The 144,179-nt window shown below is 43.1% G+C and overlaps 2 protein-coding genes across 3 annotated transcripts; one reads left to right on the top strand and one right to left on the bottom strand.

Annotated features, from left to right (window-relative positions):
* Nucleotides 1-32,360: 32,360 nt before the first annotated feature.
* Nucleotides 32,361-119,475, top strand: iglon5 (IgLON family member 5). Its single transcript, XM_022764335.1, has 8 exons — nucleotides 32,361-32,439; nucleotides 104,751-104,829; nucleotides 107,849-108,081; nucleotides 109,751-109,870; nucleotides 115,869-116,000; nucleotides 116,272-116,392; nucleotides 117,540-117,691; nucleotides 119,372-119,475. The coding sequence occupies exons 1-8, from the start codon at nucleotides 32,379-32,381 to the stop codon at nucleotides 119,473-119,475; spliced, it is 1,002 nt and encodes a 333-aa protein (XP_022620056.1). The 5' UTR covers nucleotides 32,361-32,378.
* A 14,225-nt stretch (nucleotides 119,476-133,700) lies between these two features.
* Nucleotides 133,701-136,528, bottom strand: LOC111235822 (free fatty acid receptor 2-like). 2 transcript variants are annotated; one of them, XM_022764381.1, is made up of 2 exons: nucleotides 136,482-136,528; nucleotides 133,701-135,855 (listed from the first exon to the last, which is right to left on the bottom strand). In XM_022764381.1, exon 2 carries the CDS (start codon nucleotides 135,588-135,590, stop codon nucleotides 134,568-134,570), a length of 1,023 nt encoding a protein of 340 aa, XP_022620102.1. In that variant the 5' UTR covers nucleotides 135,591-135,855; nucleotides 136,482-136,528; the 3' UTR covers nucleotides 133,701-134,567. The 2 variants fall into 2 exon arrangements, with proteins under 2 accessions (XP_022620102.1, XP_022620103.1); XM_022764382.1 differs by having other exon boundaries at nucleotides 133,701-135,852; nucleotides 136,482-136,500.
* Between the last annotated feature and the right edge of the window lie 7,651 nt (nucleotides 136,529-144,179).

Here is a 144,179-nt window from a genome sequence, read left to right as displayed (position 1 = left end):
GAAGCTGTCAAGGCCCAAACCGAAACACTGACTCTGAGAGGAAAACCCGCCACGCTTAGAGAGCCTTTTTTCTCATCTCCTGTAGAAACACTTTGTGGTAAGATAAGGTCCCCGGGGGGAAACTTGTATAAAAACCCACGTCCAAACCCTTCCTGTTTTATGCCTCCCATTATTCTAGCAGGGCTGATAAAGTATCGACTTCTTAGCTTGTAAACCATTATGACCTTTAGCTGTTTTTCTGTAGACTATCACGGCAAGACAAAACAAAGCCACTGACAATTTACTACTGACTATTTACTCCTGGTGTATGCTACAACGCAACCGTAAAATATGCATTAGAAACACTGAATGATTTCATACGTTATTATGTTTAATATCGCTGTGGAAATATCACCAGCCACTGATCAAACCTCACTGTCAGCTTTTTCAAGTTTTGGGATTTTTGAAAAGTGAAAATCATCAGCCGGCATGGGACAGCAGGAAATGGATTTCTAACCATCCAACTAGTTCTTTTTGAAATATAATTCATCAATGAATCATAAAGAGCAGTATTATGACTCTGAGCCTCTTTATTCTGTCGCATCCTGGGTGCTTGGGGTATTTTTATAGAGCACTTCATTTCTCAAATGTAATATCTCTTTCTTCTCCGCCTTCTGAGCCTCCCTTAAAACATAAATCCACTCCAGACTTGCGTGCGCCGCAGTCCGCAACGATTCCGCCGTCTCGCAGATTAAGGCAGAGTGATCCAAACAACTTGGCAACACTCTCCCTGACACTGCACTGATTTGCAAACTGATTACCATGTTAGAGGAAAAAAAAAAACACTGCAGTGGATCTGAAGAGGTGTCAGTTTTTTCTTCTTTTTTTTTTTTTTTATCTAAAAGAAGCAAATAACACAGAAAGTGAGAAAGAGGCAGAAACTAGCAGAGGAGAGGAAAAAGAAAGGGAGGAGGGAGAAGAGGAAAAGGACAGAAGGGGGGAAAAGAAGGTGACAATACAAGCACTGATTGGGATGGTGCAGCCCACAAGATGGAGAGAAAATGGCCAGCGACAGAAGAAGATAGGTCTAGCTGTTTTTAGACAGGCTAAAAAGGAGCGGGGTGGGGGTGAGAGAGCTTCAAGTCCTTCATCCCCACAATATGAGCAATTTGAACGAGTGGTGTGAAGAAAGGAAGTATAGGTACACTGGGGTGAGACAAAGTCAAAAGCATAAAGGCATCAACTACAGAGGAGCAACACGTTGCCAAAAATAAATGTCATGGAAAATACTGTGATCCCATGTTGCTGGAGGAGTCTTGCATCTGTGCGCACGTGTGTGTGTGTGTGTGTGTGTGTGTGTGTGTGTGTGTGTGTGTGTGTGTGTGCTCAGCCATAAGCCTGCAGCTGGCCTCTCGATATGGGGCCGGGCCACAGTCCAGAGAGCTCAGGTAATTTGACGGATCGTGCCACTCAGGCCGGTGATGCTTGCAGCTCTCCCTTGCTAGGGATTGTTTCCCCAAGCTTGTTTGGCCAGGCTGGCATGCAGACATAAGATGAATAGCGGCTCCTTCTCCCGGCCTGTCTGTCTCTGATCCGTCCTCGCTGCTCCAAGGTCAGTCAGCCGCAGAGTCGTGGAGAATGGGAATGTAGGCTCGGGAGGGGAGAAAGAGGTGGACGGAGGCAGAGGCAGAGGTGGGAGGAAGGTTTATATTAGTGCGAGAGAGAGAGTGAAGACAGATGTCAGGGAGTCTACAAGCGAGGTACATGACTTGGGTCTGAGCAGGTCTGCATATGCCCTCTGTGTGTCCTGTGTGTTTTCAGTGTGTATGTGTGTTTGTTTGTGTGTGTGTGAGTGCGTGCGTGTGAAGGAATAAAAGATGTGAGAAATACATCAAACGCCATCAGCATGCTGCTGAGACGGAGTCTGCCAACATGCAGTTAGCTCGGCCCACCTGCGGTTAAGTGTGTTGGTCTCGCTTTGGTTTCCGCAGCCGCGTGGAATGAAACCAGGCCCAACTTGCTTTTTGAAGAGAAATCATTATCAACCTTGATGGATAGCTCAAAGGAAGAGACATATAGACTGTATGTATTATGTGTTTGTCTGTGTGTTCTTTTGCTTATGCCATTCTGAGAACCAATTAGATTTTTAAACATCTTTAGGATTTTTTTTCCAAGCCGACCCACCAGAGCAGCAAAACCACAGATTACTTTTTACTCAATGCAGCCCTGTCTGCTAGAAATTATGTTCATATACTGCTAATTCATTGTGCCAAAAACATTCTAAGGGAAACGTAACTGCTCCCCAGAGTATGTTCAGTTTTATTAACTGATAGAAATGAAACATCTTCGTACCCCACGCGTGTCGTCTGAGGCGGTTGGGCTGGACGGTGGGAGTACAAAATGCAGGACCTCGGCTGAGTTTAGGCAAAGATTGTGGTTTTAGTTAAAAACAAAATCTTGAAGTCACCATTGACTTTTTCAATATTTTATCAAGACCAGAATCTTTCCCTAATCTGAACTGAGCGCTGTGAGTACCTAGGCAAAAAAAACCATTAATCTCTGCCTTAGTTGCTGCAAAGGCACATTTTCTGCAAGTGACACTTCCGAGACAATTTGAATCAGCCGAGCTAATGCTGCCTTACACTCACACACTGCCATTGTTATTCTCATTTCTGCATCACCTGTGGCTTAAAGTGACCCCTTCAGATCATTCTCTTTTCACTTTGTGACTTGAGCCACCTTATTTCTACTGTCTCTGAGCTGGGGGAGCAGGAGGACCAGACGTGACTCGCAGTGTGAGAGACTTGGGAGACACGTCCGGCTTACAAGATTTTGGGTTTTGTTCAGAATCAAAGAGCAAGCGCCTCTTTTGAGGCATAAAAGAGGAAGATGTTGCATTTTCCTCACCTACACTAGCTCTAATAAACCAGAATACAATGTAGTGTTTTAGTGTGGAAGCCATTTTTTGATATTTGGTGACATCTTTGTTTTTATCTTCTAGATTTGGAAAAACCTTGCTTTCGGCTATCGCTGTTGATGTTTACACCCACATGTGTTTGTGTACAGTACGTGTGTGTGTGTGTGTGTGTGTGTGTGTGTGTGTGTGTGTGTCTGGCTGGAGAATCTATGTGTTTGCATTTGTGAGGTGCGTGTGTGTCGGTGTGCGTATGTGAGCCTCATGAGTGTACTGTATAAATGTCACTAGATCATCTCTTTGTGGATGCGGCTGAGTAAGTATAGCTCAGAAAAATCAATTTTGTGCGCCACAAGGGTAACATAAAACCACATAACATTTTCATTTATTTATTTAAAAACGTGTTAGCTGGGCTTTAGACTCAAAGCTATTGGCCTGCAAATCATGTGGCATTTTTTTGCTGAACAATGCAGTTGAAATAAAAAATTGCAAGATGTGTGGACAAAGCTCTTTCTACACTTCATGATTTATAATTTAGCATTCTACTGCTTAGAAGCTGCTTTTATTAAAATGTGATTTTCCCCCAACCTGACACTGTGTCGGAAAGGAGTATGTAGAGTCAGTGGATTTGACTTTGATTCTCTTGCTCAGGGAGCTGTGTGTGAAACACCTGACTCTTGGGGAGGAAAAAAAAGCAGCTGCCAATAATGAGAATTTGATGTTTTTCCAAATGTGCAGCCCGGCATAGAGCCTGTACATTCCTAAAATGATTTCATCAGCCCTCACTTCACCCCTGTCCCATTCACTCTTCCTCTTTGCTAACTTTCCCCGCCTCCCCTCTCTACCCTGCATGCCACCCTCCCTCGCTATCCCCGCGCCCCCTTGTTCAATCTCTGTACTGTCAGTTTGTGGCTCTCGCTTCTCCTTCAGTCATTGATCACAGTGGCAATAGCGTAGTGTTTGCCGGTCTGGAAATGTGTGTCTCGGCAGGGAGGGAAAGGAGATCAAACACTTTAATTACCGCAGGCTTGTTGGTGGTGCCAGCTACAGGCAGCAGTCATGTAACAAGGACAGGTAGGAGAGAAACGCTCGGGCTGACACGGATGCACCGGAGCAAAAACCTCGCAGATGCACTCACTCTCACACATACATACATCAGGCAGCACCATAAATACCTTGTGCTTATACATCGCGCTGACATGGATGCGTCCTGCACGTATATGCTGGGTAGAAAAATAATGAAAGCCTGCTGCACATATTTATAGGAGAGGAAATCAGTCACTCGTGTGGAAACACCACAAATGCATTAGCATACATAAACAGTCAAACCCAGCGTGTGCATACTGTATATCAACGCGTGTACATCTTCATAAATCACATTTTCCTCTTCTCAAACTGAGCAGCACGATCAGTCAGTCTTTCACTAAAAATGCAACATCCTGTACGACCTAAAAACCTATCGTCATTCAGCCTTTATCGCTCCACTGATTCATTTGTAATACCTGCACTTATCCTGCAGAGAACTACATGGAAAGGAGGAAAAGGCTGACACTAGACTAGCGCTGTGATTGATGCCCTGTCTCACTTGTCCCAGTGCTGATTCAAAGCTCCAGGCATTGTGGGAACCAACTCTTTACCTCACCGGTTTTTATTCCCACCAGGTAGTGTCTCCCTGTCACTCAAGGCCCAGTCATGACTGCACATGGTGTCAACCAGCTGATCAGAGGAGTGAGACGCCTGGACCTGTCAGAGTTACAGTCTTTGTACAACTCAGGTTCAAAGGGTTGAGCAAGGTCAACAGAGGGGGTCATGTGACCTCTAGAGGTCAGTGAATTAGTGTGTAACGGTTATCAAAGCTGGTGGGTGTAGTAACTGAGAATCAGAGGGGGAAAGAGAGAGAGAGTCAAAGTACAACAGATAGGATCAAAGAACAGGTAAATCATAAAAAGTCAATTACTTTAACATCAACACAATGAGAGCAAGATAAAGTGTGAGCATTCTAATTACACCATCTACATAAAGCCTTTTGCTGGTGGGACTCTGTTATAATTGTTCTGGTTGCTTTGTTTGTGGGTTTCTGGCTTAATGAGCAAATTATCTCAATACTGAATTTCAGTTTAGTCCGGAGCGATGATGTGTTTTCATTTTTTTTCCTGGGGAAAAAAATTGAGTGGGCAAAATGTAATCAAGGAGGCCAATTCTGTCTTATTGTTTGTGAACATAATTTATATTTTCATTGAGATCCTCCGCGAGGGTGCTGCCTCTCAAAGGCCACGATGAAAAAGAAGAGATAATTAGAGAGATATGCGAAATAATACATGTAAGGGGATGATTGCATTCTCCCAGCGTTTCATCATTTCTTACCTGCACAGAATTATTTTTTATCTGCTTAAATGTTCTGTGTCTACCCATCCCACAGGGACCGCCAAAAACACATCAGCTTTATGGTTGTTTGGTCTGGCTTGCACCACAGAAATGGATTTTTTTTTTTTTCATTAAGAGGTGAGGTCTTTGATATGGTGGATCAATTTTTCAGAAGTGTTTTTCTTTGATAAACAAGGCCTTTTTCCTCACCGGGTGAGCACAGGCACCAAGCTTGGACCTAACCCAGTGCAGGTTGGAACAAGAGCAGTCAAAGGAATAATGGTGAAAATAAAAGGAAAGAGGGAGGGAGAGAGAGAGAGAGAGTGGAAGGGAGGGAGGGAGTCCGGGAGAGGATAAGAAGATGAAGATGGAGGCAGCAGCAATGAAGAGTAGAGAATAAATATTTATGTCGTGTAATGTTTCTGCACGACAGATTCTATAATATATTTGAATGTGCTGCTACACCTCAGCCATGAGAAATGTGTGGCAATGAATTGCACATTGTGCCAATAAAGCACCGGGGGATTTGGAAAGAAAGGGGAAGGGTAAACACATAGGAGGATTGTGCGGCAAAGGGGAAGGGAAGAAGTAATCAAAGATGAGAGAGGGAGAGACAGAAAGAAGAAGGAAGAGAGAAGAAACGAACTGATATGAGAGGAGGAGCAGAGGGAGGGGACACAAAACAAAAAGCGGCGCCAGACAGAAATTGACATCACAGGTACGACAAATGGGACAGCGTACATCAAGCAGATCGAGATAGTGTACACAGGGAGAGATGGCAAAAGAATGAGAGAGAGAGAGATTTGTGGCCCCGCGGAGTGAAGGGCATGAAATGAATAGAGCCAGGGGGCCCACTGGAGTGTGTCCTGGGGATACGTGCGACTGGGTAAGGGTGAGGAGTGGGCTGTGGGAGCAGGGGTGGTTGCAGGCAGGGTCTATAGAGCCAGCTAAAGGAAAAGAGAAGAGACGGACAAGGCCCATTAACTCAGCGATAGTAGCTAACCAGGATCGCTCGGGGAGGGGCAGCAGTCTGGATCTGCACTGATGGCAGAAGCTGGAAGGAAGACGTTTTAACTGATCATCTGCAAAATCCACAGTTTTCTCTGTTGAGGTGGTGTCGTTTTTGATGAGCGGTGTTATTTTGTTCTGCACTCAAATTCATTTTAAGACCTGATACTTTTTTTTTTTTTTTTTGATCAAACAATTACAGCAATATTTACTTACATAGAGGTCTGACCTGTAGATAAAACTGAATCATAATTGAATATAGGCCTGTTGTCTTGCCGTGTCTACAGACTGTCCAAACAGCGACTGAGTTTTTCAGATAAGCTCAGGTGGTTTGAAAAAAAATCTTCTCACAAAGATGAATTCAAGGCTGTTTTCTTTATGAGAAGTTGATGTTTTAGAGATGGATGTTTTTACAGGAGTGAAACTACATTTTTCATGTGAACAGACCTTTAACAGCATCAGTAAACACTGAAATCTCATTTTCAGTTGTTTTGTGGGTTTTTTTTTTTTTTACTGAAATTTTCTGTTAATGAAGTCAGAGTTTCATCGTTTACTTGTCCATTCATCTCTTTCTTCCAGCTTTGACTTTGCACCAGACAGTGCTCCCAGAAAAAAGACTTCTCCCACCTCCAGCTTCTGCAACAGATTACCAAAAAAGCGTTTGTGAGCTGGCTACAGTTTGAATCACTGATGTGTAAAATAAATCAGTAGTGACGAGTAGGTCAGTGTAAAATATTTTGATAAAAATGAGATTGAGAGATTATTTTAATTCCGGGATTGATTCCTAGAATTTATAGTTAAAAGCACTGTCAAAAAAATAAATAAACAAAAGGGGGAATGGAAAGTCATGCAGTGCAAAGACACAAAAACAAAGTACCAAGAACAGCACATGTTCCAAACTGAGATATAAAAGTGCAATAAGGAGAAAATTTGAAATATATAACAAAGACAGATCCAAAGGGGGAAAAAGTCCTATTCACATGGGACTAATTTTACTCGGGCGTATCGAGTGGTTTGTAATAATTGCAGTGCTCGATGGTGGTTTAAATCCACAGGGAATCTGCTTCATCTACTGTTTCAATCTTCCCTGTGCCTTGAAAAAATGGAGGCAGCTAGTGGTGGAATCAATGGAGGACAGCTTTTTTTTTTTTTTTTGCTTTGCTGAATCAGAATATGACAAATGGTAAAATCTGGAAAGCCTGTATTGAAAGCACAAGGTATTACGGTTAAAGGTATTTCACTAAATTATAGATTAGCATTAAATCAAATGACTCTCTATAATGTGAAAGGCTAATGCTAACTGTTGCACATTCCGCTTGGATTCGATAACATCTGCAGCTCCGGGTATTTTTCAGCCACTGTTTTGGTTTTGCTCGTCCATACTGTTGAGTCACTGCGGCTCTCAGCAGCTCACACGTATTAAACCGTGGGCAGCCGCTCCCAGCTCTCATGCACACACAAGCTGATTGTAGGCTTCCTGCCCAGCGTGCAATGGTGGAGAGCCAAAGTAACTGAGTGGCTGGTGAACACAGTAGAACATCCAGGAAGCCAGAGAGAGCCAGATGTTTTCTCAGGAGTTGGCGCACAATACAAGAGAAGAAGAGCCAGTGAATGTTGGACTTCTTTCAACAGGTGGTGAGAAAGGGAGCGCCAACTGAATGTCTGGATTTGTAAGTAATGTTCGGTAATTGTTTGCTAACACAATAGCCCTGTGATAAATTGATAGTTTATTAAGGTTTGTTGCCGTGAGTTTGTTTTGGAGTCTAGTTTTTCTGCCCACTAGCAACAACAAATTGTTGTTTGTTGTTTTATGCAACTTTAATTTCATTTACTCGGGAAAGTTTGCAAGAGATGGGATGGTGATACACACAATAGCCTTTTATCACATTTTTTCTCCCTCCTCTTGCATGTTTTATGGTCTGTGATACAAGGGATAATCCCACTTCAGTCCAAGCCTTCGCCATTGATGTCCACATTGCAGACTTGGACCATATGCACATGAGCCCATGCACTTTAATGCCATACAGAACTGAGAGGAGGCACCGAGGTGTGACAGCCTGACGGCTGGCGATGCACTAGCAAGCTGCATCAGTGGAAGTGTCTTCCTTGCTTCCCCTAAATGCGCTCAGACAGAGACAAAGACGGAGGCTGCCGACTGAATCCCTGAAATGGATAGCCCTGGGACGCTGAGTGAAAGTCAAGCAGTTTAGCGCAAAGTAGTTTGGGGCTGGTGCTCTGTCTGCCTGGTCCATTAATGGAGAGTCGAGCAGGTGAGTGTTGCGGCGGTGCAGAGGCTGGCATATGCCAAACTCGAGGGGTGAGAGTGGTGCAGCAGACCCCCTGCCCTCAGTGTCATCTGTCACCAAAGGAAAGTATGTGTGTATGTGTGTGTATGTGTGTGTATGGAGGAGCTCAGCAGGGAGAGGAAGGAAAAGAATATGGGGGAAAAGTAGGAGGGCAGTGTAGAGGGCAGAAGACCTGGCAGAGACTGAACAGGGACATTTTCTCCCCTCATCAATCTACACACAATGCCCCATAATTACAAAGTGAAAACAGAATTTTAGAATTTTTTGCAAATTTATTAAAAAGGAAAAAAATAACTATCACATTGACATAAGGATTCAGACCCTTTGCTATGACACTTCAGTTTTAGCTCAGGTGCCTCCCATTTCTCTTGATCATCTTTGAGATGTTTCTACACTGTTTCTACACGGTGTGAGTTTGAAAAGGCACACACCTGTCTACAAGGTCTCACAGCTGCCAATACATCAGCAAAAACCAAGTCATGAGGTGGAAGGAACTGCCTGCAGAGCTCAGAGACAGGATTGTGTCGAGGCGCAGATCTGGGGAGCACAGTGGTCTCCATACTTCTTTAAATGGAAGAAGTTTGGAACAACCAGAACTCCTCCTAAAGCTGGTCGCACAGTCAAACTTGAGCAACTGAAAAAGGGCCTTGTTAAGCGAGGTGACCCAGAGCGCGATGGTCACTCTGGCTGGGCTCCGGAGATCCTGTGTGGAGATGGGAGAAACTTCCAAAGGGACAATCATCACAGCAGCAATCCACTGATATGGGCTTTATGGCAGAATGGCCAGACTCAAACCTCTCCTCAGTGAAAAACATGACAGCTGCTTGGAGCTTGCAAAAAAAAAAAAAAAAAACCTAAAAGACTCTCGGACTGAGAAAAACAAGATTCTCTGGTCTGATGAAACCAAGATTGAACTGTTTGGCCTCAGTTCTAAGCATCATGTCCGTAGGAGCCAGGCACCATTCATCACCTGCTCTATACCATCCCAACGGTGAAGCGCGGTGGCAGCATCACGCTGTGGGGGTGTTTTTCAGCAGCAGGAGGTCAGGGATGAGGGAAAGCTAAGTGGTGCAAAGTACAGAGATATCATTAATGAAAACTTGGTCCAGGGTGCTCAGGACCTCAGACTGGGCTGAATCTTCACCTTCAAACAGGACAGTGACCCTGAGCGCACAGCCCAGGCACAACTCTGTCTGTCCTTGAGTGACCCAATCGAACATCTCTGGAGAGACCTGAAAATGGCTCCCCGACAGTCCCCATCCAACCTGGCAGAGCTTGAGAGGATCTGCAGAGAAGAATGGCAGAAAATCCCCAAACCCAGTGTCACGTTTGAGGATGCTGCGCACAAATGCAGATCACAGAAGCAGAGCAGGTTCAATTCAAAGATTTATTTAACAAAGTGGGGGGAAAAAAAACACCAAGTCTTTCTTTTGGCGGAGACACAAAGCCACAACTAGTGCAACAAGAAAACCAAAATCCAAAAACAAAAGCAAATACTCCAGAGTATGAACGGAAACAAGAGGAAAACACTGGGCAAACTAACAGCAGCTAAACAGACAGACTGACGAAGACAGCTGGGATTACAGAGACTCCAGTCAAGGTGTAGAAACGTCTCAAAGATGATCAAGAGAAATGGGAGGCGCCTGAGCTAAATTTCAGCTGTCATAGCAAAAGGACTGAATACTAACGTCAATGTAATAGTTACATTTTTTTCTCTTAAATAAATGTACAAAAGTTTCTAAAATTCTGTTTTCACTCTGTCATTATATAGATTGATGAGGGAAAAAATGAATAAAACAATATTAGCATGAGGCTGCAACATAACAAAATGTGAGAAAGTGAAGGGGTCTGAATACTTTATGAATGCACTGTAGTTCTGTATTGGCTTTACATTATACAGAAAGACTGGAATAATCAATGATCCGGGACTGACACTGAAAAAAGAGTTTATGTTTCAAGTGAAATAACAATGTGAAAATCTGGTATTTTCACTTGGATCATGCTTTTTAGCTGTAAATGTGGATTAAATGATTTAATCATTTAATCAAACAATATCATACATCAGGAAAAGCAAGAGCAGAGGTAGAGAAGATAAATTGTTACTGCAGTTCAAGGTTTGAATTTTCTGCTGCCCGCTGTGGCTCCACAGTGGGCAGGTATTGTGACATCACTTGACTTTGATTTTGATATGAATTAACATCTTCCACACCCCGGCCTTTTCTCTTTCACTCACTGTCTAACAAGCATTTAGCGAAATTTGTAGTATTGCGGAGACAGAAAAAGACCGGGTAAAGCAGCTGTAACATCAAATCAAAAACACTGAAGAATTTGTGAATTCAAAAATGTGTTTGGTCCAGTGGGTCACTTTTGAACACACAGTGTGTATCCTTTTGGGGGACTTTGGTCTGTCAAAGATGCTACTTAATCTGTGTCCCTCTCAGTTTTTATCACAGAGCTTGGAGATATTTTGTTCTGACAGAGGCTTCTGCCTTGATCGTGTGTCGCTGCCTCTCAAACGTGTCGCACTGCCTATCTTTCTTCTTCCATTTACCTTGTTTTCTTCTCTTTTGCCGCAGGGCACAGTGTGTCGTTGTGCGGAGCAGGTATTGCTGACAGGATGCGACGTTTGACGTGAGACTGCGCCGTGGCTTTGCTGGTCACTTATTCATTAACAAGCTGAGATCACGGCCGAATGTTCTGCATAGCTGTTAATATGTGAATAGGTGGTAATATGTCAGTGTTGAGCTTTAGTCAAATCTCCAGAGCTGAGGTTAAGTCAGATGAGCCGATCATTTACTCCAAAATGACTTGGTCTGCGTCCCGGTTCCCCCCACAGCTCTCCTGTTGTGCTTTGCTGGATCTTGACATGCAGAGGTCAGAGATAATTTAACAATATATCAATATTAAGCTGCTTTTGCTTGAGACTTTTGGCACTGGTCACTAATAAAAAAAAAAAAAAAAAAAAATCAGGCGGCGCCTGTGCACACGGGCTCAGCGGCTTCTCCAGATTTGGCAAAATCGTAGTATTCTGCCTACTTGTTTCAAGTTTGTTCACTCAAAACATACTTGCGAACACACTCTACAGCCGCCAGGAACTTTTGGATATTGGATCTCGCACTTCTGACCTGCAGCGGTCACCCTGCTGAACTCACAACCCCGGTGTCCCCCCCCCCCCCCCCAACAAACCCAGAGACTGTGACTGCCACAAACACAACCCCTCAGTAGACCACCTAACCTTGCACTGAACTGTTCTGAACCGTCTCTACTCATTGTCTAGCACTCACTGTATTTATTCCCGCTACCTCATCATTGTAATTCGCTACCTCATCATTGTAATTCATTGTAATTCACAGTGTAATTTATTGTACCCTACATATGCACATCTCCACTTTACTTATGCACACCCTCACTTTACATACCTGTACAGCACACACTTGCACTTTAACTGCTCTTTTGCACTTCTGGTTAGATACTAACTGCATTTCGTTGTCTTAGTACGTGTACTCTGTGCAATGACAATAAAGTTGAATCTAATCTAATCTAATCTAATAATAAATGCACATTGGTGCTTTAAAGCCAAACTGAAATGATTGTTTTTAATATGAAAACATTACAAACATCACTAAGAAATCATTCCTAAGTGTACTTATTTAGTCAAAAGTATAATTATCAAAACAAACGGTAAATAACTGGTTATTTGGTTGGTGCAATATATGTACGGGTGAGCATTAATGGTTCAGAACATCACTTCAATTCCAGAGGCTGCACAGTCAGTTAACCATCTGGGGGGTGACGTTGTGATCTGTGGAGTGAGTCCTGACAGTCTGGTGGGTGACAGAGAGATAGTTAATGCTAGCTAGAGTGAGCTGCACTGAGTGTGCAGGAGCTGCTGATGACTTAGCAGGTGACTCAACAAATAACACGGATGGAAAATAATGTCCACTAGGCTAACTAGCTGCCGCTGTCCTTGGCTTGTTAGCCTAGATGGCTGGCTTCCACTTTCTGAGTAATATACAAGCTCAACAACACAATGGGTCCTCTGTTAAATGCTGTCAAGGGACAGATGTCTTTATCACTAACGGTACATACAGTAACCAGTGCTGTCCAGGCTTATTGAAAAAGGGAACAAATAATGTCTTGTATGAGTGTCCATAGGCTAAACTGTCAGTGGCGCAACCTCGAATGGCTGTCAACTGCTGCCCTGGGAAACACATCCCTACATCCAAAGCTCAGATGCTGTTTTCTACTCTTCTGAAAAATAGAAAGTATGCACAACATCCTAGACAACAGCTGAGAATTGAAAAGGTTTGACTTTAATTTTAAAGGTTGTATGAAGTTTGGATATTGCCAAATATGTAGTTCAGTGATAACAGGCTGAATGCAAAGACTTAAATATAAAGGTTAAATAGTATGGAAGGCCAATTGATTTTTTTGTTTTTGGTTTATGTAATAAGTATGATATATTATAGGATAGTGAAACATATCATTTACTGTCAAATAAAATATAAAAAGCTCTGAGCACACTGAGTCTGCACTTTCTATGAAAAGAAGACAGAATTATCAGGGAACTGGGCCTAGCAGAGAAATGCATCCCACTTGGATGGAAGACCAGCAGTGCATCTTGAAGCTAAGCTTTTGGAAACAGCCACCCAGAAGTGATGCCTGAAGCTAGAATTATGCTGCTCCACTCTCGGCGTCAATCTTAACTGTGGGGAAATGGGCACTTTTGGCCTCCTTAAGCAGGCTCAGCATCCGACACCTGCTGCAGACTTGGGTTACAGGTGCATGCTGTCCCTTCGGGGCATTAGTTAGCAGCTCAGACCATCTTCCAGACCTGGGAGAGACAGGAAGCAAATGGATGTGGAGTTATCTGATAGAGTCCAGGTAGAGGAGGGTACATGTCATGAGATTAGCGGTTGTTAGGAATTGTGTTTGACACACAATATACTTTGAGAAGTCCTTAAAGCCAGAAATACAATATACTTTAAAAAGATTTGCTGATGATGTAAAGACTAAATAGAACAGCACTAAAAAGTGCGATACTACTATTTTACAGGGTTATGAGAAATTTACTTACTTTGACTTATATCCTGGAAGTACATTTGCGTTTAAGTCTTGAGATTTGTCACAATACAACTGGCAGAGCACAGTGATAAACTCAATACCTCCAAAAGAACATATCTTACTGCAGAACCTTGAGAGAAAAATTTTCAAGGCTGCTTTTTCATTGCCTGCCTTCACTGTGAGGAGCTTTTCACAGTGAGCGTTAAGTGCTTGGGACTGAACATGAGGGCCATCATTCACTGACGCCTTCTGCCAGAGCCACTTTCCACCAATGGAGCTTAGCACATCCTCTTTTGGGTACACAGTCAAATTCTAAGCAGTATTTTTAGAGTGTCAAGGCCGCGTGTCGTGTTGCTTCAAAGACAAAGGCCCAGAGAAGTCCTGGAGAAGTCAGATCCTCCGCTTTTATTCAGTCACTCGGAAGACAGTGCTGCAGAGTGTTTCTGCTGTGGCAGGAGTTTTCTGAAAGCACTGGGGGGAAAAAGAGGACACAGAACGAGATCAGTGTACAGCCGGCACTTTCCCAGGGAGGAGTTTTCCAAAGGTCACAGTGCCTATTCACACACCAATTTACATTGATCAGCACTCTCCACAGTTGTTTATGCACCAGGAGTTTTGCCCAGAAACCCCGCCATAAATCAACCCACGGGCTGAATCCAGCATCAAGAAAAGAAATCTCAAAACCCTTTTTCATATGAGCACTGTATAGCAACAAAAGCTGCAGTAGAGGCGTTTTCCTGATGCATGTCTTTGTGCCGTTAGACAGCGTTTGGTTTTCCCTCCCCAAGTTTAGTTCGCATTTGATGTAGATCAAAGCGCAGCACATTTCACAAAGAATCAGGCTGTGAATCCCAGCGGTCACTTGAAAGCCCTGACAAAATAAATAAAGAAAGAAGGAAGATAAATTCTACTTGACATGTATTCAGTCGGTCTGTGTTTCAACATCGTGGAGCTATTTGTCTAATTAATATGTCAATGCTCACTAGTTTAGTTGGGGTAAAGTGAATAATTACTCTAATGACTCAATCAGAGTTAACCTCTGTTTTGCTTGGGGAGGCACCTACAGTATACGTGTCTTCTTTTCCCTCAGTGCACCTTCATTTGTTTTCCCAGGATACTGGATATTAGACTTTCATGTGCACTGCAGTCAGCTGAATATATACATAACACACACATGGGCCCATGAATATGAAAATTATGCACAACAGGTGGCAAGTGACTAAAAGCAAAGATAGATTTTTCTTGGCTTGCACAGCAAATAAATTGTCATGAAGGATACAGTACCAAGCCTGGCAAGAGTCTGTATTTTTTTGTCAACAAATCCTGTGAAACGACCAAAACTGACAACGAATCGAGTCGACTAGTAGCCTACTGCCCAGATGTTCCAGATAGCTTATTCCTCTGCAATAGACCTGTTCTCCAAAAGCTATTAAAAACACATCAGCGAGCTACACTGCTGCACCGGGTGACATGATAAACATCAACACAATCATTTTCATTTCGAGGCAGGGTCACTGTAAGGCTTTGATGGTGGTGCGCCCTCACAAACAGGATGAAAGCCAGCGGTATTGAGGTGTAAAGTGTGATGGAGAAATGAGCAGCGCCAGTCAAGCAGGGATTTTTATTCCAGAGCTCGGATTTTTACTAGTGACCACAGCAGGGTACAAAAAGTTCAACAACTCTCACAAACATGTAGCAGGCTGGTGGACAACAAAAGCAGTCTCACAGATTCCAGCAGATTCCAGCAGCAGAGGTGACAACCCAGCCGCTCCCGGCAGCCTGCACTGCTCTCCCGTCTCACATACACCTATTTGCTCTCTACCAGCGTCATTATAAATTTGTAAAATATATTTCCGTATAAAAAATAAACTTAACCGACTATAACTTATCCAGAGTTCTAACCAGGACAAACAGATCAGACCACATAACAGCAGTTCTCTGGAGCCTTCACTGTCTACCTGTTGTTTACAGTTTAAAATTCTCCTCTTGGTTTACAAAGCACTTCATGGTCTGGCTCCTCAGTACATATCAGACATGCTGTCAGTATACAATCCCAGCAGATCTCTCCGGTCACAAGGTGGAAATTTCCTCCATGCGCCTCGAACACTTTCAAATTCTGGTGAGATGGTTTTCGGTCTGCCTGCTGATCTTAGACCTGCTCCTATTCTCTTGAGTCTGAACTGAAAACTTAACTGAACACACTGTATATGTACAATTTGTACTGTATGTATGTATGTATGTATGTGTGTATTTAGGTATATGTGCACATGGATGTTTCTGTGTATAAGCACATTTTTGCTGTTTTCTTGTAAGAGATGGTGCTATACAAATACATTTGAAATGAATTTGAATTGAAATACCAAACAAATGCCAAATAAAGAAAAAAAAAAACGCTACCCACTCTCCTCTCTCTTTCTTGACTATTTGTTTCAGCCTAATAAGGTAATTAATATCTGCTTGAGTCCCGTGGCTGCGTTCTCAAGTGTGCACTCCATGAAAACCTCAAAGACTGATTAGTAAGGGTTCCCAAAATAAAAGCAGAACATAACAAGAATGAATTTCCTCTTCCTGTATTAATCTGTTTGGTCAAACTTTACACAGTCAATGTGCATGTGTTGTGTTTTTTTTCACCTTAGTGAGGGGGATGCTTTCCAGATCCCTCACAGTCACAAATACAATCCCACTGCTGTAAATTCTTCTTCCACTGAGGTAATGTGTGTCTAAGAGTGCGACCACACCAGCAGCTCCGAGAATTAGGCAGAGTGCTGCTCTGAGCTAAATGTCAGCATCAGCATGCTAACATGCTCACACTGACTAGGTTAATGCTGTTGTTTAGCAGGTAAAATGTGACTTTGATTGCACCAGAAAGTCTGGAAATCACAATCAAGTTTTTAAATTCATTCATCAATTCTGTGGAAACATGAATATCTGTACAAAGTGGACCAGATGAGCAGCACTGCCATCCTTAAAGACACATTGTTAGTTGCTCTACGCCTGGGACACACTGCCTGCGTGTCTGCATGTGTTGTTGCATGTGCGTGAATGCTACCTTGGTGAAGTGCTGTAGCTCACATATGTATGTGACCACACTAAATTTGCCTTGGATAATGGCCACCAGTAATCAAACGTTTGATTTCTTTTCATTATAAACCTTATTAACCTTATTTAACCTCCTTCAGAGCAGGACACACACACAGAGACACAGGCACACAGAGTACCAGACAAATACTGCCCTCCACCTGTTAAATTATTGACATAATATAATTATAGCCTACATGGGGTTTCTGCTATGACCATATAGTACATGTGGCCTCCAATGTCTCCACACGCAGTTGCTAAAATGGTTAAAAAATATAATGTATGTTTTTTCACTTCTGTGTCATATTCTATGTTTTATGTAATGATCTTTCCCTCGATGGGAACTGTGTGCGTCATGCATGAAAAATAGGAGGGATACTGAATCTCTGGATGACGCACCGCAGCCGCGAGACAAGCGTCTCATACAGGCTGCATGGCTGCTCTGACATATTAACATGCGTTACCGCCACATTCACGTAACACAGACACTGTGTCTTGGGACTTAAAACATGACCTAACCTTTTCTGCTTAGCATAGGGCAGGGCTGCACCGTCAGGAGAAGTAAACTGGGTAAATGTTTGGGCTGGCCACCCATATTGGCACATTTTGCAAAGACAATTATAAAGCCCCTCAAACGCCCCATAAGACACTATACAGTGTGCAGCTGCTGCCCCAAAAACCCCTAAATAGGGCCTCTTCTACCTCTTCTAGCTACCGTATGACAGCTGCATACATGTTAGTTATAGCTACCTGTAACTGTTGTACATAATATGTTAGGGGCCTTGATGGGCTTCTTTGCCTGGGGCCCCCCCAGAGTCTAAGTTCATCACAAGCTTCAGGCTGAGTGCAACGGACAGGGTAGAGAAGCAAGCAAGCGAGATGAGAAAGCGCTGGCTTTGGTCCTTTCAAAATGAGTTTTTGACAATAAGAAAAACTGCAATAATAACAACACCGCCATTATCCTTTTAGTCAATGATTTTGTCAATAAAAACCATGCTTTCTAGAGAAGGTGGCCCTTTCCTCCAAACAGGTGGCATCCTGCCATGGTCATGATGCCAAAATAGATTATATTTAAAGGTGATGCAAGTTTGCAAATGCATGAGAATGAGATTCACGCTGTGTTGCAAATCTGTTTGCTTCAGAAATGTCAGTGAAGTACATTACAACAACAGCTGCTGACCTGTCAGGACAACTCTATCAAACAAGACAAAGCATCCTGTCTCAGCATCCATTTTTGCTCCACACTGTTTGAGAAATGACGTTACAGTTTAAAAAGTACAACCTAAAACTTGGGCCATATCATCCGATTAAACATGATCAATGTGTGTTGAGCAGAGCGATTTCGAGGGAGGTTAAAAGAGATTGAAGAAGAGGCTGGAGGGGCTGAGAGAAAGATGATATCAGCTGAGTGATTGAGATGCAGAGCAACGGGGATGGACGAGTTGAGAAGCTGGCGATGCGTCATTGATTGGCACTCTCATAGAGCTAGGACAGATTCCACATCAGCCCTGAGGTGTTCGATTCAAAGTGTATTGACAAATGTTCCCTTGTGCCCAGGTAGGGGAGGATGTGTTTAATTAATGGGCAAAACAAGGGTATATGTTAGAGGATTAAGCAGGGGGCAGGGCAGAGGGGATGGGCAAAACTGCGACTGTTATACACAACTCTTTGTGAAGCTTGGCGGTGTGTACAATCAATAGATTAATTACGGTAGTGTGTGATAATCACGCAGAGATGTTGATGACAGTTGTACTTTGATTAACGATTTTACTGGGAATCAGTCCAAGCAAAGGCGCCAGAACCGTGACATTAACAGCGTAGCATATCCGGTCTACGACTGTTTAAATGTGTATTGATGGACCATGCTAAATAGGTTAAAAGACAGGCAGCGAAATGAACGGCGGCGCCATAAACAATCAAACATTTAAATTGTACATTCCATTCCACTTAGCAACTTGGTTGGCTGGGAATAATCAATTTTAAAAGCCACTGAGTTAAGTCTCAGGAGTGCTAAATTGGATAAATTTAATGCGCTGTAGACACCATCATGTTGAAACCCTTAATACTTCAACTGTACACAAAAATGATTGCATTTCTGGAACTCCCTCTCCGTATCTTCCCTCGCCTCTCATTTCTGTGCCTTGTTTTTCCTCTTTTTCTTTCTCTCAGAGCATTAGTCCCTCTCCTTTTCTCAGACGGAGAGAATGTTCAGGTTCAGCAGAAACCTTCTGAGAAAATACAGTATGGCACAGATTGATTATAGCTCTTAGCTAATACATCAGAGACTGCCACATTGTACAGATGTTGCTTAGAGTTGAGGGGAAATGGATAAATTTACCAGCATATCCTTGGCTTGGCTGCCCTGCACAAACAGCTGACTGTAGCTTCTTTTTCTGCGGCACATTGGTGAAAATCTGAATAAAATCATGAAATGTTTTTTCAATCTACAAGCTGATGATAAGTTTATATGTGATGATGAGTGCATATGTTTTTGTATACGTCTCTGGCTGTCAGTCCAAAAGCTGCTCATCAATTCTCTTTCATTTTCCCATCAATCACACACCCAACACTGCAGTACTTCTTCAGGGAAAAAAATGTTTCCAAGCAACTGCTGCAACAGCTTACTGAGAGACAACTATCAAAGAGACAGAATGAAATCACAACTCATTCGTGTGCTGGGCCATTTAGCTGTTCTTGAGCATAGTTTGAGGGTTAAGTTGAGGCAATCAATATCTGCCCTATCTCGTACTTGTATGGTTCTTTGTTAAACAATGAAGCACTGAACTTAATGGTACAAAACAAGTGAGTGCATGTTTAGTGTGCCTTTGTAGTGTTGAAAGCCTGATTCATCATTCAGCGGATGCTTACAGATTGAAGTTTTGGGACTACAAGCATTTTCAAGTGGTAGAAATCATCTCTTTGGTTGGATCACGCAGAACAAAGAAACATTTTTTGAATCTTGGCTTTCATGAATTCAAAAGGCCACTAGAGGCAGCCACATATTATTTCTGACAGAAATGCTATAGACCAATAGTCATAGTCTGGAAGACATTGAATTTTTCATCAAGCCATGAACAGAAGTCAATATTACATGTTTAGCAAGTTGTCCTTCTGCTTTGAAACTTGCTCCGTGTGTTGCTGCTAAGCACTTTGCAGAACTATGGATTGATATTCTCTCTCCACTCATGCATATTTCATTGTGGCTTTCCAGGATTATACCAATATTTCTGCAACCTTAAGCCAGTTTACTACATTTGATGTGAAAAGTTTGCGTCGGAGCATGGTACTCCAATCTATACTTACATTATACAACATATATCAGTGGGATCTGAGTTTAACACTAAATTAGTTAAATCTTTCATTTACTGATTGTGAGCTTTATGAAATGTTCCAATTTAGTTTTAATGCAAACTGTCAAGAGAGTTGACATTTTGCTCTCTACTTGGGTATGGTTAGGTTCGGTAAACTACATTTTTAATAATAATATAGCAGCAAACAACTATTTTCTATGCAACAATAGAGTGGAGTAAAGGCATCCTGAGTGGAGAATGAAGACCCCCCTCTGAATGTGTCTCTGTTCATTGTTTTGGTTGGTCTGACAGAGTGCATGTTAGTGCATGTGAGTCCCTCCTGTTAAACTGTTGGCCCCGTGCACATATATAAAAAACACAGGGACCGCCCACTTATAAGATGGCACAGTGCAGCAGGCTGTGCTCAGGTGAAGGCACCTTTTGCAATTTCCCTAATTGAAATCCAGTTTTTTGGCTAAAAAACTCCTCCGATTAAGAAATATAATAGACCAGAGCACAGTCAGACTGGCCATGGAGACTACTGGCTCAAATCCAAATCAGCTGCTGATCATCCAAAAAAGTTTTTAAAGTTTTTACTATCTCCCTCTTCTGTGTCTTTACTGCCGCCAGTCCTCGCTGCTAAGTCCAAGGCTGAATTTCTTTCACCGTCCAACCACGGAGCCAATACTGGTCTGGCTTTACCAAGATTAAGAGCCCTATGAGCTGCTAAAGGGCTCCAGCTTTACTTGGGACTGGCCTTCTTCTCCACGTGTAAGTAACTTGATTTCTATTTGTTGTTGTATGTCTGTTTTCATTAGTGCCCGGCTACAGAAGTGCACGATCAGGTTAGCTAACTTGCTGTTACCCGCATTATGAATGTTTGGCTAATGTTGCTATCGCTAGCTGCATATGGCTATGCTAGCGCGGGCTAATAGTTGTGGCTGTTTTGTTTTCTGTTGGCTCTGGTGTTCAGAGCGTAACTATTCAGTTGCGCTTCTTGTTGTGTGTTTGGTGGCTGTTTTCACTGGGCTCTGTGACACCTTGCTGACTGACAACATGTAGCGGGTGGTGGTGGGGTGTTGTGGCCGGACGGAGGTCGTAGGGGTGGCCGACGACGCATTTGTTTTGGTGTGAGATGCTGGTGGTCTATTGCGACGTCTAGTGGCAGTGACGATCGTTTACAGAATCTTTAAGATTGGGGAAAGGCTGTGGCGAATGTAATCTAATTTAAAATTGAGCAACCAAAACACTTGGTCACGGTTAAAGAAACATTAAGATGGCAGTCAATGCGAAGGTGAATGTTATTAGATAGTTAAGCAATATCACACGAGAAGATAATCACAGCCATGCTGATAGTCAATACAACATCACGACCTGGAGTGTGTTATTGCTTTTATACAGCAGTTCTACCAGCGCCATATTAGTTAAGTACAACAGGTGATTTGTTTATTTCATCATTTATTTGGCAACGCCAACACAAATAGTTCCACAACTGGACTGGTACTGGACTGTTGCTAAGCAACACATAAACATTTTCCCGACATGCACAGGTCACTCTAGTTTTCTGCACGTTACATCAGATGTGCGCTGAAGTATCCAGGCTTTTTCCCTTCATCCTCCTCTGCCGATTTTCACATTCACAATTGAATTCAAATGTTATTTCTGGATATATATTCATCTTTGCAAAGTTTGTTACAATCTAAGATTGTTAACGACCTTTAATGTAATGCTAATTAATGGTTAATAGAACACCTGTAAAGCGGAGTGACACATCAGTGCTGTTATACTCTATATCAGCACTCATGGATTGCCTCTTGTCCAATCAAATTACTTGGTCAGAACTAACTGTTATATAACCTATAATAAGTAGAGAGAATTTTAAACTACCTGAATATTTCTCCAAAGCTGAGACAAAAAATATGCTGCCCCTTGTGGCTTGTGTAAAAGCTGTTTGTCAATTCTTTCACAGCTGTTTCTTTTCAACACTTTTATGGGGAGAAGTCTCATAAAGGCCTCGGGGAATCACATGACTTGCATATGCACCTTGTGATTTTGCCCACTCTGCCAGAATCACCAGAGTTCAGCTCTGTCCCCAGGGCCACAGTTCTTTGGCTCTGCCCAGTCGACAAATGTGATTATTCTGCTGCCAGAGCAGCTCTGTGTCTGGGAGTGTTTGTATCACTGAAATTGCAATCTGTAGTAGGCCTATATGTATGCATTCTGTACGCATGTTAATGAAGCAGTGAGAGTAGATAAATATTGTTGCTGCCTTCTGCAAACTATGTTAATTACAGCACTGCAGCTGTTAAAATACAAGGTATTCAAATGTTTACTTTCATGATGGATGTGGATGTGTAATAATCTGGAGGCAAGAAATTCAAATAGTTTTAGAAAAATGCAATGCACCAGTATACTATGACAAAACCATTCTGACTGATTGATAATCTATCTTCATAGTGCTGTATATCAGAGCTATGGTGATAATCTACTGCTGGCTGCCAACATAATGTCTCATGCATGGCACCAATTCTGCAGCACAGAATGCTTAGCAATGCCAGCCACATCCAATCAAGACATTGTTCCACAGCTCCGTGGAGGTTACCAAGTAAGGGGACAGAGCAAAGGAGCCCTATTTGTAATGAGTGGCAGTGGAACGCAGAGCAGGATAGATAGAGAACGAGATAGAGGAGGAGAAAAAGAGCAGAAAGATAGAGTGGGATAGGACTGGATGAGGTAGTGAGAGCGGATTGCAGGATTGCGTCAATGATAAGAGATGGTGAAATCAATTCTGGACGAAATGAGAAAGATTGATTTGGGAGTGAAACAAAGGAAATGGTGACAAGGGCAGGTATGTGAGGAAGGAGGGATTGAGAAGGAGAGAAAGATGGAAAGATGACAGAACAAGAGATGTCACTTGTAGGTGACTGGAAGCCACAAGGGGAAGTGACAGACCATCGAAAGAACACTAAAATTGAAGAACACTTTATGTGCAGATATTTAATCTGTCAATGTTTTTTTTACTTAGCCTAATTCCTATTTAGAGATTTGAAACACTGCCATCATTTATTTATTCATTTGTTAATTTATTTATTCATTGTTTTATTCATCTGTTTATTTCCTTTCTTGGTAACCAACTCATAGTAAAATGATCTGTTCCCAGTGGTTCTTCGGATGAATGAGAATGCCTGTAGAAGAAGCAGCAGCACCATTTGCTTTTATTATTTATTTTCTTGGCAGAGCTGCTGAACTGTGTAGGCTGCTTCATGCATTTGACACTGCATGTCCTTGTTTGATTTTTAACCAAGGAACCTTGGTGAGGCGAGTCTGAAGATCTCAGATGGCTAAATAGTTCATTATATGGAAATTTTTCATATATTTAATTTATTATGATTGATTATAAATAACTGTTTGCTTATTCATTATTTTTGAACTTAAAAAGAATACATACATACAAACATACATTTAAAAAAAAAATGAAATGTATGGTCTTGATTTTTGAAACAGTCACTGTTGCGCACACTTTTTGACCTCAGCTGACGGTCACGCAGTTAGACGTGTGCATACGTGAATCAGCTAAATTTATTATTGCCAACGTTAGTTCTCTGTCAGTTTGTCTGTCTGTTTCCCTGGCCCTTGCTCTCCCTCTCTCCTTCACTCATCCACTTACTCTCTTTTTACACCTCAGGCAAAAAGCGAGGTTGCTATCCTCATTAACCTCCCTGCCTCTCTCCAGCTCACCTCAGGCCAGCCGCACCGTAAGCTGCACTCATTACTGCTGCATCAAGCTGGGGAGACAGAAACTGAAGGTGGGAGGCAGAGAAAGTAGGAAGGGGATAGACAAATAGTCGGCTGGAGAGGGAAGACTGTCATAATGGGTGACAGAGAGAGAAATAAAAAGGAGGAGAGAGACAACAACTGGAAACAACAACAAAAAAAAAAAAAATCAAAGAGGCAGATAAAAGGAGTGATTTGCTTTAGTGTGGTTAAATGAAAAAAACGACAAAAGAGACAGAGAGAGGGGGACGACGGGCAGAGAATCCATTAGGGAACTTGGGAGTGGGCTAAGATGATGTGTGAGCCAGTCATAAGCAGACATGCTCAAAGCTCAAAACTATGGCACTTGGTATGCTTATCCGTGATAGATATATACTTTAAGAAACCAGCCATTTATCAATGCCACATTTTTGTTGGCTGCGAGACGACCATTTCAGGTTCTGAGAGAAGCGTTTTATGTCCTCTTCCATCTATTCTACAGTCTGACTGGACTGTACTGCTCCTGTGGACCCCGTCTCTGCTGCCTTATGGCTGAGTCAGAGTTCAACAATCCTTACAAAAGTATCCTGAATTAATGAGTTGCTCCTTAAAGTGCAACAGTTATGGATATAAATGGATGTAAAAGTACTCTTGATGATAATGAAGCACACCATTTTTTTTTTTCTTCCACCACTGAAAAGTTATTTTTTTGCTGCCCATTTGTTTCCAGATCTACGGGATATGTGGATGATTAATGGCTTAAGGAATGCTCTTGAAGTACTATCATTAAGAATTTTTTTAATTAGTAGGGGATGGTTTGTGGAGTGAGACGCAGCACTTGTTCTCGGACTGAGGGAAAACAACAGAGCTCAGCAGCAAAGGCTGCCACATGGCCAGAAGGCAACCAGTGGATGCTAACTAAGGCACTGATGTGACATGAAACACGACCGGTCGATCCAACATCAGTCTGCGCTAATAAAGTAATCATGCTGATGTATTTTTTGTGTCATTGTACTTCAATAGCCCATGTCAATGACTCAGTGACTTGCATCTAGAAAGTCAGAGTGTTGCAGTGATGAAAAAAATTTGATGGAGTGGCGAATTAAAATGAACGGAAAATGGCAGTTGCATTTTGAAAGCCATAAAACAGAGAGGGAAAGAGAGGGAGAGCGAAAGAGAGAGAGAGAGAAAGAGTTAGGCAGCAGACATGATTAAATTCCATCATCTATTACAGCTCGGCTCATGGCTTTGATCTGGCTTCAAGGCCGCACTCTCTGACGTGCTCAGGCTCCATTCGCTTCTTAAAAGGTGACTCTCCCTGCACTGTTTCATCATTCATTTACGATCCATCATTCTCAGCCTATGGGGAAGCACATCCATGTACATAGGCCTTCGTACGCCCACACACACACTTACACTTACACACACTCATCCTTTGGTTAAAGCAATTAGCAGCCTTGACCAAGATGGAGTACAACATTTATATTTTGACCCTCAAATGGTGAAACCTTCTTTTTTTTTTTTTTATTATCCCTTTTCTTCAACATCTCTCTGAATACTCCATCTCTTGGCATGCGGTCTTTGTCGTCTCCTCTTCAGATTCAGATGCAGTTCCTCAATTTCAAGGTACTTTACAAGCGTGGCATGTTGCAGCAGCAGCAATCAGCAGTGAAAACAATTGTGCGCTTAAAGTCGATGTAACAACATCAACTTGTGAGGCGCTAACAGCAAGGGTGATATCAGCAGTGGAAATGAACCAAATTAATAGGTTATGGCTAATAAATCAATTTTCTTGAATTAGAAATGTGAAGCCTTTTCCCTCCTGACGCATTCTCTCAGTTGAGAAAGTTTACAGAGGATGAAAGCTGATAATATTACAACAGGAGAAGCTTTAGTGTCCATTGACCCCTGTCATCTTCTTCTGACCCACCACTCCCTCCCTTTTCCTTCTCATCTTTTTCATGTCGATCAAGTATCCTAATCCCCACCCCACCCCTACCCTTTTCCCTACCGATCCAACTATCAATCTTCATCCATAATCCCCTTCGTGAATCTCCCATCCAATTCTCCTCTCCTCCCATCCGCAGTCCATTTCTCTAGGAGCAGGGGAGCTCACATCACAATCTCCTCTCAAGCTTCTCCCTTTTTTTTCCCCCTTCTTGTTCCATATCTTCCTCTCTTGCTTTTCCCTCCCCGTCTTTCTGCTTCCTCGCACCTCTTGGGAGAACGTAATTCAGAGGACAAGCCTTTCGAGACCATAGGCTCTCGCTCACTCTCCCTCCGTTCCTCTCTCCTTCAATCCTTCTCAGCGGGGTTCTCCGAGGGACAGTGATTACAACCAAGTGACTGCCGCCTCTGCCATGCCAATTAATGTGGGGGGCTTAAAGACGGAGCAAGGGGAAAGAGGGAAAAAGTGCCCGTGCCCGCATCTCCATACATTATCATACTAAACAGGCTGGTGGGGTGTCTCAGCCCAACTGGTAGCTCTACAGCAGACACTTCAGGGACAAGTTACCACAGCCTGATGTACTCCAAGTCAGACATGTTTGCATAAACCGGCCCGCTCTCCTAACAAGCCCGACGAGGTGTCCTTCTGTGTTTGTCCTTACAGTCAAAGTGCCATCATCTGACATTATAGTACGGGTCTGCTTTATACTCTATTAATTGGGTGTGAAATGACTCATTTCAGCACAGGCACTCGAGGTGTTTCAGTGATTCTGGCTGTGATTGACAGGTGCAAAACCCCCCCCCCCCCCCCCATATATACCCTTAAGGCACATTTGAGTGTAAGCCTATACAGTCAAACATATACACATGTATGCTGCAATGCATCTTGCAGTGTTTTAAATAGCTTGCTGTCAAGTGTGGTTAAGTTACAATCCATCTAACTAGCCTCACTGTTCGTCCCCCTGGTAAGTAATGATGCACTCTGTGGCAGTGTGGACAGTCAGTCACACTCTCCCATGCATCATGAGCTACAACAAAGCCTGTGACTCTAAGAATTCATTTCATACTCAATGTAATAATCATTCTGCTTTGCTCCGACTGCACCATGACAGCCCGTGACGCTTGTTAGGCCAGTACAAGAAGGACTACAAGTAAATGCTCACTCACCGAAGTCATTAAACACAGAGAGATGATGAGAGCGTAACATTTTTGCAGAAATGATTGGGATCAATAAGTGCTAGTTGCTGTAGCCAAGAGAACCTTCACTCAGAAAGAAATTAAAGACTGAAGGTAAAAGCAGAAAAGGTCAGAGCTCTAGGATGACTACTCTAATTAGTGTTACTTTCGAAGAAGAGGAGGTCCTCCTGTTCCCGCTCTTGTGTGAGTAGGAGGGTCTGGGGCGAAGCTCTGAAAAAGCCCAAGATTTCCCTGTCTTATCGTACAGTATTTTACCATTTTCTTTTACCAGACCTGAGAGGCCTTAGTCTGTGTCCATTGCATTACATCCTCTTTAAACACTACCGCTGGACAGATCCACTTGCCTTCACTCGTCTTTTGTGTTACTTTGCCTTCAGCCAACATTTTAAATTGCTGAGCAAGCACGCACGCATACACATGCACTTGTTTCTAACCTTAAATGTACTTTCCTTCTCCTGTTGCCCACTCACCTTTACTAACTTTATTAGATTTTTTTCTCTCTATGTGGTCATTGCACCAATAGCATGTGGTCTGAAATGAGGGTCCACTGTCAGTCTCTCTGAGTTGTCTTAGTGAGTCTCTTCTGCTTGGGTTGTGCTTATATTAATGCTGCACATTGATGCAACATTAATATGATTGTTCATGTTTTTCTTGGCTGTGTTGCCCTCCAGGGAAAAAACTGACACTGACGATGCTTTTAGATACAGAAAAAAACAAATGAATACAATAAATCGATGAGAATTTGAAAACATTGCAACTAGACTTAACAGCCAGGATGACTCTAAACGGAAAGGTCAGAAGATATAGATAGATAATAACTGGCACTTGGCTATTTCTGTTTATTCCAGCACTCAACTGACAATGGCAAACCTGTTCAATACAAAATTTATTTTTGTTCCTCCCAACATGAGATAACCACCATTTGGAAAAAATTGATGCCCACTCTTAAAGGACGATCTGTGGCACAAAATTGGGAGAGCAGATGAAAAATTTACATGTTTGAAGATTGGATTCTTGCTATCTTTAAATAGATAGTGAATTTTAAAACATTATGAGATGAACACGTGGTGGACTGGATAAATAGACAATTGCGTATTTACATTTAGTCCAGAAATTAAGAGCTTTAGTCAAAATTCAACCTTCCTCATAATGGAAATCTTTTCTGTGGATCAAGCCTGGTTCATTGGAATTAAAGGTGATTATATAGGTGTTCATTCACCATCCTGACCTCCAGTAACCTTTTTGTTTACACATGAACTAAATTGCATGTGCTTACTATTGCTTTAACTCTAAGATCCACGTACAGGCGCCTCAGATAGATCAGACAGGTAGAATCGGAGAGGAAAGGACAACACAAATGAAGCAAAGGAGGCAGTCCTCTAGTATCAGATGTAGCTAGTTTAAACAAGCAGCCCATAATAATTTCAGAAGCCACACAGCCAGAATCTGTTCAGACCTGACATTAAAATACGTCTCAGGTGATCCGATCTCAAACGGACAGCTCTAAGTACATGTCCTCACACCTGGCATTAAAATGCGTCTCCACATGCGTCTCAAGTGACCACTTGTGATCGAATCTCTCTTCCAAGCTCCAAATGCAAAATAAAAAACGTCTGGGCGAGAGGTTGAGTGAATTATTGCAGCTCTGCAATGGATTAAGGTTTCAGCCATTTGAAATAGTAAAATAATGTCAGTCATTGTGAAACTGTGGCGGGACTAATCAGACTGTGGCAGCGGACGTCAGTTGAGGAGGCGGTCCTTCAATGTGGCCCAGGATGCATTTGTGTTTACACAGCTCAAAGAATGTGGCCACGAAAACGGTCCGACAGGGATTTTTTTTTTTCCTGAGGAAGATGTGTCCTTTTAATGTCTCCTCTGAGATGATGACTCTCTTTTATAGAGGTTTTATTGAATCAATTTTAATGTTCTGCATTGTTGCTTGGTATGGTAATTTGACTCTGACCAACAAAAACAGTGGCAAGCCAGCTTACAGATGGATGTCAAATGTGTCCTCAATGCATCTGAGGCGCGTTCACACGGGTACTTGTAAACTTGCTGTCCACTTGTGATCGGATCACAAGAGACGAGATGTTAACACCAGGTCTGAACAAGGTGACAGCTGTAATGTTACTGGGATCATATTTCCACAGGTCAGCAAAGTCTAGCAACTTAACCCAAAAGAGCAAGAATATAATGAAGTAAATCGCGAGTGCACCGTGAATTGGCCATCTGTTCATGATGTACACGATAGATGATCATGTGACATGATGTCCTCAATTTCAAGCCTTCTCATTGGCTCTCAGGCCTTGAGTCCCCAGCAGGGAAGTCTGCAGCCCCTACATACTATTTTAGCATCACTTTTGCATAGTGGGAGGGAGTGGTGATATTTAGTCCTCATATATGGTCTGTGCTTGGTACCCAACACAGTAGCATTATTTACAGTATGTGCTCCTGCTACAGTAGAGAACCAGAGTAAGTATAGTGACATAAACCCAAAGTAACAATGTCCATGTGAGGAGGGAACATGTTACAGTTAGTGCTGCATGTGTAAATTAGTTTTGTGCCTTTTTAAATTATAATGCAAAATGCAGCACAATTTCCTTCTGCAGATTCACGTCGGTCTTTCCAAAATTATGGCTGAATCCAAATGTACGGACTTCACCGCACCTGCAGACTCGCAAACTTAATGGACCGTTCCGAGGAAGTCTGTGTGTGCCGAGGGTGGTCATCAAGTCCACAAACGGCCTCAAGTGGACTTTCTGCGGTTTTTCTTGCCAACATCAATACTGTTAAGAACCGTTCGGAAAAATACTTTGAAATAAGTTTTATCGGCTCAGAAATTTCAGTTAACCTAGAGGGAAGCACACACGGGCTTTAAATCCTGTCTCGTATAGCACATTTCATCCCCTTACAGTCCAGCGCTCTCGCAGACTTGACCTGATGGTGGTTAAGACGTCACTGTACGTACGACAAAAGTCTGTGAGGGCTTAGTCTGCAAGTCCAGAGTAACGTTTGGCTTCAGCCTGGGAAATATTTCTCATCCTCAGCCTCCATGCAAACCCACTTCCACTGTGCTGAGGATGTCAAACAGTATGATGGGAGCTGCGAGGTCTGAGGGTAATTGGCTTTGTAAAATCTGAGTCAAAATGCAAATTTGTGTCAACATTTTTGCAGGTGTTTCTACTTTTATCTAATAACTTGGAACAACAGAGTACAAACAAACTGCATCTCGTGACAGGTCTATAAATAATATTGGTAAGTACATGGAAACCCAGCTGAATTACAGATTGCAATCATGAATACCATTAATGAAGGTTTGCAACTGCATATACTGTATCTCTTGTTTAGATCAGAGTCTTGAATGTCACACAGAGGCAATGTTTCTATGCTAGTGTGGAAGCTGTACATTGTAGTCCTGCGGCAAATGTTGTATGTTCAAAGGAAGAGGAAGAGGAGGACATGGTGATTAGAGGAACAGTGTACCATACAGTGCAGGGCTTAATTGTTTTGTCCAACAGCATATAGTTACGGGTATCCATGTTGAATTCCCTAAGACTTGTTCTCTTTATTCAGTTACTTGTAATATTATCTATCTATCTATCTATCTATCTATCCGCCCGTCCGCCCGTGAGAAACATTTTAAAAAATGGTGCAATGTGTCAGTGGTTATCAGTTAACATTGTGAACATGACTGACTCCTGGTTCACTCCACTGTGTCAAATTCAATTAATAGTGAATAATAAGTATTTACAAACAAATCACACACTGTAAATAACTAATGCTGGGTTTTGATTAGCTGACTCATTAATCAGGCCTGGCTTTTCTTAGAGTTCGCCTGTTCACCTTCCTCCATTTTTCATCTGGGGCAGATTAGCAGTCAGTCCCCACTGTATTTATTCTAATTCTGTCCGAATACTGTAGATCAGCAATCAGTGCTTTATTACTTATGCACTCAGCAGTAATAAAGCGTTAATTGGTTATTTGGGGAATAAAGAAACAAGTGTTTCAGTCAAAATAGAACAGTACATCAGCATGGATATAATAATTTTATGAATACAGAAAAATATTGCAACAAAAAAAAAAAGCACCCACAGTTACACAGCTTCTTGTGTAGTAGCCAGTGTCCGTCTCAGGCTTCTAGCTTTCGAGCAAGATGATTAGCTCACCATGTGAATTTGATTTTTACCAGAGGCGACTGCTTCTTGTGCTTTTAGTACCTTTCGCAGCACCGAGACTAACTAAGAGACTAACATGTTTATAAATGGCTCATTAGTACTTGTGCTTAAATATAAAGCGTCTTCCTAAATGGGTTATGTTGCCTTCCATTAAGTCAGCAGCATGATCAGATGGCGTGTTTTCTGCAGTGCTGTTACAATCTGCTCAGCATCTACTCTCTGCCCAGTTCACCCAGTCTAACCAAAACCTAAAGCCTGTGTCTGAGGGCAGTTTTCTGGCTCACTTTACAAGCTTCTCCTCCTCTGGTCTGACAATATTGATTTTCAGCAATTGAGTAACATCTGCTCATCAGCAGCACAACCTGTCATTCTACCGCGTTCTCTTTTCATTCAGAGCGTCTCCGAAACCCATATGGCTCCACCTGCCCCTCACTCGCCCCCTACCTCTGTCCCTGTAGTTATTATGCCCGCCTGTCCCCCTGTGAACTGTTTTCTCTGAGTACTGCAGCAACACCGAACTGGCTATAAATCACATTGCATTATCACCGCGCCGTGCTTCGCCTCGCGCTTTGCCCGCCCACCGCGCGCCTCCGATTGGCCGGCGATACTCCTTGGCCGGCCTCTCCGAGCGGGACATCGGTGCAATCGTAAATCCCGCCTCCTTCCTTGGGGCCGGTGATTGGGAGAAAGGGGCTCTCCTTGAACTGTCAATCATGCTCTTTCTTGTGCGCCTCGCTTTCAGTGCCGCTGCCTGCGACGCACTGAGTGCGGAGCCACGAGACGCGCTGCATACCAACAGAGACATACAGGAGCAGGCTAATTAACGCAGAAGTGGCGACTTGCGACTGATCAGGACGCACATATCGCATCATATTCTCTGTCAAAGAAAGAAAAAACATATTTATTTTAAGTCATTGGACAGTTTAAATTTTACCTTCTCTTCCCATGCATTTTCTAAAATATCTTCTCTTTTCTTCAAGGCACTGAGAGCCAAACTAAGTGTCTGGGATATTTGTTTTTTCTGCTCAATATTTTTCTGGTTGAGAGATTCTACACAGGAGAAGATAAACAGCCCCCTCCGCCTCTCTCTCCGACGGGGGTCATCAAAAGGAAAAGTCAAGTGGATAAGACTGATGTGTTCGCCCAGTCACATGTAGAAGCGTTGGACTATTGCTGTTGACATTCATCCACTGGGTCGGTTTTTTTTAGTAGGCTACACAGATCGCCCGCAACGGTGCGATTAAGGAGGAATACCAAGGCATTTGACTGCAAAAACAAGCAGAAAATCAATCAGAACTCCATCATGGGCTGCCCCCTCTTGTGGAACGTGTTTGCTGGCTTGATCCTGGTTCTGCTGTCGAAAGGTAAGTTCTTACGAGCTACTTTGCTGATCCGCTGACGGCTGCGCTGCTGCGTCTGTACGCATGTATCTTCGCCTTTCATTTTCTGAAAACGGTTGTGGAGGTGAATACTAATGATGAGAGGGGGGGGGGGGTTGTCTACCTGCCACTGCGCTCCAGCTTTCCATTTGCTCACATAGAGATAGATAGAAATGTAGAGTACCCGTGTGTGTGTGTGTGTGTGTGTGTGTGTGTGCGTGCGAAAGCTCGTGTGCGCGCGGGCGCGTGCGTGTGAGCGCAGCGCCAGGTTCATCTCCAAGCCAACCTCGTGGTTCAGTGTAAGCAACGAGTGATGCATGTTAAGATGTTTACTATGGAGAGGAAAAAAATAGACTCCCATCCCCAGTCTTCTGTGAACATTCCTTTACGTGACGTGAATGGCCCGGTATCCCACGCACACGACGCACCACCAGTGCAAAGAGTGGCGGGGGGGGGGGGGTTGTTGGTGGTGGTTAATGTCAGTATGAGCAGAAGCAATGCAGAGAGACTGGAGAGAGGCACAGTGTTTTGTTCTCTGTGTTCAAAACCAAGGTCGAGAGAGACAGAGGGAGATAAATGGTGACGGATGGACAGTTGGTGGGGGCTGGCGGGGGGAGAGACAGGGTGGGGGGTGTCTGACATGAATTGGCAGAATAGTCAAGCCTTAATTCTCTTTTATTCTTTAATTACATTCATCTGCTCTAAATTTTCTCCAGTTAAAACCTTTTTACAGTGTTGACATAACTTGCAAGATTCAGATGGGATCTTCAGCTGCTTCATTGTGAATAACACAAGCAGTCAGTGTAGTTATGTTGTTGTTGTCCACAGGGAACACTGACCAGGGAATATTTAAAATCCTTTTGCATCTTTCATCGTGCCATCCATGCTATGGGATGTCCCACCATATATTAGTTTTGCATGGCATTCTCACCATGCACTCTAATTTCCCCCAGCCCATCCAGCATGAACACATACACACACCTGGCTCAATTAGTCCTGCCTTCATCCTGTGGGAAATCAGTATATAAATAAATTACTCCGGCCCTTAATAACAATAATTGATGTGTCAGTGCAATAAGATGTGAGGTTAACAGCCTGCAGATGCAGACGGGCTATAGCCTCCTGCTCCTGAGTTCCTTGTGGGCACGAGAGCCCAGCTGGTCATGGTTGGCTTGCCACAGCAAGCCCCTTCCACACCAGGCAGAGAGCAGACGGGCGGCCCTGCAGGACCTACACAGCACACAAACACAATGGACCCAGCACCACACAAACCAACCCCTACAACCATATTGAGACTCATTTCAGCTTTCAGCCCTCTAGATTTGGAACCTGTGGATTTTGCGATGTGAAGGTATGTCCAATCATGTAAGCCACAGTCGAGGAGCGATTGGATATTGATGCGAGTTGTGTACATTGCAGCAAACGTGAATCAGATTCATCTTGGGGAGGCATCCTGCCTGCTCCTCTTAGTTGCTGTAGGTCCACAACACATTCGTCTTTTAAGGTGGAAAGCATGCATTATAAAGGAAGAACATGACTGTTAAAAGGGCACCGTCCGCTGCTTGATAAATCATGCAGCAGAGGAATAATCCCTTCTGTCTGTGCCCCTGAGAGTCAGGCTAGTGTGGCATGTGGTTGCATTAATGCTTCCTCAATACTGTTTAGCAGATTGTGTGTGAGTTATTATTACCCGGTTAATGATGTATATATAAATGCCTCTGAATGACTCTACTGCTTCTACAGTATTTTATTCATTTGAAGATATTTCTTCCTCTTGACAATGATTATCACTCATTTAGCCACTTCACGTTATGCATAACAAATATTTATTAAGAGAGAGTGCCATTTTATCTTTAATACCCTCAGAAACACATAGTGAAATTTGTTTCCTACCTCTACTACAGTGTGACAACCAGGTTGAAAAGGGCTTTTTTTTTTTTGCTGTGCTGCAGAAAACCATTAGGCTATTCTAAGGTTTCCCACTGGCTTGGCGTTTTTAATACACAACCACACCACGATGGGTGTGACGGTCATTCCTGGCATACCGTCATACCTTTCACTCCCTCATTTACTCTCTTTTTTTATTTAAAATGTCTGAGAAGCATAAGCATAACTCAGGAGAGGTGGATCGCCAGGCGCCCACTCAGACATACAGTAAAATATCTACGTATTTCTGGCACACAAGCTGTCTGCAATTAATCAAAACCTGTCTCATCTATGAGACCAGACACTGTGAGGCTTTGCTGCGAGTTCCTGATGATGGAACATTAAGGCTGTTAGTGGATCCACACACACCTCCGCCAGAAATTAAACAATTTACCCTTCGCTCAGAGGATTTCTGTTATGACACAAACCTGCGAGATCTGATCATAAGGATGATGTCGTCATTGATTAAGTGAAAAATGAAGATGACAAGAGAAATTGCCTCTGCTTATTAGGTCACAACAGAGGACGTTTAAGGTTATATCTCTGCAGATTTTATTTTAATGTTATATTTAGATTAGGATAACAAACTGATTTCTGCTGTGCAGGTATCCATTATTGCATTTCTACTGCACGAAATTCCTGTACTGTACCTACAGTATATGTCACTAATGTTCAAACAGTCCAGCAGATGGGTCTTCCCACCAACACGCGCTGCTGTGATAGAGGTTCTGGAAGAGGAAATGTACAGGGCAGGGACAGGCGGGGTCGCTTTGTAGCCCACCATCGTTCTTGTTTCAGCGGCATATGGGGGCCAAGTGGGGTCAATGCACATTGCACATGTTAGCATGTAGCCACCCTCCTTCTTCCCTGCCCCCTCACAGACACACACGCAGACGTACACACCTACACACCCACACACACCCACACACACACACACTCGACTGGATCGCCATTTTTGGCTTGGGGATGAAGAGAAGGGAGATGCCAGCATCAACAGATGCCTCGCGCTCCTATTCTGGAGGGGCCTCTGCTTTTTCTCCCTCCCTTTGAAATCCGTGGTTTCTGTGTGCTGTTGTTCTCCATGTTTGGCTTAGAAATGCTCTGCCATTTTGGCAGGTTTTATTTATCTGCAAGTGTTGGAGTGAGAGGGCCTGGATTTGGTCTCAAGAGCCTCGGGGACAAGGGTTGGAGTTTTAACCAGCCTGCATCTGTGGTGTGAATGTTTTTCCCCTGGGATTCACTTTTTTCTGGTTCTCTTGCCTGGTGTGTGGTGGCCTATGGTGCAGTGCATACAGCATCTTCCACTGACTCTGTTCCTCACATATAGTGGAGCCAATATAGTACCTTAAGAAAATGCACCTGTGTTTTGACCTAGGACTGGCAGAGAGGTACTGTGATGGAAGAAGAATAGGTGAATTTGGTGTTGTGCAGAAACTTAATGTTAATGTTAATGAATTGTTGTGAACTGAAGATAAATTTAAAAAAAAAAAAAAAAAAAAAAAAAAAACATGTCACACACGTGATGAAGACAGGATTGGAGGAGTGAAGTTTGGTGTACTGGAGAAACGTTGTGAGACATTTGGTTTGAATTGCCTTTGATGTATTCCGGTGTTACTAAATTAAGAAGCACTGTAAAGGTAAAGGTGTTACAGAATGGGATTAAACTTGATTTCTTTCCAATCTTAAAGCAGCTGAAACATTTTGGAAATATATCCGAATTTCTCGCAAAAGTAAAATACTATACTGCAGATTTTGTGGAATCGCCTCAGTTACTTAAAGACGTAAATTACAACTCTGATTAATTTAGAAGTGAACCAGCTACTGCACCACTGCTCTCATGTCCAACCTGGCAACATGCTTGTTTCGATTTTAAGGTGTTAAGGATCCACATCAAGGGCTGTAAAAATACAAGCAGTTCAGTTCAGTTTTTACTATCTCAGATGGGAAAATTGGCTTGCAGCATGACAAGAACCAAGACACCAAAGCCAAGATAGGCACATAGACAAAAGGACAATAAAACCGGGATTGTCTTTTTGGTAACTTCAAGGAGGGCAAATGAAGCGATACTGTGGCACATAGTAAAAATGAAATGTTTGAATTTAATGCACCTGGCTCTGGAAAGTCTATACCTCCATCCCTAAGAGAATCAGCTCATACTCTTCATTCAGAGGTGGCACGCACCAGTAGCAATACCGAAGGACCAGAAAAGAGAATCATTTTGAGCTGTATTCATTATTGTGCCCTCACTACGTGGGTTTTGCAGCATTTCCAATTACAGGCAAGACAGAGATCTATAACCCTGTGAGCTAGTGACCCCACAACCTGCCAGGCCGAAGCTGAACTCTGCATCTCGTTGTGTTAGCGGCTCTCTGGCAAGAGCGGTGACCGAGAGGTCACAGGTCCAAATCCTTCGAGGATGGTTAGCCACGGTGTTGCTGTGGACGATGGGCGGATGCAGGACCAATTCGCTGCCCTTGAGATTTCTCCTGTCGGTTTTGATAAACACTTCACTGGGCCTCACATATTGGTTCGGGGGTTTGGCAATTACACACAGTGTCAGTGTCATAAATAATGATTACAGCAAGGCTTGTTTGCAATTATAATTACAGTTATAATATATGGAGTTCAGTGTAATGGAAAGGAACTGGGACCGCTTTCAACTCGGGACAGGTAGTTATACTGTGTTTAATTATTGTAGTAATTCGCTTCGTTACAACCTCCCCTCGTCCTCCTCGTGTCCCAGTCCCAGCTTAAAGACCTGTGTCGGTCCGGGTGTGAATATGAATATGAGCTGTGGGTTCTCGGTGTAACAAATGAAAAAGGGTTATGTTTTATTTAGTGTAAGGGAAGGATCGTTCAAGAGGGAGCCGAGTGGCTGTAGAAGCAAGGATAAGTGGTGGCTCATGTACTCACATCAACCATTGCCCACGCAGGGACACACACACACACACACACACACGGGCACACGCACGCCCACACATGCTCTCACAGAGAAATAAACGTATGCATGCAGACACTGTGGAATAGCTCCTTTACTTGGGCCGCTGGGAAGATGAATTTCAACTATTTGCCCGCTGAAGGTGTGAGCGGTAAATCAATGGAAAGCCAATGGAGCCAAGCCATGAGGGGGACGAGGGGACATCTTTATACATATACACTTCAGCATGGATATTAAAATCTCTCATTGATTTCTTTTCAATATTGTTCATATAGTGAAAATCGAATAAGCCTCAGCAGAGTGGAAATTTCTTCCCTTTGGTTTTCGAGGATTCAGTTCACACTGCAGATTGAGCTGTCTGCAGGGAAAAAGAGAGGGAGAAAAAAAGATGTTTTCTTGTTTGGTGATGTGCAGATGTTTCACATTTAAGAGGAATGAATACTGTTAGAGGGGGGGGGCAGCGCTGTGTGATTTTCTTCTCTCTATTCCTCTTGCTTCTAGTCTTTTTTGTGCCAGGGAGTTAGCATCATTGGAAACACAATTCAGATTAGTGCTGGCTGCTTGTCCTAGGGGAGCCGGGAGGGACGAGGGTCCCGCTTCTCTCCCTGTCCTCATTACCAAAAGACAAGGAGCTCGCCGGCGAATCAATGGAAAAGGCTTAGGCACTAATGCAGGCCATGCCTGGTGATGGGACTTAGCTTTGTGTATGTGTGTGTTTTGTGTCTCAATGTGTGCATGTGTATATGTGTGTGATCCCTCCCTTGTGTGTGTGTGTGTTTGTGTGTTTGGAAGTTTAATCATTTGTGCGACAACAGAAGGCTGGAGAAAAACATTAGTTTCAAACGACCGCTGAATTGCTCGCCGTTGGAGTAACCTCAAAACTCCTGGTTAACTGCCCTGATATTTACCACGGGGACATATACGATAGCACGGAAGCCCTTTAATTACGCAGAGATAACGTCAGATTCATCAGTGAATCCATTTAGTCCAGTACTAACACTGTTACCATTGTAATTATAATTGCTCAGGGCATTGTTGCCATGACTACTACTACTTCAATAGCCTGTAGTTGTGTACAACTTCCTTTACACTGACACAAAAAAAAAAGAAAGAGCAGCACCTTGGTGTTTCTTGTCAACAACCCCCTGCAGCGGATGCTGGCATCAAAATATGCCGAACAATCCACCTGTCTCACGGCTCAATCTGTGCCGCATCTGTTCTTGCTGTAGCTATGCTGTTGTTCTCGCATTTGCCTTCATCCCACCCTCGCGCCTCTTGTTTTGTTTACACAGGTAAAACTACTGGGTGCAACAAATGCTAAATAATGGTTTCATGTTGTGGATTTTCAGCCCCTCCGCCGCCTCTGACATCTTGTGGTGCTGGAGGTGTTTCTAGGTCTGTGTGGAGGGGAAGGGAGGGCAAGAGGGAAGAGAGGGAAATAAATAAAACTGAGGAAAACAGATCAATAAATATTTCAGCAGCTGCTCCCTTCACAGACTTCTCCTGAAGCCATAAGAGGTGGAAAGAAAGATGGAGGGAGGGATGGATAAAGTGCATGGAAGAGAGAGAGAGAAAGAGAGAGAACAGGGGTAATTGTGTTCCAGACTCTCATTCACAGTGAGCGAGAGAGATGGAGGGTGAAAGAGAGAGACAGAGAATGGGGATAATTGTGTCCCAGACTTTAATAGACAGAGAGAGAAGGCATGAGTGAAGGGTGGAGAAGCGACACAGGGTGTGCTAACGAGCACCACATACCAACATTGTCTCCTATGGGAACAAAAAAAAAAAAGGCATACGAGAGGCTGGGCCCCCGGACTTTGGCACTACATAATAGTGACTGTAAGAATCTCTCTCTTCCTGACTTTCACATAATTCTAATTCCTGTCAGGAGTTAGCGACAGACCGTGTGGGTGTGTAGTTTGTGCAGCGAGCAGTTCTAAATGATAATGAGCGGGCCAGCAGCTGAGACGACTAACGTGTTGCTGTGAATCAGGCGTGGCCGGTGTCAGTGCCACCGAACTCCAATCATCAGCTGATATGTTCCCACATTGCCATGAAATTTGCCCGCACAAGATGCACATTACATGCGGCGCGTGTAGCGTGATATGTATGTTTAATACTGAGGGCGAGGAGCAGCAGGAGGGAAAAGACAGAGGGAGCTCATGAGGGTGGACGGGCCGGAGAGATGGAGGAGTTATGAAAAAATGATTGAAGGAGGGCTGCCGGGAGGGAGCGAGGGAAGAGAGACAGATGGTGTGAGGGAGGAAGGGGAGGAGGGACTCAAAGACCCGCAACAGGCAGTGATCGAGATGGATTGATTTTGCAGGCAGATGATTAGGTGGGATAAAAAAACATGGCAGGTTTATCCTGCCAATGAAAACTGTTTGGGTGATATTGCTGTGAGTGGGAGTAGTAAAATTGTTTCAGGGTCACTTGTGTGATATTGCAGTGTTAAGGAGCTGGTGCTAATGTGATATGCTACTGGTTAGGGAGTCATTCCAGCAAGGCAGCACACCTCTAATAAGATGCTCATGCAGTGCACCCACATCATAATAAGTGGTTTGGAGCTTGTCAGGAATCCACAGGTTACATAAAATGTTATATTGAGACTCTCTTTAGAATTGTCAGCATATACAGCAATCAAATACCAACGTTACATGTTTTGGTGTCGCTATTTGGAAAGTGACATAATTAGGAAAACAAACCATGCCCAGTGTTAGACTGTGCTTGGCGGATTTGCCCTCCACTCAGAGCTTGTGCTGTGATTTAGACATATGCCACAATTCCCCTGTCATTAAAGGCCGACATGGGGCTCCGGCTCCAGCTGTGTAGGTGCCGATGGTATTTCTCTTAATAAAGTCTCCATATTAGCGCAACATCCTGACAGTAAAGACTCATTTCACCAAAGCTTTGGCTGTGACAGCCCCATAAATGGACTTACAGGAAATGCTCCACAGTGTCTTGAAAGATTTTGATTCCTTTCTCCGTGCCCTCTGGGTATTTGAGTGTTTAAATTTGCTCTACATATTTTGAAGCAAAAGATCACACAATATTTTATTTATTTATTCATTTTGAACAAAATATATTTGTGATACAGGGGCGCTATTGTAGTAAGCGGGATGTAAGGTGAGATTTCATCAAACATTTTTGCTGAAATAGCCCATTAATTGGGTTTGGGAGGAGATGCTGCTGTGTGTTATGATATTTCACTAATTAGATGCGGGGTTGGATAACGCTAAAAGCCTGCGCTGCCCTCCCCAGTCCTGTAATGCAGTGAGTGAAATTCCATTAGTGCTTGGACCTGCATTGGGCCGGATGTGAGGACAATATTCAGCTTGGACATTATTTAAGACATTTCGAGGATGTGCTGTGCGTTTAAATTGTGCTTCAATTACATTTTATTCCTTTATTCACTGCGGGATGTGGCTGAATAATGCTATCTGATTTGTTGTGTAATATCATTCCTGGGGTGCCAGTGTGATTTCCAAATTCTGCTCAAAAATCATTTTCTTTAGACTTTTCAAGGCTGTGGCACTTCAAAAACACATGTCAATTACTTTTTTTCCCCCTTGTGTTGGAGCAGCACTAAATATGAAGGAATCTGGCCAAATTGTACTCATTAAAATGCATAATATCATTCCAGAGATGCAAGTCAAATTTCCAATTAAGATTTCTCATCATGGTGTCCTAGATCTAGCAGTTATTACAATACTAGAGGAAATGTAAATGTATCAATAAATTATTATTGCCTGTAGCTGATATTCCTGGTCATCCAGTGTTCTGGGTTAATGCTGTTTTTGATATACTGATCAAAGATAGTCCTGGGAGCACCAGGAAGTAGATTTAGTACATAAAAACAAACATTTTAGCAACCGTCCCTTCAGAAATGAATGTGTGAAAATCATTTTGTCACAGCAAACATCATACTCTCTCCCCATCATGGGGGTACTGGCTGTATCGATGTGACCTTTATCTGGCCAGCCGACCTCCAATTCCATTACGAAATAATGAAGGTGTCAGAAAAGGGCAATTAGCTGCTTAATGTTTGGCAACAGTACTCTAATATAACACTTTTGCTGACAAGTCAATATCTGTAGTTGACAGCAGCTGCTGTACTCTGAGACGCGATAAGAGTTATTGCAGTTGTTGACGTTATAGAAATGAATTTCTTGATTTAGGCTCCACTGAGTCTGTTCCACTGCATTTTTAAAAAATTAAAATATTTCTGGGGAGATAGACAGACAGGTTTAAAAAAAAATAAATAAATAAAAAATAAAAAATCTGTGATGGAGAAGACTTTATATGGTCCTATAAAATGAAAAATCTGTTCATATTCTGAGTGATGATGTGTTGACAGGCCACCATTGCAAAATAAAACATGAGAGGGTTCAAGATAAAAAAAAAAAAAAGTGGTTTTGCCAAACAACAAAACAAAGTAGTTATCAGGCTGATGTCAGAGCAGGACCCACAATATTGAAGATTTAAATCAGATATCTAAATCACAGAAGATAAACAGCCAAATTCAGCACTTGTTATTAGGCTTCATGTTGCCCTATTTTTCGTAAATATCTGCTTTATCAAACCTTCAGTTTGTTTGTTATTTCGGGTTTGACAGCTGTAATCAGAATTGATTTGGACGCCGCTGGGAGGCAGCTAAATCAGACATGACAAATGTGGGGCAGACAGTGCAGGTGTTTTCTCAATCAGGCCGATGTGAATCATCCTCACATGAATCCATCATGATCAAGTCTTTTTGACAATGGACTTCTATTAAGATTTTTTATTTTTTTTTTATTTTTTGGAAGGGACAGAAAAAAAGACAGCTCATCGACTACAGTGCAAAAAGTTTCAGCAAAAACATGCATGTCAATTCAGCCCTTCAGAGCATTTAGAAATCGAAAAATGTTGGAAGGAATTGTGCTGGTGCTATTGATTTTCCTTAATTAGGTTTTTCTTCTTTTTTAGTTTTGTGTGGTGAATTAATGTGACGAGCTGTGATGGCAGCACATGACTCGCCTTAAGGTTCAATTATTTCTGACAGTTAAAGCAATGACATCATATACTGTATATAATGGGTTTTACTTTATTAAAACATGTCACTAAAATTCACCGAATGTGATGCACTTAAGCAAATATGTTTGATATCATGTACCGAATAAGAAGCTCTTTAGCCGTCGCCTGTCATTTAATGCCTCATTTCTGCTCCCTGCATCACAGCGAGGTTTTTATTCTCAAGTATATAGATGTCTGTTGTCAGCATTTTGACAGTGCAGTTTGATGTAGCACAGTGATGTTTTTTAAAGCAAGGATTTCTAAATGAGCACAGATTCTCTTTCATACAAGTGTGCAGTACAGGCTGAAAGCAAAGATGGCACAACACAACTTGTCAAGCCATATAGACTGAATGCCTTTGAAATGCTGTGCGTTTGAAACGGCAACATTTCAATTCAGAGGACAGCAATTACACAGTCAGACATGGAAGTGGATAGAATTGCATTACAGTCGCGCCGGATTTTTTATAATGTAAAAGCCAGCCAGTTTGTGTTCTATAAGTTATGCTTTGGTGCTCAGCCCCGGGGACCCCCGACTTTTTGACTGTGCCCATTCACCCATTGCTACTTCCTGCTCTCAGCTCACAGTCGAGGCCATCTCTTTGCTGTTTCTGAGGCAACTTGATGCCGACAAGAGATGTGGACATAGTTGATAACCACTACCATCAGACTTGTCAACCTTCTGCGTCTGTCCTGATTACCTTGGGAACACCACATCTTCACAACTTGTAATAAAAGCTGTGCCTCCCCTGCTGGGGTGCCCCCTGTATTGAACTCCCTTTGCAGCAAGTTTGATTTGAATGTGCGCAAGATATTAATAACTTAATTCATGTCATGCTTGTTAGAAGATGACACCACCCAGTAGTCTAACCAAGAGGTATATCACAGCAGATGTTGGTAAATATACTCTCCATGATCACAGCGGGACATTACTCTGGGGCAAGACAATGTGGCTGTTATCAATGTCACAGTGATATTTTTTTTCCAACATGGCAAATGTATGCAAATCTTTCTATAGATTAATCAAATTGTATTCCACTTAAATTCATTACATCAGACAAAACTCTTCATGGAAAATAAACCTTGACGTTTCATTTTCTTAGTTGTTAACAGCAGTTGGGTTTAATGTAACGATAACACGAAATGCTCATTTTCAAATCCACCTAAAAGTGAGATATGATAATATCTTATTATTGCCCATGTCTTATGTCACTCATATACATAAACAGCAACAGTATGATCAGTACCCCAGCCAGTAGAACGAGGAACTAGCCTCACAAATAGCATTAAATGGCCTAATTAGGTCAATATAAATAAAAATGACACTTTTAAACACAAAGGGAATATCTCAGATATCTGCAATGAGTCATATTTTGATAAAACGTGAGACATTATGCAGCCAGTTGATGACAACAAAATAATAAAAAGTATGTGAAAGCATTTATTTATTAATCTGCCCAAGGGATTCTGGCATGACATAGAGGAAAAACACTCGCCAACCATTTCAAAGATGCAGGTTTGATCCCTGATTGCAGTGATTCCAGCTTGGCTGGGCACTCCATTGAACAGATTTTAAGTGTTGGCTGATGGGAGGCCAGTGAGGGATCCATGCGTATTAGAGGATGCACCTTTCCCACAACAAAACAGGGCATTGGCAGCGATAAGGACTGTAGGACAAGGACAATGTGCCTTTCCCAAAAACTGCATAAAAGATATTTTTCATTCTACAGTTTCATACACACACTCCACAGGGGCTCCGGACTCTGTGCTGCAAACCACGGACTTTAGGGTGACATTGAATAGATCCATCTTGCATAAAGTGGGGAATTGATTAATCCTGTTTGTAAGAAGGTCGGGGGAGGCAGCACCTGTAATGGTTCCTGCACATAAGGAAGTGGAAGGTGAGAAGAATCCTGCGACACAGCAGGTAATTGGCCGGGCTGGAAAGGCTAAGGCCACTCCTGAGATGCACTGTGCTTTGCACAAAGGATGGATGAGCCAGATAGAGTTGGTTGAAACAGAAGCACACCATATGGAGCACTGTGTCTGGCTGTGGCTGGTTGTTTTATTTATTAGCTCTGCCAGGTTGGTTGCCACAGTCATTTCATGCCTGTGTTGCTCCACCTGCAACTTCAGTTGGAGCTGCTGATTTTAAGTAGCTCCAGAACAGGTGAGCACTAGCTTTCTCTTAAACCGCAGAAAAAAATTTCAATAAAGCAATACCAGTGTGGCATTTATTGTAATTACAAGTGATTAATAATGTTTAATTTTTCCATATTGGCTCTAAGCCTTTGATCTTGTGCACACACTCGCCTTTGGATCTGATATATTCCCTTTCAGATATTCTGGGTTGTATCATTGAATACAGATGTGCTGTGTTATAACCCCAAAATCCTGATTTGAGCAGCAGAGTCACAATGTACCTAAAGCTGACAGATCAAGTTAGCAGTCCCTCACTGACTAATAATAAGAACTTACATCATGTTCCCGAGCATGTTGTCTTTATTTTCATTTCTCGCCAGTGCTCCCTGCAGTTGCTCATAATGTCAACCAGCTCTGAGTCACTGATTGATTGAAGGAGAATTTGAATAGAAAGAAAATAAAAATATTTTCTCACTAAATATATTGAATATGACAACCCTCCGTTTCCAAAATAAGACACAAAGAAAATATCCAGGAGTTGGATTTGAGCTGCACACAAATCAGACTCGCTCCTGTTGTGTCACATGCTCAGAAAATTGGGTCTGTGAAAATTAAGCCCTGGCCAGAAAGGTGAGTTGTTTGTTAATTGCTAGCGACAAACCGAACTGAAGGGTGGTGGAGTCTAGTGGCTTGCGAGAGGAGAGGAGTAAAGTGAGGAGTCTGACCTCTCGGCCAATCAGTGAGAATTAGTTTGGAGGGGAGGAAAGGCTTTCAGCCGCAAGCCTTTTCTCTCCTATTGAAAACAATCCTTACACAAAAAAAAAAATCGCTCAGACTCAAGCATCCAAAATAATAAATTACATCGTCAAGATTAGACATAAATAAAGAGAATCTGCAACAAGTGTGTCTGAGAACTGAATCCCCTCTTGGCCTCTTTTTCTGTCAGGATGACCTACCTATCCAAAAAATTGTCTGAGACCTTGATCCAGGTGCTCAACACTAGTCTCGTCTCATGGTCCATCAAGACACACTGGGGAAATGGCTCTCCTCTTTCTTTTTTCTCTTATTCCTTCCCCCATATCAAACAGACAGCCACTACTAAAAGATTCATGCATGTGGACTTTGGGTCATTAAAGAATGATCCACAGCAAAGCTGTTTTTTTCACCCTCATAATGAAATCCAATATTCATGAAATGGATTTTCCTCTCTAGTCTCCCACTCACTCTAGCCACAGATGTGTGTTTGCTGGTGTATTTAGTGTGTGTTTGCACAGCCTTGTTAGGCTAGGACGGGTTAATGCTATCCTAAAGGCGCATTTTCAGGCCACCCAGTTAATTACACAGGGTTGACGGATGACCTTGCCATACGTTACCTGTGTAAAGCAACGGAGAGTTAGGGCATATCTGGGCTTTTCTAAGATTGGGGTCAGAGTAAAGACCAGTTAATCAAAGCTTTGTTGGCGCAAGTACGGTCATCACCAAACAGAGCTCCCAGTTAGAGGTACCAAGACAACACGATCAGATGGGTACATGTGTACCCGAAACCTACGTTATGCAAATTTTGACATTAAAATAATACTACATATAATAAATTTTTGTACCTCATTAATCTGTTTCTTATCCTGCCTGTGCATGTGTAAAGTTTCAATTTTGTAATGTTCAAAATGTTTTTAGGCGTACATCATTTGCTCAGGGCACAACTGGTGCAGTTATCATCATGTGCAAGTGCTTAATAATAATGAGGATTACGCAACTTCTTTATATATATATGTATATATATATATATATATATATATATGTATATGTATGTGTGTGTGTATATATATACATATATATATATATATATAGCCAATTTCATACAAAAAGAAAACATACAGCATAGTTTGGCAAAGTTAAAACAGATCAGATTGATATTCAAAACGATTAAAAGTAACTAATTAATAATGTTTAATACTGCAGGCAAGGTAAACCAGAGGAAGTTGTTTGTAAGTTGTAATTGTGGATGAAGTGTTCACGACCCCCTCTGATGGTTATTACATTGTGTCTACAGTTGGTCTAAATACAACAACCGGCCCTCCCCCACCTTTGTACCTTCAGTTTGTCAAAACAGGCTTATATACTGTACAATTTGATTTCCTGCATGTACGAGGATCAAATAATCATGCAACAACTCAGACATAAGTTCCTCCCCACTCACAACACCTGATACTCTTAATCCAGTCAACACAATGTAATAATACCCAGGGACCCAAGTAAAGATCCTTCCTCTAATCAGCCTGCACTGCTCTGTGGCACTGGAGTCGTTCTGGAACTGACCACTAGGTGGCCTTAGCTTAAAAAATTCTACCTTCTTTTGTTTGAATTTGTTAATAAATGTGCAATTATTTATCAATTTCACCCATTCCATTCTCCTCTTCTTCCACACTCATATGGGCCTTTATGGGTGCTGGTTACCTCGGCTTCAGGCTAGATAGTGGACAGCTCATCAGTATGTGTGACAAGAGTTGGGGTGGGACCTTCACCGACTGAGGGGAAGAAGGGTGGAAAAGCTTAAAAGCTTAAAGTAATAATTCGCTTCCGTGGGTATAAAGCAGCCATGTAGGCCTAATTTAATTTTTTGGGTTAGCAGTCATACTAGATTTAAAATAAAAGCAAGTGAGTGACACCAGTGTTGATACCCAAGGGCGGTATTGGTGGTTGAATATTCATGAAGTCATATGGGGCATTGTGTTCTAAAATGCAAGGAACCAAAGGGAATTGGTGCAAAACAGCCTTCCTGCTAAACTGAATTACAGCAGAATATTTAAAATCTGGAATCTCTGTGATTGAAATTGTGCCCACAAAATACCACTATCACCACTGGCATCAGTAGCAATTTTAATCAAGTCATCTTCTTTTTTTTCTTTTTTTTTCCTTTTTCTTTTTCTTTTTTTTTTTTTTGTCATGAAGACATTATGCCACATTTGATCCTCACCACCTTCATTATGATAGCCACCAACACACTGTTATCATCAACACTGATAATCAGCAGAATCTCTCCTCCCTATCTTCGCACTGTTATCTCCATCTTTATCACTGCTGCTAATTCCCAGCATCACACTCGGCTCTCTGAGGCACATTTGTGTTTTGTTGTCACAGCGAGTCAGTGTTTTTTTTTTTTTTTAACCACAATTACATACTCCACTGAAGCAAAAGAGGTAATCCTTTCTCTCACTGTCTTTGATTATATTTCATTGCACTCATTCTTCAAACCCCCCCCCCACACACACACACACACACACACACACACACACACACACACACACACGCACGCACGCATGCACCCTCCTCTGGAATCTGTAGCTACCTCCAGATGTGGACATCAGTCCTGACTGCTTTTTTTGTCATTCTGTTTTCAGCTGTAGGTTTTCCTTTGTTGCCACTTCCTCTACATCAGCATATGTCTTCCTTAAAACCTATTTCCATGTTTTTATCTCTCAGGTTCTCTTGTGAACGCTCTCTCTGCTCCTTTGGGTGTTCCTCTCTCAACCCATCTGCTGCCCATTTCTTTTTCATTTAAACTGACACCCCCCACCATCTTCATTCTTATGTGCTGGATCTCCGTTGCTCTTCTACTTTTACTGTGTCATAAACTGTGAGATAAGTGGGTGGCACGGGGCATACTGCTCTGCGTGGAGCTACTTGGGGGGCAGATGGTGTGTAACAGGAGATGGGCCGCTTGGATTGGAAGGGTTTTTGTGTATACACGTATTTGTGCACATTTTTAAATAGCTGTCGTGTACGTTCGCGCTTGTGCGCATTTGTTAACCAGGTCTATTCTCAGTGTGAATATAAGTGAATCTACGGTGGTGCATGCGCACTACAGCGCTCGTGTGTGTGGGTGCAGCGTGCACTCAAGCTGCATCGGCACGTGTATGTGTGTGACAAGAGAGGGACGGGTCACGTCTGTGATGCCTGAGGCTTTGAGCGCATGAGGAGGCGGGGTGAAAAGGTCAACACAGGGTAAGCGCTCCTCTGCCTATAAAGCATGAGTCACAACAGGAAGTGGAAGCCAGCAGAGGGTCCAGTGCAGGGTGCGCCTCCCTCCCTTCGCCTCCTGAGGGGACCTCCTCCCGCAGGGACAAACGCCTCGTTATCTCCTTCATCGTTATCTCTGTTACTGTCGTCCACACCTCTGTTGCTGTCACTGCGAAGGAGAATAAAGTCATCACACACACACACACACACACACACACACACATGGTAGCGGGAAGGAGAGCGCTTGCTCGATTAACAAGTGTTTTCTAATTGGCTCTGAGCACTGACAGACAGCCATGTGCCGAACACGAACAAGAGCTTTCTATAAATACAGTCTAACAGGCTTTCTTCGCCCTGATGTGAAGTGCGCCGAGAGAAATGCACACATGCACGCCGACTCATGCTCGCACACCTGCCTTCACAGGAGCACACATATGCGCACACACGAAGCACGAGTTAGACAAACAAGTGAATAAATCAGAGCCTGAATAAATCGGGAGATCTGGATATATTTTTTTTTTCCCCCCTCGTCTTTTCTTTTGCCTCATCTGTTCCTGCCTTCTGCTTGATCTTTCAGCCTCAACAGGAAAAGAGAAATTGAATTAAAAAGTGCTTTTGATATCTCTTCCTTGCTGCAGATAAATAATATGATCAGACTGTCAACAGGATGACTTCCGCCCCTGTTTCACCCTCCTCCTCCCTCGAACACACCCTCATCCTTCCACCTCTTTGCCCCCACCTCCTATCCCACCCCTCTCCTCTGATTGGAATCTGGAAACCCATTTGCTGTCTTGCTCTCAGACCCAACTCAGGCCGTGTCAGGTAGTCTGCGCACGTCCCACCTCAGTGCTTGTTCCCTCGTTCCCCTCCCTCTCTCCTCCCTTCTCTTTTTTCTCTCTTTTGCTCTCTTCTTTCGTCTTTATCCCCCCGCCGTCTGCTGCAGGCTCTGTGGAGAATTTGCCCAAATTACCTGTCATACTGGCAGCTACGTGTAAATAAGCCCGGAAAGTGTGTCGCTTTCTCAGTAACCCCCACCCCCTCCCTTCTCTCTCTTCTTTCCCCCCGCATCGACGCTATCTCGTCTCACTTCAAACCGCCCTTCCCCTTCTTTTCAATCCATCACATCTTTCCCCCGTTTTTTTTTTTTTTTCTTGCCCTCAACCTCAATCTCCCTTTGCTGTTTATACCTACTTCTCTCTTTCTACGTCTCCGCCTCCTCAGCTCGCCAACTGAACTATGGGGAGGCTTGGGAAGTCTTTGTGGTCCTTTCTAGTGGGGAAAATTAGTTTGTTGCTGACTCCATGGGAGATATAGCATGCAGAGAAGCAGGCCATTGACTACCTGTCATTTAGCCTTGGGGCTTAGTGAATTAGAAATTGCAGCCTTTGGTCTGCTGTCCTGCCAGCTCCAAACAGCTTTGGGTGGCGGGGGGGGGGTTGGGGAGCAGGATGGAGGTGGTGTGTTGCATGTGCTAATCAATGAACAAAACACAGGTGTGTGTCTGTTAAATTGAACCGACATGTTTAATATATGTATGTCATACAGCAAATATCCGTCCCGTTCACCCCTGTCATGAATTCATCAGGTGCACACCCCCGTTAAATGGTTGTTGTTTCGGTGTTTCCACACATTTGTTAGTCAAGGTGGGTGGAGGTGGAGGTGGAGGTGGGCGAGTGAGGTCAGGGCCAAGCTCTCAGTTCAATTTCGGCTTCAGAAGGTGTAATCATCCCTCACCCAGGGGTTACAGGTGCAAAGACTGTGATTTGGAGGGAGGGAAGTGGAGGCCAAACCTGGAGGAGGATGTTGTAGCGAAGTGGAGAGAGCAAATAAAGAGGAGGACACGGCGAGAGCGAGCTTTTAGACCTTGTGCAGGTAACAGAGCCAGGCTCCAGACGTCTTATAAGATTTATCGAGCACCCAGTCCCCCCCCCCCATTCAAATTATAGGCCAAAAGAGATGTGTCATTCTGATGAATGAAGAGGGCTTTTGGTCATTCCCGGGCTTTTTAAAAGAAGGAGTCTGTCAGAAGCAAACACTCCCAACACCTCTCCTAATTCAAGGACAGCATTTTTTAAAGGCTGGGCTACTTCATTCATCAGAACGCAGTGTGGATTTGATGTCTTCAGACTGATTTAGTGCAGGCCAACATAGCTGGAAGTCACCGGGGTTTGCCTACACAAATCCAGGAAACCACCTCCGCCTCTCAAATTCAGCACATTTTTTTTTTTTTTTTGTTAGCTCTTATCCTGAAGTCCAAAAGCCTCACTTTCAATGTTCATTCAGTCTGGGATTTCATGCTGCGCCTCTCTTTGTGATCAGATAATTTATACATTTGTTCATCTCTTACACTTTTTGTAGGGGCTATGAGCGTGAGCCACCGCCGAAGGTTTGCAGAGATGATAGGACCTGTTAGCTAAAGAGGGCTCAATCATGAGCAGTCACGCATCACCTCACTGCGATCCCACCGTGTGGGAAAGAGGGCAAGATATGCACACTGGGCTCAAGCTGCAGTAGGGGGGGAGCGGTGTAGTTCTCCTAATTGGAGATGGCCCACAGCTCTGGTAAAATATGTACAGAGGAGGAGGAGGAGGGAATAAAACATGGGCAGGTAGAAGATCAAGACCTCAGAGCATCTTTTGTTGGGTATGTGTTTCTCCGAAGGCGCGCAACATAGAGCTTCTGCACAAACATACTGATGCAAAAGCACATACACATACATATCCTTCCACAAACTCATGCTAATCCATGTGCAGTAATGTAATATATGCACAGCAGTCCCCTGAGGCGTGGCACATCCATGAGGAAAGAAAGCTAAGAGAGAAATTCCTTCTTCTAGTGAATCTTATTAGCATACCTGTTGGAACAACACACCTCAGGGCCTTTTCTTCACGTGTGCAGTTTTCTCAGACATGGAGGAGGGAGGAGATGGAGGTGGGTGAGCATTTGCGCAGGTACATTCAAAGAAAAAAAACAAAAACAAAACAGGCGCTGCTCCCCTACTGGACCATCTCTCACCTGTGCAGCTTTTTCTCTGAATTTAAAAGACAACAGTGCATCTTAAAGGCAACACGGCGTAGGGAGGGACTGTGAATTCCAACCTCCTGCACCTCCAGACTCGCACTGAAGACTGATTACATGTAATAGTTTGTGTTGCAGACAGTGTTTTTTGATTTATCTTTCGGGGCCATCTTCCATTCGCGTTAGCGCGCTGCCTCTGCCAGTCAGTCAGCCGTGCCGCCTGGGCAGAGAAGCAACAGAGACAACGTTGGAAACTGTGACAGCAAACTGAGAGAGACGGCTTTGATCAGGGCAGCTCTGTGACTCCACACAGCCCTATTTACTCTGGTCTCCCTGACACACAGCTGCCCTATTGTCACAAAGCACGGAGAAGCTTCAGGACCCTCTTCCTCACCTCCTCTATGGCCCACTGTTAGCTTGACAAGCTGAAGCTGAGGCTTGATTTCTCCCACGGCTCGTGTGCCAGAGAATATCCACAGAACAAAAGCCCAAACAAACATTCCCAATTAAAAACGCAATCATGAAAATGTGGGCGCCAGAAAGAAAAAATATTCTATCAGCATATTGTGCAACGTTGCCGTACAAGAAGAAGGAAACATGCTTTTCCTAATGAGCTCAGGATAAAATTCCCCACCATGCCATGTTGGCTTTTCAAGGCTTGATTTCACATCCATTTATCCACCCCCTCACAGCAAATGGGCTTGAGAATTTATGCTTTTTTACGACAGTGGTGCTATCAAAGCGGAAAGCTGCCTTTTGGATGGGAGAAGAGATAATAAAAAGGGGTATACGACTGGATCAATACCTAGGCGCTTGGTGTGTTCACTTGTGTTGAGCCAACAGCATAAAGGTGTAACAGAGATTGAAGCGCTCGAGCCAGATGGCAAGAAGATGTGGTCTTGTAAAAAAGTTTTGTAGGTTTAATTTTGTTTCCATTTCCTGACAGAGTAATTTAGGTGCTCACAGCAAGGACTTCCTTGTCTTCTTTTTGAAATGGCACTGCATTATGTTTACGCTCTGCTGCAGTTTGGTTGACTGTCTTCGTCTTGGTTTTTTTTTTTTTTTTTCGTTTTCTTCCCCCTGTTTGGTCTTTTTTTTTTTTGTTTTGTTTTCTTTTCTTTTCATTCGAATACGCAGGACACAGACACCAAGGCGGAGCTGGATCACATACAGCTTTGGCTCTCCAAAGCTGATTGAATTCCTAAACCCATTTCCTTTTAGAAAGGGAATGAGAGAAAGCAAAAATTATGCATCTCCCAGGCGCTCCAAGACTATCTTCTGCCTTTTCAGTCTCTTCCCAATTTAACTGTAACAAAATCCCAAGCTCAGATTGAATGATATGACCTTCTTATTCACTCTGCTGTTGTACTTAGGATAAGCAGGATCCCCCTTTTTTCTTCCAGCTGTGAGACTAAAAACAAAACTTTCATTGGATTTCCTCCATAAACCTAATTTGGACTTTGGGAAGAGCTTAGAGAGGGTGCAGGGGGTTTGAGTTATTGATTGCTGCATATTACCTCGAAGAGAATGCTTTGCATCTCTGCAAATGAACGCATAATGGTATCCCCATGATGCATTATTTATTGGATTACTCCAGTATCCAGGAAGATGCCTGCTCAATATGTTGGCAGTGCAGTGAGACGAGAGTTAGTGGACATGCTCAGATTGGGATTGATTTAGTATCCCGCATCACTGATGCACTTGATACTCAGTGTTTCCCCCCGATTGCCAAATTATCCTGAAAACCCAAGCACATTAACCTTAATATCAGTCTTAAGAGTTAGTCTGAGTGCGTTTGCGCAGCGTTGTCCAACAAATGCATCATCCACGGTGACGTGGGGGAGTTCTCAGACAAATTGTAGTTGCAGTTCGCTACGCCTTTTAATGATTGTGAACCTCCTACAGGAAGTACATCTGCAAAGACTATTAGTCATGCTTTTTTTTTCACACAAATGACACATAAGGGCAATTCTATTTGATATGATTCCCCAGGCGGATTAGCGCCGTAGCTCAGTGGGAGACCGAAGCCAGTCCGACGTAACCGTCCTTTGGTGCTAAGAGGGGTCGTGTGTGCGTCACAGAGAATGGCTTCAACTCCCCTACATTTTATTAGGATGAAAACTGAAGAAGAGGAGGAATAAAGAGAGTGAGCGAGAGAGCTGAGAATGAGGAGAAAGAAAGACAGATGGAGAATAATAGGAGTATTTGTTGTAATGGAGACAAGATGTCATGGCAGTGTCAAGAGAAAACACTTTGCTGAGCATGGAAACACCGAAGAGTGTTGTTAGCCTTGGTGGTGAGTAGTGCAAATGAAAGTTGGGGGGGGGGGGGGGGGGGGGGGGGATAATGAGGTGGTCAGAGTTGAAAAGACAGCTGCGCATTGTACAGCGAGGATGAGAAAGAAGCATAGGGAGAGACGAAGAAAAGGTGAGATACATACACAGAGGCGAGCTCCACTCATGTATTATTGCTGACCATATTGATTTAGCTGGGAAGGCAGAAAAAAACAGAACAACGGACTGTCTTGAAACCAAGAAGTGATGGATGGGAGCGATGGATGAGAGGATGACAATAGTGTTATTTAGACGAATGAAGCGTTTGTTCTCCACAGTGAACAACATCCTAGAGCCTGGTAAGCATTTGGAGCAGTGTATATAGTTTAACCTAACTTTGTAAACAACATCCTCTCATAGGTTTACATAAGGGAGTCGTTGTTATCCCTCTAGGTTAGAGGCAGATGATCTGCTAACAGAATGATTGTCATCAACACTCCCAGGGAGGGCAAACTGCATGTTTACCATTGCTGATTGTTTTTGAATGACTAATACAGGCAAATACAAAATGGTTGTTGTTGTCGTTACCACCCCACCCCCACCCCCACCACCCCCCCCACAGGCCACAACCTCTCACAGAGGCAATTAGAAATCGAGCAAAGATGTAGGCATGTGAATAGAGGGCGTTGCACGTCTGGCTCTCTCTCCTCCCGGGGGGGAGGGGGGGGGGAACCACTGTCTGTGACCTTGAGCAAGGTGCGCAGTTTTCAGTCAGTGAGCATGTGACAAGTGCAGCAATTGCATTGAACAGAAAGTCTTATCAACATGGGAGTCATCTCATCAAGCTGACATGCAGATAATAATATGGCTGAAATACGAGAAAGACAAAATGTTTGGGAAGAAAAGCTTTCGGCTCTGCACGTCCGTCTGCCGACGAGCTCTCATCCCTGGCCCCAGCCATGGTTGTTAGTGCATTTGTGTGTGTGTGTGTGTGTGTGTGTGTGTGTGTGTGTGTGTGTTGGTTCTCTGGGATTGTGTGTGTGGCTGAAATGTGCCCCGGCGATGTGTTTTGATTGTGTTTGTGTGCGTGCCTGCACGAGCCTGCGCGTGAGTGATCTGTGGCTAGAGCCATCCCTCAGGTGTCTGATATCTGATCGCTTGGATTGATCGGCCCAAGGAGAGCATGACATTCAGCTCGTACTATCACGCCTCAAGCTCGCCCAATAAGGCTGTAGAGCAATGGCAGTAGAGCCCTTTGTTACAGGCAGTTAATTAGGCCTGCTTGAACCACACTAGTGAGAAAAAAAATAGGAGGAAAGACAGAGCAGCTACTAGCAGTCGCACTGATTTCCCAGCAGTGGATGACTGTACGATGGAGCTTTCCATGGCTATGATGCAAGGTGGGAGGGGGGGGGGGGCTTCCCTCTTTTTGCTGTAAGGCGAGTCCCCGGGGATGCCAGCTCTGTCTTCAGACGAGACACAGAGGCTTTTAGTGGGGCTCCAGGCAGCACAGGTGGTGCCCCTGTATGCATTGATCTCACAGTGCTTTTACTATAGGGAATGTCATCCGTGACAATGGAATACACCCAGGCATGGCTATAAGACATGGTGCATTGTAACCACACAGTGGAGGTCGCTCACATAATATACAGATTACTACATGAAATACTGACTTTACTAATGAAATTGAATGGTCAAAGGTATTGTACTGTACTCTGTGACCTTGCTGAATGCAACTCTCAGGTCTCTGCACTGGCCCTCTGTGTTTTAAATGCTTTATGTAGTGTTTCCTCTTCCTCATTTCCTTATTTATTTTCATCTACATAAAGCACTCTGAATTGCATTTGATTCACTTTGCTTTGAAAAATATATTTGCCCTTCCTCACAGGGCAGCTCTGGTTTTGTGTCAAAGCCTGATGTGATATAATGTTCCTTTATGTGAAAGCGTTTAGGACGACAGATCATGCCCATTCAATGAATGGTCTTTTCTTACATGGTCCACAGGGCCACTTCTTCACAGCAGAGCACTGGGACACCCTGACAGCTATCTCCCATTCAGTCGAACAGTTTTTTTTCTTCTTCTTCAAGATCCCTCAGACAAAGCTTTCTCAGTATCTGCCAACAGGGAAAAAAGTTCCGTCTTTGCATACCCAGGAAGACCTATGCTCACATTACTTGACATGATAGATAATCGCCTTTATAGAAAGTTTTTTTTTTTTTTTTTTTTTTTATCATGAGTTTAATTCTATTAAAGGGGAATTTATAGTAGGAGCTCCAGAGTGGTGCCAGAAGACAGTGGATCCCCCTGGATCTAGATCAGGAGTCCTTCTAGCGGAGGATCCCACAAGACATCATTAACATTATCTTGGCTGACTGGCTGCAGGGACAGACTCTCTCTCTCTAATTCCACCACAACGTCCTGAGTAATCCCCAGCCACGAAGCCCTCTTTAAAATGTGGGACCAAAGTGCACTCATTACCCACTAAATGTGGGAACTCAAGGTTAGCGAAAGCGGACAAAAGGATTTCATAGATAATTGATGAGACATTATTCAGTTTTTGTTTCCGTGCGGATCCGCTGCGTTGTTGTGATGCCAGCAATAACAGTATTTATCCAGGTGGCGTTGCCTTGATATGGTTCATCTCTGCTGACATCACAGTCCACGCCGTGCATTTTGGTCTGGCCGGCAGCCATGGTCATCAGTGGCAGTTATGCCTGTCTTTGATCATCAGCTGGGAGGGCAGAGCCTCACACTTCACTGCACCTGGTTGCCTCACGCCCCTGCATACTGTACACCTACATGTCTCTCCCTACAGTCTGCTGTGTCCTTCCAAACTCCTTTAGCTACTGCTGCACTCCAGATGTCCACCACGGTAAACAGGATGCCGGAGAGGGGTAGGGGTGGGGTGGGGGGTGGTTGTGGAAAAGGAACATTTTGTAAATATTGTCAAGTCATTCAAGTGCCAGCTGCAAGACTTGATCAGATCCAACACTGTACAGTCCACACCATCCTTGTGCCATGCTGTTAAATCTTTTCCACCTCCACGGAAATCTTCATCATTTCCTGCGAGAAACGTCGTCACAAGTATGCAAACTCTGTATTCTGTGTTATTCTAATTAGTGGCTGGAAGAATGAACCAAAGAAGCAGCAGGTTCACAATGAGGTGAATAATTTTCGCGGTGAGGGAGACTGCCTGTGACACTATTCAACATGTGGCCTCAGACGGTGCCCCAGCTGATGTAATTGCATATGTTTTAGTCACTACTTGTTTAGTTCCCAGGGATCAAAGGGCGTAGACAAAAATTTCTTGATGTGTGTGTATTTTCTGAGGTCAACGTGTCCTTTTCTCGCAGAGTCATTTTATGCAGGGCACCTACTAAACCTTTCATAATTTGCTAATGTAGCATTTCAGTTCTGAGGTCAGCTGTAATAACGCATTTCTCTGAACATTTAGCCTTATCCGGGGTTTTGCTCAGAAAGCACTATTAATGTTCCATTCCAATTTGTTATTGGCAAACAGTGTGAAATTGCATGAGTCAACAGCTTCACTGTGGACCTGATTTGCATGAGTTTGCCTTTTGAAACAACATCCTCCCTCTTAAAGTATGTTTTAGTCTGCACCATCTGGTCCTCAGCTCGGTGCCGTATCAAGCACTGAATAGTCATTCTCCCACCAAGAATGGAAGGTTTTAATTTCCCTCTCAGTATAGACGTCTGTAGCATTGAGTGTCTAAAACCAGAGTAAATTGTACAATGTGGGATTATATTTCATCTGCTGTTCTGAGTAAATCCTAATGACCATTTTGTGGATGGACTAACATCTCTGATCTGATTTGAGTAGTTTATTTTTTGTCTTTACTGTGAAAAGTGTTTATTTTTCTCATCCGGAAATGCCAAACTTTACAAGCCATAAAATTCTCTGCTACATCGCAGTGGCAGTGAATGTATCTAATGTGTATTTTTATCACGCCTTTGAAAATGGGTGGCTGCCAAGTGGAAGGATAATAAGATGTGGAACGTGCGGGTGAATTTTAAAACAATTCCAATTTTGCCCTCCGTTTCCATTATCATAATCTTCAAAGATGCTTGTCTTGTTCATTTTGCTCATGACCCTGGCAAGTAAGTCATTGAATTTCCTGAAATAACTGCAAATAAGAGAGCCATCATTAAGATCCCCAGCGTGTAGGAGTGATAGGACAGCAGAGACTTCGGATATGAAAGGACATCCAGTTGATGGCTTTGCAAATGATCTGAACTCCACTCATGACATGAATGCAAATCTGTCAAGTTTTCCTCTTCCTTCTGCAGTGCTGACTGACCCCCATAATTAGATGAGTGCTGGGAGATGTGCTCAGCTTGTGGCGGTGCTGATGTGAAAGAGAGTGAAGTGTTTTTATACATTGTTGAAAAGGTTGTAATACTGATAGTAACATTGTACCTTGGGTTGACTCAGCACAGTTGTTCTAATCTCAGAGGAATATTTTGGAGGAATTTTGACTCAGCTTTTGGGCTGTTTTGTTTTTGTCACCGGGGCTTTTTCTGCCAGAAAAACGTGCCTGGGTGGGGTTAGCTCATGTTTGAAATCTTCCTATATCAGTGCTAACAATGCTCGAGTTTTAATGAAACAATACTTTTAATGTCCTAAACAGAGGAATGTTTTACTAGAAAAGCTCTTTTCAAAGGATTAGTGATAATTAATAATCGCTCAAAAGCTTTGCCCGATCAGAATCAGGTTTATCGGCATTTACGTTTTCACATACGAGGAATTTGCTTTGGTGTTTTGATGCATGAAGCAAGTTCTGCAAGTCAGATAGCTTAAATATAAATAAAGCATTTTTACAATAAAATATTTGCAATACAAATGTGAAAAAGTATTATAAAAAAAATATAAATATAACACAAAGATGTACAATGTGGAATATGAATGGGGGAATGTGCAATAGTGCAGATATAGATCAGGAAACGTTTGATCAAAGAATAAATCGACAAAAATTGGATCCTAACATTCAATACGTAACAGTTACCAAAAGTCATTTTAGTCTGTACTCAAAGCCTCGACAACCTGCCTCCATCACCCAAAGCAACAACAATTAAGAGTCTATTTGTAGAGTGATATAGTTCTGGGAGGTGCAGCATAGACTCAAAAGCAGATCTCGGAGGCAGAGCAGGTAAGGTTACTTTGAGGTTTACTTGGTCAATGTTCAAAAAAAAAAAAAAAAAAAACAGGAGGTCAGTCAGCAAGGGCAACAAACAAGTCAAAAAAAAAAAAGGATGCAGGCAAAGAAGCAAAGCCCAAAAAACAAGCAAGAGATCATAAACAGACAAACAGAACAGGAAAGACCAAAGGCAGGAACGCTGCTGTGGCATAAAACACAACACGCTGGCGTTTGTGGGCAAGTACACACACACACACATATATATATATATATATATATGATGTGGAAATTAAAAGCATGTGTGCAGGTGGGTGTGGAGATCAGGTGACGGAAATGTCCAAGTACATCTGTTAGACAGATGGGGAATATCAAGGATCGGAAATATCCATCGGGGGGTTGAAGTGAAGGGAGTTGTGAAATTGAAGGGAGAGACAGAGGATGCGTCCTTATGATTGTCGATTATGTGAATGCCCTCTCCTGGGAACTGCTGATATTGTCCTAAACTTTTTAAAAACTCCAAAGTTCAGCGTTGAGCTTCTAACACCCAAAACACAGAGAAACCCTGTATTTGAATCTATCACGTCTATCCGCCAGAGGAAACAATGTATAATTAGTTTTGCCTTTCAGATCATTATGAGGGGATCATTAGGAAAAGATCATTTCAGACCATCAGATCATCAAGGGGAATTGGCCAATGAGCCAAGCCAAAGCCGTTCCACTTTGAAATAAATTAATGATAATGCTGGATTCTGTTTCATTGTATTCTGCCTAATTTGTTGATCGCGTTGTCGTAGTCCACCAGCAGGACTTAAAACATAAGTGTTAGATATTAGATGAATGGGAGGATGTGTTCCTCAAAATCTATTTGATGAATCACTTTTTTTGTTTTAATATTTACTCATTAGATTCAATTATTTTCCCTCTGTAATAACATATTTAGGGGATGCTATCAGTAAAGTAAATATTGAGCTAAATCAGGATAATAACAACCGCTGCAGCAATGTTCCAATGGGAATATAATTATGGTAATTGCATTTTTCATTTTTAGTTACATTATTCAAGAGTTTACTCAGAATGAAGAATCACTGTCTGCCTTTTTGCATAGTATGTATACTGTATATTTGCACAGTATCACTCATTATCCTGCTACATTACTATTTACACATTACATAAGTGTTGTGACTGCAGAGCTTTGCTTCTGCTTCTGTAGATAGAGGATCTTTGGCAGGCCTGGGGCTTCCGTTGCACCGTTTTAGAGGCTTCCACTGAAACACACTGAGCCCCAAGGTGAGCAGGAGCATCCACACTTGGCCTACTTAACTGAACTTTCCTCGTTCTCCGCTGCTCTCGCCAACATTTTCTCTTCCCTTCAACGTTGTATCGTCAGAATTTATTCTAATATATTCTTTCTATCTTGCTTTTAAGATGTGATGGAAAAAGATTCTTTTTATTTATTATTATTATTATAACATAACTTGTGTTGAACACTGATCGGGTAATTGATTGACCGGAATTGAAGTTTACCAGTTACAATTTTCAAATTTTGTAGTGTGGGTCTGGTCAGTGAGTGAGCTGGTGGAAAACGCATTTCAAGCCGCAGCATGAAGCCTCATTCTTGAGCCAAACTAAGAAATAGCAATTAGTGATATATTATCTGTTCAGTAAATGATACTTTTGGGTCCCTGCTCTAAATAGCTAACCTACCAGTCTCTATTTTGAGAAGTGACTTTATTATTCTTGTCATTTACAGGCCACTTAGAGCTGTGACAAAAAAACGTTTTCTATTTTCTTTCACAACTTTAGTCACAGCTAGAGATCAGTCAAAATGATAGACATATTCATCAGTTAAGTATTTTTTAACTTGTGAATATACTGCACAATTGATACGGTTTATCACTGTTCTGGTGTGATGTTTTTGAAGTATTATTTGCACAGTCTTTCATCAGCAAAATGTGTGCACACACTATGTCACAGTGACACACACAACCTCAGGATTTGCATCTTTGGTAGAATTTATGCATCGGTGTCAATGCTCTAAAATCCGCTTAGCACATTTCATACATTTGATCTCATTTAAAGCTGTCTAATTCTACACTGCAGTGGTGAGCTCTCGCTGTATCTCAGGTGCAGGTGCACCACGTGTGACAATGTGGTATATTTATGTACAGTGGAGTTGTGTCCTGTGGTTTCTCCTTGCTCATGCAGAGACAAAGCGCCTGTCTCTGCACCAGTGTCGACCAGACAAATTCTTGTACTGCTTTGGAAAAAAAGGCGTGAAAAATGATTATATTTCTAATTATTTATCTGATAGAAGTGCAGTATGTGTTGCCGCTAACCCCTGAGTGGTGCAGGGTTAAAGAGCGGTGTATAAAAAAGCTCAAAAGTGTTGAGGAGCAAATCCTGCGCTCACCCTCAACATTCGCTCCTGTCCCGACTTGGTGCATAGCAGTTTGGGATCAAGGGACACAGCAGGGGGACAAAGAAAAACTGAGTTGGCTATGATTTGCTGTGTTATGTACATACCAAGCACCGTTGTACCAGACACTGCAGAAAACTAAAGGCACTGGGAAGAAAAATGCAATGCAGCACTTTGATCCATTTTCAGGTGTGTTGCGGCCACATGGCGCCACTGTGATATAAATTGCCGTAGAGGTAGAGTAAATAAATAAAAAAACAAAGTCGCCAGACCCCATTGGAGGTTATAGGATTGTAATTTAACTCAATATTCACACAGAGGACAAGGTAACAAGCATAAAATCCCCTACACCTGGCTGTGGCGCGTGTCCAACTGGCTGTCGGCAGCGTGGAGCCGACAGCAGCAGGCCTGGGGACTAAAGCGACATGCCACAGGCTTTTTTTTTTTTTCTTTTGTCCCTGCTGGTGCTACTCCCATTGAGACTTATTGTTTGATTCTGTCACTTATTCGCTTCATAGCTGCCTTAATCTAATGCAATTTAAGCCACTTACATTTTTCATACAGTGCACATTAGCGAGTTAGTACTGCCTGAGTGGGCCAGGTTAAGGACCTTCCTGAAGGGCATTGTCACTGTTCCACACACCTTCATCTTGGGACTTCTACGCTTTCTTTTACTCTCTCTTTCTCTCCCCCCTCCCCTCCCCTCTGTGTGGAGTGGATGCAGGGGCTACTTCACATCGGGGCTCCTCAATAGGTGGCTCAAAATCATTTGCAGGCTTGAATGGCCTGGTTCGACTCCAAAACACGGGCTTTTGTTTTCATGACTTTTTTTTTTTCCTCTTTCATTGACTGCACAGTATATCACACTGCATAAAAGGCTGAGGGTGAGGTGGTGCTGGAAATAAAGACAAACATAAATCTCTCGGTGGCTCACCTGAGCCGAGGCATAATGCTATCTAGTAAATGACAGAGTCGTGGCTTAACATTAACATCACTACATACGGTAGCTGCTAGAGCAGAAATAATGAAGTGCGAGTGTTTTATGTATGTTTGCCTTTAGCTTCCCTTTACTCACGTAATGCAGGTTGTTATCTTATGGGCTGGCAGTCCAAGGCCAGACCTTACTCTCCATTCAGTATTCAGGATTACATAATTGTCATGCTTTACTTATGGAGATGTGTGTGTGTGGATGAAGGAGCCCAGGTGAGATGAGTCTATCAGGGGAGGTACAGAGAGCTGAAGAGCGATGTTCACCGGCCTTTTAAACATAAGAAATAAAAAATAAAACTGCATTCACTAATGCCGCTTGCAGCGGGTTTAATGGGTTTGCAGTCCATTACTCTTTTGCTCACTTTTCCCCCTCAATTTCTCTCACTCCCTTGTTTTTTTGCTGCCTCCATCCTTCTCCTCCATCCCATTGGTCTATCACGCCATCATGGCGGTTGTCAGAGATGGAGGAGAGTATTCTGGCTATAGAAACTCACATCGATCTGCTTGCCTGCAGTCCACACCCAAACCTGCTGACTCCTGGCAGAAAATAAAGGGAAACAAAAAAAAAAAAAGTCAACCCTCAGCTCTTTTCTTCTCTCCCCATCCCACCGTTATCACAACCATCAACAATACAGGTCACTCCTGTGCTCTTTGGTCCCTCTTCCTTCCACCTGATCATACCCGCCATTTTCCATCTCATGCTTTTCTCTCCTGTCAACTTCCCACCCTCACATATCAGATGTGACTTTCCCCTGTGTTTGCTCCCCTGTTCACCATTTTTTTCCATCCACAAGATCCAGTCTTCCAATTCTCCTCCCCATCTCTCATATTTCTACCTCCCTCCCATCTATCTCTCACCCCTCTCCTCTTTGCATCTGCTCCTTGCTGCATCCCTCCGCACATCTATTGCTCTGTGTACACAGATGATCAAACACACACACACATACACATCCATTTCGCCCTGTCTTTCCCCCTGCTGTTTGTAGCCCATATTGAAGGCTCAGTCTTAGGGGATTAGCCACAGACTTGATCAGAGTCTCTGTGGTTACCAAGGATGAATCTGTGGCATGAAGATTTACAGTAGACACTTAATAACACACATGTTGGGGTCTTGAGCCTGGTGTCTGTATTTCATCTTGACAGAGCAGCCTGGACTGCTCATTTTATGCTTTTCCTGAAATGAGCGTGTTCTTCCTTTCGCGCACCAAATTTCTGCCCCGCCAATGACACTTTTCAGCCTGATCCCATCATTGATCATTGAATGGTGTCACATTATTCTAATCTGTTGATGCAAGTTAAAAATACTAAAGTTAATAAAATCAGCCAATAGGATCACTACAAAAGAGATATCTGTCATTAGAAAAAAAATAGACCCTTCATCACAGATTTATTAAGGGAACAAATTTAAAACAAACTGAGGTCTTTTTGAAGATGATAGCACCTTAACACATGGTACCCTTGGTATTTTGCAGCTGTTCAATCATAAGTTTCAGATAATTATTTTCTCATTCAGAATGGATAACACCTTGGAATAGAACTCTTCAAATATTAACCGATAAAGGATTTCAAAGAGAGTGCAAATTTTTTTTTTTTCATTTTTTTCATCAAAGATACAAGGAGAGTTAACCCTGCCACCGCTGTGCGCAGTGTGCACATGTGCCCTAGAATATCTAACATTTTATCCCTCTGCTAGAAGAAAGGTGTGATTGATGAATTCTTTGAAAAGGACTTACAAATTTCCCTGATTGGTGAGTCAATATGCTCCATTTTTTCAAGTCAATCACAATTCAGGAATTACATCGTAGGTGTAAAAAGGATCGTGAGGATTGTGATTTGATGCATTGCATATTCACTGTCCAGTAAGCAAGGCGGGAGCACATTACACATTCAGTTTTCCATTACACTGCCCTAATTTATAGAGCGTTTTCATCAAAGCCCGCGCCAAGCTGCGAGATCAATGGGCGTCATGTTTCCTGATGTGGATTGATACTGGACGACAGGAGAATCAGTAACAATTCAGCTCGCGTGTGTTTACAGTTTGGTATGCAGCCATGCTATTACGATACGGCGGCTGCCAATGAGTTGACAGTCAGAGGGCTAAGAGTCCCCCCCCCCCCCCCCCCCCCCCCCCCCCCCCCCCCATCTCCCTACTGTGATAAGACAGATCTGATCCGCTCCTTCGCTTGGCTGATGTCAGCAGCATCATTAGAATAAATGAATCACCATATTGCACTGTCTCTGCTTCTTCGCTTCATGCATACAGGAGGAGGCGTCTATTGGCAGAAACTTGTGTACACGCTCTGTTATTTTGTTTTTCATTTATTGACCTCTGCTCAAGAACACGCGCGTTTGAGCTCTCCAAACGCAGTCAAAAAAATCTGTTTGTTTACACAAATGAGTGTCCGTGTTCCTTGTTAGGCCTCCAAACGAGGTCTTAATTAGTTAATTGGCTTGTTACGCCAATTGCTCCCAGGGCAGCCGGTGTGGGTTGGCTGTCATTCATCGGAGGCCTCCACAAACAATAAAAAAAAAGGGGGAGTTGTCTCGACCAATGAGAGACGGGGAGGGGAGGGAACAGGAGGAAGCGCCATGAGAAAAACGTGGTGTTCGCCGGTTGATTTAATAAAGTGTGGCAGTTCAGTGGCTCGCCATTCCGGAGTGGGACGGTAGCAGTCTCTCCGTCTGCCCTCAATCTCACAGCGGAACAGTGGGTGAGGGGTGACTTTCAATTAGCAGAATGAGCCTAATTAATCAGTGAGGAGGTGATCTGTAATGGGAACCAGCAGCAACGCCTGCTCATCACTGTGACGGGGTGAGAGGTTTTGCCGGTTCTGTCGCCATGTCACGGTGACCTTCACTGCTACAGATGGGGAGCGACCGAGCGCACACATGACAGCCCAGAATCACTATAACCCTCATTACTGAGCAATATGTTAGAAATTTCTTTTGTTGTCGTACATATTGCAAGTGACCTGTGCCTGATTGCACTGTCAGCCGCAAAGGTTTGGAGCATGAAAGCAACATTTCCATTGTGTCCCCTGTGTTTAAATTAAGCCGATCAGATTGGTAAATCAGATTCATTATGTGCTATTCCTGAAAAAGTGTAACATACTCTCAGCTCTCCGAGTACCCAGAATTATAAAAAAAAAAAAAAAAAAAAAAAGGAAAAATATAATTTTGGTGCAAGATGCAGAATATCTTCCTTTTTTGCTGTACATGCTGTCTACCTCAAATAACCGGCCCAGCAGAGAGCCGCAGAGATGTCTGATTGAAAGAGATTTACGTTGATTGACAGAGCCTCCTGGAGCGGTGACTTGGAAGAACTCTCAGAACGGGAGGGTTTATTAAAAAATCTTAGAGGTTATGTTCCAGCAATCTTTTATTTTATTATAATCCAAAGAAGTTGATCGGGAAATGATGCAGGCCCACGGAGCACGAGCCTCTGCAGACCCGTCAGGGTGTTGAGAGCGTCCTCATCGGAAAAACAACCGCTCTGGTTGTTCATTCAAAGGGCAACCTATGTTTGCTTTCTTCTTTAGAAGCCACATCATGCAGTTATTTGTGTATGTTTAGTCGCAATTAAGGAAGGAGTAATGTTATAATGCTATAAGTCTTTGAACGTAACTTAACCTGAACCAGGTTGAGTAATAGCTACCGAAGACATACATAACCATAGCTCAGTAGTAGGGCTGGCACATCAGAAAATGCTCATATTTTATGAGTAGTTTTTTTAAGGTCATAAGGTTTCCTAATGCACTAAGAAATGACTTACTTTATTGTGGGCATGAGGATATGTGAAATCAGAAGAAGGAACTCATTAAAAAGTTTGAAGTCCGGAAGTTTTATTAGGAAATCGACCGTTGGATTCTCAAGAAACATCATCTGATGTAGGGTCTCTCTGGCTCGGGGTGATGCAACGGGCCTCAGTACAAATTTCAGCTTAGATGGGCTTCAGATTGCCCTCCAGGCTCCGCACTGTATGCTGTGATGTAATACACTGATGGTCGCGATGCGTGTACTCGAACGTTCGCATGTTCGAGGCATGTGGGAACGCGTACGAAGGCATAAGAGGATTCACACATGAGTAAATGTATGTCGAGAGCTTGTTTTTGTGTGTGCTGGCACTGTCTACATGAGGTGCGGACTCCAGTTACTGGGAATGGCGTGGGTGTTGATGGTGCATGCATATTGGCAGTGGACTCAGCAGATCTCCCTCTTAAGGCTAAAATGTTTGCACTCGACTAAAAGCAGAACACCCACATGCGCCCAGGCTTTTCATATCTAGTTGGCTGTTATACAAGTTGAATGCTGATGGTAGCGGCTCCATGGGATCTCTCCTTTTCTTTCTGTTTCTGCTCCTTTCTCTCTGTAGTGATAACAACATCATAGATCGCTTCAGAAGCAGAAGTTTCACAAATGGTGTTACAAGGGCGCAAATTATCGTCAAATCCATTTGCTTTCTATTCATCACCATAGCATTGTGCTTTGTTTAATTGACTGTGAACCTGCTGGTGTGCATCCAGCTCGTGCGCGGCACACGCCAGGTCTCACAAATGAGTCTGGGGGGAAATAAGAGCAGGCAACAAATTAGCCGATTCGCATGCATGTCAGGGTGCCGCATTTAGGGTGACGGTGGAATGACGGACCTGATAGACAGCAGAAAAAAGAACAACGGGGGAAGAAAACAAAAACAACCACAACCGTGAGATGAACTAATGGCGGCATCATTTCCACTTCGCTGTCACCCAGGAGCATTGTGGGGAGTTTTCCGCTCCTCTTCTCCATGTTCTGCTCAGTAGCTCTCGTGCTTTCTTCTGCCCGGACCTCTAATTACAGACTTACGTTCACATAAAACATGCTTTTCTGTTCTGTTGCATTTTAAATTACACTCTTGAACTAAAGGAGGTGAGCACTTAGGACACTGAAATCAATTTGCACGACTCTGAATATAAGTAACGGAGACAATGACTGAGAAAGCAAAGAGAAAGAAAACACATCCATGAGTCACTGCAGATATTTATGATTTCCTTGATTCGACTGTGGCTCCCAGTGAATGTCGGGGAACAAAACTGTCTCTGTATATCTCTGAAAAGGCAACCAGTGACATGCAGTGGCAGAGAGGTCACAGATCAGTGGGTTTAATTGTCCCTGATGGGTGGCACTCAGGGCAAAACTGCGCCTGCCTTACTTGACTTGGTCAATATGTGCTTGTGGTGCGTGCGCCAGTGTGTTTGTGTGTGTGTGAGAGACAGTAAGAGACAGACAGACAGACAGAGAGAGAGAGAGAGAGAGAGAGAGAGAGAGGAGGAAAGTGAGTGGCATTTTCCTCCTACTTGCTTTCTGTTTTAACTCTCATCCCATCAAACGTCCCATCACGTTAGCATCACTTTGTCACTCCCTCCACAACACAACTCCAGGGCCTGTTTCATTAGCTGCTATTTTAAGCTGCTTCCCTTGTTGTCCTCCTTAAATTACACTTAGTTATGAGTTATGAGCCTACCGACTTTAAGAATCCTGTCAGATTTAAGTCTCATTTGACCCTTTCCCCAGAAGGTGGTTCGCTGAGTGCAATCATGCGTCGGCTCGGGGCTTGCCGGCTGTCGCTCATGTTGACAGTTTTTTTTTTTTTTTTCACATCCTCACGCCGAGCGGAAAGCCACCATGCATTTTTATGCCTCCATCAAATAGAAATGAGCGTTGATATTTTTCGCCCATTGAATGACATTAAAAAATGTGACTTGACCCGGCGGTGTAGACGTACTCGAAGCCAGCCCAGGACTTCTTTTGACAGTGAGGGACACAACCTCTCGCTTCAGCACTCATGTTGGAAGCTGTATAAGTGGCCCGGGCTGTTCAGATAATTAGCAAATGAAGTGGTTTCTCTATATAAGTCAGTAAGCCCATCATGTTCTCCTCCTAGCAAGCTGATATCGACAGGCGTGCATTTAATAACTATAATTAGCAATATCGCCTTTTCCCTCTTTCTGAGTAGAGTTCATCTGCACGCAAAAAGGATTGTTGTGTCAAGATTTATGTCCAAGCTAATGTATTTCTTTGCTGTGTAGGAAATCCTCATTATCCATGTAACTATGTCAGTGCTTATCAGAGCAACACTCGATCCATTCATTTTCTTACAAATTGACTAATAATTACACAGAGGGCCTAATTATCTAGTATAATAGTTACCAATATCAGAGTATCAATAACCTTGATTCATGATTACTGACTTCACGAAGCACATATCTACACTGTAGCTGTGTGTTACTGACTTGCAGCAAAAAAAAACAAACGTAAATGAAATGATTTTTCATGAGATTCACCCTCAAAAAATGAGTCGTTGCTAATTTGCTGGATTTGATCATTAATTTTGACACTTTCTACCCTCCAGATCCCCTTCAGCTCATATCAGGAGACAGAACATTTTGATATAAGCAAAAAAAAAAAAAAAAATGTTTCTTGTCACCTGGCTTTCAGAAGAAAGGAACCACCTAGATATCACTCAAATACTATTCTTTAAACGTAGTACACAGCCATATATTTTCATTTGTTGAAACAGCCGAATAGGATTCTTCTGAGGACATCTATATCCAAGTATTTTTGTTATTTTTTTTTTTTTTTTTTCCACAGAGCAATTCACCACCTGGCATCAAAGTCTCCTCCAATATCAGCGCCTCCTGCATCAGCCCGAGCTGTGCCAAAAACTCATTAGAACTTCCACTGAGCAGAAATGAGTGTCACGGGACAGAGGGAACAGGGAGTAAGCGATACAATTGACTTTCAAAGATTTGTGAAAGCAGAGCCCGCACATCGATACAGAACCAGAATCTTTATCACATGTGGAATTGGATCAGTCACTTTGGATTGGAGAAGCAATTCACAAGGGGAGAGCGTTAGGATGGCGGTGTAGGCTTGGCGGACTGATCGGGCGGGAAACAGGTAGCATCAGAGGCAGGGAGCATCACGAAACACCGGCTTTGATGGATGAGCTTTAGACCCACGCTAATGCTAACTCCTGGCAACGCGGCATCGGCTGTCCCCGGCCATATTCAGCTGGGAGAGAAAATGAAGGTTTAAAAGAGAAAAAAAAAAAAAAAAAGCGTTAAAGGAAGGAAACACAATGAAGCTCGCCAGCAACCTTACAAATCTTGTGAATCCAAGCCGGCAGTTTATCGGTGTTGCCTGTCCAGTGCGTGTGTAATAAGTCAGCTCCGGTCTGCGTGGCAGGAGTATTACCGCGCTCGAACGGACTAATTAAATGGATCACTGTAAATCATATCTGCGGATGCCTAGTGGCCCAGCCCCGTCGAACACTCTGACCTTTAGCCTTTGCCAGCCAACTCTGCTCACTACACCAGCCCGCTGACTGGTCCGTTGGATTCAGGCTAACAAGCTATTAGACCATCCAGATGGTTACGGTGGCTGGGGGATCAGGCTTAAAACAAAGCTGGTCCATTGTCTGCTGCAGCTCTGTGTGTGGCAAGATGTCTGAAGCCATTTTGTCTCCCCAGAAGCCGTCTCAAGCTCATGGTTGCAGGCTGATATGAAGTGAAAAAAGACAATTCCATGCGCTTTTCCTTGAAGTCATTTCACAAGCACTTATAATCTCTTTAGAGGGAAGAAAAAGAAAGCTACTGCTGCTGCTCCCTTTGTTTCCCCTCTTCCCCATCAGAAGCACTCTGGAAAGGAAGCAAACTGGAACAAAGAGACAACGGGGACCAACACAGAAAAATAAATCTGCTGATTTAATCAGGTTGCTATGCCTGTCTCTCACCAAGTGGGTTTACTCCCTGCCTCCAAGACAGGAGGGAGCTCTGACAGCGACAACCAGCATCTCTCTGATCTAGTGTAACCAAGAGAGGAGATAATGTCACTCCTCTGGGGGACATGCAAGTTCAGGTACTGTTTAATTATCAGCTCATTAGGACATGTCTTCAAGACTTGAAAACTGAATGAAACCGCCGGTGTGAGTTATTATCCAAATGACCAGTTGAATTTGGTAATTAAGGCCGGGAGTGGAAAGGAAATGAGCAAGCCAGTTGGGCTCTCAGGGGGCAGCCGGACCTCACCTGGTGCTGGCTAACCTTCCCCTATGAGGTGCTCTAGCCCACGCAGCCTCAACATGCTCCCACAGCTGCCGCCCAGTAGGAGACCCCGGCACTAGAGGACCAATTTAGAGCCAAGTTGGACCATTGAATCATGGAAATAAGACTGGCTCAGCAAATGAAAACATATAATTTCTCGCCAGTCCTACTCACTGATCTCATCGTGAAAAATCCTGCAGGAGTGAAACTGGGTCTCGATGTGCTATGCAAGCACTCCAGCAGCGCCTTGATGTAAATACGGGTTGGGTAACAAGGAGGAGGAACACAACAGAGCCAAACCAGGAGGCAGGTTTTCCAGCCTCCGGGGAAATCACAGCTCCAAGCAGCGTCCGCCATCCGACAGAGAGAGGCCCTCAGATTCATAAACAAGGCCGGGGTATTTAGGCGGAAAAGGGAAAGCAGGGGGCTTTGATTTAATCTGCATCAATGTCAGGCACTTTGTGACAGCTGATGGGGAGATATACAGTGGACTGTGTACCATTTAACCCACATGACACACTCCCTGATTCACGCAGCCTGTCTGACAGACTCACTGCCTCAACAGGGTGAGAGCTGAGTGACACAGTGACTCACAGCAACACAAAGTCTCATTACAGGTAGGAGTGGAGAGGAGACCCATAAGGCTATTCCTGGAGCCTCCCACCCTCCTTGCTCTTCTGGAGGCGTAGGCCAGGACGCTGAGAGGCCAGCTGAGGAGGCTGTGCGTAAAGATCACTCCTCTCTTGGTTGAGAGGTGAATGGACTGTAATGAAAGAGCGACTGAAAGGCGACATCATCAGTGGCAGCAACAAGCAGCCGTCTCCTCAGACCTTGGGGGGGTGTGTTTGTCTTTTTCAGATCAATAGCCCCTACAATGATGCCCTGAAAGACAATTTATGAGGCATAAAGGACGAGCGCATTGGTTCAGCTCCAGCTGCCCACCCCTAGCCCCTGAGATTCTTCTATCTGATTCTCTTTAATTCTATTTTTCACCTTTTTTCACACACTTGTAGCTCTGATTTTCCCTCTTTTTAGTTAGCTTTGCACTCTCTTTTCTTATCTCCAGATTTGGGAGTCGTATTATCTGACTACTCCTCCGTCTTTTACCGTCATTTTGTTCGTCATCCCGTCATCTGTCACCTCTCGTCTCCCTCTGACCCTCCTTTATCTCTCCACAGCTACATCTCTTTCGCCATCCTTCCCTCTTTCATTAACTCCTCCTCTCTTTCATCTCTGTCTCTGTCCTCTCTCTCTCTCTCTCTCTCTCTCTCTGTGTTCAACTGTGCCAGCTGTGTGATGAGCCAGGGGCTGATAAGCGGTGGTCAGCCTCTCTCCAGATGGCAGCCTGAGCAGCAGCTGCCTGGGGGGTGGGAGGGTGGGTGGTGATGAGTAGGGGTTGTCGGGGAGGAAGATGGGGAGCGTGGGGATGATTACAGTTTTGTTGCATTTCCAGGTGAAAATGGGCACACACAAAAGAAAATCAATTGTCGGCAGCACGCTATGGTCTGCCTGCTGAGCCGCTGTGCGACACGCACACACACACACACACGCGCACACACACACACACACACACACACAGGCATCCTCTCTGCTGTGTGGTTTCCGCTCTGTCGCCGGAGGTGCTGTGTCGATGGATCAGCTTTGTGGAGTCGTCGCTGGAGAACGCCGCCTCTGGTTCTAGAAGTGGAGTGCGTGCCTTCCCATATGACATCCCTCTGCCACGGTTGCCTGGAGGAAAGGGCCTCAATGGGGATTCGCCTCCATATGCGCAAGAGGCAGTGATCTAAGTGTGCGAGCAACGCCATTTGTTCAAGTTAAGCGGACTTTTTATGCAACCACATGAATTTGTCGAGCAATGTCGGGAACAAAAAAAAAACATCCTCCCACAATATTTGCTTCGTTGTGAGTCACTGATGTGCCATCATACCCTGGTACGTGATGTAACCGTAATTCCTTTCATCTGCAAAGCTGGATATAAAATCAGTGGCCTTTTGTTCTAGCCAATGTGCTCGGTCACGGTCCTGGCTTGTCTCTATGGGTATTCACAGTGTGGCTCTGAGCGAGGGGCCATTGCAAGGGAAAAACACTTAAAACAGTCAATAGTTTCAGCGGTTTTCAGCAGAGCCAAAAAGGAATTCCTTACATGACCAGCTTGTTCAATAGACATGCTCAGAAATCTCTGGGATAAAAGTGAAATTCAATATGAACTCTGAAGTTAGCAGTTTTATTTGTTGTTGTTTTTTTTCCAAGCCACCACATGGAAAACTCAACACACACATACTCGATGTCTGATGTGTACTAACTGACACTCACTCATGTGCATGTTCACCTTACTTGCTCTGTTGATCCCTTCAGAAAGTTTACACCCCCCCCCCTTTTTTTTTTTTTTTTTTTTTTAAATTGGGATCCAAACAGGGGCTAAACTCTCTCAGCAGCTCTTCCATCCACTTCAAACAAGGCCCGTTTTCTTAGAGCTGTCGGTGGGAAAAGCCAGCACCAGCAATGGAGCGTCGCCAAGGGACTTGTATGAGAGGCATACAAGAGGAAAAAAAAAAAAAAAAAAGAGTGGGAGAGTCAGAGTGGAAAGAGAAGGATTGGGAGAGAAAGGGAGTGAGGAGAGATACCCCCTGTGCATGACAATGAGGAGACCATTCAATTAGCATCGCTTTATGGCCCCTGATGTTGATTACCTCAGACAGGCCAGCAAGTCCCATCCTTTTACTGATTAAAACCAAGAGGAGCGCTGCAACGAGACACTTGGAGGGATTGGTCAGACAGTGGCGCCTTTTCTAATTTCTGTTTCATAAGCAAGGAGATACAAGGTCAATGTATTCTTGGAAACAGAGCCCACTTGTGTGTGTCACTCCCACCACCAGGTAATTGGATGTAAATGGAGCACAAGCTGGGAAAAGCAGCAGCTAGTTTTATTTTGTTTTGCTTTTTTTTTTTTGAAATGGTGCAAGTACGCATGCACATACACATGATTCACATCCGCCAAGGAAAGTGGTGCTTGACACGTGATTAATTACACTCAAATGTCGTTACCCCCTACGGAGTAATCAGGCTGGCTTCCAGAGGGCTGAGGCGACTGCCAAATGTGTCAACAGTGACAGTCTTTGATGGTCCGGTTACACGTACATCATGGCCAATGATTCTCAATTTAGAAACTGGACGCAGCTTGCTTGCTGCTCAGTGACTTCAGTTCGTCAAAGCAGCAGTCGTCTTATTTACACTTTCAGTGGATCACAGTTACTACTGTACACAGTCTTTCAAACCACCAGCAGGTATTTCTTACTGTTCTGCCGTTCCTCCTGTGTCTGAGAGGTGATGTGATAATTGGTCCGATGATACTTGATTCCTCAGAAGAAAAAAAAAACAGAGGCTGGGAAAGCTATAGATACATGAGCTGTAGCAAAGCTACATCACTGTTGTCTGGTTTGGAGTTTTGGTAGTTCAGGTAGGAGGCGTCCAATGGCAGAGGGTTAATTAGAGAGACATGCAGTGCGGCCAAATGTATTCTGCATACCCCCCCCCAAAAAAAAAATATTCCACACTTATTTGAATTCTCACCTGCTTTCATGTTTGTTCCACCCCGTCTTCATGGCATCACTCAAGGTGACGCTGTCATCAAATGTGTCGAGCGGCATAATTGTGGGCGCCGGAAAATAAACACTGACATTAGTGCCTCAAAGGCCACTTGCAGCAAAGTCTGTGTCTTGTCTGCCTGCTAAAAAAGAACTGTGACGGACAGTTCTGACATCCAATATGGGGGATGAGGTGAGAGGAAGCGGGTGGGATGGAAGGTGAGGAGCAGAGTGAGGGGGCCGGTCGAGCGTGTGGTGTTTTTAATCACATTTTTTTGCCACTGCCACCATCTGCATGTTCGTGATGTTTGTTGCTTATTTAATAATTCATCCCAAAGCCACTGACCCACTCAATTAAATCCCCCGCGATTCTGTCTTACATTTTCCCTTTTTCTCCAAGAATGTGGCGTAGAGAAGACAAATAAATTTTGCAGTTTCAATATTCAAACAGTTGCGGGGAGGGATAAACAAGTGGGGGGAATTGGTAAATACGATTGCCTCGGTAATTAAAGAAAGAAGGCTGAGAAAGGCGTGGAAGAAAAGGAAAGGGGAATGGACGGGAGGATGTGTTAGTCATATCTGAAACGTGTTTGTGACAAGATTACATAAAGAAAAATAGAAGCGGATTACAGAGGGCCGAAAGGGGAGGAGGAGGAGAAATGGGAGAAGGAGTAGGAGGAGGCATGAATTGGATGAGGTCTCGAAGGCCCTGAGGTGTAGACTTAGACCGCCATGACCTCACTGCTGAAGCCCAGCAGTTGAGGGGTGTGTGTGTTTGTGTGTGTGTTTTATGCACTGATTTGTGTGGGTGCAGTACAGAGTGTTCGGATGCGTGTGAAATAAAGCGAGAGAAGAGGGGATAAGGGTGAGATACAAAGCAAATATACAGAGAATGTTTATATCTGTGGTTTCGTACAGTAGAAATACATACGGAGCGAGAGCTGCTGTGTCTATATCCGCGTAAAGGTTTGATGAAGTGTGACTCTGTTTTCAGTAGAGGATTTTTTTTTTTTTTTTTTTTTTCAGAACGAGGATACCCATCAACCTCTCCATTCACTCCCTCATGGCCTTTGCTGCTTCAGCTTTGATGGGGGGCATATGCTTGCGTGCGTGCCTCTGTGTGTGATGTGTGTGTTTGCATGTGCATTTTGTGTGTGTTTATGAGCGTTGTGCGTGCACGCGCCTCTGGGTGCGCTATGGTTCACTGCTCCCCTGAACCTCATTCAGTCAGAGGCGCGGGCAGCGATGGAAAGTGAACAGCGGGTGGACGTTGTGAGAGTGGAGAGGTGTGTGTTTTTCGGGGCATCAGAGGGTGGAGGGGTGGGGGTGTCTGTTTCTGTCTGTGGTGGCGGCTGGTTGCTGGAGGTGATGCTAGCAGCAGTGCAATGATGGCAGAACATGGAGGAGGGAATGGGGGAGCCAGCAAGCAAGCGGCGAACTAGATCAATGACACGGCGGACGCAGCTAGAACAAAGTGCTCCGGCCCCGTGTGTTGATGTGGTGGAAATTGCATCTTCAAGGAAACGTGCTTGATGAGATTGTGGGATCAATAGAGGACGGGGGCTGCCAGGCTGCTGAGCGGCTGGAGAGGCAAGAGAGGCCGAGGCTGGGCCTGAATGTGAATGGGGGGGTGCAGACCAAGGCTCGGTAACCTTCCTCTGATGGTCTAATACAATATGTCACCTCAGTCACTGGAGGGGCTGAGCCAGAGAAGTGGGGGGAAGGGGCCTGCCAACAGTAAAGGCTGGTAAGGTCTTTGGAATCCAGAAGCAAATTGAATACATTCAATTCCGCCACAGCAATCCTGGGATTGGCTGAGAGGCGTTTAAACAAGCGGTGGCGTGTAATGGGCCCGCCGTGCGTGCAGCAACTGTAAGTGATGTCACCAATCAAGCATCCTGTCTCATTGACATCAATGATAAACATTAATGGGCAGGAAACTGGATCAGTAAAACGCATCGACACATCCATGGATGCACACGACCACACACAGACATACAGAACATACAAAGTAGGATGATGGACAGTTACAGTTTGACTTTACAATGTACATTGAAGCATATTTAATAAGCACTCATTGTTTCTTTTGCCATCTCTCTTTCTGTCTCTCTCTCTCTCTCTCTCTCTCTCTCTCTCTCTTAAAAACACACAGCATCCCATCTCCACAAGTGCCTGATTACACACTCATTCATAAGGTCTCTATCAGACAAACACACACACACACACACACACACACAGACACACACGCACACATACAAAACACTCATCCAAGTCGAGCAATGCGGCAGAGATTTTTTTTTTCCCCCTCCCCTCCTATACAAGGCTGTTTCTATGGCAACAAGCTCCAGTTTCTGGCACTGAAAAGTGGAAACTTACAGGAAGTATGAGCGACCTCCAGGGGGGGTGGGGGGATGGTTGGAGGACTGGGTTGGTGGTCGGGGAAGTGGGAGTTGTGCTAAAGAAGTCGGGGGTCAAGAGGATGGAGAGAGGGGAGATGCCGGCGAGTTCAGTTTACAGAGTCACTGATGACCAATCGTTGCGTCTCCTCCTTCCTTTCAAGCATTAAATTCCATCTCTCTTGTGCTGGATCTTATCCCGTCTTCCTGCCTTGTGCTCGTCATTCGACTAAAGCATTTTTTAAAAATTCATCAAGGACGCCTGATTGACGACAAAGCGCCTGTTGCCAAAATGTATTGCCATGCAAATAGTGGTGGTGGGCTAGGAGGGTGGGTGGGTGGGGGTGGGGGGAGGCTTTGTGGCTCAGCCTCAAGGCCTGACATGTATGTCATGAGCGCCTGGGGACAGACAGCTTGTTGGCCATTTCTTCCACTGTGTCTTGCTTTCTGTTTTTCTATCTCCCATTCACCCATCCCCAGACGAGTCCCTCCTCCCTCCTCCCTCCTCCCTCTGGGCTTATAGAATTATTCTGCTCACTTTTGAACTGGTTTCATGGAGGATTTATCAATGTCTCACCTATAATCTTGACAGCGGAGTGACCAAGGCTATGTAAGTGCTCGAGAATCCCTCAGTTCTGAATTATAACCCTAAGCATGGAAAAACACATTACAAATGCAGCGCCATGCAACTGCAGCTTGATTATCTGCCGCGAGAAAAGTTTTTTTTTTTTTGTTCCCTGAATATGAGTGTCTGTTTGTGTTGTGGAGAATTTGCCTGAAGGGGACAGGCTGATCGCTTGGCAGAAGTACTGGCGAACAAACTTGAGGCCATTTTCACACCTAAGTCTTGCTTGACTTAGTGCAATATTAATGTCTCTCTTCATCGCCATACTCTCCTCTCCCTTCACCTCACCTCCTCTCTGGAGAGATATGCAATGTGACTGCGACAAACATCTAAGCTTTTCCTTTTCTATCGTTTCATTGCTCTTGGTTGCTTTGGCTTACGCTCGCAGTGTCTCTTTCACCTTCCTGTTTTATTTATTTATTTATTTATTTTTTCCTTTTTCTTCTCATTGTTGTATCCTCACCCTTCCATCTATCGTGATACCTTTTCTTTCTCCAGCTTTCTTTCAGCCCACACTTCAAAATGACTGACATATCCAAGTGCAATCCCATTGCACACATAACTTTAACAAGTGAAGTTTTTACATTAAAGTAAGACATACACTCTTTAAAGACATTTCATTCACAGCATTTCCTCTCCACTTGATCCCGATGGATTTACAGGTCTGTACATTTATCAGCCGGCTCACAAGGTAAAGTGCAGCGTGTGTAGGTGTGAACGGATGATATGTATGAAGGTTGAGCTTAAACCATTGTACATGCTACAACGGTAGACATTTGGGACACTTGATACTGCTGCTCACTGACAGTGTAAGAATAGTGGATTGAGCGAGGACTGCAGATACATGTGGACAAGTTTAAGAGGGAGAAAAAGCTTTTATCGTTGTGGATTTACACCTCAATCTTCATCATACAGTAAGCTCTGCTACAGCGCTCCAATTCCTCTGCCCTTCTGGAGGAAAATAAAAAAAAAAAAAAAAAAAAAAACCTTCCTGCCTTTCCTGCACGATTTAGAGTCATAATTCGGACAGGAAATGGACGTACAATTTTTGCAACTACATAATGCACCTCTGCTGTCTGAGCCACCTGATTGGAAAGACATGTCTTTCTCTCAGTGGACCAGTATTTGGAGTGAGTCAGCTGGAATCTGACTGGCTAACTTGAAATTCTGTGATCGACTTCAAAAACTTTGAAGATGCCTCTGACCGGCTCTATAAATTAGTTTTTCTTATTTTTCCTTCAGTGCATTCGGCTTCTAATCCTCCCATGAGTCACTGTTTCCCTTTCTCTCCGTGTTCTTTTGGCTTGTTTCCCTCCTCCCTACGTTCATCTCCACACTCCCTCTGCCACTTTCGCTCTCTCTCTCTCTCCTGCTCCGTGTCTCCCTTGTTTACCTTTGTTCTCCCTCGATCAGACTTATACAAGCCCAGTCCTTCTGACCCTGGGTACCTTGTCCTGCCTCCAGCCTTTCCACAGGAATGAACAAATCTGATGATCAATTCTCTCTCTCTCACACATGCACGCGCGCGCACACACACACACACACACACACACACACACATGCACTAACCAAACTGCCATATAGTGTAGGGAGTGTCTGAGCCTAGCTGCCTGCCAACCAATTACCACCCCACATCACCAGTCCTGCCACCTGTCCCCACCCCACTCCTGTGCGCCTCAATCTATTCCCGTCCACTTCCTTCTCCCATTGCATTCCACACTTAGAGGAGTCTGCTTTTATCACCTTTAATAACCCACTGTGCCAAAGTTCTCCCTCCTACGGGGCTAAGACCCTCCATTGTTTTACACCTCCACCTACCTCATCAATCCTCCAACAGCAGTTCACCCTTCTCCATTTTTAATTATCGCCCAGTCTTCTTTTGTTTTAAATATTTTTTGTCTCTATCCTCTGCGTCTGATTCGGCCCCACCCATGTCCCGCTTAGCGAGCTCCCTGGTCCTGTACATGTTTTCCACTCAGCTCTAATTAAAGGCCCTCTCATGTGATCACCAATCATCCTCTTTCTTGAGCGTGTAACAGTGTGATCGCACTAAATACATATCTGTTACATACTGAATGCCTAGGGCTCGCTATTAGGAATCTCTGTCATTCATTCTCATGTCTTCCTATGTTGCAGCACACTGGAGCAATATTTCCCATTCCCAGCTAAAAGACTTAAGTTGCTTTTTTAGCTGACTGTTTGCACACAGAGCTGAACCCCTTTTTTTTCTTTTCTTGTAAACTTGGGTTAAAACGCTGGGTGCTGTGGTGAATTGTGGGCATTTGATTTGCAGTCTGTGGTACTTCAGAGTTTGTTTTTCTGCAGCTTTGTCTAGACAGACCCAATCAGTCTTGGGTTTTCCTACAAATAGTCTTCTCTTCCAGTTCAGCACTTCATTATGTAAGAGATATTTTAGCAGGAGGCACCAGCTGCCTCTCTAACTTCTGCACCGGGGCGTGGGTGTGGCAGCGATGGGAAATTGAATGCCTAACCGAAGCTGTTGCGGCTGGAGCTTTCAGCTGGGTGCCTCCAGTTCTTTGCCTTGTTTATTGCCTAATTTGTTTGGCCTAGTGTAGCTGGGTTAGACATGTCACTCTGCTAACAGGCAGCGGGAGCCACAAGGTCAGTGGTTAACAGCTCCCGTGAACTATCCTGCTGCCTCTTGAACATTTTTCAATCGAAAGGTGTATTAAAAGCTTGAGGAGACCCATGGGCTTGGAGGTTAAAGGCTCTGCCAGCCAGTTCGAGTTGTTTACATTTGAGCAAGCCTTGAGGACAGCGGGCAGGTTTCGCACTACTGTATGAGAAGACTGTACAGACTCCATTCAGAACTCCAAGAAAAAAAAAATAACAGAGGAGGCTAACTAGTGCTGTGTTTCCAGTCATTACTTCTGTCCGAAAGCCCGGTGAAAAACCCTCAGACCACTTTAGCGGCCCTTTTGTCCAAAGAATAGTCACAAACAGCCATGCTGAACGAGGCTTAGCCTTTCTGTACAGGTGTCAGGTTGTGTTAACAGCAGAGCACTTATTTGTCCTATTCTGACCCGTTATCCTCTATCTGAGCAGCCGGCATCCTCCCTCTGACTCTTCACCTCAATTTGCTGCTTCACATCCACAAGACCCAGGCTTCAAAGTTCTTGTGACCGGTGTGTGTCTATCTCTTCCCCGTTTTTCTGAACTTCCTTTTGAAGTAAAAGTTCAGTCTGGAACATTTCACGACCAACTTATTTTCCAGCCGTTTCCTTGATTTTATATTGATTCTCATCCGCTTTGGTCGGGTGGAAAAAGAGAAGAAAAAGAAGAATGAGGAGGGTGGTGGATCGATGTTAGCTTGACCTCCTAAGGGGGGGGGGGGGGATTTTGGATGAAATTCATTAACCCTTTCTGGTTTGTCAGCCTGAGCCAAAGAAACAAAATAACGCTAATGATTTGGGCTTTTTTTTTTTTTTTTTTTTTAAATTATTATTATCATTATTATTATTATTCCAAAGGCTACCTCAACATTCAGATTTCCATGCACTTTTCAGCGGTCTTCCTTCCTATTGAACTTGCAAATGCTGTGACTGTGAGATGTGGGTTTTTTATTGGAAATCATTAAAGGACATCAATTTGTGAGCTCAAGGCCAGCTTCGGAAATGATTAAGGCAAATATCTGTATCCAAAGTAAGCGCTGAAGATGTACTGCACTGCATCACTAAATCTTCCCCTGCAGCTATTTTCTCTACTTTTATTGTGTCTCTGAGACTGTTGTCACATGCTTGACACGCGCTGAGCACGAACAGAGCGTTTTGCATTGTTTCCACACGTGGAGACCCAGAGCCATACAAATCAGAATCCCAGATGCTTTCTCTTAAAAAATACAATCAAATTGACATGCTGTTCATGTCCATGTAATCAGTAAATCCAGTCATTAATTATGGTAGTGTAGTAGACCTCATCCACAAATGGCACAGCTGCAAGCAGCAGTCTCCTCTGTGTACTCTGTATCTCCATGCCGTATTCCTAGAGCAACTCCATAGAGCACTCCCTCACCAGTCGTCCTCCATGGTTTTGGCCAAGCGTGCAAATGGCAAATGGACAGCGGGCGCCCCAGTGGCCCTCTCAGCCCATGTCTTATTCATGAGCAGGGGTCGGCGTGATGCCCCTCGTCACACACCATGTCAGAAACACACTCTGCCCCGCGCACCGGAGCCTCTTACTACACTCCCCCTCCAAACCTCTTCCTACCCACTAAAACCCCTGTGACATTTTCACTTTATGTGCCGCTTCGCTCCTACCCTGCCTAGCAAGGAAAGTGATAATAGTAATAGCCAGCCGTAACGGCAGGAAACACTCAGCTGAAATGTAATCCAATGCAACATCCAGCTCGCAGCTAGTCGCCGCTCCTCTATAAGTCACACAGATGCTGCATGAATATGATAATGTGATTACTGGTGCTGTTTTTCTTATATTGCAGCACATCAGTGAGGAGAATGTAATGTTGTGGTCAGGCTTCAGGCCAGAATGCAGCCTGCCCAGCCCACCAAGCGTCTCATAAAGAGCAGAGAGTGGAGCTAAGTGAGGGGGAGTTGAGGGTATTAGATGATTACATGGCTCTATGATTTCATGAAGATGGGTCCAGCGTCCATGGGCAACTATGACATCAGCGCTCTGACATTCAGGATGAAATGTCTACAGTGCAGCACCGGCACAGTTAAGCTAGCCAAGTCAATAAAGTCGTAAAGTTGTATTGAACACCAGGCTTTTCTTAAAGGTCGGGTCATTGTCTTGGTGGCCAAGCAAAGGTGGTGGCTCTATCAGCAATAATGTCTGAGCTCCAGAGAGGAATACAGCTCTGGTTATATTCATTTTCAAAGCACAAATATATTTACAAAGATTTCACTTTGACCTGATGTTGAAGCAGCAGTAACAGATCTGCCTTTGAAACTCCCTCGCCTTTTAAGGGGTCAGAGACTTTTCTCAGGTGAATATAGAGGCAAGGCAAACTGAAGAATTACACATTCATAGCAGCTTCATCTATGTAAAGATCTGGCAGCTTCACTGAGAAACAACTGATCGATTAAATTTTAACAAGACACCAGTGATGGACTCTGCAGGTTTTAAACATCCAATCCATCACGGCCGCGGCGCTCCTTCGTTCGCCTTCTACTCGGCTCCATCCATCTCTTCCTCCTAACTGGTTTGGGGAGGGGAAAATTATCTCTTGATTAAAATTTAATTAAAAGCCATTTAACTTTTTCCCTCCTCCTTCATTGCCCTTAACAGAAACATCTTTCCCCTCCTGGTGCGAAGCATCTCACTTTGGTGGCCAAGAAACCACTCAACACTCCCTGGGACACTGATTATTTCTCAGCTTCTTTTATTACACCTATAGATCAGTGCAATCAAAGTCCGAAAAGGGTTCATAAAAATGTCTCTTTCGCCTCAGACTGGTAAACAACCACTCTCTGGGGGTCTAAATGGAGATCTATTCCTACATCAACTATTCCCAACCACCCGCTACCCCACCCAAGGTTCAAAGTTAAGTCCATGGAAGCAGAAATCAGCTCTAATCCACTTATCTCATCGATTCATCCAGCTCTGACCCCCGTTGCTCTCACTCCCTTTTGCCTAGAGATCATATCTTGGGCCCCGTCCCCGTGCTTTCCTGCTTGGCCTCAGTAACAGGCAGTGGCAAGGGTCAGGATGCAGAGCAACACTGGGGTTGCGGAAAGGATCCCATCCTCTCAATTAGCCTCCTCCGGAGTCTCCTGAGTCCTTTGGGGCTCAGGATTTAATTAAGTAATTGAATAGATGATTCCCATTTGGCTCTTGCCATGTCAGCTCCCCCTGTGGAAGGCAGTGGAAGTGTGGAGTTGCACGTGTGTGCTGTATCTATAATCTCAGTCCCCTTTAACCGTCCTGATGGCAAAGGAGAGGTGCTGCTTCTTTCTAGTGATGTGACATCTGAGCGTGTTTGTGTGTCAGTCTGCCTTTGTGTGCTCGTGTGTGTGGTCATCCTCCAGCTGTGCTGCTGCTCCTTAATGACCCGTGCAGTGCCTGGGAGCTGGGGGTGTCACAGCGTCGTGACTAACAGCCTGGGCAGATTGGCTGCTGCCAAAGCCCCAACCCCAGCCAAGCCCCTATGCACTAGACTCTCCAACACACACACACACACACACAGAAAAGAAACACACCCATACATACAAACACACATCACAGTGTCCTCCTGCTGCTTAGATTCCTCTAAATGTGTTTACGTTGCTGTGGATGGCTGCCTTAAGACGTTATTATGAATTTATGTGTCCGCCGGGTAGAGATGTGTGTGTGTGTGAGTGCAGCAAACATGTTTGCGTTGAGTGCATCTACATGGAAGGATGAAATTGATTGTGCAGCTGTGAAAGACCACAGCAGGAAAAGTATGTGTGTGTGTGTGTGTGTGTGTGTGTGGGGGGGGGGGGGGGGGTTAGGACAACACAAAACCAAGGCCGTGTTAAGCCGTTAGGGGGCCCAGAGCAGAAATGAAATAATTAGGACTGTGTTTGGTTGAAAATTTGTTGGTACAAAAATAATAAATGTTTTAATACTTATTTATATATAAACAGTGGTGGAACAAGTAGTGTTCTTAAACTAAAAGTAGCAACACCACAGTCTAGAAACAGTCTGCTGTAAAAGTCATGTATTAAAAATTTAGCACAAAAGAATTAGCATCAAAATATAATTTAGAAAAAAGTAAAAATGCTCATTATGCATAATGTATTGTATTATATTATTGATGTAGCTGGTTGGGGAGGTGGGGCTAATTTGAATTAATTTATTTCCAGTCTGTGATAGCTTGTGAATTTCCCCCTGTGATCTCGGCTCGCTAACAGTAAATCATAATTCATTTGCTGATGATATTGTGTATTACTGATCTGAATCTGCAAAGTGACTAGGAACTGAAGTTGTCAAAGAAATGCAGTGGAGTAAAATGTGCGATATTTCGGAATAAATGGAAACTGTAAAACTGCATTTAAGTAGTGAATGTGCAAAACTATATTTTCCCATGGGGGGGGGGGGTAGCCAACATCCTCAAATGTTTGTCCAAACACAAGCAGGTGTACAAGAACTTTGCCTGAAATTAGCTCTTATACTTGCAAATCTCATTTAAATCAGTAATGATTTGAGGAAGAATATGTAAACATTACAAAACTGATCTGCATTTGGTAAAGGTTTTTGTTATGGAAACAAAAAGCATTGTGCTCCTATACCCAGCCTGAGCCACCTTGAGACCATTGTCATTTTTATTGATTTTATTGATATTACACTTCAATTGTGCTTATTAACATTCAAATTTACATGCAACTCATCCACAAACGAAATGCCTCAAGTGAACCTGAGGTCTTTCCCGCTGCAGGTACCTCAGGGTCTTTGTCCACTTCGCCTGGTAGGAATAAATCCATAAGTTACAACCTAGATACAGCACGTGTGTGAGGATGTGTATTATTACAACATTCGGTTTGTGTACAGTCCTGCTGAAAATTATTGGCAGCCCTGAATTTCAAGCTCATAATTCAGAATATCTTCAGAAATAAATGCAAATGGACCAATTTTGTACATCCAGAATATTTTTTAATGAAATGTCCAAGGTTACAGAACAACAAAAAAAAAAAAAAAAAAAAAATGCGCATAATAGTGAAATAATACAAATACGAAATGTACTTCAGACACAATTATTGGCACTCCTCATATTTGGTTGGATATTCGGTTGCAGAACCATTGGCAACAATAACAGTGTCTAAGCATTTCTTTTTTTGGAGTCTTTTTTTTTGCAATGGCAGATTTCAGCTGTCTCCATGGGTTTTCAATGGGATTTCAGTCAGGAGTCATTGCTGGGCAGTTTAAAACACTTCATCTGTTCCTTTTCAACCATTCTTTTGTGCTGCCGCTGGATGTGAGCTTTGGATCATTGTCCCGCTGAAAGCACCGAGACTTTTGCCTCAAACCTAGTTTTTCTGACACTGGGGAACACATTTCACTCCAAAATGCTTAGGTAATCTTCTGATTTCATTATCCCTTTGATACATGCGCTGCCTCCAGTACCAGAGGCAGCAAAGCAGCCCCAGCAGCATGACAGAACCCTCCGCCATATTTTACAGTAGGTACAGTGCTTTTTTTTTTTTCCCTTATGTGATTCATTTCGTCGCCTACAAACAAGCTGATGCGCTGCATTCCCAGGGAGCTTTACTTTGGTTTCATCTGTCCACAGAGCATTATCCCAGATGGGCTTATTTAAGAAAGTTCATGCAAACATTAGCCATTTTGTGCCCTTTAGTCGTGGTGTCCTAATTGGCCTTCGTCCACGGAGCCCTGCTTGGTTTTCGCGTGCGGCGTATGGTACGGGGTTGAAACCACCAGTCCAGATGGCTCCAGGTCGGCCTGAAGCTCTTTAGATGTCTTGCATGTTGTTGTTTTTTTTTTTTGTTTTTTTTTTTTCCCACAATCCACGCCAACGTTCGCACAATTCTCCCATTGAGTGTCTTCTTAGCACCACGTCCTGGAAGCATCTTTAACAGTTTTGTGGCTGTGAAACGTCTTGATAATGTTACAAACTGTTTAAACAGGGATTTCAGGATCTTTTAGCGGCTGCCTCACAGCCTTTGGAAGTGTTCTGTTTTTCGATAATAGCATGTCTGATGCTCTAAGACAGCTCGCTTGTCTTTGCCATTGTGAAAAAGACACTGGAAACAATTACCCCTCTTAAGGTCATGTGAACACTGAAAATGAAACACAGGTGAATCTTATTTGTTTTTATTTTGTTTTGTGCCAATAATTGTGTCCATGGTACGGTTTTGTGTTTGTATTATTTCTTTATTATGCAAGTTTTGTTTTTGTGGTTTTTTGGTTCTTTTGTTCAGTAACCTTGGACATGTTATTAAAATAGTCTGGTTATACAAAATTGGTTCATTTGCATTCATTTCTGAAGATATTCTGAATTATGTATTTGAATAAACAGGACTGTGTTTGTGTGTGTGTGTGTGTGTGTGTGTGTGTGTGTGTTTTCTTTCAGTGGACATACATACGTGTCAGTGTGTATTACGTGTGCGCACACTCATACTGGGCAGGTGAATGATGAGCACTGCAGTGCTTTGGTGCAAGAGCTTGTGGTTAGAAATCACAGGGGGACCCAAATGACTTGATTCGCCCTGCGGCTCATATAGATGCACCCACTGCCTCACAAACACACACACACACACACACACACACACTTCTTGGAGATATAAGAAAGAGAGAGCGAGGTTGTGGTGGTGGGGGTGGTGGTGGTGGTGGGGGGGACCCTCACATCCTTTTAACTGGGTCTCATAAATCACAGACAGCAGCATGGCAGGATTATGTTGTCAAGTAAAAAATAGTGTGTGTGTGTGTGAGAGAGAGAGAGTTTGTGTGTGTGTGAGAGAGAGAGAGAGAGAGAAAGAATGTGTGAGAGAGTGTGTGTGTGTGTGTGTGTGTGTGTGTGTGCGCGCGCACGTTTCCCTGTATGTGTCTAATGTGGTGCTGCCGACTGGAGGACAGGTGGCGAGGCATTGACACAGCATTGCTCAGGTGTTGTTTGTTGGAGGAGGGATGCATAAAGCCACCTCACACAGTGGAGACAGCTGAAAAAGGCTCATCTGAGAAACTTAACAGGTGGATGAAAAGCCGAGACAGAGATGTAAAGGTTTCACAGTGAGGAACAGGAGGGCACAGAGTGTGTTTGTGTATGTATGAGAGAGACGGAGTGTGAGAAAAGAATTGGAATGGTTCAGTAGATTCATCAAGAGAGAGAGAATGAAGAAAAATGCTAGAAAAATGCATTTTGATAGCATGGGGGAAGTGAAGTGGGAGTATATTTAGAGGCGGAGGAGAAAAAGATGGAACGAATGAGAGAGAGAGAGAGATGGAGGGGGGAGAGAGTCCATCATAGATCTGTGGTTGCAGGCTTCAATCAATTATTAACGCCATGCAGATTAGCAGCCGAGCCGACAAACGATGCAATGATGGCTGTCAGTTTCCCCCGCACAGCCGCCTACCTCAGGGAATGATGGAGAATGAGAAAACGACAGAGGGAGAAAGAGGGAAGGGAAGAGCAATGATGAGAGATGCATTGGAAGAAGAAGAAAGAGAAAAAGAAGAAAAAAAAAAAGTTGGTGGAAACTTGTTCTGTGGTTTGTTTATTCCCCTGGGAGAGAGATAGAAGGAAGGACAAGGACTGTATGAGCGAGTGAGGAGTGTGATGTGTTAATGTGGGGAAGAGAGGAGATGAAGCACAATCATCATCCGCTTTCATGATTGGATGAAGTACAGTTTATCTCAGCTTAGAGTTGGAAGATATGAGGATAGATATCCTGAGGCGATAGAGATTTATCAACTGGTTTAAAGATGTTCTAAAGCCGTTTTTTTATTTTTTTTTTTTACCAAGGTAGCTTTCCTTTAAAATCTCTGCTTATTGTCCATTTGGGGCAATGATGCTAATCAGTAATTAATCAATCGTTTAAGTCATTTATCAGGAAAAAAAAATACAGATATTCTCTGGTTTCACGTTTTCAAATGTGCAGAATCGGTGTTTATCATTGTGAAGTGAATATTGTGGGGGTTAGTTGGTATGACAAAATAAGCAATTGCAATACCTTCTAACATTTTACAAACCTTATGATTATCAATTGATAAGTCCTCAACTGCTCCGTGTTGTAAATACTGTTTTTTGCACCAATGTGATCAAGTGCATTGATTTAAGGTATTTAATGCACTGGATTAGCCAAAAAGAGACGTTCCCATCTGTTGTTTCTGATATTAAATCTCATGGAAGCTAAATCACTACACATCTTTATTTAACATCGGAAAGCCCCTTTGTTTTCTTTGGATTTCTCTTGATTTTATAACTTTCATTTTGTGGATTTTATATGTGGAATTCCACTTGTTCTATTGTCTCCTTTGCCTCTTTTATCTCCTTCCTTTCCCTTTGTCTTTTTCCCACGAAGCATTTAGCTTCTATTTTGTAAAGAGCTATATGAATACATGTTGCTTGCTTATTTGTTATTTTAAATTTAAGCTGTTTATCTCAATTGAATTTCCACAAAATGTACTATTATATACTTTATTACTATAATGGTATAAAACCACACACAGTGATGTTGCCCACTGCTAGTTCAGTTTTTTCAGGTTTGTAATAGTTACAGGAGGAACAGTGATGTGGAGGTGCAAAAACCTGGGACGGTTATTAGAATATAAATGAAATACATTATTACATAATATGTTTGTTAATGCTTAAGCATGTAACCCAGCCATTACACCTCCAGAAAAGGTGTGAGATTTTAAATGGATTGCAGGAGCCGCACAGAAAATCATGTAACACCTGGGAGAACAGATCTAACTTCAAGCTTACATCAATACTCTGCTTTGTTTCCCCGAACATCCAGAAAACCCCTGAGTCAAGACATTATTTTCTCTCCATTTTATTTTACAAGTACTTTATCTAAAATGTCAAGAGTACAAAAGCACAGCAAGGTGATGCTGCGCACTTTCCCAAAAAGTTTAGCAGTAGTCAGAGGACTTGCACTTCTGACCTCTGCGTGGGAGAACAGCTTTCACCTGGGGCACTGAAAGCAACCGGCATTGTCAAGGGAGATGATGATGAGGATGACGAGGCAGTTTGTTTGCAGAGGAGAGAGAGACAAGAGAAGAAGGATGGTATAAGAGAGAGAAAACAGGAGAAAGGGTGAGAGGAAAGCTTTGGTGTGGGGGAAGTATTGCTTGGCTTTAAAATGTGTAATGGCACAACTCTCAAGGGCGGGCACCACATCTGGGACGCCCTTGAGTTAGCACAATTAACCTATACGCCCACTGGAGCTATACATAGCTCCGTATGGAGGTTCAACATAGAATAGAGTAGAGCAGTGCCATTTAAGCATGTTGAATCTCCCAGAATTCATAAATCATTCAGTGTTACCTCAGGATGTGCTGACCATACAGGGACGCCCACACAAGATACACTGAGTCCACAGTCTTCTCTCTGATGTCCCTGTATTTACAGCATTCTCTGTATTTACATTATGATACAGGTGAGGGTCTGGCAGCCCTCACCTGTATCTTCAAAGGATCATTTTAGTTTACCGTGCCTGGTTTGTTTTAGGTTTTTGGTCACAGTAAAAAAACCATGTGCTCTCCAAGTTAATTACAGAGACTTTGAAATCTGGAATAGTGAGCTCACCCGAAATGTAAAATCAGGAATTCACTTTTGGTTTTACCTCCGAATAATGTGGTTTAGATCTGGGCTTCCCAACCTTTTTTTACATTTTGATCCCTTTTAAATAAAGCAGTGTCTACTAGCAAACTCTCCTCACATTGTTAATGACAATAAATTGTGAGTAGCTCCAGAAAGGAGTGGTTTTCCTCATCAGATTGTTTCATTTGAATAATTCCTGGAAGCCTGCGGTGAGGTGAAGAGGTGACAGTATCCAGTTTTTCATACCAAACTTGCAAAAAGCCAGGAAAAATACAATAATTGTGTGCTGCCATAATATGTTTTGTCCTCTTGTCTATTCTGTAAAGCATCTAATGACCCCCCAGGTGTATCTGCTGACCCCCTTGAATAGATCCAACCCCTAACTACTATGATGAGATCGAAGCTGGAAGAAAAAAAAGGAATTATGAATTCAAAATATTTTCACTGAGACCTTGGATGTTTGTTTTTTTTTTTTACCTGAACAAATTATGACTCCAAACCTTCCTTCATACGTCGCCTCATGCATCCTTCCATTTCTGGGGCCTTCACCCACTTTCTGATGCCCATAAGGTGCTCAGAGGCCAAGGGCAGAATGAATTAAGCATTAAGAAACCTGCAATGTGTGTGAGCTGAATTTAAAAAAAGAAAACATAGATAAGTGTGTGGTGCTGGTTGGAAAGATGGGGAGAGAATCACAACTTCGGGGGTTGTTTCCTTGCCTGAAGGCTCCCTCGCAGGGAAAGAGGTTTCAAGCTTGCCAGAAAAAAACAAGGCTTTGCAATTAACCAGAGAGCCACTGTAAAATGATTAAAAAAAAGGATGGTGGGTAGAGAGTGGTGGAGAAAAGAGCAAAAAGAGAGAATACATTAAAAGTGAATAGGTGACATGTGCGCGCTCACTGGCTGCCTGGCTGGAGTGTGTACATCAGTATTTCCACGCGACATGAGAGGAAGAGAGGTTGAGGTGAGGGCATAGTCAATGATGTGAGTTTTTAAAAGAGGTGATGGCAGACGGTCTATCGCAGCAGCACTCTGTCTTTCTCTCTCTTTCCCTTTCCCTCTTTGTTAAGCCAGAGCGCCGCCGCCAGCGGCTGCCTGCTGCACCATCTGTGGCTGCAAAGTGCCCAAAATTCATTAGCGGAGAGAGGCGAGGGAGACGAGGAGCAAAAAAAAAAAAAAATCCACCATGAGAGTGACACAGTGAGGGACGGAGAGGGGACTGAGAGGGCAGGAGCGGACACGGCAGCAGAAACCGACTTTTGAAGCTTTTTAATGAAACATCTCCCTCAAAAGAATGTAGAATAGTGGTAACGAGACAGAAAGAGCAGAGGGAAAGAAATGGACTGAGAGTGTGAAAATTGAGTCAAGAAGGTTGAGGTGCACTGAGGAAACGGGAGAAAAGGGAGAGATGATGCAGAGCAAAAGAGAAACGGGAGGAATGGAGTGAAGCAAATGGAGAAATGAGGCAGAGAGGAAGTGACAACAGAGAGAGGAGCTGGAGGAGAGGGGGAGCCAAAGAGGGGGGGAGACGATGAGGAAGAAGAGGAGGAGGAGGAGGACTCGTGGGGGGGGGGGGCAGCAAGATGTTCTTTGTGCCTGTCGGAGTCTGACTAAAGATCAGGATTTGTGTGACACATCTGCACTAAATCTCTAACAACGACAGTCTGTCTGTCTCTGTCTTTATCTGGAGAGTCGTGCCTCTCACTCTCTTTCCTCTGTTTCTTGCCATATTTTTTTTTTTTTTTTTATAAATGTATATCCATTACCTGCCTCTGCTCCGTCTCTCTCCTGCTACCGCTCAGAATTACTCCATGGCCTCTCTGCGTCATTTGACAGAATCTGCAGTGATAGATGACAGGAAGCATAGGAGAAGCAGATTAAACAAAGCAGAGGTCCTGCACCCAATAACTCATGGGTAGAAGGTTTTGTCGCGCCCGTCCCAACAAGATGCTTTTGTCTAACTTTCATTCTCGGGCGTTGTTTTATTTCAGGACCCCTCAGCCTTTTGCTATCTTAGACCTCCGTTCTGCTCTTCATTGCATTTCCCTTTCCCCACCTTGTTGTCTGACTTCCTCGTCATTCCCTGTCCACCTCTCTTTCTGTCACATCCTCAACCTCCCACCCCCCCAACCAGCTCTTACGCCATCATCTATCTGCAGCACTGACTCACGATTCCCACGAGGTCTGTGAGGTGACAGGGATCATAGAGCTTTGTGGAACTTGTATGCTCAGATAAGCTGCCGAATTAGAGGGTGGAGAAGATCAGCTGTGGCATTGCAGGGGCGAGGAGATGAGCAAGGAGGTGAGAAGATAAGAAAGTAGGGAGGGAGAAAGAGGAGAGGTGGAAAAGGGGACTGAAAGTAGATAGGTATTAGGTTAGGTTGGGATGAGGGAGGAATGGATCAGCAAAGTATACGATATGTACATACTGTTGCTGTCACATCAACAGCTGAGCATGAGGATGAAAACGTTGTGTGTACGACTAACTTTTAAAATGAGAATCTTGTAAAAAGGGCTTTAAATATACACATGATATCATGCTAAGGTACCAAGGCTAAAGCTGCATGTCTTAGACTAAAGGTCTGCACGTTCACCAGCTGAATGTTCCACGTAGAAGACAAAAACAGCATTGTTCTCTTATGTCAGTGTAGAGACACTTTAAGTACGATAAGTAAAAATGTGCAATATAAGCCTGTTTGGCTGCTTAGCTCACATCGCCTACCTGTCCGTCTTTTCAAAAAGTCTATTTTCCCGTTTAATGTTGCAAGACAAAAGGTTTTTTGGATGGGGGTTAATTTACGTGTTTGCTAAAGGCAATGCTAACTCCAGTTCGCTGGTGGTGCTGAAGGGTGAACTTCCCCAAATCCGAGCAGGACAGAGCTGCTAACATTTTTAGCCTATTAGCATCTACGACCAGCTTCCACATGGATGTGCTGTGTCGTGAATGGATCTTTTGTTTTTTAACATAACCTGCAACCTCCAATCCATAAATTAGAGCAAACAAAGACACTGTGTGATTCATTCCTCACACTTGTTCTTTTGGTTTTGGAAAGACTAAAGAGGAGACGGCGTCTTCCAAACATTTTAAATATATAGTATCGCTCCCATCACGACCCCAGTACACACACACACACACACACACTGTGTCAACACGTGTAGAAAAGCTTGACAGAGCTGCTGTGCTAAATTATGGTTGCTAAGCTATGATTGGGCAATCACTGCTCGAGGGCCAACAGTAAACTGTCAATCCATAAGCGCATGTGGCTTCTGCATGAAAGCTCACAACATCGCATGCAAACATCAACTATGTACCCTATGGCAAACAACATAGAGACTGACAGTCATACACACTGGCGCAGTGTGATAGAACCGTGCCAACAAATGCATGGGAATACATAGAAAGAAATAGGAAGAAAAGAGACCGAGGAAAGCATCGAAATTCATTTATATTCTGACAATGTGTCCAGCTCGGTGCATAAGGGCTTCAACTGAGAAAAATTCGCCCCTAATAAAAGTACAGCTGACAACTGCTGGAGGAAGTAAAACATTAGGCCGGAGGTGTGAGGTCAGAAAAGGTCTTTAGCGAACGAGAGTGAGCTGCTGCTTTGAGTCGTTCTCCCTGGTTTTATTTCTCCATCTTACTGTCTGCTTCTTTTCTTACATCCTCCTCTTCCTCTAGGGACATTTTTAAAGCTGTTACAACACGCTCTGCATGATGTGACACAGAAGTTGCTAACAACTTTTTTTTTTTTTTTTTTTTAGCTGTTAAATGCACAAAATCAACAGTATATTGGTTTTGGTTCATCAGAAACACATAGCAGAAGCTTTTTTTTTGTTTGTTTATTGTCAAGGTTCACCAATTTGCACAAAGGCCGAACAATTTTACAGGGAAAAATTCAGTATAGATGAGAATAAGAGACCAATTTTTCAGGCGGCAGTAGCCTCAGTGGCGTAAGAAAAATGCAAGGCAGGTTAAGAAAATGTCATGTTTCAAGGACACAAGTAATATTTTCACCATCTGAGATAGTATGACTCTCTTGCTCTAACAGTGCGGTTCTCGGAAAAACCTCACGAAATCTCTAGATTTAATAGAAATAGATGAGGCAGATTGCGGAAAAGTGGGAACACCAAAACAAGTCAATTACTTCACCGCGAAATAACTCCTGGAACACACTCAACATCACAGATTGATGATAGGTTACATAAGAGTGAGAAAAGAAGAATCCAAGGGTGGATTTTCTTTTCCTTGAAAACATTCACCTAATCTTCTCCATCACCTCCTCTTTGTTCGAAAAGTTTCTTTGTTTTTTTTTTTTTCCACTCTCTGAATGTACCGACCCAGGCACAATCATGTCTTGCTGGAGGTTAACTTACGTCTCGGGGGGGGGGGGGTTAATTTTAATCCTTTACTCCAGACTCGCTTGTGCAAGTGTAGGAAATAAACATCTGGCTAATGTTTCGTCGGGTCATTTGCGGATGAAGTGGATGCCGATGCAGTACGGAGTGAGGGGAGATAATGAGACAGCTTGTAAAAAGGTTCGAAATTATCAGTTAAAAAGCGATCTTGCTGTGACACGTTCACTTGCTCACTTGCTGAGTAGTAATAATGAATACCATGGAGATTGAGGAAGCTGTCTGATAGCTGTCTTTAAATGGGTTTTACACTAAACTTAGACTATAACAACATTTGCTACATTACCGTGTAGCTTAAAAGGAGGTTTCTGTTAGTTTTGACGTATTTTATGGAAATATTCCTTACAACGTAACAACATAAGCTTTCACTTGAGCAAGAGTCATTGCCATACGCACTCATTCTCACTCTGTGCAATTCATCCTGGCAGCTCTGCCTGTTGTATTATTAATATCTCAATTTAAGACAGCTATGTCTTGCTGCTCCTTTGTTTCGCAGTGTATTGTCTGTAGTAAAGTGTAACACACTTGAAAAATAAATGATACTCCAGCTTTTTTGCTGTTGGTTATCACCAGTTACAGCATAACATTTGTGTGTGGGTGTGTGTGTGTGTGTGCGCATGTGTGTGAGTACATGCATAAGGAATGTCTGCAGTCTCCACGTGCTCTGTGTGTGCTTGTGGCACAGTAGTAAAATTGTTTTTGCAGCTCATTCACACATGAGGGAGAGGGGAGCCAGAGATCATTTTCAGTGCTCCACATGAAGGAGCATTAATCCAATTCAAACAGCTCGAAGGAGACGGCCCTCTAATAACTTATGGTGACTTAGGAATTTGTTTATGTTTGTAACAGTGCACTGAAAGATTAATAACCTCCACAATGGGAGTTATACAACCCTTTCTGCGAGAAAACACAATAAGAAAACACAGAAGAAATAGAGATATATGGAGATAAATGAAAGGCAAATTAGCCAGTGGCACTGTATTTAATTACACATTACTTCTGTCACAGCTTTAGTTATGCCCCTGATTTCCTCATATTCCTCAATAGCCTCAGGCGTTGGTAAAACAGCTTCATCAGGAACATGAGCCAGCAGATTCATCAGCGGCTCAGTCCTCCAAGGCTGACATAAACGCACAGCTTAGCTTCGCCCCAAGTAACCGGCTGTATGCTTGTTTCCTCCTCAAACAGACTATGACACGTTAATTCACCTTTGCCTCTCTTCTCATCTCTCTTTTCTTGCTTCTCCGTATTCTCAGTATTTTTTTCTGCATGTCATACACGAGACTGCTCTCAGTTCTGCTCAGCTGCAAAGATTAAATGGGCTCTCTATCGATTGCTCTTTTCTAATGCACCGGCCTTTTCAGAAAGATACCAAAAGCATGTCATCACCCAGGCTGAAAGAAGGGGTTGGAGGGTAAAAAGGGAGGGAGACTTGTCTTCAAAGTTGGGTATATTTTTAACTCAGGGGGCCTCTTTGCTCAGCAAGATGAAGAGAGCAACCAGGGAGCATGTGAGCAAGACTATCATGCTGTCAAGGGAATGGGTAGGGGCTTTTCTGTAATTGAGCAGCGGCAGCATGCTGATGGTGCCAATAGCTAGCTGGGGTGTCATCCGGCTTCCGTCTGGTGCAAGACAAGGATGCAGGGGGAAAGGAGAAGGGAGCTCCAAGATTTGGTGAAGGAGAATGAGCTCTAGCCTGGTGAACCACGGAGCCCACAAAGGCAACCAAACTCACTCCGACTTACAGACCGAGGCCGGAGCTCGTGGTGGCGGTTTGAATGTCTGCCACGGGCTCTCCAGCACAGCTGTAGCCAAACACAACTGGCACGGCGGCTATGTGTGCAGGAGCTAGCGGTGCCGAGTCACAGCAGTGGAGCAACAATGGCAAGAGCTGCAGTGATTCAGAATGCAAATGAACCCCATCCACAGCTGTAAGGATGGCTGTGGGCACAGCCAGGCGGAATCCAACTGCACACAAACAGACGGAAGTATGCAAACACATGCACGAAAACACACACTTAAACTCTCACTCACACACACACACACACACACACACACACACACACACACACAGATTCACAAACATGCAAGCAACAAACGGATTTACACAAGCTTGCAAATACATACATGCACACTCTCTCTTTCACACACACACTCGCGCGCGCTGATGCTTACTTCATCTGTACTTGCCAGCGTCTTAGTGCACTGTACCATGCCTCCCTCCCTCCCTCCCTCCCTCCCTCCCTCCTTCTCCCATTCCATCCCTCAGGAGCTTCCTCCTAAGCAGGTGTTAGCTGATTTCTGTTCCCTCAGGTAATTCTGTTTTGTTCTTCGCAGCAAATACTGCTGCTGTGAATTATCCTGACAGCACCTTACTCCTGGGCTCAGGCCCTCACCTTCTCCCCTCCCCGTCTTTTTCCTTCTCTTTCGCTGCACCCTGCGCCTCCATCCTTCCCTGCCTGCCTGCATCGCCTCCTTTTCATCCTCGCTCTCTCGCCACCCCCCTGTGGTGCATGTAGCGAGACCCCTAGACGAGCAGCCCAGTGGTCCTGAACAACACATCAGCCCACACGCACACACATATATAAACGAATACTAAGATGGACTTGCGCGCGCTCAAAAACTCAAACGCAGTATTCACACATGCATGAATTGATGGATGCACACATGTGCTTAGATGTAACCCAGGTGCACTTGAAACCATCACATTCCAGCAGTGCAGTAAGTTATTTGTGAATTCACTGAGCTTGAAGTATGTTGACGTGAAAATGTTGCTCCTGTAGCCAAAATGTTGGTCCCTTTTGTTTTGCTGTTTGCAAAAGGCACAGACAAAGAATGACTTATTTTAGATTGCTCATTACCATGATGGCTTCAGACAGCGGCTAATTTCCCTCCATTCAGTCATCACAATTAACTGGCCTTATTACTCTGTTTGAGTATATTACATATTTTGCATATTTCCACAGAAATATGTCATTATCAGTATGAAATGAATGGTGGGAGGAAAATTAATAAGCTAAGTCAGTGGTGGTGCTGTAAAGGCTTATTCCTGCAGAAAAAATCTAAAACAAAAGCTAAATGAGATCTTTTATTCAGCTCCACATTGATTTGAGACTGTTCAAAATTCACTGAATGCATTTTCAGCACATCATCTTTTGCCTTTGATGGAAATTGCATGATTTCAGCTCTTTCAGTGTAAGTTAATGTCCAGATTAACAGCAGCGGCAGTAATTCTCAGGCTCTCGTCAAACTCTTTTTCTCATTAGTCCTACTTTTCAAGTGTGTCATAAATGACCATTGGCAGCTTGTATTGCCTGGTCATCCATTTCACACACATACTGCCCGACACTCAGCTGACTTTTTGATGCCTCATTCTTTTTGACTCCACTTTACAGCCAATGGTCCTATCGAAAATAACTGCTCCCATGCTATTACACCCCTTTGTCTCCTGTCACTATCGCCCAGTAATTGCTGTTTTTATTGTAGCCTCTTAGAGGCTCAAGTGTAAACTATAGGGTAAGCCTTGCCACTGTGCTGGAAGCTTAACTGCACGGCTGAAAATTTTTTGTTCAGTCTCACAGCATCTGACAGAGCTCCTATAAACAATAAAAATATGGAACACCAGAACATGTTCACACTTTTATTATTTATTTATTTTTGACATTATAGCATAAGGCTGGGCAATAATTCAGTATTATGGTTTGTAGACTTCAAGTTGAAGTACCTCTCGTTGATATGATCATATTGTGTTCTCATTTTACAGAATTTTGTCGTCCAAATCAATTTATAAATTTAGAATCGTGATCAAAAACTTATTGTTATTCAGAATGTTTGTGGATAAACAGTGGAACACAGTTCATTTTGTTAAACAGTAACCTGATTGTTTTTATGTGATTTTGCAAATCTAGCCTTCCAAGAAAAATGGCGGCATCAGTCTTTTTTTTTTTTCCATGACTTTTGTTCTTGAGGGGGAAGAAGGAAGTGAAGTGATCGGAGATTATTGTTCCATGTTTCTTTCGAATATGGCAGTCGAAGTTGTTTTTGTGCCTAAATGTACTAAACTAAACCTTAACCATAGAGGTCTCAGAAAAAACAGTTTTGTTTTTGTTTGTTTTTTTGGTGTGTGTGTGTGTGTGTGTGTGTGTGTGTGTGTGTGTGTGTGTGTGTGTGTGTGTGAGAGAGAGAGAGATATGGAATAGTTTTGATAGATTCATGTGGAGCAATGTTTTAAAGAGCAGGTCCCTGTTGTGTGTGTATGATTTTATAGTATTTCTTCTGAGGAAAATCTGAGTAAAAAATCTCAAGGATACACGCAGTGCATTTGGGAGGAGACGCTACATGTTAACATAACTCAACAAAAAACTTTACAAAGTGCCTTTAAAAGTAATACAGATTTTTATCATAATTTCCAATAAGATAAGCATGAGTACGAGACAATGAGGTGCTAATAGTTTACTAATATTTCAGCCCATCCATCTATTGTACCTCTACTGTATGCTTTTACCATAACATGACACTAAAATGGGAATTTACTACTCAGGTTTACACAGAGGGCACCATGCTGCTGTATTATATTCCTTTTTGCTACTTATAAAGTATGTTACTATCAGAGGATGTTGGATACAGAGCTACTTGGGGTGAATCAGTATTTTAAGCTTCTCTTTTAAAGCAGTGACAGCACTTGCCCACAAATCTGTCAAATTACCAGTGCACAGGGTGTATTTAGGGGAATCTACAGGGCCTTGTGCAAGGCGCGCGTGTGTGTGTGTGTGTGTGTTTGTGTGTGTGTGTGTGTGTGTGTGTGTGTGTGTGTGTGTGTGTGTGTGTGTGTGTGTGTGTGTGTACTCAGTGGGAAAGGAAGTAACAGTTTAACTACTGTATTGATTTCAAGACTGCTAAGGGGTTTAGGCGTCAGTCCAAGGAAAATGGGGGGTAAAAGAAAGTAGAGTGGGGCTCGTCCCTGGTTTTAGCACGCTCGGCTTTTCTCCCCAGCCACGCTTGATTCAATGGTAAAGATCTGTGGCTGCCCATTGAAGTTGTACAACTGCTGCATTGAGTACTGTATGGCTCTCTGCACTCTGCAGTGCTCTATTGATTGATGTGTGAAGAGGGATTAGTACGTGGGAGGGAGACAAGGGGAGGGAGAGAGAGGAGGAGATGCTGGGTGGGAGGGGACCAGAGGCAGAATTGTGGATGCGCCATGTGTACAATAAAAAGGGGCAGATGTCACATCTTTGGTGAGGCCAAGTTAGACACCCAAGGGTGATGCCCCTGTGTTTCTGTAAATGCTGAGTGTTTCAGCATGCTTGTGAGATCAAGCTGTGTTAGCACTTGTATGTGTGCCAGAATAGCTGGGATGTGGTGGTGGGGGGGGGGGGTCCTGTGAGGTCAGCCAAATATATGACCTTGAATGATGAGCAGATGAATGTCGACCAGTCGTCCTGATGCCCCAGAACGAGCTCTCCAGAGCAGTTAATGTCGAAATAAGCTACAAGTCAAGTAAACACTTCTTTCAGTCATTCCATCACACTCCTCCAGCACGAAAAAAAAATCTTTGGTCTGAGAGGAGGAAAAAATGACATTACCGGACAGATTCAAAACAATTCATTCACTGTGACTTCTCTGACATTTCTTAGATTTCCTGTCAAGTGGAATCCTGCCGACATCCATTTTGCTTCACCTGCAATTGTGAAAAGCAGGCGACCTGCATATCCATCTTGTTGTGCTGTTGAGCGAGGCGTCCAGGTGGTTTCTCACTCCTTGCCCATCACTCTCTCCCCGCTCTCCCGTTGTTCTGTCCCTGACAGGTGGTGCTGAGGGTGGAAGGAGCCAGAGATTTCATCGATAGGCTGTAGAGAGGCTGAATAAGTAGTGGAGTGGAGAAGAAGAGGAGAAGGAGGAGGGCAGGAGGATAGGACTTCAGAGAGGTGGACATGAGGTTGGATTTGGGCCATCCAGAGTTAATGGGATCAGACGAGGAAGAGAAAGGGATATCTGTGTCGGTTAATGTTTAATCCCCCACCCCCAACCCCTTGTCTCCTGCCTGAGGCTCCCGGCATCTGATAATCCTTGGGCTGCCTCTCTTCATCATCAAGGTGTCGGAGGGAAGTGCCTCTGTAAATATTTAATTGGCTGCAGCATGCCGGTGTTAATTATGCGGGTGTGTCTTTCCTTTGCTCTGCTCTCTGCCCCAGCGTTACTGACTGTGTCCTTGCACTTTTCTCTCCTCTTCATATCGATGCTACTCTATCGCTCCTCCTCCAACTGCGACTAGTAAAGCCGATAATGCTTTTATCGCTTAATACTCCTTCTGCTAAAACTATATAACTACCACTCCTGGTACTTGTTCTACTTTCTCCTGCTCCACAACAGGCTCTAATTCCAAATTCCACTACAGCTTTTTCTTTTCCCGGCCCTCATCTCACCCTGGCTATCTATTTTCACCTCTCCCTTCCAGCCTTGTACTACGCCTCTCTCCATCCCCTTTCAAATTCAAAACCACAGTAGCCTCCGTTAAAACAGATTATTGTTAGGGTTTCGCTATAGCCTCTGCCACTATCCGTCTTGACGCCAATCATGTTTTCAGAAGCAGCTTTCTCTCCTCTGTGTGTTTATTTGATCGTCAAGGGCAATGCAAAATAGATGAACAGTACAAAGACAGCCTTGCAAGGACTGCGCAGGCTAAAGTTGTACAGCTCAATAAAGATCTGCTCATAAGTGTCTGCCAGTGGCAAGTGTAATTACAAACAGTCGCATGTAAAAGTCAAGAGAATACAAATCACATAATAGATGTCTTATGGGTACTGAACAAACAGCCCTGCGACGCTTTTCACAGACAAAAGACACAATGCAGGAGAGCACAGAGACAAAAACACCGGACCGCTGGTGTAGGGAATTATGTGAATGTCTACCTATGGGCAAACAATAGATAAAGTGTTATTCACAGATGAGCAAAACAGATTTCTGCTTTTGCAGGGTGGAGAGCAGCAGAACTGAGAGGCAGAGGAAGAGCTAGAGTATTGGTGGTGAATTAATGGTCTGTCAGCCCCGCGTTTTCCCCGTGTGTAATCCCACAGGCATGTCTATAACGTTTTATTCTCTTAAAAATGCCAGACAGATTTAGAACCGAGGCTCAATATTGTGCACAGACAGAGGCCTGAAGGGGGGTCATTTGGACAGCATTCGAGTGTGTGTGTGTGTGTGTGTGTGTGTGTGCATGTATGGTATGGTGGTGGGGGGTTCCATTCGTTTGCCAGAACAGCAGGTCATAGGAAGGACAAGACACCGGTAGCCAGGACACACTGTAGCTGTGAAAGACAACAGTGTGCAGCGAAATTCAATATGCCGGTGGCCACGCCAACACCTGGGGCCGCCGCAGTGTTCACCACCAGCACTGCTCTGCATGGTTATTCATCATGTCTCTATGTTGTGTTACGTTTAGGCTCAGGGTTTCTCACGCCTATACGAATCCATTTTTGTCTTTTAGTGAAGTTGTATACTCGAGCAGCGTTTCCACACTTTAGAGTCTGCAGGGTAGCCGCTAGTTTAAGCTTTCCCGTTGGCAAGCAACCTCCTTTGTGGAGTGTCTGTGGGCAAGACTCCTGAATCCTGGTGGGTGCAGTTCATCAGTCGGCATGTTGAGCCCCCGGGAGGGAGCAGAGAGACAAGCAGGAGTTGAGATAGGTCTCAATAAAGCCAAAAAGGTAGCCCGGAGATTGAAAGTGACGTCTGAAGATTCTGTATTGGTCATGCGACGGGACTTTGCTGGTTGCACTCTGGACTCATTATTGCTCTGTTTGATCATGTCCGTTGTGTTTGGCTCGCTGGATTTGAATTAATTGCCTGAAAAAGGATAAATAATGTGGAGCACATCAAAGGGAGGCAGACATGCTGTCATTAAGCCAGATGATGTTTACATTGTGTTGTTTTACACCCGACACTCCCACTCGCCCATAAATGAGATGCTGCGGAGGTGCACTTTATATTCCTGCATATCTGCACAGGCAATAACCGTTCTGAGACCACTTTTGGACCCCGCTGTACACATTACACTTTTATTACGGTGTGTTCGCTTGGGCTAAAATTTGGGCTAAAAAATTCTCATTTAGCATTGAAGCTGAAAACAAACGCATCATATGCCGTCACTGAATCCTCTGTATCTACCACCGTTTGTGTTTTTAGTCACTCGATAGCAGGATGACTCTAGGGATGGCTGCTGCTCATGGTTTCACAGCAGTTTCTTCTTACTGTCATCAACCTTAACTATAAAGCTACAGCCAGTTCTAGGCATATAGCCAGTTGACACTCCAGAGGGCCGGCCGTTTATGTATCACGGTCTGCTATAGGTTTTCGATATTACAAAATGGAGTCCAGCTGTAAAACAAATTGTAATGTTTCAGTGCTTCTCACGCAGTGTTTTGGATTGAAGTGGGGGGGGGGGTGAGTGTGAACCTCAGCGCTGTCCTGAGTTCACTTTCATGTCCCGATGGAGATGGTGTGCCATCTCTCAATACAGAGATCTGTTGAGCTGTGCAAAGGTCAAAGCAACAAGGTTCACTGTGGGCTGAGCGTTCAACGTGAGTGATGGAGGTCAGAAAAGGTCTTACAGTAGTGAATGCATCTGTGTATTTGTGTTCGGTGTGCATTTCTCTGTGTGTATTTTGACTTTGTGCGACTAGTATTTTCCACAGAGGCTGTGAAGTGAATCTTTGCTGTGTTCGCTGCCGCGATGAACTCAGTCATAACCTTCGTCTCAGCCAGGTTTGTCTCGGTGATGAGTGTGTTTGCATAAGTGTGTGTAAACTCGCACATGTGTGATTGGTCCCGTGGTTCAGTGTGTGTGAGAGGAAGTGTGGGCTGGGTGTGTTGACCTGGTTATCATGTTGTGCGGAGCCTGGGAGTGGAGGCGGGGTGATACAGGTTTTAGAATGTGAGGTGCCAATCGAGCTGTGAAAATGGGAATTGAGTAGGGAAATGGGAATAGCTCCCCGCTGGTTTGTAACCTTCGCAATGCTGTTGGAGCATTCAGCGTATGCATACATCATTCATTCAATCAAAATGTGTGTTTGTGTGTGTGTGTGTGTGTCCATCACATGTGTGTCCCAGTGGTTACATTATGTGATAGAGCATTTTTTCTCTATGTGTGTGTCTGTAATTGCGTATGTGGGGTAGTGTGTATTTATGACAGCATGTCACACTCGTCTCCAAGCCCCAAGCCCTGGAACTGAATTGAATTAACCTAAATAAAGTCTAGTGTGTAGAGTACAGAACACTTGAAAGGGAACAGCTGAAGGCTTGAGCTGAGGACTGTCTGAGTCTAAGACAGGAAGCATGAGCACAGCGATGCTGTGCAACATTACTCTATTGTAGAAACCGCAGATAAACGAAAGCTTGTGACAGTTTTTGAACATTGGACACAATGGTAAATGTGCTACGCCCCTCCCCCAAGGCTTCGAGAGAGAGAGAGAGAGACAGAGCCAGTGCTGGGATCCTTGGCCGGCCTAGATAGCACAGCAACAGTGGCAGCAGCAGCACCCATTAATGCGATTACAGCTTTTAGCGGGAGATTTCCAGGGCCAGTTTTCTTTTGAGGCATCATTAGTTTGTCCTCTTTTCTTGCTCTGCGCCGGTATGTCAGCAAACAAACGTACACATTCATACCCATGAGCAACAGATGCCTCGATGCCGCACCTGCTTATGCACACAACCATGAGCAACACATGCACTGGTGCACACACATAATCATACACACATGAATATATGAATACGCAAGCATGGATATTAGCCTGTATTAACTGTGGCATATCCACACAGATCCGCCAGCTCACTTTCTTACATTCAAAAACACACAGAAAAAGAGAAAAGGCATAATTAGTCTTTATTTAAGAGATGATAAATTATTATTTAGTGTAGTTGGCACTTTGCAGGACTTTCTGCTATGCAGTTTGAAAACCTTTTGATTAGCAATCCATGATGTGCATTATAATTCTGAAGCCTCTCTCATTATTCTTTGTAATCAAAACACGCGTCTTCCTTTGATTTAAAACCCACATTTCCAGTCCGTGTACTGGTGCATTGCCGTCATTTCGGGTCTCATCTCTTAGCGGTCTCCCACTCGGCATGCTTAACATGCCTTTGACTTTGTGCAGCGATTTAACAAACGCAGAGGTGCTTCTTAGCTCCTGACTGCAGCGGCTTCATTTCATAAAGTCGCCATTTATTAAACCTCAAGGCTAGACCGCAGCAAAAACGTATTGAGATATTGAGGTCATCTTACAGACAGAGGGAGAAAGAGATTGTCGGAGATGGAGGGAGGACACAAGCTGAGGTATCTGGTGTCGTGCTGTGATTTGGCGTCAGATTTTGGATGGACAGAGCCAGGCGTCTTACTGGGGAGCGACTTGCCTCAGTAGGCAATATCCCTGCCAGCATATAAGGTCTTTGGTTATCTTTGTGTGCAGTCCAAGCAAGTTCACAAAAATGACTTCAAACTGTTTTAAAGTTGTTGTTTTTTTTTTCTCACCCGAGTGTGTCAAACACACCTCACAGATGCCAAGTTTGTATTTCCTCTTCAACTAATGGTTCTCCGGATGTGGGTCTCTTTCTTGTGTGTGTGTGTGTGCGCGCGCTATTGTAAGCATGTGCCTCTGTTCTGTGAGTGTGTGCGTGTGTGTATTGGTAGGCAGGATGAGCATCCCTTCTGTTACCGTTGCTGTCCCTTCATTTCACGCTCCGGCAGCTCCGCGTGAATCCTCTTCCCTTGGCTCATTATCAGTGCTGTTCAATGAACGCGCATCCCACCAGAATGCAGGGTAAAACCAAATCATTATTCAAGTGTGGGGGTCAGTGCAGACATTGTGACTCTTTTGTTTAGTATATTTATTACTTTCCCTTCAGAAATAAGTAGGCGGGATGCAGAGCACATCCCTGCGCGAAATGATTTGGTGAGGTAGTCTATCCTCAAGCGCCTGACCTGAAATTGATGAACACCAGCGGAGCATTTGGTGCCATTACTGGATGCTCATTGGTCTCTTCTTGTTTTTCTTGGCAGGGTCCAGTGTGCACGGAGCGGAATTCGGATACCTGCCGGACAACATTACAGTGTTGGAAGGAGAAAGCGTCACTTTGAGGTAACTCTTGATCCTACACCTGCACCTACTAATTACATCAAAAACATGTTTGTTTTTCCCACCCACCTGTCATCCCAGTTTAATTGCCAATTCTCTGTCACACAACTCCCGTATTGTGCCATATTTTCCAGCTTTGTTTTTCATATAACTAATTAAATAATAATAATAATAATAATAATAATAATAATATCTGTCAAATGTCGCTGGAGTCATCCAGTCCGTCTACAATCACCTTCTCTTTTTACTTAGATGGAACAGTAATGATAAACAGGTCAGCTCGGCAGGTGGACCGCCTCTGCATCCAACCACACCTGCCTAACTGTGACTGATAAAGTAGAAATCACAGCTGCCATTTGTAGCTCGCAAAGCAAGCACTGAAACAGCCAACTTGCTTTTTCCCTCTCACATGGATGTGACCCGACTTTGCAGTATACACAGCAGCGCAAAAAAAAAAAAATGAAAAGGAAAAGAAATCCGAGTCAACATTACTTCCATCACCTATAAGCCTACACCTCTCCAGATCTCTGAGCAAATTCCTCTTTTACTCTCTTTTTTTTTTTTTCTTCTTGAAAGAAAAGTGGGTCTTCCACTCAAATGAAATATGTTACTCTGAGGCCAAATACAGTTCTGTCAATATTTGTTAACATCAACAAATCTCTCTAAAAGTTGGCAATCATAAAAAACCAGAAAGCTGATCTGTCATATCAAGACATGTAGCCTGAAGCTGTTCGATTGAAGTCGCACAGAAGTCAAATCTATATCTAAATCTATGTCTTTTGGGTGTTTTTACACATAAAACTCTAAATTGAAGGCACCTGGCTGCAAACATCTCAGTGTCACCTTTTGCTTCCTTTTACAGTCGTGCTGCATTGCAAGCACTTTGAGCATCTCCTCCTCGTTTCTGGATATAACAATTGTGCCACAGTCACTGGTTTACCAGAGCAGAGAACGTTTTTAGAGGTAATCTAGAGTAGTTCAGCTCTGTTGGCTTTTCATTGCTTGAAAACAAAAAAAAATGTCTAGTTGTGACCCATTTGCACAAGCTGCATGAGTCTACAGGTTCTGACACTTCAGGTTTGATTATTCCTTCAGTTTTTGTTTAATTTAAACGCTGTACCCACAAAGATTAGACAATTAGATATTCTGCTTTCCTATAAACCATCTCACAACCTGTTAGACTTGGTGTTTAGGATGGGTACCGACCCCATCGGGAACCATTGCTTTAAATTCTACTCGCAGACCATTGAGTGCTCTGAGATTAGATTTCACTGCACAGAACTGCCTGTATAGTTTCATCAGCAGAAATGCGATTGCATATTTTGTAATCAAATGTTTGTGTAAGTTTAATTTGCACTGGACAGCCAATAGCTGACAAACAAAAGGCTAAAGAGCTTCATAAAAAACTCAATTTTCATGTAAAATCACTTTTGCCCAAGTGGCACAAGTACTTGTTGTTATGCTTGAGACAATGCTGTTGTGTTGGCTTTGATGCGGGCCATTAAGACGAGGCACATTTGATGTTATTATGGTGCTTATTTCCTCTGGGCTTGCAGTCTTGTAGCAACATCATCAGTACAGAAGTGATTAATTTTAAAAATAGATTAATCGAGCGTTTGTACACAGATAATGAATTTTTATTTATTTTTTTTATTTTTTTTATGGTGGGATTTCTTACTATATCGTCTCTTTATTTAAACCCCCCAGACACAAATTGAATCTTAATCAAGAACGTTTTCTTCTTCCTCTTTTCTTTTATTTCCTCACCTGTTTGCAGCGGTTTGCCTCACAGGTCGTGCGTCACCCTGAACCATCAGCCCGGTGACTTGTAGCCGGTTTGTCCAAAGACTTCCAAGCTTCGCCTACCTGTGCTGTGGCTCTTTGTTCACTGGTGTCACTGCCACTGACTTGGCAGGTGATCTAAGATCCTCCTCAACAGTGATATTTATCCAGGTCATATCAATTAAAGATGAGGACTACAGAGGCATGTCCTCAAACTAGTTGAAGCTAAGGACATCTAGTGGCCAAGTCAAGAACTGAAGTCACACCTGTGGCCAGTGGCTCCTGTTATGAAGCAGGAAAAATTGATTTACTGCTCTTTAATCACCGCAGCGCTGTTATTTTCCTTCCCCGTACCTGTCATTATTTCCATATATGTCTCCATTTATCGTTATTTACTTTAAGCATGAGTTCACAGCCACTTCTGGGCATACGGCCAGATAACATGTATATCAATATCGTATGCATTTGGACTGCATTGAGTTTTTAGTGTCATCCTGGAGTCAAAACAAAGACGAACGTTACGATTGCCTCACACGCAACTGACTGTGATTGCATTCAAGCCGTTGATACTTTTCTCTGACTGATCTCTATTTTTATAATTTGACCCATTTTGAACGATGCATAAAATTTTGCTCATTTGTTCTGCGTAACCCGAGAGGTTACAGACAGACGAAGAACGAAACGTTGGGGAGAAAAAATGAAATGAGTGGAGAGACGTAATGAATTGCAGATGCTTACATACAGAGCACAAGGTTACCAAATGGTTTGATGAGTAAGAAAATTGATGTGAATCATATTCTATGGCCTTTGCAGTAACTATATTTCCAACTAATTGAACGCCAATGGGGAAATTCGGACCAATGTTAAAACATGCGTGCCACTGTTATCAAAACACCAAAAGAGGGGTTATTTTTGAGGGGAATGGTGACCCATGCCTTCAGCAAACTGCAAGACACTTGCACAGTGTATTCTAAAGAGCACTGATGCTGTTCTGGTGCTCAGCACTTTACCAAGACATGTCAGGTCTTCCTTTAATATGTCACCCGTTTCTATATCTGTACCAACTGCTACCTGCTGTAATGAAATATATTTACAAGCCAGTCCACGCAATTATATGATGTAACAACCAACAATATAACAGTGCGCAGCATTGACACCCACAATATCGACCCTGTCAAAACAATGTTAACCTCATAGGGCCAGGCCTCTCACCTGTCGATCACCTCCCGTCCTCTCACAGATGCCGGATCGACGAGGAGGTGACCCACAAGGCCTGGCTGAACCGCTCTAACATCCTGTTCACGGGGACGGACAAGTGGTCGTTGGACAAGCGCGTGACGCTTGTCAACAGCAACAACAGCGACTTCTCCATCCACATCGACAAGGTGCAGGTAACCGACGAGGGGCCCTACACCTGCACCTTCCAGGCCAACAACAAGCCCCGCATCGCCCACGTCTACCTCATCGTCCAAGGTTGGCTGCCGAGTTGAGATGCAATAGGAATCAGTTATGAGCGAAGTAATTTCTGCATCCAGTACAAGTCGTGACTCATTTCTCTAATATATCCAGAGTCTGCAGATTTGATTGCCACTGTGGCTGCAAAAGAAAATAAAAGGAAGGAAGGAAAATATGTGTGTGCTCATGGTACTGTAAACTGCTTTGGATAAAAAAAAAAAAAAACATCCGCTAAATGGCTTAATTATACATTGAATCATTCATCCAAGCATAGTCCTGTCTATTGGGTGTGATTGAGGTTTGACATCAGGGGAAGTAATTAAGATTTTCTATGGTTATGTTTCAGTGTTCCTTTTCTGTTAAATCGTGCTTAAAGGTATGACTGACAACTCAGGAGTTAATGTTTGATGTTTGAGTATTTAAGGTTGGTATTTATCGTTACATCAAGATGTAATTACTTGATTATGTCTTGACAGCTTCTTAAGCGTATATATGTGTGTGTGTGTGTGTGTGTGTCTGGCTACAGGAAATCAAGCTGGTACAGGTGACAGATAGCCAGAAAGTCAGGTGCAATGATTTTCATGTGACCTGTTTAACCTGTTAAACAGAAAGTTGGGCAGATCAGATGGATGAGGATGTGGGTGGAGGAAATGAGGTACACAATGGGCTGTCCAACTGCCTAACTAAATAACTGACAGTGCACAACCACAAACTGGGGCTCAGTCATCGAGTCAGCAGCTAAGTGAGTGAGAGTCCGACTGATCCTGAGTGACATGATGTATTGGCTCAGGACTGCCCACTGGATGGATCTCAGACCCCCTCCACCCCACCCCACCCCCCCACCCCCGAAGATTGCAGTCATACATCACCAGCAGCATGAAACTGAAAACTTTTAACAGGATATATTAGGTACATTCTGCTTGGAATGAAAACACGAGGCCTCACAGCTCACAGGTGGCAGAGACAATGTCCGCTGTGCACTAACAGAGTTTTCACATTGCATCGCAGCCAAACAAACACTTGTGTCTGCAGGGGCCGAGGCTTGGCACAGATGACCATATACACCTAATTCCAAGTAGCCTGCAATTTCAGCCCTAGCTTGACATCACACAAAATAATTACACCCTCAAGTCAGTGCATCAAGCAGGAGCAGCTTCAGCACCACTCCAATCTGTGCTTCATTGCTGCAAGTATTCAGCTCTAGCAAGATAGAGAAAAATAGGATCCTTGGTAGATGTTTCGCAAAAATTGTCTCAGGGCCAAGCTCATTAAAAACAATGATAATGGGCCATTTAAATTCAAGGGCCATCTTGTTATCAAACTAACTACATGCATAGTGCTCCAACTCTTTGTGAGTTTGGGGCAAAATAGTATTCAGGGGTGGTCATTTCGATTTAAAAGCAGAATTTAAAAAAAAAAAAATATGACTACCACTTACAAATGTCTCTTTTCTTTAAAGATCAAATTAGATTAGACGTCAGGAGGAGATTTTAATGCCCATTTTAGAATTCAGTGCATTTTAAGTAGACGGTCAAGCATATTGTTGCACAGTGCACTAAGCACTCAGGCACAGATCATTAATCAGCTGATGATTGCCTGTCCGTCCAATGTGCAGGAATTTACACTGTGAAATAAAAAAGGGGGATTTTGAGGTCATATTTTTTAACAGTGTGATCTTGTTTTTCAGTGCCGGCCAGAATCGTCAACATCTCAAAAAATGTGTCCGTGAACGAGGGGGAGAATGTAAACCTGTACTGTCTGGCAGTGGGTCGGCCTGAGCCCACTGTCACCTGGAAAGACCAGAAATGTAAGCTACCCCTGCTTGTTTGCGTGTCTTCACATCCAGAGATCTCTTGTTCGCAGCTTCACCTTTATCTCCCCGTCTTCACATTCATCCCCAACCCTGTTCAGCCTTTTATAGTCTTTTTTTTTTTTTTTTTCCCTTCCAGGCTAAAAGCTTATCAGCATTCAACTCATGCCCATGTCTTTATCCCCCATTCCTGTGTCATCATTCTTAAACCCAGCTGTTCAGCCTGTCCCCTTCTTAAATTCATACTGCTGTATTTTCCCTATGTCCCAATGTTTTGTCCCAAATAACCGCACATTATACGTAATTATCCCCACCGCGCCACCCGTAATCATCGGCATCTGTCTTCATCCACCACGTCAACCTGGCATCACAATGCCGACTGACGCTAACAGCCGCTTTTGGCATCAAATCAGCTGTTTTTGTCTTCGGTCGGCGTGTGGAATCAGCACTAGATCAGGGTGGTCAGGGTGCGCAGCTTGATAGAAGTCATATCCATTTGATTTGGTCAGCATTTATTCCCTATCTGCCAACAGCTTTGTCACCACTAATGTCCAAAGTCAGGCAAATAACCGTTACGTGGCCTCTAGAGATTGTACGGTTTTAGGGTTTATTACAGCTGTATTGGTACTGCTGTATCATCTGTTTTGGCACATAAGGAAAATTGCTTTGTGCTGAATATACCATTCCCTGTGTTGTGACTTAATATTCCAGAGTGCATTTTGCTACTGTAATTATTAGACTTTAGGCCAAGAATGTTGCTGCTGTCTGTCTACTGTCTCTCTTTTTTGGAAGTGGAACTGCAACCTCAGGAGCTCCACCCCAGTGGGTGAAATACAGACACTGATGTATTCTTTTAACGTGTGTGTGCCAAAAAGTTTCAAAATATCTTGGCTTTTACTTGAATCTGAGGGATTATTGTTTTAGACTTTTCTGGTGTTTTGAAGGTCAAATAATTGTCTCTTTGTGAGGCTTTTATTGCACTAGTGTCACCAAAGTCATGGTAAAAGCCCTTTTCTAGATCACACAACAGTACTGGCTGAGTTGTAGCTTGACTGTAGCAGCAGCAGCAACACGGATCACATGCGGCAGCGAGACAGCAATAATAAATAGGTCAGTGTGAACAACTATACACTGTAATTATACTGTTAGGCCAATGAATACACAAGCTACTGTACTGCTGTACTTACACACGGCTTTGGGCTCGCTCAGAGGTCTGTCCCTCCTCCTCCTCTCTCCTCTGTTTGTCCCTGGGTTAGCCTGCTGTACATGCAGTGTCCTTCTCTGCACAGTTAGTGTTTGTGAACCTACACAGTGCAGTACAGTACCTCAGGCATGGACAAGCCCGGTAGCGATCACAGACACACACACACACACAGACACGCAAAAATAGAGGAGAAAAGAAAAGCATGCATGAACGCACAGCTGCAGCAAACACACAACCTTACATCACAAAGTCTGTGTAGTTGTCCTCCCTTGCAAGCCTACAGAATTTCTCCTCCGTCAGCAGTAATCCTCCCTCTCCACCCCCACCATCTCACACCGCCTCTCCCCTCTCCCCCTATAACCCCTCAGCTTGCAGAGAAAGAGATATGGGCCGCATTGCTATTCCACGGGAGTCTCTGCAACCAAGCCATCAGTTGCAGGAGACCAGGGGCAGTGGAGAAGGGGGTGGGGAGGGGTGGGGATGGGGATGGGGTGGACGAGCCCAAAGAAACAGCAAGAAGCTGCCAGCCATCTGTCCCCATTACTCAGAGACTGCATGGAGAAACTGCAGGGAGGGGGAGAAGGGATGAGGAGAAGAGTGTATGTGGAGGTTGGGTGGAAAATTTCTGTGTGTGTGTGTGTGTGTGTGTGCATCATTTGGTGGTTGAGTGGGAGGAGCTATTTGCACCACCCCAGAGGTGAGACACAGACCTGAAAGAAAAAAGTAATCGACTCCTCCGCAACTTCTCTTAACATGCAGATAGCGATGACGCTCTGCGCTGGTGTTTGCAGGCGCCGCCGCCTTCATCTTTGCCAGAGCACAGATACAATTTGTTGCACTCATTCACTTTCACTGGCATCCATCAGTTGACCCACTCAAGAGACGTACAGGCATTCTGTCTCATTCAGTTAAATACACCGGTACATCACAGCCTTATCATTTGACACCCCATCCATTAAAACACACACAGGCTAAGCATGAATGGATGCTTGTGGTGATGAGGAAGAAAAGTGATCATTTGGTGCACACAAATAAGTCAGTGTTATGATGGTAACCATACAGGCTTGATATATATTCGGCATTGGTTACATAATTTGGAAGTTGTGGTGTGGAGGCTAGGATTAAAACACGGTTTACTGGGACTTGATTCCTTGCAATAAGCGAGTATTGAGTGGAAGCAAAAAGAAAAAAGAAAAATCCAGGAGGAGAAAAAAACAGAAACGAGGAGGACTGATGAAGAGGCAGGTAGTGAGGACCAGAGGCTCAAAATCTATAACTAGGAAGGCACAATAGACAATGCTGCAGAGGGCTGGTGTACGTGGGCAGGTACACATACTGAGTAAAGTTGGTGAGGCGCAGGTGTGGCTTGATGTGGGACTCAGGAGCAGGTGTGCAGGGGGATTTGGGAAATCAGGTGACTGGAAAGGAGGGAAAGTCTGCATGCATCCAGTCAGCAGAGACCACAGACAGAGACAAGTATATTTTTCAGCCGTAAAATGTCCTGCTCAGTTCACGTCTTGGCTGCAGTTCTTTAATAAACACATGTAAGAAAATGTTTATGTATGTGAACTGTCAGTGCTGGCAATTCTTCTTATTGTTAACAATACCATGAAAAGACCAAAACCAACAACGCGTCACTGCATCTCCCCACAACTTCTCTGCCCTGTGGCTCTCAGCCCTGAGCTCATTTGTTCACACTGAAGACATGGATTTTGAAAACTGGTCTTGAATATACAGTTTGATTCAAAGAAACTGCTAAATAATTTCCCAAAACAGCTGGGCACTGTAGTCTTTAGCAATCATTACAGGAGTAAATATTGTTGGGAACTATTTTCAGATGTGGATTAATACACATTAGTGAGTATTTACAGCCACAGGACAGTGGGATTGACTGAGAATAAACTACAGTGAACATGTTTAGGTTAATGAAGGAACGTGTCACACGGTGCCACAGTGACAACAATGGAGGTCTATTGGACAGAGGAAGCAGGCGACACACACAGAGGATTAATACATTAGTCTTTTCGTGGGTTGTTTTTTAATCCTAAGAAAATATAATACAGAATATTGACATTTATCTATCAGCCTCAAAAATCCTGTTGCCATCAGACTGTAATAGAAAGAACAGATATGTAACTGAGGGAAGAATGTGGAATAAACTACTTAGATAGAAAGCTGTGGAGTAATTTTAGGCATGTGTGCAGAGATGCCAGGGCAAAGTGGCCTTCCTGTTTTAAATTCAGCTGTAGCTTCATTTAGCTCAACTAACACATTTCAGCCCCTTACTCTTCCAAATGACAGGTTTTACAGTCTGTCAGCCTGTCCATCCTTCTCTGTTTTATCCGTTTTATCAGACCTCTCTGCCTTGACGGTAGTTTTTGTAATGGAAATGGATAAGAGGAGCCGAGAAATCAAGTGCCCTGATGATCTAGTCGGGCTCAAAGTGCTGCCAGGGAAATAGAGCACAGTTTCACTGTAGGGCAGGCCAGAGCCCCTGATCCATTTTCCCCCCTTCTCATTCACACAACCCCCCCCTCTTCTCAGGTGCAATCCAACTATCTCTGGTGGTCAGGAGTCAGGCTCCTTCAAAAGCCATAAGTGGTTGATGGAGCTGTATTTTACAGACCATTGTAGGAGTGCCAGGGGCCGGCTGCAGTCAGATATGATCTCCCACCAAAGTGGAGAGAAGTGTGCGATGCAGGTCCAGAGATCTCAGGGGACGGAGAGGGAGGGAAAGAAAGGGTGAGTTAGAGGGCTTCTTTGCACTGTCATATTACATCACACATACTGTAGGTGCTGGGAATGAGAAGTCCGTGAAAGGAGCAACCACATCAAATACCAAACTCGACATCCCTCACCGTTTACCTCTTTCTGTTGCTCTTTCTCTCTTTTTCCTCTATCTTTATATCTGTGTATCTCTTTCAGTCTCTTGCTCAGTATCTCTCGCAAATTGCCACTCTCTGTCTGTCTGTAATGCGCTCTCTAGCGCCTGATTGCTCTCATTTTTTATTTTCTTTGTCCTTTTTATTTCCAGGAAGTCAGGTGTAACAGCCTTGTGTGTAATTTCTCCAGCACTGGTTGTCTGATTCTATCGTTTCCCCCCCTTTTCCCCTCTATGCCGCCGCAGCTTCTCCCCCCTCTGGCAAAGTTGGGTGTTCTGCCTGCTTGACAGAGATGTCACAAGAGAGCTATATTTATTAGACTAATGGAATGAGTGAATAACACTGCTGCACCCACCCCACCCCATCACCCAGTGCCCGCCCGTACTCGCTCGGATGGCACAAGCAGCCATCACCGCGGTTGTCGCTCACTGCTCAGTCTCTGCCGCAGCAGCTGCAAATAATCGTCTCCAGCTCAGTAGCCGCACTAATAATCCTCCAGTATAATCTTCAATTAGAACCGCCGCGCTAATCTCTGACAGGAATAATCGTGGCGTTTAGCTTCTTTTTTGTGTGTGTGTTTGCGTCGGTGTTTCTCACAAATGTGCTTAGGAGACGTTTGTGTGTTTGTGAGGAGAAGTAAAGGGTCCACTGATTGACAGTGGTTGTGTGTGTGTTTGGGGGGGGGGGGGGGGGGGGGGGGGGGGGGGGGGTGCGCTGCGCTTTGAGAGGGAAAAGTGAGCAGCAATTTAAGAGCTGGATTTCCTTGTTAGTGGTGAGATTATATATTATGTCGTGTTCCACAGTCTGACTTCTTTAATGGGGTAAAGGGGAGAGAAAAAAAAAAGGCCTAATGGTTTTGGAGTCTGTGAGACAGCTGGCTGCTAAGACTTGCAGGGAGGGAGGGGTGGGGTGGGGTGGGGTGGGGGGCAGGGGGGTTTGAGGGGGGGTGCACTCTCACTTTCATTCTTTCTCTGTTCCTGCTCTGCCACCGTCAATCCAATAACACCACCAACATCCATTCCCTCACATGAAGGAGCAATAACTTGTAGCTCGTCCATTCAACTCTCCCCCTCTGAAGAGAGTCTGTGGCTGTTTGTCGCCCGAGGAAAAAGAGTGAAAGTGCGAGACTGACTAATTCGGTTTTGGAGGCACCTGGGAGTTTGTCAACATCAAATAACAGCCAAATATTCTTCTCACTATATAATGTAGTGAACAAGCTGTCACCCCCCTGGTGTGTCCACTGCTTGGAAGCAAAGCTTGCAATTTCCCCTGACACTGTAAAAGTAATGGTGTCACCGCTGCCAAACCATGTTTATTTACTTTGTATCATTCGCCAACTGACCCATTACTGTTCTGAACGAGCCATCCCGAGGCCCTTAGCTCCGATCGTGAGACAAATACGATTGAAATTCTTGTTAACAGATGTTTCATTAAGACTTAGAAATAATTCAGCATCATCATTTTTTTTGTCAAATTGTATTCTTATTAATATCATGCTGTTGTTTTATGGTTTCCAAGTTAACGATTCCCAGCAGCAAATAGTAATTTAATCTAGAGTTTTGTCTGACAGCTCATTGCACAGTTAGTTGCATTAAACGATTTGCATTTTATTTATATGGGATCTTGCATTGTGATCAATTTCATTCATGAATATCATGATATTGATTTCCACCACGTCACCCAGCCCCACTGTATGTCGCTGCTGGAGAAATGTTCCAAAATACCATTTAAAAGTGCTTCATATGTTGTTGTCTGATATATACACCGGCGTCTCCCCCATGCTCATAAATCACCTGTAAGAACCAGCCAACCCACAGCCGCATCTCAAGTGATAAACCTTAAATCAGTAGCCAGAGTCACCTTCCATTTGATATATAGTGACCTTTGACATCTTACCTCATGTCAATAGATGGGTTGGTGAGTGAGGGGGAATTTCTAGACATCACAGAGATCAAGAGGCAACAGGCCGAGGACTATGAATGCATCACCAACAACGGAGTGGCTCCGCCCGATCAGCGCAAGGTCAAGGTCACAGTCAACTGTAAGTATCTCACAGTAGCCCAGCGGTGATAATTCAACTCAACACCCGGGTTGTAGCGCAATGATGTATTAATGGTATATGTAAATACTGTAGATGCATTATTATGTATGAATTCATACATCTTAATTTTCTTCTCCTGGGGGGTTTTTCAACCTTGCGGGCCACCCTGGGCTGACCTGACTCCACTTCCCAGCGAAGGCAGATGTATACTAATTGCTGAATTCCCTCCTTCTGTTTGTCCGTTCTTTTCCTCCCTTGGTTTCCCTGCCAGACCCTCCCATGATCACAGACATGAAGAACATGCCAGCCCATTTGGGTAAGACAGCCATCTTGCGCTGTGAAGCCATGGCTGTCCCGCCGGCCTCCTTCGAGTGGTACAGAGACGATCATAGGTGAGACAACAACAAAGCCAGCAAAACCGAATGTTGTTTTTCTCTCCATGGTCCTTGGTCCACAGTAAAGATATGTTTTTACACCTAAAATGGAGCTTTTGGAAAAATGTCAACACCAAAACACTAACCTTGCATTTTACTGTCGACGGTGCTCGTGTGTGAGCACTAATTTTTTTTAAATATCAACATAGCTGTCGTCGTTAACCTGTATTTTTGCTTTGTGACATTGACATTGATGGGTCGACATCTCGGTGCAGCAGCAGAGGAATAACAGTGTGCCTGGTTTCTACCAATAAAATTGTCTGACAACAGTCCCAGACAAAATACATTAATGGGAACAAATACATTGTGAGAGCAGCCGTAGTTAACCACAAAATGGGTAATAACGGAGACAAAAACAGACGTTTAACCAGCTGAGATTCAGAAAAGTAAGCGGGCTCTATCCATCCCCCTTCACAGATGTTGGTTGTGATGCACAATTTGATGTTTGCCAACCGAAAGAGGATGGAGAAAAGATTATTGTTTTGGCATTTCAGCATGGACAGAGGTCTTTATTAAAAAAAAAAAAAAGACCCGAAAACCATGTCATTTTCACAGATAAATAGCATTTTCAAATTTTTTTCTAGCGTACTGTGGTTGTAGCCTTGGTTGCCTCTGACATTAGAACAGGTCTGAGATAATCGTGTATGTTTTTGCCATCTCTGGAGGAAGATTAACTTGTTGGAAACCGATTTTCTCTTTATTACCTCTACATAGACTGTCCTTACAAGTTTATAAAAGGTCCCGGAGAGCATAGAAGAGTCAGGGTGATTTGGCATGAGGCAAAGCAAGACGCAGAAGTACTTAGACAAGCCTTTGCCAGCCAGAGAGAGCTGTTAATAGAGTATAATGGGCCCTAGCAGGAGGTCTCTGTTATTTATGGACTGTTAGATTTCACTATTAGCACAAGGTGCGACAGAGCCGATGTGTGGAGGGGGACTGCGTTGCATGGTTGTCTCTGGAGAGACGGAGAAAAAAAAGCTTCTTATGAGGGCTGAGTCACTAGGCGTGATGTTATGTTGTGTTACCTCTTTTTCTGTCACACTCTTTTTCTCTTTTTCTTCCCACTTCCTTCCTCCGCTTTCGCTTCCCCACCACTGCCACCCAGGCCGGTAGAGAGTGACAACACCCTGACGATCAAAAACGAGAAGACGCGCTCGCTGTTGCTGTTCAGCAATGTGACAGAGAAACACTTTGGCAACTACACCTGCTTTGCCTCAAACCGTCTGGGTGCTTCCAACGCCAGCATGCTGCTGTTTCGTAAGTTATCACACAGAGAACGACGTTCAGGTGCACACACACGCACGCACACGCACACGCACACACACACACACACACACACACAAACATGACGACAGCGAGGGTGCACATGTCTGCCAAGCCAAGCTTTCACAAATACATAAGAACGCTCAAATTTATCTCATGTGACTATCAATCAACGTGCAAGAGTTTGAACAGACATGACACGCTACCACAGAACGATACATATGCAATGACACACTGTTTTTCCCTCTTCGCCCTATCTCATTTTTGCTCTGCACACAGCACAGCATTTTCTCAGCTCTCTTCTCCCTCCTTCTTCCCATTTTCCTTATTCTCCGCCCCATTAAAGCTTTGCTTGCCTATATTACCATCTCTCTCTCTCTCTCTCTCTCTCTCTCATTCGTTCACGCTCTCACCCTCCATCTCTCGTCCGTACACATTCCTGCACACACACACACACACACACACACACAGACTGTATCCCTGCTCTGTCCCGTTACCCAAGAAGTTGTCATTTCTCTCCGAGCCCAATTCACATTAACCGTTTAACCGTCCCCAATGAGCGATTTCCCATTTCCCAGCAACACCCCTCCCTCCCCCCTCCCTCCTTTAGTGCATTCAGCATTACCATCTTAAGTGAGTCCTTCATCTATCCCCTTTCTTCTTTCATTCCTTTACCCATTATCTCGGCCAGTCTCCCTTCAATGACTCACTCTCCCGTCAGACCCATACATCTTCCTGCTCTCCTTTTCCACCAGCGCTGCCACTTCTGTCAGCCTATCTCTCCATCATCTGTCCTTCTGCCTCCTCTTTCCTTCCTAATCTGCTACTGCCATCGTTAGAACACAACAAACCCATTTCTGTTCTGGTCCGGCCACGGAAAATCCGACCATAATCGGATACTTTTGTGGCATTTCTATTCATACGCTGTCCCTCACTGTCATTGCCTCCCCCGACTTTGTTTCCCTGCCTTTGGGCCTCTTTGTTCACCATTTTAAAAGTGCCACATGTAGCCTTTTAACATCAACAACCCGCTATCGCATCAAAATTGGCACATTATTGTAATTACCCTCAACCAGTGAGCCCATTTCTGAGACCACTGGCAGCTTGCACTGGCTTTCACTTTACATTATTCACTGTAGACGAGTCCAATTTTCAGTCGTGATTTAACTTTGCATCCTAAATGTGATATTTCTGATGATATATGATTCATATTGCATAAGATAATATTGACTTCTGTTTTTGCTTTCTAGTGGACCATTCTCAGGTTATCACTACAGCATTTAATGGCTTTGTAACATAAGTAGGAGAGATTAACCACGACCAAAACTTGAACATAAGTCACTCCCCAACCACATTGTGCTCGTTCTAAGTGCAAAATGATCGTTTATGGATATTGAAAGCACCCCTCCAAAACATCAACACTTAACGAAACTATTTCAGGTGGTGGAATGAGTGTAAAACTTGGATTATGTGAAATGTAGTTCTAATTTTTAGAGACATTATATCATTAGTGTAAAAAAAAATAGGCAAACAGTAATTATGCCAAGTTATCATAATACATTTGGTTCATTAATTGTAATGTTTAAAATCACAAGCAGAGAACCTTTACATCCAGCAGTGAAACTTTACATATTTCTCTCCTCTTCTCTCATTTTGTTCCCTCTGTTCATCCAGGACCGGGGGCCATACAGGGGCGAGGGTCCGGTTTACACGCCGGGATGAGTGTCGGCGTGTGTGTTTGGGTTTCCCTCTCTGCTGCTTTTCTGGTGAAGGTGTAAAGATCGAGCTCCATCTGGATTTGTCCCTTAAAGTCCCTGAAATCCCCCCACCCTCCCCGTTCTCTCCCTCCCTCCCCCCTCCCTCCCCTTCCCTCCCCACCACCAACACCCCCCTCTACGGAAGGAAGAAGGAAATGAAATCTTTATTACGAACCCATCACTGTGAACAAAAAGAATATGCATTTATTCCAGGAAGCATTGAGTCATTGCATCAAACCACACGCCACATCACCACCCCACCCCAACCCACACGCCGCCGCCGCCCCCCCCCCCCCCTAAACCCCAGCACCCTCAATTCAATTTTGAGGTCAACTCATTGTCATTATCTCTTCCTCTCTTTCTCGCTCTCACACACACAGTCTGTCTCTTTCTTTGTCTCCCAGAATGCCTTGCAGATTTGTCTGACTTGGTACTTCCCTCCTCACCCTGTTATCTCCTCATTATTACCACTAGGCTGATGCTGATAGAGAGTGTATATTAATGATTATTGTGTCGGTGATCAATGAGAAAATAGATAATCTAACAAATGGACGATCATTTATGTAATATACTACATAGACTAATGACTGACCTACAATGTTTGCCTTATGGAAATTATACATGAAATCACAATGTTATGGTGGATATTTATGGAAATAATAATGTGGTACTAGCGGTCATGTGACCTGTTGAAAAATCCGAGTCCGATTGGTGGCCATGTGAAGTGTCACCCTTTGATCACACACATACACGCACCTACACCCAACATGTATGGCTTTTTGATTTTAACTGTGTAGCAGTGAAGCTGCTATGAATGATGTCAAAATGTATAAAAAAAAAAAGGGTGGGTGGTGACGGCGTCAGTCTTAACTACCCCTTTATGTAATTTGGGGGGGTTTATATCAAGGTTTCGCATGTAGACCCCCTCACTACCCAAACCTTTTTAACTACCCCTGCCCCTCTGTTCAACGTGCTGTCTCTAGTCGCCCTTGGCATTGCTATAGTGTTCTCTGCTCCGTGTCACGCCCCCCCCCCCCCCCCCCCCCCCCCCCCCCGTCCTCTCCCAGTGTAAATATATGCAGTACAGAGGCCACGCCGGTGACCTCAAGTTGCCTGTCGCCGAACGACATCTCCCATCGGCCTCGACTATGCTCCAGTCTTCTGAAGCAGCAAGAGACTGTCCCGTGGCAACAATATCTTCTGTTTCAAAGCTGCAGCTCCATCCTCTGTGTCGCTTGTTGATAGCATGTACCGGTTAGAGATGTTCCTGTTGTGATACCATACTCCCTACACTCCCTCCCTCCCCTCCCTCCCTCCCTGCACTGTGTCTGTTTTACTCTGCAAGGTTACCTGCTTTTACTTTTTTGGTGTTAATAATACTACCGATGATGATGTTAATAAGTATTTGAATAACTATGAATAGTAATTCCATGTGAGAAAAAAAAAAATGAACAAAATCCGATGGTAATGAGCCGTGCGTTGGAAAAATAATTTTTGTACTTTACTCTCAGAAGTCACACACATTGAACGACTACAATGAAAAAACAAACAAAAAAAAAGATGTAAAGTTTTCAAAGTGATGTGCTCTATTTTGCCATGACAAGCTTTTTAAAAACACATTTGAAACAGTCTGAGGGATTATTTCATCCGAGTCCAGAAGCAGTGAATGATGATGTAATTTATAATTTGTAACAGTTTATGTATTGGACTTCTTTTTTTTCTTTTTTTTTTTTGTCATGCTGTTAACTGCATCACACACACATTTACAGCATATTTATCCACTTATCATAGTGTGTCTATCTCCGACCAGCTAGATAAATGATTTGGATCCATGTCAGTCTCTGGTCATGGCTGTAAGTCAGTTCTTGTTCGGCCAGACCGCGGGGAGATAAAGATGTAATTAGCCATTACCTGTGGCTGGCTAAGTGAAGGAGCCCGGGCTCCACCTGTCCCTCCTGCCAGCCAGTGATGGCCCCCATAAATCAAGCTCAATCCTGCCTCTGACAGGAATCCTCTTCAAGGACAACCTCGCCCTGGTGCACCAGTTCTCCCTCCATTGTGTACCTGTGACATGCAGGCATGGGCACTACAAAACCCCGCATGGCACAATTATCCAGCCACTTCCCCTGTACAGCACAAACAGCGGGAGGTAAGCCCGTATTTCAATGCGTGGCGCTCGTTTCTCCCCTGAAACACTGTTCCACTCACATGCAGCGACTATATGCAAATTTGCCATAACGAGCCTGCACCGAGAGATGAGTTTACCCCGGCTGAACCCTGACTACTGCGACCTTAAAGGGGAATTACTCAGTACTGAATCAGTTGTCTGAATGTGTTTTGTTTGATTTTGTTTGAAACCAGCAATAACCCCCTAACTCTACTGTGCAAGAGGTATCAGATATGGTTAAAGCTGTGGTGTAATATCTGCCATTAACGAGATATATCAAATAAGTCTATTGTTGTACTTTTACTGTGTACAGTACTCTGCAATGATTGTGAAGCTTTGTTTAAATGGCCCTTAATTTAAAACACTACATGTTGTACTCAAAGAGTCTTGCCCTCTGCGATGTAGTCGGGTTGTCCCGTGTGACTGACCGCACACTGTTTGTGCATGCACCTTGTTGCTCCAAAAATAATGATGGATTCATATTTCAAGCACAAAAGCAGGTAGCTTGGTCAGTGCTTTGTTTTCTGTCTCAAACGCCTTTCCATGCACTCACTATCTCTTTCTTTCATGCTGCTTTCTTTCTGTTTCTCACTCATATACCTGTCCATGTCAGCATCCCACTGGGTATGTCAGTGGTATATAACATCTGTATGTACATAATCTGTCCTTGATGAAGAAAAAGAAAAAACAGAAGAAAAGATAAAAAAAAAAAAAAAAAAAACACAAACAAAACAAAACAAAAAAAACAGACAAAAAAAATAACATACTGTCATGTTTCTCAATGTGGGTTTGAAAAAAGCACGTCAGTGTTCGTGTATGGGTGGATTTTGAAAAAAAAAAAACAAAAAAAAAAAAAACCAAGAAGAAGCAAACGTTGTATGTTGTGTTCGGGTTTATGGGAAATAGGGTCCAAATGGATGGGAGGGCGGTATGACTTGAAGTCGTAGTGGTGATAAACAGAATGTGGGCATTTTATACAAACAAGCAGCAAAAGAACATGTTTTTTCATGAGTCATGATGTATGTAAATGAGTCACGCTTCTGGTGTCAGAGAGGACTGGAGAGGGTGTGGGCAAGAAGGCAGCAGTTATCCCCAGGGTGCACAATTTGAGGGTAGATGGGGATGCTGTTGAGAGAGCACCCGCTCCGACGGGCCTGTGGGAGGATACCCTGACAATGCAAATCCAAAAGCTGAGAGCCAGAGGGAGATGGGATGACACTAACCAGACAGTGAACTCTCCATTTAGGGGGAGAAGACAGACAGCCGCTCATATTGCCTTTCCAAACTTGAGCACTGTGGTCTTTCCCAGGGGAAGGAGTACCACACACTATTTATGGTTGCACTATGTAATATGAATAGCATTAACATAGCCTTGATCACAAACACAGTCTGGCCTACTTCAAGTGTATAAATAACACCCCATCTGGGGTTCAGTGAGTTTACAGTGATATAAACAAGACGTTTGCTCGGCCCCTAATTACATTCGGCGCACCCTGATGAGAAAATGTTGATTGGCTCCTGCAGCTGAAGGTTATGATAATCTGTTTACAGAATCTTTGTTAACAAGGTGCCATGAAACTGTGGCTTGGAGCTCACAAAAGCGGCACCTATTGCCAGTTTACGGCACATGTTTTTGTTTATGGAGAGATTTAATTAATGGGTTTTTACACATGAGATGGCGAGAAAAGAAGGTGGATTTATATAGTTAAATGAATGACACTTTTTTGCTGTGCAGTGCAGTGTCATGACATGGACTTTAGGAGCAGGGATTGTAAAACACTTTGAAATACATTGAACAGTTTCGGATCACTGTGCCTTCGCTGAGAGGAGTCAGGTAATTAAGCTCTTTAGGGTGTAAGGACAGATACTGCAATTTGTTCCTGAACTGTTCTAGTGAAACAGTAAAATAATTATGGTGCTTTAAAGGTGAGACTGTAGAATAGCAGGAGAAGTGCAGGTTTGAATGTACCTCTGTCTTTGTTTTATGTGTGGCAGCAGGCTCGGGCCCGCCTCTCCTACAACACCCTTGCTACGTAGAACAGATCCTGAACACACCTTCAATACAGAGTGCAATGGTTAATCAATACATTCGACTGAATGGCTTTGGAATAGAGCAATTTCTCCCCGGCCTGCCTTAGCAGGTCCCTAGAAGCTAAATTGATCAAGTGTCTATAGACCAGCCTTAGAACAGAGAGCATAATTCATCATGCCTGATACAAGACACCCCTAATTGCACATCGATTTTAAGCCCTTCTCTGAAACTATTTGGGCGAGCTGTAATGTCAGCTCAGTAAACTGTGTGTTCAGAGCTATGGTTCAGATGCAGGGAATAAGGAATTAATCGTTTGTTTTTCTTTTCAAGTCAATCCAGGCTGGTATTTGTTGTTTGTTTTTGCTACATAAAGTGTTAACCAACATGCTCCCCGGGCTTTTACACTGTATGTGCAATTTGTTAGGTGCTGTAGCGTTGCACTATATTTTATTAGTAATGACAGGGATGTAACCTGATCATTTTTTCAGTTGTGAATGTCAGCAGCTATTGATACTATGTATCTAGAGGGTTATGCCTGGATATAAAGTACACAAAGATAAAGTGTGAGCATGCAATACACAAGAAATTATATGTAAGAGACTGTGATTTATTAATATGAGAAATTGCCAACATTGCAGCACCGGTCAGTAAACCAAAAGGATATGCTACATAGAGTGACTATATATGAAAGATTATCACTGCTCTAAATCCCCTGCCCGTGTCCTTTACAGCAACGCATACCTAATTCCCATATATTATCCTAATTATCCATTGTTTACCAACTATCTACAGGCTCATTCAGTTCTCATGGGCAAAGTCAATGTTGCAAGTCTATTAAGGCCCAGTACTTTTCCATTACCACAGCTAATGAGTACATTAGTATACAGCATGCTAGAGAGGACTGTGACGAGGAAAGTGTCCGTGACAGTGAGCACTTCAGGTGTTTGACATGACGTCAGATTTGTGCACTGAAGAGTCACATGACAGTAGGAAGATGTAGTTCTAGATCAGGATTCATTCATTGCAGTAGTTACATTGAGTATGGTAGATAGATAGATAGATAGATAGATAGATAGATAGATAGATAGATAGATAGATAGATAGATAGAGTGAGTCAATTTCAGTGTTGTGTTTTGTGTCAGTAATTAGCTGAAATTAGTCAAATAGATTCCGTATGCCTATCCTTCAGTTCAGGTGCTCTGTATATATTTACAACCTCGGCTCGCAGCAAAGATGTTGGTCTTCGGAGCCACCGGCCTCGCCCTCTTCCTCACTGCTACCACAGATGGCGCCTTGTCAATCACTCACCTCTCTAAGAACAGGAGCGTCTGGCTAATTAAGAGCGTGCTGTACTCCACCAGTTGAGCAACAGCAACGTTCGCACGGACCATATGCATCACAATGGAGGCATCTCGCCCACCATGTCTCCCCTAGTCATTAAGTCGCCCACCTGACATCTCCAACATAGAATGAGTCCCATTACTTGGCCTTTCTGAATCACAAGCCCACGCCTGGCATTTTCCTTGTCAATCAACCAAGGGGTAAATATTGGTTGTGGTGCTGAGAACTGACAGGGGAAACTTGGATTTCTTTCAAAAGTGACAGCACCAACTGGTGTTTTTGTGCTGATTTATATTGCAGTTATGAAATGGTAGGGATGCCGGGCTGCCGGGCTGCGGCGAAGTCACCGATGCGGGCTACAAGTGTCTTATTACTGTGTAAGGGGCGCTGGAGGCTGGGATACATGACAGGATGTATGATGTGGGCTGGCCATGTGCTGTGTGCCTCAAGAGGGCAATAACAGTGAACAGACTGCAGGAACCCTCACTGCAGAGTAAATGGAAAATGTCTCATTTGGAAACTAATAACAAATTTTACTAGAAGAGAACCCACCGTGTATAATTGAAGGAATGAGTTGGCTTAGGTTAGTGTTGAATGTGGAACCCATCTCCCTCTCTCTTGCCCCTTCTTTTCTACTTGCGCTCTCTCTCTCTCTCTCTCTCTACACAAACACACACACACACACACACTGATAGTTTCCTTCTTTCTTCCTTTCCTCCATTTCTTTTTGTGTGGAGATAACCTGTAACAAGTTCTGCCCTGCCACCCCTTAGTACTCCATGTTTACCCACTCTGCCATTGCTGTCATGAAATATAAATGGTGTGTTAGTATGTGTGTCTGCGTGCGTGTGTGCGTGCGTGCGTATATATGAGTGTGTATACCTGTGCATCTATGTGCAAGTGTGTATTGAGCTCCACAGTGATCATGAGTAATTCAAGGGGCTTCTGATGCGAGCATTAAACAGTATGTGTGTATCTGCAGGGCAGGCGTGTTTGGTTCATTCATAACACAGACCCCAATTACAGGCGTTTGTTACATTTGTCAAGATCTCATCATCAATGTAAACACACAAGACAATAAAAAAAAACACAAGGAAAGGAACAAAACATTTGTCTTTCACACTGACAGATGTTCAGTGTTGTGAAGCGATGATTGTACTTTTTGATTTTTTTAGTTGCTGAACTTGTCTTCTTTGACTTTTATTTATCTCCTTTTTTTTTTTTTTTTTTTTTTTTTTTTTTTTTTCAAAATCCATCAAGTGGAGTTTAAAATGAAATCAAATGGAGGGAGACAAAAAAATAAAAACCAGTTTTGTTTTTAACATAACTCACTGTGTGTGGTTTGTTGCTGGAAGCGGGGCTCTCTGTTGGCCCCTGTGGTTAGAAACAAGGTGAGCTTGCTTTTTGCTTCCTGCTGAGTTAAGACTCTCGGCTTTTGTTGTGTTTGCAGCTTTGAGGGTTTTTTTTTTTAATGCTTTTATTAAAATGTCTGAATTTCTTGTCACAATAAATTGTTCATATCAAATTACTTGCCAACAAATGACGTGAATGTTATTAGCGGGTGATAACTTCATAATAGAAATGATCTGTAGTCATTACCAATATGAAAGAGTCGGTCTAAGATAGTTTGTTAGGGTCCAATTTGATTAAAAAAGATTATTTTCATGTTTGTTTTGTTACTTTCAAGCTGGGTTGTAGCCAGAAATCAGAAACCATATCCACGAAGGACACTATCCACTTGTCCCCCTCTTGTCATTGACAAACATCTGTGTCTCCTCATCTTGAATCTTCTTCTGTTCAGTCATTAATTATCAAACAAACTGATAATGGCTTTGAGAGCTACTCTACTATAATAATCTATTGTATTAGTTTTAGTTTAAATCTGTCCAGGGACGGTGACTTTATTTAACTATCAAGTTGTACTGTGTGAAATAACATATGAATAACACCATAAAAAAGCGGGAAATGTCAAATTACAGTGTTAGATATTTAAAAGTACATACTTTTTATAAACGTTTTTGGTGTCTTAGGGACTCAGTACCTCTTGACATTGCATTAGCCCAAGTACATAAGGCTGGCATACAATAGAGGTGGGTCCTCTCAGCAGATATGGGAGTGGAGTCGGGTCGCATCTGTCGCTGTTTTCAAAAAAGAAGAAAAAGACAAACAAACAAAAAAACAAAGTGATGCCCCTCTGAGTCACTGCAATTACAGAGTTTTCACCGAGTGGATTCTCTTTAGTTTTCAATTTACAGTGATGATTTCTAGGCAGACTTGTTTCCCTCAATTGAACTCACATTTTGAAACTTTTGTTTCTTGCTTTGATGATGATGATTACACCTAGCATCACAAGATTTCTTCTCCCCCACCCTCCCCAGAGGACGCAGATCTGAATTCATTATACTGTAGCTCATTAGGCCACTCAGGAAATTCATATTTACAGCTGAACATTACACAAGAAAAACTCAAAAAGCCAAAATCAAAACAAGAGTCGCAGAATATATCAACACGTTCAGTAATATGCTGCAAATCCTCGAAACAAGAAGAAAGAATGTGTTTCTTCTTGTAAACAAACTCAAAATATTGAGTTTTTTTTTTTTTTGAATGTTCATTACTTTTACTTGTATCAAGGTTTCCTTGTTTTTTTTTACAGTAATACTTTATTAATAAGCACTTGTTTCAGATAAATGTAAATACAAACCCTCAGTGGCCTCAGGCTTTTTGCAAAAACATTACATTCATTCCTCCAGTAATAAGTAATTGCTCAAGATCGTTAGACAAACCTCACAAATCGGATTTTTTTTTGTATCATTTAAAGAGCTTCAGCACAACTGTAGAGGGAAAACAGAAACCTGTAGAAAACCTGTAGAGCAATGGCAGCGTTTCCTTACTGCCGCACTGTGGTTTCAGTCAGCATGCAGAAGAAGTGGCTATTTTGTTTGACACATGTAGTTTTTTCTTTGTTTGTTTTTTTCACCCCGACAGTCTCTGAGATTTATGTTTCTGTTGATGCATGACCTATTAATGAACCAGAACATCTAACCATAGAGTGCAACCAAAAAACAAGCTGACGCCAACAGATTTTAAAAGCACAGCAAAGCTTCAGGTTTTAAGAGTCCCTGAGAAATGATTTCACCACTCAAGCTTGGAGTAGGGAACAACAGCAGCATAATGGCAAAACACCTGTGTTTGCTTCTTTTGTTGGCAGGCCAAGCATCAGGTCAGTCATGTTAGAAAATGTCTTGTCTTTGTAGAAACTGTCACCCAAAGCTCAAGTATTAGTATTTAATGATATCTGTTGAGCTTAATTTTATTCAATTTGAATGTTTCCTATTAAATTTTGTAATGAAATGACATAGACTTACATTATCACTGCTTGAAATGTATCACCAGTGACAATAATCAATGTTTCTGCAATGAGTCACAGCAGTAAGTGAGTAACGTTACGGCCAAGGATGAAAAAATGATGGAATGAGTCTTGCCTCTGCTCTTTCTTTAATAATGAATAAAAGTAGAAGGTGGAGAGATGCAACCTGTTTTTTGGACCATCACCGTCATGTTTGCCAATGTTCCTTGTCATCTGCACTGAGAGCGACTGAGTGTTTTGCTTATCTTTTCTTCAGTATTTCATCATCGCACTTAATAATCACTTCATCACACTTAGCTAGACAAGCAATCACTACAATCAAACAGCTATTCTAAAGCTGTTGAAATCTTTTATACTCAAGTGTGTCTGCATTAGTCTTGGTTGAAAAAAATAAAAACAGTTTCAGAAAACAGCATTTGTTGATATAGGTGAGGTTTATCACATTGGGGGCCATTCAAGAAGTGTTTGGTGCATTGTAAAATTGGACTAAATTGACTTCCAATTGTTCTTCTTTTGGGTGTTATACTTTTCCGTCTGATCATCTTTGTCTGGCAAACTTTGCTCCCAGCTGTCACCCAGGCATACTAAACACACATTTAAAGTATTTGTAGTTGACCTGCAGGTCTGCTCTGCACTTTTTAAAAGTTCCTTGTATGACATGTTGTATTAATGGCTCTGTCTTTAGCCCTGACAGCGACCCCAGAGGGACTGAGGGTTAGACAGTATCCTCCCTCTCTCACTGTGATGCGGGGTGAAACGGCAATCCTGTCCTGTCATTTCAAAGTTGAATCCCTAAAGTACGGGGTTCAGTGGTTCAAAATGAAGCCGGAACAGCAGCTCATCCCAAAGTCATCCAGGCACATCTTTGTGGAGAAGAATCAAACCTCGTCCCTGGTGATTACTCAGGTCGCACCGGAGGATTCTGGGAGGTATTACTGCGAGGTGAACGTCCTGCAGAAAGACCCAGAGAAGGGCAACGGCACCGAGCTGGTCGTCTTGGGTGAGAAACAAATAGCTGGTTTCAGAAAAAAAAAAAAACATGCCCCTAATTCATTATTGTTGCTGTGCTTTGGTGATGTTGCCATGTTGGTAATTATGTCTCATTTGTATCTTTTTGTGCACCAGAGCCACAGTGTTTAGTGTGAGGCAGTTTGATACAAGTATACGAGCGCCGGCGTGGACCGTGCATCACCACAAAAGAAAGGGCCAGGCCCAATCCATAAAAATTCAAGTCATGTGAAATTCCCTCAGAGTTCATCTTTTTGCCTGAGCAGTTTCATGACAGATCTAGAAATAATCACCCCGGCACCATGCGCAGTGCCTTGTATCGATCTAGCCCAGGGAATTGAAACTCACCAGAAAACAAGGCAGGGAGGGATGGCTAAATTATTATGTGGAAATCCTCCATGCGGAAGAAAAGATTCCTTTTGATTTTCTTTGGCTGCAATGTTGCCTTCACCAAATCACATTTGATATTGCATGTTTCTTCCCCTTTTTATTCTTGCTGAAATCTTTTATGCCAGATCTATTCTGTTTTACATCTATCTAGATTTTTCTAATCAAATATTTTATATGAAATAATACCTTTTTAAATTTGTTGCAGGTAAAGTATCTTGTTACTGTCTTAAACAATATGCAACACAAATGGTAATTATAGATAATGGTAGAAGAAGAAGTAGCAGGAGAAATAATAGTAGTGACAGAAATAGCAGGGTGATTCAGAGGAGCAGTTTAGTTATGCAGGGTTTTTTTCCCTTCACTTGTCAGAATGTTTTACTGATGCGTTGATTTTGTGCAGCATGCATATATATACTGCAATTTGTGCATTTGTACCCAAGTCATCTCAGTGTATTCTTCCTTGTTTTGATGGCTACATTATGACTAATATTTCTTTCATATGTCTGGCCTATTTTCCTCTGCTGTATATGATTATTTGCCGCTTCAATGTCCCGGTATTAAATTGTGAATCTCATCTGATGTGTTTGCTTTGTTCCTTACCCTTCCTCCACTTCTAGCACCACCAACTGCTCCCAAAATATACCTCCAGATTCCCCCAGACCCCCAGACTGGTCAGTGGGCTCTCCTCTGTCTCACTGGGGGATTCTACCCCAGCGAGCTCACCCTCACCTGGACATACCAGAGCACAGCAGCCGATATCGATCACCTGTCAGTCACCAATTGCACCCTCCCTGCCGTCAAACCTCACGGTAACCTGTCTGAACACGTGGCCGATGGAGCCCTGCTGTCCTCAGACTGGTTCATGGACTCCACGCCGCCGCGCCGGCCCAAGTGTTTCCAGTTCATGGACAACCACAGCCAGGAAGTATACCTCTTCAGTGTGTTTTTTCTCCCAATGAAACAGTCTTTGGACACTGGTATCACCTTCACGTGTGGAGTCCAGGACCACCCTGCCATGACCACGGCTCTGACTGCCTCCTTCACTTGGGGTAAATAAAAGAAGAATCAATTTAGAGCCACTGGGTGTAGAATTATTTTTTACCTGTTTAATTCAGAAGTTTTCTATTAGTGTTATTCAATATGTTCCTCAACATAAAAATCATGTTATGCTCATCACCTTCAGTTATTTCAACTTTGTTTCTTCTGTCACTTTGGTGTGACAGATGGCTGTAATATTACGATACCCACTCTGTGTTAGATAGATGAAGCCTGTCAGAGGTGTGACTCACTGCTGTAGCAAATTTAGAACATGTGTCATTGCAGTTTGGAAAGTAAAACACTGCACTTAGTTGCTGAATTCATCTAACATTGACCTAGAATCTGCAAGTAGCCTGATTCAAACTGCTGAATGCATGTTCAGATTTCTCCGAAGTTGACCCTTTAGTTTGGGGTTAGTGGAAACAAACTGAAAGCATCACATTATTGTCACCTTGAAAAGTTGATGCGGTGAACTTGTTTGCAGCAGTTGCTGATTTACACTAATTTTACTGCGCAACAGTGGTGAATGGAAGTCCAGTATTCACTCTCCTTTTAGCTCCAGTTTGGCTGTTTACACTGTTTACAGACTTGCTAGTCGCTAACTTTGTCTGCTGGTTGGTGGTGCGCAGGCAGCCTAAACTTGGCTTATCAGAGTTTGTGCTGTGAGACCAAATCAAAACAGTAAAGCTGAGATCCGGAAAGCCGAAACAGTGAAAGATGCTATAAAGCTGTGATCCTGATAATTCTGTGATGACCTGTTTCACATTACACATGCACATTTGATTAATAATACAAACATCAATGAGAGCAGATTTAGTAATAATCTACAGGCTTGTATCTTTGATCTTTTAACCAAAAAACAGATATTATCTATTTGAGTTGCTCAATTCTCGTACTAACGATTCAACCAGGATGTTTTCATGCCCATCCAACCCTTGGAAGTGTTCCAACTCTGAGTCACTTCACCTGATCCATGCAGAAAATGAACTGGATTTTCACTCCCTGAACCCTGGATCCCCCAAAACAACCTCCTTCTACATTCCTAGTCTAAATAAATTACACAGTCTACATTGACACTGAGTTCAGACACGACAGAGCCTCACATACCACAAGTCACTTGCTCAATGTTTGCCCTACTTGACTGTTAATGTGGGTCAGACATCGATCATTCCAAGGCAACAGATTGCCTGCAATACTGCATACTTGAACAAATTAATGATTTTCCCAATCAATGTTTAAACACCTCTCCTCCCAGGGAGGAGGTGAACGTCCATCAACCAAAGCCAGTTCAACCTCCCTGATTTCATTCTGTCGTGCTCAATAACATGATAAGTCAGTGCTAATCAGTGTTGTACTTTTTTCTTTTTTTGCTCTACTTTCCAGATGCTTCCCCTAATGAACTGATGGCATATTTGAATATCCTCAAGATGTGTTTCCTCTCTGCAGTGACTGTTGTGTTTTTATTGGAAGGTGAGTGAATAAACCTCTTAGCTAAGAATAACAGGAAGTTGTTGAAAAAAAAAAAATCTATGTTTAATTGTGGTGTGATCTTGCTCTCCACAGCAGTCAAAGGTCTCTGTGAGAAAGGTGAATGATGTCATGTGAGTACAATATTCTCCTCTGCCTTTGGCAAACAAACACACACATGCACACACTCACACGCGGCTGTTTTTCTTATTACCTTATCCCTGTAACCTATCACACATTGTTAGGAAAAAGTCAACACTGACGCAACAACCAATTATTGTCTTCCAGGAAACACAAAATGAAATTGGAGAGACGACCGAAAAAAAAAAAAAAAAAATGGATCGACGGATGTTCAGTGCGGCTCATCTAAGCAGACCAACCTTTGACAAACAACGTCACACAAATTCAAGTCAATTCCAGTAAATGAGAATTAATTCTAATCAACTGTGTTATGAAAATGTGTGTGTAGTTCCCTCTCTCTCTTGTATTTGACATTTGAAAGCTTCTCCCAGTTTCAGGCCATATGCTGTATGTTCTGCTTTGCTTTCACATACTGTATATCCTCCAAACATTGATGCATCGCCGATTCCTTTCTTCACATCAAAGCTATTTATCTCTGTAACCCTTTTACCGCTGTGGCGTGCTGACTAGCGTGTTTTTGGATTTGCTCATTGTGTCAGTGGCTTGTAGCCCGCACATCTTACTCATTCACTCGGGTCTGTGTGTCAAAATGAATGCTTCATGCATGATCCACCTGTCAAACAGATACAGTGATCAGCTCAACCTCCGCGCAGGCCTAATCCTCACAAAACAGGATTACGGTCGATGCCAGCGCTTGCTTGTGTGATAGCATTGTTTATGTTTGCAGTGTGTGGGGCGAGATCTTGATTCACGTGTTGGAGGAAGTTCCTTTTAAATTTAGGCCTGCCTACACTGCCAAGAGCACCGAATACTGCCAGTAATAATGACCATTAAATTTAGAGCAAGATGATGTATCTGCAGCACAACCAGATTAGTGATGTCAAAAACAAGCCTTTTTTTCCTGCTCAATAAATTTGCTACTGCTCGTTCTTAATCCTTATTTTTCATTCTAAACTGCTTTTATAAATGTCATTATACTGTGTGTGAAAAATGTTTTTCATGACGGCTGATTATCTGGTGATCACATCTAAGTTCATGTGACGCTGCAGCTGTTGATACAAAATGTTCACTTTCATCACTTACAAAAAAAATAGTCCTTATCTCTCCTCTTTCATGTGCACACACACAAATACAGTCACCTCACACCTGACCACTGCCCATGGAAATCTATTAGTCGTGACGTAAATGTGTCATAACCTGATTTGTTTGTGTGTTTTTTTTTTCTTCATGTCTCTTCCTTCATGGAAACTCACACGTGTATGGATGCACGTTCAAAGACATTTATGAGCCATAAATTATGTAAAATATATTTATATGATTTGTGTATGAAAATAGTCCTTCTATATTTTGTCTTATACAATTGCAATCACTGTCCTACAGTGTTCAGAAATATTACATACATATTATTCACACATGTATGCTACTTTAGTACCACATATGGTTTAACTGTCACCATCTATGTCATTTGACATATACAACAAAATGCTTCTAATGAAAGTATATTACAAATGTAATGTTGTGTAAACTAGAATCTGCATCAGAGTGTCCACAATCATGTAAGTCAAAATGCAAAATACACAAATATATTGTCTGTTCACATAAAAAGCAAACTATATATTAGCTGAATACATGTTCTTTTAGCAGTTACAATGCTTAGTCATTTTCAACATGCAAGAATCTTCTTTCAAATCTCATTTTTGCTTGTGGTTAGATCTGTTGGGAAACCTTTATCTCCTATTGCTTAGAGACGAGGTCCACAGCCATTGCTTAGATGTTCATTTAATCGGGCGTCTCCACTGCAGTGCTCCACAACACCTGACTGCATTAATGGAGACCTTTTGAAATCCTGTTCTTGTTTAAGAAATATTTTTCATTTGAATGTGACGGTTCAAAGTGGCCTGTCTCTGTGGCTTTACACATTACACTGCATAAAAAAAAAGAATTGCTGCATCTTGCTCAGATAGAGAAACGGTTTCCTCTCTTGTCTCATTTCAAAATAGGAAGTTCATCAAAGAGTCAAACAGACACAACGCTCTGTGTACAGTATGCCAAGTCATTTTCTCACACATAAAAACATAAACATGGCATTAATTTCCTGCTTCCAGGGATGAAGAAATAACAAATTAGTGAAGGCAGCTGCCCACAGCTCCCTTTCAGTCAGCTCAGATAGCATTGATCTCCTCTTGTTTGTGTTCCTTATCTTGTGCAGTCTTGTTAATTCCCCCCCACGAGCTGCAGCGCGCGTGACAGGACATGCACCTGTTTAGGCGACTTTTAACCCCTTCCATCACACTACCCACATTTCCTCTTACAGCAGAGGAGGAGAAGTAGAAAATAAGAGGGTCTAGACAAGCGTTAAAGGTGCTGCACAGCAGGGCCTTGTCTCTCCAGTCGGGACTTTTCCATGTAATAAAACCCACAATGTGCGAGACGTTGTAGGGGCCAAAACATAAAGCGAACACCAGCAGTGTTCCTAAAGCCATGCCAATGGCCCGAAGGCGCCGGCGCCGGTCAATGTGCTGCAGCTTGGACAGAATCCTGATGAAATTAATGTAGCAGAAACTGCAAATCAGGAAAGGGATGCAGAAAAGCACCACACAGAGCTCCAGACGTACAGGCAGGAGGACATTCAGCTGAGCCTCTGTGAAATTCTCATAACACACCTCCTTATTGTTGTCACCGGTGGCAGAGCTGCGTGTGGCATTGTGGCCTGAGGGGTTACCTGGAGGGTTTTCAGCGCCGATTAAGGGGACGATGAACACAATGCTCAGGTGGAGAAAGGAGAAAATCCAGAAGAAGATGCTGGCAGCAACAGCGTACATGGGTCGCCGCCTCAGGGTGTGCTGGATGGGGAACGCCACACCCAGGTAGCGCTCCACGCTGACCGCAGTGAGGAAGAAGGTGCTGTTGTAGATGGTCATGTAGAAGATGAAGCCGGACAGCGGACAGAGGGGGTAGGGCATGTCCCACAACATGTTGTTCATCACTTCCTGCATCTTAAAGGGCAGGAAGAGGAGGAAGAGGAGGTCAGAGATGGTCAGGTTGAGGAGCAGGATGTCAATCGGTGAAGCTTTCTGTCTCACTTTCTTGCAGAAAGTGTAGAAGGCGAGGATGTTGGCCGGGAAGCCCAGCACAAAGGTAATAATGTAGACGGACAGACACAGGCCAGTGTGGCACTCCTGCATGGTGGCTGCAGTTTAAGTCAGTCAGTCAGGAATCAGGAATTGAGATGTGTCACATTATGTCCTTGACTCAAGGGAGGAGGAGGAAGGGGTGGGGGTGAATACACGGCAGCACGAGGAGGTTTGATCTGTCAGACAGTCAGAACCACAGGAGACGAAGGCTTCTTATTGGGTCAGCTGCCTGGAACAAACCCGGCGAGACAGCGTGGTTTTCCTGTCCCCACCGATAAACCAACGCTCATCGTTTCCTCGAGGGCTTTAAGCTCTGCTGATAAGAGAGAATGGAAAGAGATTACCACACTGCACAGCACAGTATTTCGACCTATTGTCCATCTGACACTTGGTTTAAGAGTGCACTGCTATACTTTTTATACAGTAGCCTACAAGCTGAGAGACCACAGCAAGAAACCAGAGATAAACTCTTATTTCTTTTTTCTTTTTTGTGTAATATTTCTTCCTAATTTCTCATCATATCTCTACTTTAGAGTTTATTGTGGAGCTGAATTATTTCCTAATGAGGAGCCAGTGTTTTGGTCTGGCACATGGTTTTGTATACAAACTGTAATACTGTGTTATTGCTTCCTCCGTGTTGTAAATACAGTACAATGATGTTTTTATCATTAACTCCCAGCCCCCTGTTCTATATGCGCAAATACTGGGCATGTGGTAAAAATTATGACCCTCATAAACATAATGACTTAACTACACCAGGGAAATGAGTATCTCAGAGCTTTAGCCGGCACAGCTTCACAACACTTTTGTCATCAAACAATGTCTATATCTAATTCCTGCATCTTATTATGAAGGATGTACAAAATGAAGACTGAAGGAAATTGGTAGAATCATTGAAACAAATACTGAGAGGAATGATCGGAAGGAAAGCTAGTTTCTTACCCTTTGTGTAATGAGCCGGATCACACATCAAAGTGAACATGTGTGACCAAAGCTCAGCTCTTATAGTCTGGTTGACAAAGCAGGGGGATTTTTTTTTTACTCTAGAGGAATGTGTTGAAATTAAAGAAGTGTCACCAGTTTAAGCAACTTGAAGACTTCCTCCTCGTCTGTGGTGGTGGTTTGCCAGTACACAAATTCTCTGTATGCCCACACAAAGCTTCCTGTTTTAACGTTTTTTAAAAGAAACTACCTTGAAGAAAAGGACAAATTTTGGCTTACCTTATTCCTCCGCTGTGTGTTTCTTGGCGCACCCACATGTGGTGATTGCTCAACTGTTTTATTTGATCTCCTCTATTCACCAGCCTTCAGCTCCTACCTGCTGTCACCTGGCACGTCCCCCTATTTACATGATAATCTAAACATCCAGCGCAGATAATAGAAATTATTAGGGAGATACTACTGCAATTTATCACCCACACTCGCCAAACATGGTTTCCGTGGTAACAACTGGCCTTTTTGCAGTGAGTGGCGCAGACAGTCTCTGCGAGCCGGTGTGATCGCAGGTTATTAAATCACATTTAGTTATCCATGCTCACTGCCTCTCCAAGGACCACCTTTATTATGAGAGGGAGGGAAAAGGCATTTGACAAAAGAGATGACTTGTCGTCAAAGTGGTCCCTCCCTTCACAGCATGAGGTGAGGGGGGGCTATATATATATATATATATATATCGTTGTCCAAACAGAGGCTTGTTGTTTGGATAGCCAAACACTGCGTACAATAATAAAAGATGGTTTATTCAGATAGGAATGATGAGGCTTCCCATTGTGAGATGGTTCTGTATTCTGCAGCCCACCGCAGCACAAAAACACCCACAGATGTGAGAGGTCACCGGCCCTTTTTGTACTTACGGGCTAGTATCACAACAGCAGGGTCTCTCAAACAGGTAAAGCAGGAAGCACAGGTAGTCATGGTTAATTTTGCAAAGTAAGAGAAACAAGCTTTTGAAGTAATAATGACTCCGAGGTGTACAAAGAGTCCTTTTGATGTTTCTTAATGTATGTAAATCACTCTGAGGCACTTTCACTTGAGCTTAGCCCCTAAACACTTGATTCCCATGTGCGAGTTTTGGATATTTTGTTACAGTGTGACCTAACTCCTTATTAAATATTCGTCCCCTTTGCCATGTCTGTAACTTCTTGCCCCTGCCATTGATCTTATTAAAAACCGTCTTTCAATTTCTCACATGCATCTGCGCCCCTGACAAAGCCACCAAAGGGAAAGTGTTTGAGTTTCAGGCACCGTGCTCCTGTCTGAAATCATTACATTTGTATTCCGCACATAAATTTCACACAATCACATTGTATTATGCAAGCTGGAGTGTTCCACAACTAGAGCCGGTTTTACAGAATGACATCAGGGAATTTCTAAGACACTGTTTGAGCACAAACTTTTAATGTAACCCTTGGTGATATTTCATCACTGCAGGACACCCCACTTTAGTAATTAGTCAGAAACAACACACATTACATATTTTACTTTTTCTTATCTTCTAAAAGTATATCAGGGGCAGAATACTATTTTTTTTATATATTCCAGTTGTTCCCACTGCCATAGCACTGTCTGTAATATAAAGCATCCAAACTTGGATCATTATAGCTTTCCTCATTTAGGAAAATAGCTAACTGCATTTTTTCTTATTTTTATCACTATATGCAGCAGGTTTTTTGAAATACTGAAGTTCCCCAACCACAAAAAAAAAAAAAAAACAGACCAAACCTGGTTTTTTCATATTGTTAAGTTACTTTTCAGTGAAATTACAACATTTTAGCTTTACTTTCTGTACATTTTATTTCCCAACATGAAGGACTAATTGCAGTTTTGAATCCACACTGCCAGACATGGGGAAATACTGGACACTGGAAATACAGCTTTACTTGTTTGTGTATTTATTTTTAGTCGCATAGAGGTCATTAACTGGTCAGTCACTGGGTTGTGCCTAAAGTTGTTCTCATGTCATAAAGCTGATTCATTAATTTGTAACACATTGTGTCACATTGTGACACATGATGTGCCATCAGAACAGCAGTAAGTAAAAACATTTTAATTTGGAGAATTTATTGAGTAAAAGTGATTAATATTTTTTTTTTAGCAGAGATGTTTTAAAATGCTGTATAGCAGTTGTAGTGGCAATAGTGGCAGATGGGATCCTGAGCCTTGTGGTGATAAACAGCTGATTCACTCTTTCAGGTGTGTCATGTGTGTTTCCAAATGCACAAAATAAACAAGGCTGGAGGTTCCAGTCAGGTGCTACAGGTATGTGTGGAAAAGGAAAACAAGGGACTTTCCCAGCAGCACTGGACAGTTTGAGTTGTTTTAGTGGAGCAGACCCACAACCCTGGTGTGTTTTTCAGAGCTTGGAATCTAATCAGACAGAGCTTTTTGCAGCACAATGATCTTTGTGACAGAGCGTACAAAATGGAACAAGAACATGGCTCAGATGTACAGTGTTGAAGTAGAGAGAGAAAAGTCTGCAGAGTAGCAGCCTGTGTGGTTACTGAAGCAGCAGGAAGAGAATCATGCATTATATAAGCCAAGAAGTAGAAAGATTTATTGGTGTGCCAATGTAACAGGCTCCAAATATCAGAAACCAAATGATGGAATTTTTTTTCCCTCCACCGCAAAATCTGCAAAACCATCAGTGATTGTTTCAGATTCTTCTTCTGTCGTTCTTATTCAACTAAATGAAAACTGTATTTTAACAGGTATAATTTATGGCCCTCACAGAGATTTTTTTTTTTTTATCTTGAATATCCTTGAGGTTAAATGCAGAGGGTGAGCAATAATTCTTAATGGAGCTGCTAATTATAGATGAATTAGTGAGGTTTTTAAAGGAGTGTTTTTGTGCCCCATGGAGTCTCTGAATATTTTACCAACAATAAAGCAAATAACAGCAAATTACCTTTCTGTTAATTAATAACAAAAAAATTACTAATTTTTAATTGCAAAATATTGGATGTAAGTATTAATCTCAACCTTCAGAAAACACTGCTTAATCCCTAATATGAGCCACCACAGCGTGATATTGTCCAGAAAATATACTGACCGCCACTGCGTGTGTCTCTGCTTTGTGCTCAGTGAGTACGGCCACTTTGAAGTTCAATTGACACGGCTGTTATGAGCAAAGTGTCAGAGTGCTTGTGTTGTTAAAGAGCACAAACATGGGCAGCATAGACAAGAGCTGCTCTGTATGTTGTCAACAGCCCTTTGAAGAGCAGCAGAGGATAAAGAGGGGGCTGGAGACGACCGCGCGCTGCAATAAAGTGGACGTGACTGTGTGCATCACCTTCTTCATTTACCGTAAAGGGTGTAAATGAAAATAAACTCTTGGCTTCCTGAGGTCTTATGAGAAAGAGGAAGTCACTCATAACGCAATTTTCTGTCGAGATCAGCAACAACAAACGCAACATATTCATCTCTCTCTTTTTCTGAAGAAATAATGACAGAAATGAAATTTGTGTCATCATCTGTGAAGTTCTGAGGAGGAAGTTTTTCATGTAAAGCAGTATTATTTCCTACAAAAATAGTAACACAAAATTGAGTAATTGTACTACTATCCCTCTACGGGTTATACAGAATATTAGACCCCATCTGATGAAAAGCAAGCTTTAACCTTGTTAACATGCCAATATTTTTTTATATAATACAAGACATATCATGAGAGAAATAAGCTTATGATATGCTTCCAGCTCCTGTTTTCCATTATTTTTCACTTTTTATACTAAACAAAATATTAATAAGAGCAGCTTATTTTTACATAGTTTAAAACATGTCTGGAGAGGAACTTATCCTGTCTTATCATTGCATTCCTCTGGTCTGAGGTCCTGTGGGCTGTAGCAATGGCAATATGTTGTCAACTGTACATAAGTGACACTATTTTCAGCTGTTAATTTGTCCAATATCACAGTTGATCTGACGTCTTGCAGTGACAGACTCTGCTGCTTCCTCAGTGAACTTGCTTTGGTCCAGATCAGAAGAGACTTCTCACAGCTTCAACAATGTTAGATGCAATGCATATAAAGAATGACTTTCACTGAAATCCGCCTCCATCTTGTCTGTACGAGACCTCAGTGTATTTGAAATAAATAGTTAATTGTGGTGCATCAAGTAGATATCTCAACAATGAAGAGATTGCGGCTCTGTGCTTTACGGACTTGAGTGTCCCAGAAGCCTCCTTGCTAATCCCTCTGTTAATACCCAGAGCATGAACCTATAAGCTTTCTTATATTTGTGGCAGGGAAAAAAAAATAACAACATAATTCTCTCGTCCCGACAGAAGAGTTCAGTAGCTGCTAAGCCACCATATTGCTATTTGAAGAGTGACTTTGCTTCCAACATAGCTGGACTCATTTTATTCCCAGTGACACATTCATAAAATAAAGCTAGCTGTGTTGAAAAGATAATCTTGTACATTTGGCTGGCAGCCTTATCAAGTATGACCTGAGTCCAAAGAACAACTGTTAGAGGATTGAAATCAGTGAGAAAAATACACAACAGTATAAAAGCCATAGAGGCAAAATAGATTTTCATCCCCTGGCTCTGCACCCATACCAACTAATCAGTTTTATAATGATCACATCAATTGCTTTTACACATAAATATCACAAGGAAGTTCTCCTGTAGTCCTGTTTCAAAATGCTGTGTAGATTGCTCTCACTGCCAACAATTAATATTCCAGCCAACAACATGTGGTGATACTTTACTTTGTATTAGACTTGCAAACACAGAAACCGAATTTCAGTGTAACTTTAAAGCTTAATGATCAATGCACTTTTTTTTTCAAACTTCTCCCACCACTGGGAACAAGGCCAAGTCATACACCTGCACAATGGATCCAGACGTGGGTGTTTATTGGGTTAGCTGGTGGTTGCTGGGAAGTCACAAAGTGGTTGTAAAAGCAAAGCTGATATGGAGACTGCTGGATGTATGGATGTGCTTTATAAACGTGGTCAGAGATCACAGTCCCGTGCTGCGTTAATGTTTGCGGTTCCTAAGCAATAATGCTCCCACGTCATCGGCCCTTCAGTATAAGCCTGAAAATGATGAATATGCACAACAGGAAAGGGCTTGTTTATTGTTTACAGGGCTTGTTGAACTGCTCTCCGAGCTCGCCCATCTATTATGTCGCCTTTGTTTGAAAAACCGGCCTCCATTATTTGCCTGCTTTTTATTTACACTACAATTAGATCCTTGATTAACATTTTTTTTTTAGTTCTGGCACTCACACAAAACTTGTCTCAATTAATCAGCTATGATTCAAGGTCTTGAATACAAAATGCTTTTAGTCAGTTCAGTGCCATTAAAGAGAGTTTAGTTTTCATTGTACAACTGCAGAGAGCGATAAATAGACAGAGCTGAACTGATGGAAGGCCTAGATGTTGAAAAGCTGCTGATCCACAGACCAGGAGTTCGGATCATGGAGATAAAAAATGTCTTGAAAGATCAAAAAGCATAGCACTTAAAATGCATCTCATTATGGGAGCAAAAGAGAGTTGAATCAATGGTTTTGTCAAACAGCGGGTGATTGGCGAGATAAAAGGAGCCCCCGATTGGAGCGGAGCCATGAGACGGCGGCAACACACTCATTCTTGGAGGTCGATGAAACTTGAAAGTCACTATACTCTTCTGATTAGAGTGTGAAATTGCCCAATAGATGTACAGAATACACCTCTCTAATATCTTAGTGGTGTTATAGGAGAGAGAGCGACAAAGCAACTGTGCCTCCATGTTAAGGTGAAATGAAATTTTAATGATCGCCATGGGGAACATGTGCTAACATTTGGGAACATTTAGATGAGAAGTCAGCTGCTGATGACCTCACATGAACACTCCTCTGTAAAATTAGTTCTAATACCAGTAATTGCTCCTCCTGATTTCCTGTCTTACAAGAAATTACAGAAAGGTGAGTGGACTGAATAAAAAAAAAAAGCTTCTCTAGAAACTAATTCAGAATATAATTAAAGGAAGGTAGGAAGGAGGGCCTTCTTCAGTGTTGTAGTGACTCCACATTAAAAGGGTCCAATAAATACAACAATCAATGTGTTTTTCTTTGTTTGAACACAAACTTGGCTATAAGACAATTCCAAAAATACATTCAAAAGGTTAAAGGAGAGTGAAAGCAGTTTCATACTTGTGAAACCAAATGGTTGAACAGAGTATTGAGTATTGAGCTTGTTGTTCCAGTTATCATTAACACTTATCATTAACAGTTATCGTTAACACTTTAAGTTTACATTTGCATCAGTCAGAGAAAAACATGAATAACTTATGAGTAACTTCCACCTAAAGTTGTATGTTGTTCTGCAGCAATAATGAATAATAAAGGTTGATGTCATTAAAGTAAAATTACAAAAAAAAACAATACATCATCATCATATAGCATCATTTCCTGTGAATCTCCTTTGCATATGAATGGGATCTGAATCCATTGTGGAAACAAGGGCGTAGGTTTGGTCTCAACATCAGAAGGGACGCAACAACCCCGCCACCCCTCCAAATACAAAGAGATTGGCTTTTTAATGCCGTCAACCAAACGGTTTATTAACATATAAGATCTGAATGGACATTCAGGAAAGCATGTGTTGAATTTCCATATGTAAAATAAATGTGCATATGAAGTAAAATCATATATTTATTTAAAGTACAGCCTATATTTAAAAAAAATTACATAAGAAACTTTTTTAAATACCTATACATATTTATAATTACGATTATTAACATATGTTACATTAATATATATCCATCCCGAGGCCTGTCAGTATATGTTCATATTAAATATGTAATTGTAAAATCATAACATCATAGTATACTAAGACATAAAAAGTCATAAAAACGATGTAGTATAGTAGGGTATAGAAACGTAATGCTATAGTAAAACACAAAAAGTCATAAAAACATACATGTATAATAAGTCATGGGAAAACGTCATCGTATAGTGAGACAGAACAGTGTGAAGTATTAATTGCTTTAAATGCATACAGCTCTGATGTTAGAAAATAAGTGATGTTTGACTGTATATACATGTGGGACACCAAAGTATTTAGGAAACATTGTGAAGTCTTAGTAATATTGATGAATATTTGTGTTTGCTTAAAGTCCCAAGATTGGAGTATGATCTCAGGAGCTCTGAAGAAGAACAAGTAACAGCTAAGAGGCCCCATGGATATGAAGAACTCCAGATCAACATCAACTTGTTACACCAAACAAGCAGTCTAACTTTTGTTACTCCAAGAGAGATCTTGGTATACCTTGTAACAGATCTGCCCTACGTGCCTGAATAAAACCAGCAACACTGAAGTGTTGACTTGACAGTCTGATTGTGTTCACTTTTTCATCATTCAATAATGAGAAATCATCTTATCAGGGAGGCATATAAAGTTATAAAAACGACATAGTATAGTAAGGCATAAAAGTTCATAGAAAAGTCAGAGTATAGGAAGTTATAAAAACATCATAGTATAGTGAGGCAAAAAAACTAAAATGGTCACAATAAAATAAAGCATTACATTTAATGAAAAAGTCATAGTATAATAGTATAATAAGGCATAAAAACGTCAAAAACATTATATTATAGTGAGGGATAAAAACACCAAAAATGGTCATAGTATAGTAAGGCATAAAAACGCCAGAAATGGTCAC

Source organism: Seriola dumerili, unplaced genomic scaffold (genome assembly GCF_002260705.1).
Source record: "Seriola dumerili isolate Sdu_G_001 unplaced genomic scaffold, Sdu_1.0 BDQW01000533.1, whole genome shotgun sequence".
Taxonomy (NCBI): domain Eukaryota; kingdom Metazoa; phylum Chordata; class Actinopteri; order Carangiformes; family Carangidae; genus Seriola; species Seriola dumerili.
This window is presented reverse-complemented; position numbering and strand designations above follow the sequence as displayed.

Bases quoted from the DNA above. Each gene is read 5' to 3' on its own strand.
- iglon5 (XM_022764335.1), top strand. From the start codon at position 32,379: ATGGGCTGCCCCCTCTTGTGGAACGTGTTTGCTGGCTTGATCCTGGTT. The intron at 104,830-107,848 runs GTAACTCTTGAT...GTCCTCTCACAG, and splicing joins GGAGAAAGCGTCACTTTGAG to ATGCCGGATCGACGAGGAGG. The intron at 117,692-119,371 runs GTAAGTTATCAC...CTGTTCATCCAG, and splicing joins CGCCAGCATGCTGCTGTTTC to GACCGGGGGCCATACAGGGG.
- LOC111235822 (XM_022764381.1), bottom strand. From the start codon at position 135,590: ATGCAGGAGTGCCACACTGGCCTGTGTCTGTCCGTCTACATTATTACC.